The sequence below is a fragment of the Erythrolamprus reginae genome, chromosome 2 (genome assembly GCF_031021105.1).
Source record: "Erythrolamprus reginae isolate rEryReg1 chromosome 2, rEryReg1.hap1, whole genome shotgun sequence".
NCBI lineage: Eukaryota > Metazoa > Chordata > Lepidosauria > Squamata > Dipsadidae > Erythrolamprus > Erythrolamprus reginae.
Genome location: NC_091951.1, coordinates 295,421,143 through 295,565,321, shown reverse-complemented (window position 1 = coordinate 295,565,321; position 144,179 = coordinate 295,421,143). Strand labels below are relative to the sequence as shown.

The following is a 144,179-nucleotide window of genomic DNA, read 5'->3' as shown; positions in this document are numbered from 1 at the left end:
TAAATGTACAAATATTATTTATTTTAGGCAAATATCATAGTCAGTAACAGTCCTAGTCATTAACAAATACAGCAATCAATATTCTCAATACATATACAATGCAAACCTTACTCACTGCATATACATACAAACAGAACACATAGTTCTTACTACACAAAATAGTCACATAGACAAATTAGCATAGAATCAGAGAGAGATCAGAGAGAGTCTCACTAGGAAGAGACTCTCAAAGCTTTAGGTCCCAGTGACACTGCTGACTTCTTATAGCTGTTCTGGTTTCAGGCTAGTGTACTAACAATTGAAATAAAGGATTGCTCAAAGCATATATTTGTAAAAACACAACAGCATCTTTATTCCTCTTTCTTCTTCTTCCACTCAATTATCATCTTTGCATGCAGTGCCTTCTTTTCTCATCTCTAGCTTTAGTATGAAAGTAAAGTATCTTGAAAGTCATAACAACACATTCCACAAGTCATTCTAAAATTTATGAGCTAATCAGTGTTAGCCAGGAGTCATAAAAGCAAGTAAATAAATCACTCAATGCATAGCTTACACTTGGAGCTGATCTTGGGCACGCCCATCTTGAGACGGCAAGATTGAAGAACTCAGCTTCTCTTCCGTTCACAACCCGGATGTGAGGTAACTGATTAACCAGTTCCTCACCTTCTAATATTTCTTCCCTAACACTTGCTCCCTTCTTCTCTGAAAGCGTCTGAAGTAAGAGTTAATCCACCTCGGATCCTCTTCACTAGAACTGGAATGCATCTCCACGTCATCAGCCTCCCCCATTTCTGTCTGTAAATCAGGCCCTTCTACCAATTCTTAATTGTTCTCTGCTTCAGAATCTGAATAATCTTCAGGCTGAACGGGAGTATACACAACAATAGCCAGAGGTGGGCTGCTGCCTGGATGCAGGGGGGAGAATGCAGTGGGGTAGCAAAAATGGAGCTCCACTCCAGAGCACCCAATTTGCACTGAAAGATGAAAGAAAATGCAGGGCATAAGCCACGTCCAAAGTGTGGTAGTAAAAAGTTTGGTAGCCCTTCACTGCTTATAGCTGACTCCAACACCAGCTCTTAAAGCAGTAATGTGCTAATTCCTTTAATCATACATTGCTGGTTTAAATTATATATTGTAAAACCCAACTAGTTATACATACAGTACTAATATATGCCCAGATGCGGCCAGGCTGCAAGGGAGGAAGCAAATTGGCAGCGAGGTAAGTTAGAACCCACCCCTATTGTTGACTATATTATTAGGGTTCCAGTATTTGGGAGAGTCCGTTTCATTATTTGGCCTCTCTTGAAGAGTTGACATCAATCTTGAAAGCCTCTCAACATTTTTCCTGCCCTCATACCAAAGAAAGTCAAAGGGAGTCCAGTTAGATTTTTTTCCTATTTTTTCTCTTTTCAAGTTAATTCAAGTTTTGTTAATGGTGTCTGCATATTTTTTTCCCCCAAGATAACGTCTATGGTTCAGGGATGGGATTCTACTGATATGCTAAGGTGCGCCATTCCGGCAGCGGCCCCCAAATTGTGCAATTTGCGTATGACTGCTCTGGTGCCATCTTTGCCAGTCCATCAGGTGGCGACATATATCTTTTTTAATTTTGGCCCTTTTTTGCTTTCTGAGCATGTGCAGAAGCAAAATCTCGCAAGAAGACACTTGCACACGTGAGATTTTGGCAATTTTTTGTTTCCGCGCATGCAAGGAAGCAAAATTGTGCCTGCAGGATGCACACGCAGCACACTAGTATATTAGTAAATGCAACCCACCCCTGCTATGGTTCCTTGCATCTTTTCCAGCCCTGTTCTTTCCAGATGGATTAAAATACAATTCCAGTGTTCCACAGCAATAGTTGATCAAAATTAATGGGAATTTTAGTGGAGGGCATATGGAAAGCATCAAGCGAAGGGAAAATATGTTAAGCATTTGGCAAGTAATATGTTCCCTCATAACAGCTTTATTGATATAGTATCCACAGTTTCAAAGTTTCTTAACAATGTAAAGAAACAATGTAAAATTCATCTCCACATATTTCTGAATATGCAAAAAAAATATCTGCCTTAATAACCCATTTGATATTTCCCAGGCAAGTGAAACATCATCAAGATTATTAAAAGTTATTATTAAAAGTTAAGCAATTAAAGATCAGGATCAAGATTTTTAAAATTATAAGTTCAATTTCTGTTGTCTATGGCAGCTTTGTTAATATCAAGATCACTAGTGGTAAGTTTGTAGTTTCATCTTTAATTGTAAATTAAAGATCGGAAACTTCAGATCATGCAGAACGCAGCCGCGAGAGCCATCGTGGGGCTTCCAAGATTCGCCCATGTTTCCTCAACACTCCGTTGCTTGCATTAGCTGCCAATCAGTTTCCGGTCACAATTCAAAGTGTTGGTCATGACCTTCAAAGCCCTACATGGCTTTGGACCAGACTACCTCCGGAACCGCCTGCTACCGCACGAATCCCAGTGACCGATAAGGTCCCACAGAGTTGGCCTTCTCCGGGTCCCGTCGACTAAACAATGTTGTTTGACGGGCCCCAGGGGAAGAGCCTTCTCTGTGGCAGCCCCGGCACTCTGGAACCAACTCCCCCCGGAGATTAGAATTGCCACCACCCTCCCTGTCTTTCATAAACTACTCAAGACTCATTTATACCACCAGGCATGGGGGAGTTGAGATATTCCTTCCCCCTAGGCCATTATAAGTTATGCATGGTATGTCTGTGTGTATGTTTGGTTTTATAATAAGAGTTTTTAGTTGTTTTATTATTGGATTGTCACATGCTATTTTTATCATTGTTGTAAGCCGCCCCGAGTCTGCGGAGAGGGTCAGCATACAAATCCAATAAATTATTATTATTATTATTATTATTATTATTATTATTATTATTAAATAAGAACAGATAATATTTTGTTTCCTCTGGTGTATTTGTGTTCATACCCACATACACATGTACATACGCAGATAAGTCAGAGACAAACACAGAACTAAGAAATTTAAATTAAATTTCTTAACACTGGCCATTTTTTATCTGCTTTTATTTTATTTTTCCACTATTTGGAGAGAGTAGCTTGCACAAAGAGATATTTTGTGATTTATGAGTTGACCACATAAATATATTGTCCAACTATGAGATCTGGAGTTCTTCTGATGGTTAATGTAGCTATTTTCGGATTTAATGTGATTGAACGTTCTGACTTTAGCCACTTAATAATGATATTCTGTCCTGAGGGAAGAGAATTTTATATCAGTTGAAGCTAAATTGTATATTAAAGGATACACCAGTTATCCTATAAACCTAACCAATTTTATTTATATTGAGTTTTATTTACTACACTTTCTAAATTCCACTCAGGTTTTATAAGCATAAAAGTGTCTCATTTTGCTCTACTTTTGATTCTTTCTACAGTGGAATCTACACATTTATACAAGAATTGAAACAATTGGGTTTTATATTATAATGAATTAGGAGAATTTTAATAACTGGAATCTGAGATTGGATTTGAAATTACTATTCTAATATGATCAGTGGCATCTTTCCTCCAAGTATCTCAGTTCATAGTTTAACAATGTAAGATTATTTGCTTTGTTATTGCTCTTAAAACCAGGACAAAGATTTGTACTCCGAATTCTAAACTTTTTTTTTTAATTTATCCCTTAAAGAAATGATTACAACTCAGAAATCCTTGAATCTTCAGTTGTAATTCAAATATTATAATCTATTTAATGTAAATTGTATTATAGTGACTATTTGACAAACTCATTTTGGGAAAAGAAATTGTGTATATAATGACAAATTACTAAGAATCATGATAGCAAATAGAATAGAATAGAATGGAATGGAATAGTTTATTGGCCAAGTGTGATTAGACGCACAAAGAATTTGTCTTTGGTACATATGCTCTCACTGTACATAAAAGAAAAGATGTATTTGTCAAGAATCATGAGCTACAATACTTAATGATTGTCATAGGGTTCACATAAGCAATCAGGAAACAATCAATATTCAATATTTCTCAGAGCTTTTGGTTTAATTGCATAAGCATTCATTTATATGAGCAACCTACCTCTACTTTATTACAAAATTGTCAATGGAGGATCCTCTGATGAGAAAACATGGGAAAATATGAGGCTTTGGTTGCAGGACTAAAACAAATGAGAAAATTGGTGTCTAAATTGTAGCTTCAGTTAAGCCTATATAAAGCTTTAAATGTCAACAAGTTCTTCTCCACAGAAGGAGGGAATTTTGTGTTTGTTGCCATGAAATTATTTAAGGCTGATTTATTGTCTCAGTTCTTATACAATCCCCTGTTAAGTGGTGCCTCAATTACAAATAGTCCTTGACTTACAATAGTTCATCTAGTGACTGTTCAAAGTTACAATTGCACTGAAAAAAATGACTTATGGCCATTTTTCGCACCTATGACTTTTTCAGCATACCCCATGATCAAAATTCAGATGCTTGGCAACTGGTAGATATTTATGACCGTTGCTGTGTTCCAAGATCATGTGATCCCCTTTTGCAACTTTCTGACAAGCAAAGTCAATAAGAAGCCAGATTCATTTAACAACTGGGTTACTAATTTATCATCTGCAGCAATTCATTGAACAACTGAGGCAAGAAATGTAGTAAAATGGGGCAAAATTCACTTAACAACATAAATTTTGGGTTCAATTGCGGTTGTAAGTTGAAGACTACCTGTATTTTAGTTCAATTTAATTGATGTAATTTATTAGATTTGTATGCTGCCCCTCCAGAAACTATGTAGTCAAATGCTAGACTGATCCCCATGTGTACGCTTACCATTGCCTTACTGCCACTCTCTGGATTACCCAAGATGTGGGGACTTGGTGAGCTTTAAATTCTGGCTAACTTTTAATTTCCTTCCAACAGGCCCAGGTCAGGGGTGAAATTCAACCACCTTGGCCCAGCTCGAGAGAGTGGTAGGGATTATTTGAATCGTTTTGTAGAGCCTGTAAAAGTCACCCCTGGTTGGCCCTGCCCACGCCTGCCAGGTCACCCGGTCGCCACTCATCTCTTCTGGCTGAATCAACTTTAAATCAGACTGAATCTAACTTCAATGCCGAGATGGCTAAAAACAGATAAGGACTGCAGAGCACATGATTCCCAGTCAGCAACTCCAGCTGGGATGCTCTCAAGCAGCCACGTTAATTTCCATATGTATATCATATGTATATGTATATATATACATACACATATTACCATATTTTTGGAGTATAAGACACCCCTTCCCCCCCCCCAAAAAAAGGGGCTGAAAATTTGGATGCGTCTTACACTCTGAATGTAACTTTTTTGAAACTTTTTTCCCCAGCCCCAATGAGGTTCTAACAATCTTCCTGGCTCTTCCTGGCTTGTAGGCTTTTTTTCCTTTCTACTCCCTCGGAAAAGGTTTTTTGCAGCCCTAAGTCTTTGCAGGCTTTTTTTTCCATTGCTGCTCCCTCCAAAGAAGGTTTTTTAAGCCCTAACCAAAGGATAAAATAATGTCCTGAAGCTGACCCGATTAAGGATGCTAGCCAGATGAATACCTAGTAGTCAGATTTCTTCCTCCTATTTTCCTCCCCGAAAAGTAAGGTGCTTCTTATACTCTGAAAAATACGGTAATCTTATCAAACAGGAAAACAATCTCTATCCAGCTATCAGCTCTTCTCTAATTTATTAGATGAAATTCAAAAAGAAGATATACCAATTATTATACACAAAACAATAAAAGAGGTACACAAATACTTCCATAAGAGCGATAAAAGTCTTATTCTCTAATATAAGTATTTGTGTACATCTTTATTGTTTTGTGTATAATAATTGTTATATTTTCTTTTTGTAGGTCATTAGTAGTGTTGGGCGAACTGAACTTGCAAAGTTCAGGCTCGTGCCAAACTTTGCAGTGTTTGGCATGCCAAACCCAAACCCGAACTTTTTAAAAAGTTTGGGTAAAGTTCGGGTTTGGTTTCGGCATTCGCTCAAACACTGCAAAACGCCACCACTCAGGAGGAGAGTGGGGAATCCCATCGTGGGATTTCCCACTTCCTTTTGCTTGCAGCTCCGCAAGCAAAAGGAGGTGGGGAATCCCACGAAGGGATTCCGGGGGTGGGGCTTTGACATCACGGAGACTCCTTCCTCCCCATTTTGGCCGGCCAGGAAGTAGTCTCCATGACATCAAAGCCCCGCCCCCAGAATCCCATCGTGGGATTCCCCACCTACTTTTGCTTGTAGCACCGCTGCGGCATCCTTTTCTGTAAAAATAAAAGGAAGCAAAAGGAGGTGGGGAAATCCCCACCTCCTTGTTTATTTTTACAGAAATGGATGCCGCAGCGGCTTGCTACTGCTTGGGTTCGGGTTCGGGTTCGGGTTCGGCGAACTCACCCAAACTTCACGGCAAAGTTCTGGTGAGTTCACCGAACTCGAATTTCGTTGGGTTCGCCCAACACTAGTCATTAGGGCAATGAAATGATGTCGACTTGGCTACACCCACACATGTCACATGGCCATCAAGCCATGCCTACAGAGCCAGTAGGGAAAAAAATTGAATTTCACCCCTGGCCCAGGTCTTATAATAATTTTTGATCAGTTTAATTCAGTCTCTAGCAAATGAACTGCTGTCTTAAAGGATGCTTCTTAAACAGCAAGCCCTGGAGTTTGACTGACAAAGTAAATTAAAAATAGTCCTTGCAATGTTAGCTCCTGGAAACTGAATCGGAGTCTGAAGTCTTATCATATTAGAAATAACTATCGTGAGACTTCTCAGGCACAGTTTAATGATGTTCTATTATTTGATCTACTAGAAGGCAAATTTACTAGCACTTTCTCTCTCTGGTGACTCAGGAATGGTAAAAACCTTGAAATGCATGTTTCATTATATAGCAAATGTTACAGGAATATATACAATAAAGTTCTTGTGCCTTTTTCACTAAAGATTCCAGATCATCCCACTAAATTTATTCTCATTCGTTTAGCAGAAGGCAGGCAAGCAACCCATTTATTGTTATCTATACAGCAGTAGTAACATTTTTCACAGCAGCATATAACCAATGATAACAGATAACAAAGAGACACCAATTCATATGGTCATCCATTTCTCTCTAGCTGTAGACTTAACCGTTTTTTGCATTTAAATTGTATGTTGCTTTACGTGTTGCAATAATGTCTGGATATTTTGTTCTTACAGTCAATTTGCCCAGTCTAATCCTTCCTTCACTAATTGAATTAAAAATTTTGATGGCGGGAAAAAAATAGTTCTTATGTTTGTCATTTTTCATGACTTTAGTCCCTACAAAATTAAGAATTCAAGAAGTTTGGGTATCTAAATTACAGTGTAAGTGTATATATTGTAAATAGGTCTGATTTCTACACCAAGAACAGGGATGGGAGCAAACATTCCAGGTGAACTTTCAGACATTAGGTAGAATTCACACCTTGTTCCTGTTGTTAGTGTCTTTTTCTTTGTATCTTCAGGGCTGCCACACTTAGTGCTGTGGGAAACAGGGAGGGGGAATTGCAGGGAGTTGCAAGGCTAGCTAGCCATAACAACATTCCTTTCTCTGAAAGCCAGGACATTCGGCCTGCACCTGGAATGGCATGACTGGGAGGCACCTCCAGTTAGTACTGTGCCTTGATTGGACGATGTGATGGACACATGGGTATATGGAAAGAGTCTTGGACTTTACTTTAGGTGGGGAAAACCTTGTTTTTCCAAATGTGCCAATATCTAAGTGCCAAAGCCCACTGCAACAACATCGCCAAGAAGGCCTCAAGAGTTGTTAATCTAATCCTATGTAGCTTCTGTTCTGGAAATCTCACACTACTTACCAGAGTTTACAAAACTTTCACCAGACCCATCCTAGAATATAGCTTATCTGTTTGGAACCCATACCGCATTTCTGACATTAACACCCTCGAAAATGTCCAAAGATACTTCACCAGAAGAGCCCTTCACTCCTCTATCCGAAACAGAATTCCCTACGAAACTAGACTTACAATCCTGGGTCTTGAAAGCTTAGAACTACGATGCCTTAAACATGATCTAAGTATTGCCCACAAGATCATATGCTGCAATGTCCTGCCTATCAAAGACTTCTTCAGCTTCAACCACAACAACACAAGAGCACACAACAGATTCTAGCTTAATATTAACCGCTCCAAATTTGACTGTAAAAAATACGACTTTAGTAATCGAGTTGTTGAAGCATGGAACTCATTACCAGACTCTGTAGTGTCATCCCTTAATCCCCAACACTTTACCCTTAGACTCTCCACAGTTGACCTCTCCAGATTCCTAAGAGGTCAGTAAGGGGCGTACATAAGTGCACTAGAGTCCCTTCTGTCTTCTGTCCTATAGTCTCTCCTATATCTCCTATATCTTCTCTATATCTCTATAAGCTTCATTGTTATTATTGTGTATTGGACAAAATAAATAAATAAAATTTTAAAAATAAATAAATAAAATAAATATGACATCTCTAATAAAATGGAACTGTTAGGTATGGAGGGAGTAGGGATTATTTCTATAGCCACCGCTAATCTAGTGGCAGGAGAAATAAACTCCTGTCACTGGCTATCAGGCTTCAAGAAGCCCTTAAAAGTGGCTTCCTGAAGCCTGCTGGCAGTCCATATTAAGTTTAACTATGACTTGTTTAACAATTCAGGTTGCACATAATACTAAGATGGTGAAAGAAAAGTGGTTCTTGAATGGAATTCAAATTGAATGGTACCTTAAAAATTGTTAAAGCTCCATATTCTTTACAATAATTATGTAAATACCACCAGAGTCTGAAATCACTTTATTCGTCACCATAAATCACAGAACAGGGAAGATAGTATAGTGAAAAATGGTAATTACAGTTATCAAGTTTTCTATAAAGAATAGCCTCTATTTTATCAGGCAAAGCCTTTTCAGTAAACTGAAATCATATGGTGTTTAACATATAAAAACATCAGAATTAGATCTAAGATAACTGCTATAGATTTCAACGTTCAGAATTGATCTAGCTATTTGGCATTGAGAATCTACACCATAAATCAATCCTCACTCATTTGAAGCTCTCCAGATGGTTTGGAGACCAGTTCTAAGAGCTGCCTATTAGTATGCCATAATCCAATACATATGGGATATACTAGGTTGGAAAAAACCAGACTACTCTTGCAGCATTTGATTCATGGTTTAATAAATTTGAAGTTTAGCAAGCATTATTTCATATTAAAAAGTTGGCTGCAGATTCCTCTTTAACTTGAATTGCATTTCAACACTATTAGGTAGATAATCCCATGACAAACATTTGTGCCATATGATCAGGTATCTAAGGGATATTTTATTATAATACTCATTTTACCAGAGTAACTGCACTACTGTAATCAAGAAGTAGTTAAATTCATGGTATTTTGGATGACAAGTGATAATGTCTTATAAGCCAAAAAAAAAAAAGATGTCATCATTCATTCATTCTTTCCAAGGTCAACTCTGATATAATTTAGGTTTTGAACAAAATATCATTTGTCATATTATAAATTTTTTTAGCACCATATTCAACCAGAGCTAGCTGAAATATTTTCTCTTTGCTCACTTTTGCCAAAATTTTAGAAGAATTCTTTAAACAGAATTCCTCCATCTTTCCCTTCTTCTTTTCTCATGGTATTTCTCTACTACCTATTTCAGTAAACAAGAACAAGCCATTTAAAATGCCTGCTGAAACATTATAAGTAAACGTTCAAATGCTACAAGAGCAATTGCCATGTTTCTTTTCATAGTAAACTCTAGCAGTTTTACTTATTCAAATAGCCAAAATGGTGCTTTCTGTTCCTTTGTGTTGAGAACATTTGAACTGCTGATAAAGTGACCATCCATTTTATAGAGCACTTCAAGCTCTGTTGCAAACTGAACTAATTCTGCTGCTCTAGAGCATAGATATGTTTATTAACCTCAGCCTGGAAAAACTATTTTCTGTACAGGAAACTGTTCCAGGAAGTATTAGAAATATGCACAGAGCAACAAAAGCATTTGGAAAGACAATGCCCATGATCACATTATTATTTATTTTGCTTTATTTTTTTGTTTCTTGGCTCCAAAGTGACTCTGAGCACATATACTGTACATCTTTGGAGTTTATTTTACTGAAATGCATCATAGAAGGACCTCCATTCATTACCCAAAACACTCTGAGTGTTTTGGGTAATGAATGGAGGTCCTTCTACTCAAATACACAAATACAGTATTAATATGCAACAACACTGCCCCTACTTTCCTGCATTGTTAGGTTAGTTATTCTTCAAAGGATGGAGGAGAGCTTCTATATAATATGTCACATATACTGCTGAGTTTCTAAAGTTGCATGAAATGCACATTACTTGACTAAATTGCACAATATAGACCAAGTGAAATAATTCAACATTGAATTATGGTTTTGGAGTTTTTTATGGGATTATTGGGGCCTTGTAATGACAATAACATTTTTTGTTACATGTTCTTGGATGGATGAGAAAATAGCTTTTGTGTGAAGTTCCTCTGCCAAACTTTGCGCAATTTTCAGAATGCTTAAAAACCTGTCATTTGTAAGCATATATGTACAATCTTGTTTTCTCTAGTTTCTTTATTGTTCCAGATGTATCAGGATCAACACTTTGAAATTTCTGGCATGCAATATTTATTGCAAAGGGTAGGTACAGTAATAAACACCAAGCAACACACATATTTGAAGTTACGTATATTTGTGTGGTTCTATTTCACTCTGCCACTGTTCACCTAAGGAAGTATCCTATCAAAGAATTGTCTTGCATAGTGTCAGTTAGGGCTTCAACTGTTTTTGTAGCATTGTTTTTATAGAGTTTTGTTCTCTACATGGCTGTTTTGATTTATAGCACTTGGTTGTTTTATAAGATGTCCTAGATGTTGCCTTAAGACTTGTCATTCATGAGCTAATGCACAGCAAAACACACACACACATATGTATGTATATGTGCATGCACACACACATCTTCGGGTCCCTTGTGTGTGTTTAAAAATTGCCATGCTACTAAAATCAGATGTTGGTATCACAGACCACCAAGTTACACAAATAAAAACTATATAGAGAAAAATACCTTGAGGGGTTCAGCTATCAAATCCATGACTGTACTCTTGTTTATTCTTTTCATGTTGTCACCATTATTGAAGTAGTTCTGAACTCTCAAGTCAGCTATTGCAATTCCCTTCTCTGCCAGTATTTTAAAAAACACATTTGTGTCGCATTAAATACTGTGTTATCATTTATGCCAATAAATTCTAGAAATGTTCTTTCGTGGTATCACTGTAGGGATATTATCACTAGGTTCTAACGATGTTACAAAACTCACTGCTAAAATAATTTCTTCCAAATGGCTATTATAAGATATGCCATCTGCAATAACAAACTGTAATTTGCTTACTTTAAGATTTTTGCATTCTTCGATTTGAATTGCACTGCCAGTAGCTAAACAGTCTCATTTTGAATCAAGAAATGGGGAAGAAATGACAAACTGAATATGGTTCTTTAGTGGAGCTGATAACTGCAGTGGAATGAAGAACCAGCAAGTAGACCAGGTCTTTGCAATTCCTCTCTGGACAGGGAGACGACTTGAGATTGCCAACAAATGCTCCAGAGTGTTGTTCCTTGCAATCAGATCAACTTCAATATGCCTGGAATATTATATCATATCCAGCAATACATTTATAATTTAAAGGAAGTTTGATACCTGCAACTGATCTAAAGTGCTAGCTGTAAGTAGCAGCCATTGTTTTTAATAGCAAGAGGTTTTTGCCATCACATGATTCTAATGCAATCTTTTCTCAATACAGTTCACTTGCAGTTACCAGTAACTGTAGTCTCATCTTAAACTCTTTCCATCTATATAATGCTCTCTGATTTTTGCTGCTTCTCGAGGCATACAAGATTGATAGCCAAATTTTTCAAGTCCTTTGTTCTTGTAAAAACTGGTTTTTACTCTGGAAAAGTTTGTAATAAAAAAGTATTCCGCATCTGGGGACTTTTTAAAATATATAGACTGTGGCCACTTCATTTGTCACCATTGGGAATTTCTTGGCAGAAATTTGTTGTATAGAAAGTTTTTACTTGTTCATGCAATACAGGGAAATATGTTTCTTGTGTCTTTGCCAAACTCTTCTGCAATCTACTTTGGCTTTTATTTTAGGAATTTATTTCAGAGATACTATGGATATAAAAATGCTACATCCTAACCCTAACCCCTTAGAATGCCAGGTTTTTGAGATGGTTTTTTTTTTTTTAAAGCAAACCACCTCAGAATTTTTCTACTGTTGGAAGAAAATATCTATCTGGTTCAGTTCCAAGCTGGGAAAAATACACTGGAAACATGGAGACTGATTGGAAAGATGGTTTATTGATGAAGCAGAACCTCCTCCATGTGATTCTGGACAATTGACAAAATGGAGTTAAGAATGGGTGGGTCTTATACCTTCTTTGGGCTTCATATTTGACCTTCCTGTTCCTGTGCAAGAACATGTCCTTTACTATTCTATTGGCTTTTGTCAAATTCCTATTGGGTCATGTAAGGCTTATTAGGGGTCATAACTGGCTCTATAAGCAAAATAAAAAAACGCAAATCCTAAATGTTTGTCTCAGTTAATTTGATCAATCTCTGGCTTATTGTTTATCTGAGGTCCCAGGTTTCTGTGACTTTGAAGTCTGGACTGCTCTAGGGAGGTGCAATGAAGGGACTTGTGTTGGGCAATTCCTATTATGGCTAATGGATTTTGTCCCATGTTGGATCTTGGGCGAGGGGCTGCTTTTAATCCTAACATTCTGCCAAGGAATTTCAAAATATCCTGTCTTGAGTGGATTTCTGCCTGCAGTATTTGCTTTGCTTATGAATAGAGCTATTTAGACACTTGTCTTACTCTTTCAAGAAGCTCTTTATCTCTTAAATGCTGGCGTCGGCTGTGGATTATTTTAAAAGACTTGCGGGCTGCTTTCTGTTTTTAAGAGCATGTAGCTCTGTTTCTCCTTTAGGGAAATATATTATTCTGCCTTTTTAACATTTCCCAAAGTATTTCATTCTTCTAGGAAGGGGGGGGAGAGACTTTCCACACTACCTTTTTCTACCTTTAATATAACATATGTTGTGGTTAGCTCTGGCCCAGCTCCTGCCCCAAGGAATGTGCAGGTGGATGTGGGGGAAACATCCACATGCTGAAGGCCTGTTTTGCTCCCGATGGAATCTGCCGACGAAGCCTCCTCTGACCAAGGAAGTATGAGTGACAGGGAAGAGGGGAGTTTGGCAGACAGCCCAGGAGGAGATCAATCATCTGTATCATCCTTGGATTCTGAACAAGAATTAATGACACATCCACGCATGCATAGAGTGATGCATAGGAGACAACAACTAAAGGATTATTACAAGAGAAAATGAGGCCACCTGTGGTTGGGTGAGGCTGCTGTAATTAGTGCTACAGATAAAAGTGCAAACTGGTGTTTTAGCCTCATGGCAGTTTATCTGATTCATTGTTTTGTCAAGTTCGTGGCTTTTGTGCTGTTCAAGATTGTGTGTGGAATCTCTGGACTTTAGAATTGGACTCAATTTCCCAGTTATTGGGTGAGCAATTGGATTGCATTTCACCTGAGCCTTGTGTGTACCAGAAAATCCCTTTGACATTTAAAAAGGGAGCTGTTTCTGTTTTTATGTTTATAAAAACTTTTGGGTTTTCCTTTTATCATGTGGTGTGTGTCTTCCTGGACTAATTACCCTGTAATTACGGGCGGTTGAAACACACTGGCAGAAGAACATATAAGATGGACGATTCAATTGAAAAACCAGCTGAGATATTTTAGAAGGATTGGCCCTTTATTGGGATCAGAAAACACAGTGAATATTTCTATTTACATAACTGTCAGCTTTTCATACTGAATTAATGGCAGCAAACCCACACCTATACTCATTTGTCCTCTTGGGCTGAGAGAAAGTGATTGGTCCAAAGTCACCCAGCTGTTTTTCAGGCTTAAAATGGGACTAGAACTCACAGTCTCTTGGTTTCTATGCCAACATCTTAGCCACTGCACCAAACATGACCTTTGAGGCAAGCAAGATCAAGAAGCAATCATTACAGTAAAGCTCTTTATTGCTGCAAGACAGAATAACAGAACATCAGTCAATTTCTCTTCACCCTGTCTTATAGTAAACAAAATCAAGAAAGGGTTGTGGTGTGTGGGAGTTTTCCTCATGTTTAAGAATAAAACCGATACTCCATGTTAATGTTATGTTATATCCAAAACAAAGAGAATAATCCTAAATACCAGAAATGCTGCTGCTGTTTTTTTCTATTCATATTAAATATGAAGTGAGATAGCCACTGATGCTCATAGAAACATAGAAGTCTGACGGCAGAAAAAGATCTCATGATCCATCTAGTCTGTCCTTATACTATTTTCTGTATTTTATCTTAGGATGGATATATGTTTATCCGAGGCATGTTTAAATTCAGTTACTGTGGATTTATCTACCACGTCTGCTGGAAGTTTGTTCCAAGGATCTACTACTCTTTCAGTAAAATAATATTTTCTCATGTTGCTTTTGATCTTTCCCCCAACTAACTTCAGATTGTGTCCCCTTGTTCTTGTGTTCACTTGCTACTGATATGGTAAAGGTATTGCTACCGATACAATTTTTTGTCCTTGGACAGGGGTGGCATATAAATAAATAAATAAATAAATGAATGAATGAATGAATGAATGAATGAATAAACGAATAAACGAATGAATAAACGAATGAATAAATAAATAAATAAAAAATTTGCTTTTGCGCAAAAAAATGCCGACATCTCACATGCCCATGTGTCCCCTGGCAAGATTCTGCTTCTTGCACATACGTAGAAGCAAAAACACGCAGGGGCACAGTGCACCAGGAGCAACAGTAATGGAAATCCACCCCAGACCACCTATATTAGCCACCTTTTCAGTTCCAGATGTTTAAAGATGAGTTTGTTCTACTAATATTTAGGGCACTTTCCTGTGAAGTCTCAGTGAGAATGTCCACATGCCACCTAAATCAAAAGAAATTTAATGAATTCAGGACAATGGGGATGGATATGTTCCCAAACAATCATTTTTTCACAGCACACATATCACAATGGATTGACATTACACCATCCAACCTCCATCATCCCCAGGAACATATCCAGCTGGGGAATTCAGGCTGCCAACCAGGTAGGTCAGGCCAACAGTGACATTAACAATCCCCAACAATTGAGGTCTGTATCCTCTTATACTGTTCGCATAGGCTGATCCTCTGTTGTGGCAATGCTAAACAGGAAGACTCACAATCTTCTCAGTTAACAGTTTATCACACTTCTACTTCCCCCCTAACCTTTATCACTACAGGTTTTTCTGCATGACCTAGTTTCATTATGGTAACTGATGGATGGAATTTCTTTTGAGAAGGTAATCTACCTGCCTATCAGTGTTTGATTACCCGTTGGACATCAATATTCTTCTTAGGCTTTTGGCGCACTGGCTAATGTTGCTGCAGATCTAGCTGTAGAAAGCATTTGTACCATATTTTCATCTGCATTTCCTGCAGTTTTGCTCTGTTTTATTGAGGCATCCCCTATGAATTATGCATCCTCTTCTAAGAGGTGACAGTTTCATTTAGAAATGGATGGCCAAGCTGTGAGGTATTGCAGAGTAGAGATTCCATTTCATAAGCAATAAAACACGACTGCAGCTTTGATTTCTTTTTTCCAAAAATGCTCAAATTTGTAGGATATATGTATATAATAGATAGATAGATAGATAGATATAGATAGATAGATATAGATATAGATAGAGAGAGAGAGAGAGAGAGAGAGAGAGAGAGTGATAGAGAGATAGAGAGATAGAGAGATAGAGAGATAGAGATGGAGATGGAGATGGAGATGGAGATGGAGATGGAGATGGAGATGGAGATGGAGATGGAGATAGACAGTGATGGGCTACCAAAATTTTTACTACGACACTGTGGGCGTGGCTTATGCATTTTGTTTCAACATCGTCCAATGCAAATTGGGTGCTTTGGGGTGGAGCTCCAAATTTTGCTACCGGTATTGCGTTCCTGACCCATCACTGGATATAGATACAGATACAGATACATTAAGGGGCGTGCATAAGTGCATCTTTGTGCCTACCGTTCCTGTCCTAATGTCTTTTTTATCTTTTCTATCTATACTTTATACTTATATTATGTTAAACATACTACAATACAATACTATATTTCTATGACAAATAAATAAACAAACAAACAAATAAATAAATAAATAAATAAGTAAATAAATAAGATACAGATACAGATACAGATACAGATACAGATACAGATACAGATACAGATACAGATACAGATACAGATACAGATACAGATATAAATAAATATACCGGTTCATACAAAGCTGGAACGGGACTCCTCTCACTTTTATGTGCTATTGGAATGGAAGAGAAGGGTCCCAGAGTGCTTTGAGATTGAGAGACTTCAATTGACAGAGGACACTAATGTCTTCAATGGAGAAATTAGGCTTTCAAGTGGAGACATGCATCTCTATCTGCCATGGGGAGCCTGAACACCCTTCCAAAACCTGATTGGCAACTACTGAGTGTGAGCTGGGTACAAGAAGCTAGGTATCTTTTCAGGGATACAACCAGTTAGGGGGAGGAAACCTGTTTACCGCATGATGAATTTGGACCGACTGAAACAATTTCTAGCCTACTGTTTCGGTTTCAACAAATGTACCAGAAGAGAGGTGAAAGGCTATTTGAGTACATAAGGAGTTTGAACAAGTAACTATGTCAGATTGTAGAAAGGATGGACCTGGCTGAAGTAGAACGAGCGAGGATTGAGCAACTTTCACGAGGTGCTTTATCCTCCAACCCAGTATGGAATCAAATAAAGGCCGAATATCTGGGGGTTAGGGAGAGTTAGGGCAACTGAAGTGGTGGAAGAAGCCAAAAAGTTCTCAGCCAATTTTCCAGCAAAATTGTCCCCAGATGCAGGAGTGGGGAAAACGGAAGGTGATGATTCCCAATTCAATGCTATGTAAGCTCAAATATCCCATTTAAGCAAGATGGTGGCCCTGTGGATAGCAATGAGTGGTTTGCCTTTGAATGGAGATCTGGATAGGCTGGTTAATAGGGAAGTGGGTTCTTCCATATCAGCTGAGAACTTGACAAAGCCAGTGATCTGTTATAACTGTGGAGGTGCAGGGCATTACACACGTACTTGTACTAAGTCATAGAAACCACAGAATTTGGCCCAGTCAGGAAACTACAGAGGGCCCCAGTGAGGTAGCCACCTGGGTGGCTAGAGACACTAGCTAACTCTAATCAAAGTGGTGACAGAGCAGCCAGGGATGTCACCTTTCTTGAGTAATGCTCTCACAAAGCCCTCCTCAATGACAGCAGTGATGGGAGCAGCTCCCTTAGTGAGGAGCTCCCATATACAAGGGCCTACCAAAGTCAAAGTGACAAGACTCTGGCAACAGCCTTCAGAGACTCACAGGATCACTCAGGCATGGACTTTCAGAGCAGATGTTGAGTTGCTCACCACCAAGATTCCTAAATGCATCTATACAAGAGGTCTCTTGGACTCAGGTGAACAATTGACATCACTGAACCGAGATTTCTATGGACATATATCTGAGGCACATACCCATAAAGTTAGGCGATTTGAAGATTTGGAGCATTGTAATAAAGATGTTTGTTTGTTTGTTTGTTTGTTTGTTTGTTTGTTTGTTTGTTTGCTTGCTTGCTTGCTTGCTTGTTTGTTTGTTTGTTTATTTGACTTTTATGCCACCCCTCTCCAAGGACTCACACCATATAATAAAGCAATATATAACATTTGGGGTCCAATTAATTAAATATAAAATATAAAAATTAAAAACCATAAAAAACCAATCATTTCCATTCAATCAGGTTTCTCTCAACCCATTCATCGGCCAGGGGGCAAGAATCTAATGGCCCCAAGCCTGGTGGCATAAATGAGTTTTAAGACTCTTGCAGAAGGCAAGGAAGGTGGAGGCAGTACGAAACTCCAGGGGGAGTTGATTCCAGAGGGCTGGGCCCCCCACAGAGAAGGCTCTTCCCCTAGGCACCATCAATTGACATTGTCTAGTTGATGGGACATGGAGAAGGCCAATTCTATGGGACCTAACTGGTCATTGGGGTTCATGCGGCAGAAGGCGGTCCCGTAGGTATTCTGGCCTGAAACCATGTAGGGCTTTATAGGTCATAACCAACACTTTGAATTATGTCTGGAAACCAATTGGCAGCCAATGCCATCCACAGAGTGTTGGACAGCTATGTACACGTCTGGGCAAGTCCATGACTGCTCGCATGGCTGCATTCTGCACAATTTGCAGTTTCTGAATGCTCTTCAGACCCATGTAGAGAGCATTGCAGTAGTCGAACCTCAAGGTGATAAGAGCATGAGTGACCTATGGGTAACAACCTGTCCCGCCAACCTTCGGGCCCCCAGTCATTGGATATGCTGAAACCTTCGGCAAACTGGCCATTGTCTGTACCTGGCCCCCAGGAGCTAGTCAGGGCTCACTGATTGTGGGGACAAACACCAACTTACTTAGACATCTGCAGGAAATGACTTGGTGAAGAGAGATGTTCATCTTGCACTGCAGGCCGAATCCCGACACCTGGTGCAAGAATAACAGGTGCCTGTAGAGGGTGTGGGATGCTTAAATGGGCAGTGGTAGATAAGTTAAAAGATTACCTGTACAGAGTTTGAGATTAAGGCCACAGTTCAAAAGAGAGTAAAGAGAGAGGAAGAGGAAGAAGCTCCAACCTGCCAACTAAATACCACCTCATCACATGACATGCCTACTGAGAGGGGGCTGACCACCACCCCATCGTGTGACTCTGGCAAGTAGAGATACATCAGAGAGGGACCAGGGTGGACTGGCAGCCAGACAAAGAAGGCCAAGAGAACGCAGACTCCAGCAGCCCTTACAAAGGTAAGCGCTACATAAATAATTATGCTTCCTATTTCAAATGCTGGAACAGTTTTTCTGTTCTTGTAACACAATATATCTGAAAGGTCCAATTGTTGCCTCGTACATTTAATCCTTTTCTTGCCAACACATTTTTTCCATGCTAAGGTAGCACTTTGCTGGGAAGTTGATGATCTTTAAATATAATACATGGTGATCAGCTAAATTAGCATTGGTAGGTAGCTAAAAGTATTCTGTTACTAAATACTTCTTCGATTGATGGTCTAAGACTGGGAATGTTCCACATTTTTCTTTCTGTCATTAGCCATAAATAAATTCATGAGGCAGTCAATTAGCATGTCATAGTGACCCAAGATTGACAAGCTGGTTGAAAACAAGGGAAGTAAAGGAAGATGACTTTCCCAAGTCTCATATATCAGCTATTATGTGTCACCAGTATGGGGTGGGAAGTCTTACTCTCCTTGGAAGACTGAGCAATGTAGTCAATGCAGCCTTGCTTTTTAGGAAATCTTTGTTCATGTTGTGGGATCATTTTTAGCCGACTTTAATGCTCCCTTGTTTTAATTCAGATGTCTTCAAACTTGGAAACTTTAAGATGTAGGGACTTCAACTCTTAGAATTCTGGGAGTTGAAATCTACAAGCCTTACAGATGTCAAGTTTTGGGACCCCTGTTTTAGTTAATAGGACAGTTCTGTCTGTTGTCAATGCATATTCTAACAGCTAATGAATTATCAGTATAAATGTGGGATGAAATCAAGATGGCATCACTTTCAACCCTGATTGAAACACTCAAATTCTGCATATGCATATATATGTACAGTATGTACATATAAAAGGCAAGTGAAAATGCAGTCTGTTGAGTTAACAACCCAAGTAGAGGGGAATTGGCAAACTCTCTGTTCTGACCTAGGCTTTTGATAATAACATGGCACAAACAGCATCTCACAAACCTCTTTTTATTTTGTAACAGCTGCTAATTGTTTTCGTTAGCAGTTGTCCTAAGGTCAAATAAAGTAAAGCAAGGTTTTTCTTTGTCAAGGCTGCTAATTATTGTCATTAGCAATCGGCAGAAGTCCAAGTAAAATCAAACAAGTCCAACTAAAAAACTTTCAAGGAAAGGCAGATACATGAACCTTGCTTTTCTTTGGCAAGCTGACAAAGAACAGTTTGCAGGAAACTTTACCAAAGTTTGCCAAACAGGAACAAAATTGAGGATTGAGTTGCAAAGACAAGATCTGGAAATGAACGGAGTTGCTTCCTGCACCCACCTTCCTAATATTCTCCAATTATCCCCAAGCCTTACTCCCAAATAGTCATTCTCCTCTGGAACTGTTCTTGCCTTTAGGCAGCTCTGTGCACATGCGCATTGAGAACAGGATCCTCCTGTTCTTCTTCCTCTATCATGTCAGCCTCGGGAGCTTCTGGGAGTGGGACAGACCTTCCTAATGGCCCTGGTTGAATCCCTGCCTCTGGCACCAAGCTTACTCCAGACTCCAGACCTGGCCCAGGTTCTTCTCCAGACTTCTCGCTGTCCAACTCTGCTGCTAGCTGCACATGCCACTGGTGGACCACAACACTCTGTTCTTAGGCTATGCCTTGTGAGCAAGGCTGCCTGGAATTCAGGGTCAACATTTTCTTGGTTTGATTATGGAAATCCCTATCCTAAGAGACGCACTACCAGATCTTATCACACAGTCAGAAACAATGTGAAACAGGAAGTCCCTCATGAAGCCAGTCTCTCTGCCGTGAAGGACTTTATAGATTAATAACTAGTACTCTAGATTGCACCTAGAAACTAACCAGTGTCTTGTGTAGCATGCACTGCAAAGGTGTTGCATTGCTGCACTGAAGGATGTCCATGAATACCAGTGATATGTATTCTGTACCAATTGCAGCTTGCAAGTTGTCTTCAACACCAGCCTCGTATATGGCAATAGCCAAGACAAGGCGACAAAGGCATAAGTGAATGTGAGAAGCAGGGTGCAAGGAAAGGGTCCAATTGGCATACCAGCTGGGTCAAGATTCTTCTAGCCATTTGTGACTTGAGCAAGAGCTGCAAGTCCAAGAAGACCCCCAAATCAGCTTTGCCTGATGGAGTGCAAGCTCCTCAGAATTAAGGAGATAAAATGTATGGTATCAGAACAACCAGGAACACCACAAGTACTTGGTTTTGCCAGAATTGCATTTAAATAATCAATTATTTGAGTTAAAATACTAAAAAAAAGCCCAGTTTGATAATAATAAGGATACACCATCGTTTTCACTCTCAAAATTTTGAAAGGAATTTTAGGAAGAACTAGGAGAAGCCATTACAAACAGCAGTAAGCAGAAGTATCACTTGTGTGGCTCCTTTTTGAACCTCATTCTAAACACTTCTATTTTTAAAAAAAATCTAACAATTATAGTTTACTAATTACTACAGATCACTTCTTTTATATATTTGGTATGATTTTTAGTGCAGGATATTAGATTAGGTTTTAGATTAAGTTTTTACATTGTTTTTAGAATTTATATTGGGTGTCTTAGGTATTGCACTGTATTCATTTTATTATGTTGTTCTGTCGGGCTCTCTGGTAGAATCCTCCCAAAAATTCACAGGTACAAATTTCAGACACACACACGTTTGAAAATTCAAAACAATGTTCTTTATAATGAAAATTCACTTAAACCAAGCCCTCTTTTGGTATAGCAAAGAACACTCGTCTCCAACCAAACTGGTAATTTGTACAAGTCCCTTATCAGTTCTGTGATACTTAGCTTGCAGCTGTGAGGCAATTCACAGTCCTTCTTCTTTCACAAAGGGAAACACACTTTGCCCTGGTTTAGTTTCAAAGCGGGGAAAAATCAGCACACAAAAGGTCAAAGTCAGTAAAGCAGTCACGAAACACAACGATCAGATAATCCTCCACAATGGCCAAACCCACAGGCTGCTATTTATAGCAGCCTCACTAATTACCACAGTCCCACCCAACCACAGGTGGCTTCATTTTCTTTGATAATAATCTCTCAGTTGTTGTTGCCTATGCATCGCTCTCCGCATGCGTGGCTGTATCATTAACTCTTGTTCTGAATCCAAGGAAGAGCTAGATAATTGATCTCCTTCTGAGCTGTCTGCCCCACTCTCCTCCTCCCTGTCACTCATGTCTTCTTGGTCAGAGGAGCCTTCATCATCAGATTCCACCGGGGGGGGGGGCAAAACAGGCCTGCAGCATGTGGATGTCTCCCCCACATCCACAGTCCTTGGGGCAGGAGCTGGGCCAGAGCTAACCACAACATATGTAAGCCACCCTGAGTCCACAGGGGAAGGACAGCCTAGAAATCCAATAAAATAAAATAAATAAAATATATTTATTCTGAATCTGGTATCCTGACAGCCATTAATCACAAGCCATTTTGGAAAACATAAATGCCAAATCTTTTTTATAATTCTATCAAAGTCAAAAGGAAGTTTCTCACTCTATCTCGGAAAAGTAGGCACGCTCCTGCATCACCGCAAATTAGTAGAAATCCAGTGCGCCATCAAGATAAATGTTAATTATATTACGTAAGATTCAATCTCTCAAAGAGGAAGTGGAGATGTCTCTGAAAATATCATTGATTTAATTAGGTTAAGTATCCTTGTAAAAGATTTTATTCCACAAGAGTTCCTTTTGATATAAAGAAGCCATTGTAGGCAATAATCACCATCTTGAAGCAAAGAAATATGGCTATTGATAAAGAGGGTTGCACACACACACACACTTTTTCTTTTCCACAAAGCAAGAAAAGATGCAAGGCATCACTTGTTCTTGACTGACAAACTGGAAAAAACAAAAATAGGCAGCTCCAGGAGAAAACTGAAAGTCTCTGAGTTGATTTCAATCACAACTTCATTAAGCCCAATTACTAGTGAAGTAATTTACTGCTGCCATCCTCCATAGCTTTTTTTTCATTTTATATACTCGTTGTTGGGTCCAAGGAACAAAAAACTAAACATGGAGTTACTTCTGAGGCATGGAGTGACACCTTTATTCACCTATTTGAGAGAATCTTGCCAGACTTTGGCAACTATCTGGATAATTAAAATGCTATCTTACTCTTTTTTCTGCCAACAGAGATTCCAAACTCTGCTCCCTCTTTGCTCATTGGGAAGAAAGTTTAGGATTTTCTGGATGGACTAATCACTTGCCTGCTTAGCCTTTGGATTACTTTTTATTTTTTGAATCCACCTTGCCCTTGATTCTGCTCCTGTGCTAGAATAGAATAGAATAGAATAGAATAGAATGTTATTGGCTAAGTGTGATTGGACACACAAGGAATTTGTCTTCGTGCATATGCTCTCAGTGTCCTTAAACGAAAAGATACATTTATCAAGAATCATAAGGTACAACACTTAATGATAGTTCGGGTACAAATAAACAATCCAATCATATCAGGAACCAATCAATATAAATTGTAAGGATAAAGCAACAACGTTACAGTCGTACCTTCATTAGTGGGAAGAGATAAGTGATGGGAATGATGAGACAATTAATGGTAGCACAGACTTAGTAAATAATTTGACAGTATTGAGGGAATTTGCTTAGAAGAGTGATGGCGTTTGAGTGGAAATTGTTCTTGTTCCAGTTGTTCCAGTGTGCAGTGCTCTATAGCGTCGTTTTGAGGGTAGGAGTTGAATCACTTTGTGTCCTGGATGTGAGGTGTCTGTAAATATTTTCAGAGCCCTCTTTTTGACTTGTACTGGCTAATGCCAGCACCATGAATAGATGGATGGGAACTGCTTTGGAAGTAAATGACAGAAAATTTAAATCTCTCCTATCTTATGAAAAGTTCTAATTTTTATTCTTTTCTGAGCCCTTATCTTATTGCATTATGTGTACAGTATTTCTTTCTTTGGCTATAAGTGTAGCATATTTTATGCCTTCATATACACTGTGTACATAATCCTTCACCAAATTGATGGTGTCCATGGTAGCTGGGGATGATGTGTTCTTCGACACATGAGCAAAATACAAGGTTGAAGGAGAATGATACACTATTTCTGGTACACTATTTCTCCATTCTGAAAAAGCATCAGAAGCAAAATGGTATTGAATTGTTGTATTATACCAAGAACTAGTCATTGACCATGGTCATCTGAAAATATATGGGCTAGCTGGACTATTTTTCCTGACATGCCAGATTCTTGGCGTCTCATATTGCAGTGACTATTTCCTACACGTCAATACCAAGGGATGAAAATAAAGGAGGAAAAAGCTGTTATAACGACAATATGATGGAAATCTCTTGCAGAGATCTAATTCATGAAATATCTTTTATTTTTCTTTTATATCCAGTTCAATTGACAATCCATTTAACATTTGGGATCTAAAAGGATTCTAAGCATCCTTGAAAAAGTTCTAAAAGGAAAGGTCCAAACAGTAAATGACAGGAATAAAAGAAACTCGCCAGGGTTCTTGTTGAGTCTTTTTATTTTTATTATATCCTTTCTATTTCACATTCTTGGAGATTTATCTTATATCTTCATGGGAGACCAGGTGAAATAAGAGAAACTTGAGTTTTGATAGCTTTGTTATTGTTTGGTTCGTGTCAACCCTTCTGTACTGCATGTCAAGTTCCTGGTTTCCTGCATTGCTCTCAGCTATTTCTGAAACCAACTTCAGAAATTCCAGTCAAATTTAATGGTAGTCACTTCAGACCATGATGATCACAAGACTTGCTTCTGGATCTTACCATCTCCATTGCCAGGGTCTTAACATGAAGGAGAAGTCAAAAGATGTGACTACATTCCTCAAAACGCAATAATCTTTTGCAAAGTCACTACACATCCTGCAAGGGAAAGCCTACCAAAGTCTATCATTCTATGAGAGCCTAGAGTTTTTGTCTTTGGGGGAGATTGCCCCCTCCTCACTAGTCTCTGTATCTTTCCTTTGCTTTTTCCAATGTTTGCAGTCATGAATGTCTTTGCACCCACATCCCACATGTTAAGCTCCCCACCCCCCACCCTGGTTTTCCCTTATGTTTCTACCCTTGTTCTGATGCTACAATAATCAAGGCTGAAGGAAAGGTTATTTCACACCTACGTTCCTCGGTAAATCCATGGAAACATTGTGGCAAGGAAGAACTAATATTTAATCTTCAGAGTTCCTATGTTGCAATTTAAAGATGTTTTAGAAATAAGAGGTGAAGAAAAAATTTCAGTACTGTGGACAGGGACAGAAGATTGAGTAGCAAAGGGAGAGGTTTTCGCCCAGCTGGGTTTCAGGTCTGAATGGAACAAGGTATAGTTCATTGGCTTGACTGGTTATTGTTTAAAGTTTGTTGCAAAAAACAGAAGCATACACAGATAACTGATTCAGCTGAATTCATTAACTTCTTTATAAACATAGTAACAGATGAATTTACAATACCTTTGGAGGCTGGAAATGGCCCATTTCCTAACTTTCGGTGGGCCCAGTAGGCTCATTTTTCACCCTCTCCAGGCTCCAAAGACTTCCCTGGAGCCTGTAGAGACTGAAAATGCCTTCCAAAAGCTGAAAACGCCCTCCCAGAGCCTCAGTGTGAGCTGAAAATCAGCTGGCTGGCATGCACATATGCGCTGCTTGCATGCCAGCAGATATGGCGCTGCATGCCACCTGTGGCATGCCTGCCATAAGTTGGCCATCACTGTCCTATATGTTCAATCAATAAAACGAGTCATTAGATATATTGTTAACTGCCAAGGAAATGTCTTTTGGCTATTAGGGAAAGCAATCTTGTTTATACCTTTGAGCATGGGAACTATAGGAAGCTTTGTGATTTCCCTTGTGCTGGGTCCCTTACCCTCAACTCATTGATATACTTTCACAGTTTTTCTTTTTTAAAAAGTGGTGAGGTAAAACAAGGCGAGGTTTGCAAAGTCCTCCTCCCATTCTCTTCACTTACTTGTTGAAGCAGTGAGGTGGCATGAAAGCGACTTGCTACCACCAAATTGAGAACCAATTACTACCCGATGTCCGTACTGCTCCCACCCTACTGGCCTTTCATAATGCCACGAAGACCTGGCTCTGACAGCAGGCCTTGGGGCCATAAATGTATGTCTTGATGGCCAACTGTATGAATGGTGTGCATGTATCTGACTATGACTGTTTTTATTTCAACTTTTTTCTGGGGTTTTAGTCTTAGATAATGTTTTAATCTGAGATAATGTTCGACTTCTTTTTTATTGCTTTGTATCTATTTATATTTGTATTTATACTATTATTGTAAGCCGCCTTGAGTCCTTCGGGATTAGGCAGCATAGAAGTCAAATAAATAAATAAATAGATGATAGATAGATAGATAGATAGATAGATAGATAGATAGATAGATAGATAGATAGATGATAGATAGATAGATAGATAGATAGATAGATAGATAGATAGATAGATAGATAAGTGAGTGAGTGAGTGAGTGAGTAAGCAAATAAGTAAATAAATAAATAAAGTGTGTCCCATCAATGGAGAGTTTCTTGTTCCCTTTTCAAAATAAAGTAGTAGTAGTAGTAGTAGTAGTAGTAGTAGTAGTAGTAATAGTAGTAGTAATAGTAGTAGTAGTAGTAGTAATTGTTGATATTGACTCAGTGAAGGGCTACCAAAATTTTTACTACCACACTGTGGGCATGGCTTATGCAGGACACCCTGAATTTTCTTTCAACATCTTTCAGTGCAAATTGGGTACTCTGGGGTGGAGCTCCACTGCATTCCATCCCCCCCCCAGTCTGGGCAGTAGCCCACTCCTGTATTGACTCCTCCTGAGAAACAGCCAAACCTGAAGTTAACAATTGGCTGAGGTCCCTGAAGGAGAGACCAGAATGGAATCACAAGAAATAATATCAAAATGCAATGTGAAAGTACCCTTTATCTCTTATCCCTGCGTGTCTTGCACTCCCCCCCCCCCCAGTATTGATCCTGCCTAAGGAAATGGCATTTTAAAGAATAATATATTTTCTATTTGAAAAATCTATCCAAGATTCTGGATTCTCTTCTTTTTCTCTTCCCTTCCCTCTCCTCCTCTCTCTCTCTTTCCCTCTCCCTCTCTATCTCTCTCTCTCTGTAACTTCCCCTCCACCCAGCTGAAAAAGGCCAGATTGTTTGCTTAATTCAAGGCAAATTGTGCTAATGACTAGTTTCCTTATTTATCTGCCAAGGACATGTGGCAATCACTCAGTGCTGCAGAATGCAAATTAATGGGAGATTTGTTAACCACAGAGGACCTTCGTTTAAAAAATTCCGAGCCCTCAGGAAATGAACAGACGATCGGGAATAAGTATTACATTCTGCACAAAGGGAGCTCTAATGGAAGCAATGGCTCCTACATATGTTAACCTAGGGCTTAAGCCATTTTCCATTTTTTTTTAATCTCTTGCTCTGGGACTCCCTACTAAGGGCCTGATTGTCTTTATGTGAAAAATTACTTGGAGCTCAAATCCCTTTGAGTCCCCGTGTACAAATTTGTACTCTGAAACAACACTGAGTTCTTCTGATAGCCTTTGTCTCTTTCTTGTGTTGTACCCTCTGTTCCTCAGAGGCAGGGACACCTTTTCTAGCTTGTTGATGATAAAGGAGGGGTGGAAGGGGATTTTTGGAAATCACGAGACTTCATTGTTACATTTTCTTCCTGCCCTCCATGGAACAATGGTATAAAAGAAAAGCTGTCGTGCTTGCATGGTGGTGAGCTGCAAGAGGTTTTAAAGCTGACACAATGATTAGGGAAAGCCTTGGAAATCATTGACTTGAGCCAGAAAAGAACATAATTTTGCTCAGTTGGAACATGACTGATATTCAGAATGTAGTAGGTTAGCTTGCGTGATTTTAAAGGTCCAAAATGTCAAATAGATTATTCTGCTTTGTGCGATATCGAATAGCTCCACCATTACTGAACCTCCATTTCATTTCAATTTATTACATTCATTTCAAATTCAAGGCATTGTAGTTATGGTAGAAACTGAGAAATCCTTTAAAGCAGCGGTCCCCAAACTACGGCCCGTGGGCCAGATGCGGCCCGCTGAGGTCTTTTAACCGGCCCGCGGCAGCACACGAGATTTTACTGATCAATATAATAAGAGGGAGAAATAGAGAGGGAGACAGAAATGAAGAGGAGAGATAGAAAGGGAGAAATAGAGAGGGGGGGAGAGAGAAAGTGTGAGAGATACAAAGAGGGAGAGTTAGAAAGAGAGTGAGTGAGAGAAAGAGAGAAGAGAGAGAGAAAGAGAAAGAGGGAGATATAGAGAGGGAGAGAGAAAGGAAGAGGGAGAGATGGAAAGAGAGAGAGAGAGAGAGAAAGAGAACAATGAGAAAATGATGGAGGGAAGGAACGAGGGAGAGGAAAATGAAACAAACGAGAGAAAAGGAAGAGGGAAGAGAGAAGTGGAGAGGAAGGAGGGAAGGAAGGAAGGAAGGAGAAATGGAGTTTGTTGATTTAAGTTTAAATTTACTTGTTAATAAAGAAGTATAAATTACTTAATTACTTAATTATTAATTACTTAATTACTTATTACTTCTTCTTTATTTGTATTTGTTCCCATTTTGTTTTTTACTTTAAATAAGGTATGTGTAGTGTGCATAGGGATTTGTTCATAGGTTTTTTTTATAGTTCGGCCCTCCAACAGTCTGAGGGACAGTGAACTGGCCCCCTGTGTAAAAAGTTTGGGGACCCCTGCTTTAAAGGGATTCAAACACCTAGTGTTAGATGAATTCCAGATAAAAGTTCAAAATGAAATTTAATTAAACAGATTAAAAATATTTTAAGAATATTATTTAGAGTTATTTTTTAAATAGAATAACTATGGATTGTTAGCAAATGTATTTTTTGTTTAAAAACTGTTGATACTGTAAGCCCGGTTTGTGCTTGTTTGTTTGTGTGTGTGTTAATTTAAACAAAGCTATCTTACTCTTTTTTCTGCCAACAGAGATTCCAAATTCTGCTCCCTCTTTGCTCAGTGGGAAGAAAGTTTAGGATTTTCTGGATGGACTAATCACTTGCCTGCTTAGCCTTTGGATTACTTTTTATTTTTTGAATCCATCTTGCCCTTGATTCTGCTCCTGTGCTAGAATAGAATAGAATAGAATAGAATAGAATAGAATTTTATTGGCCAAGTGTGATTGGACACACAAGGAATTTGTCTTGGTGCATATGCTCTCAGCATACGTAAAAGAAAAAGATACTTTTGTCAAGAATCATAAGGTACAACACAATGATAGTTCGGATACAAATAAACAATCCAATCATATCAGGAACCAATCAATATAAATTGTAAGGATAAAGCAACAAAGTTACAGTCGTAACAAAGCAATTTTATACTATTCTAAAAAAATACAATTAATGCTTTGTTTCTTTGTGAATCATTGAATGCATATCCTCTGTCCCCAGATACTTGTTATCTGTCATCAGTTTTGCCTTTGTCACATTGCTTCAAATAGATACTTTAATGAAGTCACATAATGCCCTTCTTCTGAGGTACTTACAAATTGGGTCATATAGCCCATAAATTCCTTAAGTATTGTCTGTTCATTAAAGTAGCTATTTTGATATGAAGTTCTCCCTTAAGACAATGTAATCTAAAGTCAGTAGTTATCCAACTACTAACTTCTAAAGATTAAAAGTGGGCATGTGTGGAAACAAAAATATTGGCGAAAATTGCCAAAATCTCACTCGCACATACACCCTCACACAGGATTTCGCTTGCATGCCCATTGGGTGCGCATGCACTTGTGACAGCCTCGGAGGGCGCACTGGTAGGAGGCAAGATGAGTAGCCTTACATTGATATACCCAGTGAAGGGCTACAAAATATTTTACTACTACACTGTGGGCGTGGCTTATTTTGTGGGTGTGGCTTTCATTTATTATTCATTTATTAGATTTGTATGCCACCCCTCTCCGTAGACTCGGCCATGTGACTAGGTTGGAGTGGCTTGATGATCATGTGACCAGGGGTGGCTTAAAGTTTATGTGACTGGCTTAAAGGTAGCCAACTTGACATCACTCACGTCAAGGGTTTGAGTTTGGGTTAGAATTAGGGTGCCCGGCCTCTCCTCGCCTCAAAGAGATACAATTTCTCTATTTATTTACTATTACTGAACATCGAAAACTTACTACTTAATTCTATGTATATATGCCATATGTGTACATACATATTACACGCAGGCACACAAAAAAATACATTATCTACTATATAAACTGTATGTGTATGTACACACACACATGCACCCACAGCTCTTCTAAAATTATACACATTCAACCTCATTTATTGAGATAGGAAAAACAAACATTATGTATGGTTTGTTTGGGTTGTATGAGTGTTTTTAAATCAAGGGTTTTTAACTGTTTTGCTTTTTTAATCATTGGATTTGTGTTTTGTATTCCTGTTGTGAGCCGCTCAGGTGGCTGGACTACAGAAGGAGTAGCCATGCTAGCACACGGAGGGTCGACCTCCTCGTTGCAAGTGTAATAACTCTCAAAAATAGGTTGAATCAAAAGCAAGGTTTATTGCTTTGCCAGGAACAAGGAAACTTAACTCAGACAATTAGCAGTTGTGTATTGAGAGCGCAATACAATGACAGTTCTCAGTATTTATACAAACTACCCCCAGCAACAGGCAGCTTTTACATGGATACATTTTTAGTGCTAAAAGAGGCCAACCAATCAACATACAATAAACAAATCTGAACTTTTGACTTTTACCCTGTAACTGGGTAGGTAACTGGGCAGCATATCTAACAGATGGCATACAAATGTAATAAATAAATAAATTAAATAAATAAATAAATACCCAGAACCCAGAAGGGGAAAAGGGGGGGGGATCAATTTTTTCCTACCGGTTCTGTGTACCTGACCAAAATTTTTCTACCGGTTCTGTGTACCTGACCGTACCCGTAGGAGCCCATCACTGGATATACCCCATATACAGATAGATAGAGATTTTAAAAATATGTATGGAATAAGACTCCACATTGGGTAGCATGACTAGTAGAAGAAATTCCTCATCATTGCTTCCAAATCCCTATTTTCAGATAATAGAAAGTCATTTTCCAGAGTTTTAAGTTCCTTTTCCTGAAGATCTAAAGTCCAGAACTAGGCAGAAGCAAAAGAATCTTTGTATGTCCTTTTGAAAAAATATAAATAATTTATTTCATAGAATGATTTACATTCAATGAGGTATGCTTCTCTGTTCAATGCCTTCTGTATCCCGTCTACTAAGAAACCTATGTTCGCTGGAGGCACAGGGATATAAAGGAAGGAGAGGGTAAAAAATCCACTAATGTAGGTTTTCCCCAACTGACGTCCTCTACATTTATTGGACTTCAATTCCCGTAATTGAAGCAATCTCACACTACTCACCAGAGCCTACAAAACTTTTGCCAGACCCATCCTTGAATACAGTTCATCTGTCTGGAACCCATACCACATCTCGGACATCAACACCCTAGAAAACGTCCAAAGATACTTCACCAGAAGAGCCCTTCACTCCTCCACTCAAAACAGAATGCCCTACGAAAGCAGACTATCAATCCTAGGTCTAGAAAGCTTAGAACTACGATGCCTAAAACACGATCTAAGTATTGCCCACAAAATCATATGCTGCAACGTCCTGCCTGTCAATGACTACTTCAGCTCAACCGCAACAACCCAAGAGCACGCAACAAATTCAAACTTAATATTAATCGCTCCAAGCTTGACTGTAAAAAATATGACTTTAGCAATCGAGTTGTCGAAGCGTGGAACTCATTACCGGACTCAGTAGTGTCAACCCCTAACCCCCAACATTTCTCCCTTAGACTGTCCACGATTGACCTCTCCAGGTTCCTAAGAGATCAGTAAGGGGCGTACATAAGTGCACTAGCCTGCCTTTCATCCCCTGTCCAATTGTCTCTCCTTATCTCATATATCATATATCTTTGCTATACTAATTAAAATCACCTAGTGTTGATTGATGTTATTTTCACGTCTAAAATATAATAGAGATCAAGAATATATGTTTACAGCCTTGTCCTCATGCATCTCCAGTGCTTTGGATGATTGTTTTTTTGCTCCCATTCATTTATACTATGTTTTAAAGTCTGTGCCAATTTTCCCAATAGTTTCTCAAGACCATCTCATTAAAATCAGCAATTATTAAACACCTGTTTCTGGAGAATTTAGCAAGACTTGCTGAGATCATAAAACTTAATTACTGTAACCATATATGCGTTTCCATTTTCTTGAACCAATTTGATAGAATCTTATTTCCCATAACAGACATGAATCTTAATGGAGTTCCAAAACACATGGAATTTTGGCTACCCGTGTAGTAATTTGTTTCACTAATTGAGATGTCATTTTTAAATTAAGGGATGTCTGCTTAGTGCAGGGAAATTCTTAGAAACAAAACAAAATGTTAATAGTTTGTTTTATGTTCATATCCATTGAAGCTTCTATGTCTTCTTGCAGAGTCACAATGCTAGTAGTTTTAATGCTATTTATTTTTGTTGAATTGATCAGCCATATACGTAGATGTTAATCCACCAGAAAACAATTTGTATTAGTTTGTGCCTGAATCTTTGAATGATTGAACCCAAGGTTGAAAAGGATATTTCTGCTACTTCCTCCCTCTAGCTCTTTGACCAGAAGGCTGAAGACTTGCTTTGAGAGAAGAGGGCAAGGCGATCTGCTTGGCTCCATCCACCATCCATTTCAAGCTCTCACCAATTTAAGTAAATTCCTGAGGTGTGTAGGAACATGAACAAAGATTTATCTGTACAAATAATAAATTATTTTTATTATTATTTATTGGATTTGTGTGCCGCCCCTCTCTGCAGACTCGGGGCGGCTAACAACAGTGGTAAAACAACATGAACAATCCAATTAATAAAAACAACTAAAAAACCCTTATTATAAAAAACCAAACATACACACAAACATACCATGCATAACTTGTAATAGCCTAGGGGGAAAGGATAACTTAACTCCCCCATGCCTGGCGACAAAGGTGGGTCTTAAGTAATTTGCGAAAGACAAGGAGGGTGGGGGCCATTCTAATCTCTGGGGGGAGTTGGTTCCAGAGGGCCGGGGCCGCCACAGAGAAGTCAAATGATGCACGAAAACTACATAGGCAGGGGGAGATGTCTCAGTTTCCCCACGCTTGATGACAGAGGTGGGTTTTGAGGAGTTTACAAAAGGCAAGGAGGGTAGGGGCAGTTCTAATCTCTGGAGGGAGCTGATTCCAGAGGGTCGGAGCCGCCACAGAGAAGGCTCTTCCCCTGGGGCCCGCCAAACGACATTGTTTGGTCGACGGGACCCGGAGAAGGCCAACTCTGTGGAGCCTTATCGGTATATGGTATATTGACTGCTGTGCAGGGGTCTTCTACTATTTAATTTAATGACTTAATGGCTTTTGTGGATGTGTGGATGTTCTAGAACAGTGATGGCAAACCTATGGCATGGGTGCCACAGGTGGCACAGAGAGTCATACCTGCTGATAAGTGAGCCATTGCTCTCAAACACACACTGGGAGGGCGCTTTTGGCTTCCAGAGAGCCTCCTGGGTTGGGGGGTGTTTTTTACACTTCCCTGGCTATAGGGAAGCCTTTGGAACCTGGGGAGGGTGAAATATGAGCCTACTGGGCCCAACAGAAGTTGTGAAACAGGCCGTTTTTGACTTCCAGAGGGCAGGGGAAGCTGTTTTAGCTCTCCCCAGGCATTGCATTATGGGTGTTGGCACTCGTGCATGCTTAATAGCATACACACATGCTATTTTAGCACCTGAGGGGAAAAAAGGTTCACAATCACTATTCTAGAATATTTCTTTGAAGATGTGTTCACTAATTGTTTGCAATCAAAAACCAGTTCCCCATTAGTAATACATCAATTTACTGAAGTTTCAAAGTCCACAAGTAACTAACCAGAATAATATAATAATCTACAAAGATAATATTTAGAGACTTAAAAATAATTTTTGTGAGCAAATCACATCTCTGTGGGTCACTATTAAACAATGATAAAACAATGAACAAATGTAACAAAGCAACATGAGTACATGAATTTAGAAGTATTTAATGACCGGAAAGAGCATATTTCAATGTTCTGTTGAGTTTAATGAAGTATAATCCCTTGCAACTGCTAAAATATTGCAAAGTTCAAATCCTATACCTTTACCTATTTAGCTCATTGGGCTGATCTGTGAATACAGTACATACATGTAGAGTTGTACTACACAGTACACTTTTTGATGTTTCATATGTCTTCCCGATGATAGTATGCACCTGGTATTCATGCAGGATAACACCTTGGTATTCTGATGTCACATCTGGTGCCTTGAAATTATGTTCAAAGTTCAAGATATCCCAGTGGCACAATATCCCTGAACTGAGAGTGTCATTTCAAGTCAGCAAACAATGCTTCAGAAATTGTGTTGTATTGCTGCCATGAGCTGCAAGGGACAATCTGGGCTCTCATGGGGGGAAAAAATATATGAGCTGAAAAAAGATTGATGTGACAGGTAACTTCCTGAAATGAAAAGGGAGAGTCAAGTAATCAGTCTGAGCAAAGTAGAGCACACCTTTTTTATTAATGTTATCAAATCAGGCATATACTCTGGCTGAAAAAGACAGCAAGGTAGCATGTATGTTTTTTTATTAATATTACCTCCATGACTCAACAGTGAAAATTTGAAGAATTGAAATAGTGTGTGTGCACATTCACCCATATTTTGGTATATGAAAGGTAATACATATGTTGGGATATTGATTTAACACCAAAGAGCCATGTGTTTTTTAATTGCCTCTCTCTCCTTTCTTATTTCTCATTCTAATAAATAAAGAGGATTGTTTTGCATTGTTGTTTCCTAGATGTTTTGATCAATGTATTGTTCTTAAGTAGAACAGTAAGTTGTTCACTTAAGACAGAAACAGCTAATATATTTTTCCACATAACTTCTTCCTGTAATTTCATCTGAAGTCATCACTGGTGAGGTAAGCCATCAGTTTCAATCTGATTTTTAAGCAACAATAACAAACAGAAGTCAGAAAAATGAAAAGCAACCATAGGAAAAGAAAGCATGTTAATCTATTAGATGAAATTAGCACATTCACTATGTATAAGCTTCAGCATTCTGCTTCTTAAAAACATTGAAATTATTTCTTCACATCTGTATTCATAAATATGCATACTCAATTCTCCTGACTACATACACACTCAAATGAAGTTCTAAATAAGTAGAGAAGTATAAGGATGAGGTATAACTATAGACCTCTGAAAAACATAAGCTAACAATGAATATATTGAAGCATTAAATATTCCTTTTTGTATTACAGCCTTTTGAAATGCTGCTAAATGGTAAATATGCAAAACATGAGGAACGTGGTCCTAACACTCCCTTCATTTAAACGGGTAAAAAGGTCCTCCAGATGTTTCAGAATTACAGCAGAGCAATGGTTAGGGATGCAAAAATTGCAGTTTGCAACAGCTGGAAGGCTAACCTAAAACTGACATAAAACACCACAAATGATTCATAACAAACCAAAATGGAAGATGATGCCAATCCATAGAATCCAACTCAAAGAATTTAGAGAAGATGGTTATTTGGAGATTATACCTTCAATTGTCATTTGCAACCTGAGAATTCCATAATATCAGGAAGTAAGTTTATTTTTATGAATGGTTATTCCATGGCTTACTTGAGCCTCATACCAGATTGATCATATGAATTGCATTACCAAAGTCTCACTATAGCAATCTGATCGCTATAGTCCTACCACAAATAGTGTTTTAATTTGGGCATGAAGGAAATAACTTTCTTCACCTCCCAGGCCAAAATAAAAATTAACTATAATCCTTTTGAGGAATTTCATTTGTAAATGTTACCTTCCTAATTCAACTTTCTTATTTAACATCATACACCCCAAAAATGTCATATAATGATGCCATCTTCCTAGAAGTCAGCTGTTAGTACCAACAAACTTATTATTGAAGTTCATGTGGTAAATCTTGGGAAAATATTAATAGATTTAACTAGTCACTGAAAATATACATCATTGTGATAGAATATGCAGCTGGAAAAGGAGGGTATAACCTTGGATTGGATGGCAGATGGAGGAAAAAGTTCAAGGTAGCCACCTCCTAGTATCTCCCACGGCAGGGGTCACCAACCTTTTGGACCTCAGGAACCACTAAATTCATAATTTAAAATCCTGCAGACCCCTAATAACTGCCTAATGATGGGCTGAGTGGGTACGGCTAAATGGTCATGTGACTGGGTAGGCGTGGCCAACTCAATTTCACTCACGTTGAGGGGCACCTCACTGGCTTCTACTCATCCCTCCTAGGCAATCCTCACCAGCCTGCCCGGGTTCTTTAAGGTCGCAGCAGGAAACAGTTGTTGGAGCTGAGCAGCCACCATGAGAAAGAGTTGGCAAAACAGCTGGCTCAGTTCAAATTGAATCTGGCCGAGAAAGAGGCTCAGCAGAAGCACCTCACTGAGGACTATGAGCATAGGCTTTCAAAGCAAAGGGGAGTGCAAGGCCAGTACCTGTGCCTGGAGGCTCAGCAGGCTGATATGGTCAGTCAGTTCCAGGCCATGATGTAATCCCACTGGAACCAGGCCCTCTGTCTCTTCGCCACCAGCAGCACTTTCCTCTAGCCTTCACCCAAAGTTCCTCACCAGAAGGCTGAAGCAGACCCTCCCAGTCAGAATTTCTGCCCCCTCTGCCCCCAAAAAGACCCCAAAGGAGAGACTCTGCAGCAACACAAATGTTCATTGCATGTATCCTGCCCTGTAGTTTGAAAACCGCTGATTTAGTGCAATATAAAAAATGCAAATAATTTTTCTGCAGACCTCCAAAAAAATTTCATGTATCATCAGCAGACCACGGTGACCCCTGTCCCATGGTATATCTATTAGGTTAGAAGTTTATAGCTTTAGTTTAGTGAGATTCTCTTTATTAAGCGTAAGCAAAGAAAGAACTGGACTCAATTGGATTTCACCATATCATTTTTGGATTTAGGGTAACAGAAGAAAATAGATGGAGATAAATTGGATGTTTTTATTACAGAAACTCAATTTTTTTTCAAAGATTTAAAATCAGCTCAATGTAATTAGTGAATAACCACTACTAACCAGTAAAATTAATATGGAAGATTGATTCTCCTGAAACCCAGTAGCCTATTACATGACGGTTGGGAAATTCTGGGAATGGAAGTCTACAGATCTTAAAGTTTTGGTTGTTCAGATAGTTTGGCTAAAGTTTATAATGCCATGACCCTTGTTGTTGGTTTTGCTATAATACAAATGAACTCAAATAATTTCCTGAAAACCCTATTGGATTTAGTTTAGTTATTTAGATTTAGATTTTTAGATTTCTGCCATTTACAGACAGAAATTTGTCTGCGGACAAATATACACGTTATTAGTAATAGCTTTCCAAATCTCCCATGGGAAATTTTCCATCAACGTTCTTACTATTGTTATAGATAGATGGCAGAGATTTCCTCTATGTCTAGCTTGTGTCCTGCCCCTGCCCCTTCTTTCAAATATTAAATTAAACCTTTGAAAAGTGTTCGGAAACTTCAGATCGTGCAGAACGCAGCTGCGAGAGCAGTCATGGGCTTACCTAGGTATGCCCATGTTTCACCATCACTCCGCAGTCTGCATTGGCAGCCGATCAATTTCCGGTCACAATTCAAAGTGTTGGTTATGACCTTTAAAGCCCTTCATGGCATTGGGCCAGTATATCTCCGAGACCGCCTCCTGCCACACGAATCCCAGCGACCGATTAGGTCCCACAGAGTGGGCCTTCTCCGGGTCCCGTCAACTAAACAATGTCGGTTGGCGGGCCCCAGGGGAAGAGCCTTCTCTGTGGCGGCACCAGCTCTCTGGAACCAACTCCCCCCCCGGAGATTAGAACTGCCCCTACTCTTCCTGCCTTCCGTAAACTCCTTAAAACCCACCTTTGCCGTCAGGCATGGGGGAATTGAATCATCTCCCCCTGGGCATGTTTAATTTATACATGTATGCTTGTGTGTGTGTCTGTTAGTATATGGGGTTTTTTAAAGCTTTAAATATTTTAACTGATTGGATTATTTATGATTTGTACTACTTGCTATGAGCCGCCCCGAGTCTTCGGAGAGGGGCGGCATACAAATCCAAATAATAAATAAATAAATAAATAAATAAATGGTTAATAAGCAAAACAATCATGAAGTTTTCTGTAATAAATAAGAAGATACTCCACATAAGCATGATAAAATCTGCAATTTTATTTGAAGAGTCAAATAAAATAAAGGAATTCTGTAGCACATTCAGATGATTTATACAAATCATTTAACCACCATTACCAACTACTCTAATGAGTTCCTCTATCTGCCCCGTTTTCACTTCTAAAATTGTTATGCAGATGGCTTATCTTTGTTCACAAAATTCCAAAAAGGGTTTCTTGATATGAAAGAGTTATAAAGAGTCACTTCCCACTTTTTCTTTGACGCCTACAATTTATGAAGTAATTTGCATGCTATCCCATTCTTGACATCCGCAAAAAAGGGTTTTAAAATGTCATTATGATGAACACCCTAACAGTAGGTGGTCTGACAACAGGCGTTAGGAAAGTGTATGCTGTTTTGCAGTGCGCAAATGGCTGCCAAGAGACATGAATTATTATTCTCATAAGGCTTCAACATGGCAGTTAATGGGCACTAGTAGGGAAAGGTATAGTACTGAACTTATAATTTCTTCTATTTTATTATGCATGAACTTCTTCTTTTTTTACATTATAGAAAGAAAGGGAGTGTACTTGTGCAGAGGCTGAATGCTTAGCTATTATCTATATTTTATTTGCCAAGATTTTGTGAAAAATTTATAAACCACAAAATTCCATTACATTGAAGACTTCTCACAAATAAAAGAGGTATTTAGGACATTCTGTTCAGTATCACCCATTTCTTCTTAGTAATTTTTATTTTGACATCAAAGTAGGCAGTATTGTTATTCAGTTTATTTGTCTCTCTCGCAGAGACATATATTTACCTTTTTAGGAAGGTAAGTATACCGTATTTTTCAGAATATGAGATGCACTGGAGTATAAGATTCACCTTAGTTTTGGGGGAGCAAAATGGGGAAAAGAATCTGCTTCCCAGGTATTCATTTGGCTAGCATCCTTAGCCAGCACATAATTTTATCCCCTGGTTAGGGCTTTTAAAAAACTTCATTCAGAGAGAGTAACAATGAAAGAGCTTGCAAGCCAATAAGAGCTGGGAACATCATTAGCACCTGGAAAAAAACAATAGGAGCAAGTAGAGCAATGGAAAAAAAACCCCTGCAAAGTCTTGGAAAACATTCTTCACAGAGAATAACAATGAAAGAGCTTGCAAACCAGTAAGAGCTGGGAACATTGTTAGTACCTGGTTAGAGCTGGAAAGGAACATTCAGAGCAAATAGATAATGGGGGGGGGGAAACCTATAAAGACAGGGTTTGGAAAACATTCTTCACAGAGAGTAATAATGAAAGAACTTGCAAGCCGGTAAGAGCTGGGAACATCGTTAGTATTTTGTTCAAGAACGGAATGGAAACGTTGTAGCTTTAACTTGTTTATTTTGTTAAGCTGAAACATTCTTCAAACAAGTGACTCTGAAGTAATAAAATAACAACAATGGCAAAAGAAAAATTCCGGTCCTTTTAAACCATTTTTTTCTCGGAAGGCATGGCTTGACAACCGCTTAAATTTTGCTGGTCGCATCTTAGCCAATCCGCGACTGGCATGCAAACAGGGGAGAGTGCTCGCATATACAACAGTTAGCACCTGGTTAGGGCTGAAAAGAAACTTATTCGGAGCAAGTTAGAGCAATTTAAAAAACTGTACAAAGACTTAAGGCTCGGAAAACATTCTTTGCAGAGAGTAACAATGAAAGAGCCTGCAAGGTAAGACCTGGGAAGATCGTTAGCAGCTAGTTAGGGCTGGGGTGGGGTGGAGAAGCTACATTCAGAGTATAAGACGCACCCTAATTATCAGATTAGGGAGGAAAGAGATATGTTTTATACTCCAAAAAATATGGTATGTCTCTGTACTGAGGAGATTTCATCATCTTTGAAAAAAAGAAGTAGATGTGCAGATTTGTCAAGTGTGTATATATTGTCCATCTGAAGACTGCTGAGAATATGGTAATGAGTTACCAAGAGGCAAGGACAAAATTATATGTGCCTTGAATGCATCTTGCAGAGGGGCACTGAGGAGAATTAAAGATAAAACGTTATGTAAAAGTGTAATGCTGGCCTAGAGGTTTAACACACCTATTTTATTCTTTCTTTATTATAAAGTAACCAAACAGTTTAAAAGCTGTGAATTGCACTCAAATTTCAATGGGAAATATTAATAACTACAAGTACGGGGATGGAATATATCTGAACTTGGGTAAATGAAATCAATCATTTAAGATGAACTGAACCCCCAGCGATTTCAGTGGATCTATTTCAAGCATGACTGCATTGGATCCAAACCAGACTTATTTCTGGTGCTCATTTAATTCCTCCTGAAAAAAAAGAAGAAACATCTATTGTCATGCATTGAACAGAAGTGAAAGATGAGAAAAAGGAGTTATAGGAAATGGTAAATATTAGGAAGTTCAGGAATGCTAAAATAAGACCAAATTTGATTGATTGATTGATTGATTGATTGATTGATTGATTGATTGATTTTGTCCAATACGCAATGAAGGTTTTAGTGGGTATATACATAGTAAAATACATAATGAAGGTTATAGAGGATATACTCATAGTAAAATATATCTAAGAAAGAATAGAAGAGAAGATATAGGAATAAAACATATCAATGAAATAATAGAAGAAGAGATATAGGAATAGAAGAAAGGTATAGGATATATAGGAGAGCAATAGGACAGGGGATGGAAGGCACTCTAGTGCACTTGTACTTTGATTCATTTCCTTCCACCCCCCACCCCAAAATGTAGGAAAGAAATTTTGGACCAGCTGTAGATAACCACAGTTTAATGTTTATTCATGTGCTTATTTATAAACACATTTTAAATTGAAAGGTTCCCACTGTGTCTTTAAAAGATCCAAAACATTCTGTGCCTTGGATTTACAAGTTAAAGAGATGTAGCAAAAAAGAGAAGGGAGGAGAAGGAAGAGGGATCCTGGCTTGCCTAGTCATAATATCCAGGGGGGAAAAAACCTTTAAAAATAAGTTTATCTATATGCTACTCAAACTCTTGTCATGACTATTAAGTTGGTGACACAGTGCATCATACAGGAAGAATTTTTGAAGGAATCTCAAATGCGCTAATGTACAAACTGCATCCAAAATCCAGGACCCATGATTCCTAAGGGGGGGAAATTGAGAAAGTTGTGGCCGCTTCAAGTTGCTGCTATGGTGGGACAGTTGCTGCAGTCACATGATGCTCAGGGAAGGGAGAGAGGAAGGGAGGAAGTGTAGGAAGTTAGCACCTACCTGCCCCCTAGAGGAGTAAAATATTTTAGGAAATATTAAAAAGGAAGAATATTATAGAATATCCGTAGCTGAGAAATGAAGAAACATGTTTTAGGCAGGAAAAAGACTCACTCCTAGTAGTCCCCACCTTTGTCAATGTGCCATCAAAGAATGGGCCCAGCTCACTCATTACCCACCCCATCTTTGTTAATAGCCTGGACCAGTTTATACTACATAACAAAGATAGGATTAGCGCAGTGGTGGGTTCCTATTGGTCCAGAACTTTGCACCTGTAGGATCCCCGTGATGATACAATTTTCAGCTATTTTTTTCCGGCATCTCCTGAGAAGGAGGTTCTCAGCTGTGCTTCAGATGAAAAATAAAGGTCAGCATTAAGATGAGGGCAGGGGAAAGGGCTTCTTCCGATATGGAGACGCTGGAAAAAATGTCTCCGAAAATTGCATCATCAATGAGTTCCTACCAGTGTGGCACTCTGGACCGCACTGGTAGGAACACACCATTGGATTAGCCCTCTGCCCATCTCAACCCATGGCACCTGAGAAGATTGCATCAACTAGCACTCAAACTAGCTTGGAGCTCAGGACAGCCTACAGAGTTGCCCCTGCATGGCCCCATGGAAGTCTGACAGCCAATCAGAATGCATTTCTTGCACAGGAGCAGGAGGCCCCAAGATGGGGCCCAAGAGAGGACATAAAACCAAGGGACTCTCAGCATCTTCCCCCTTCTCTTCTTCTTCAACATCCTCGAGGCATGTGATCCCCCTTTTCCCCAGAACCTCAGACCATGTGGTCCTGCTGTCCACCATTAAACCATCTTTCCAAGCAGTCACCATGCTTCCAGTGCCTTTTTCGCCATTTGGAACCAAAGCCAGAAGGATATTCCTTACAAAGCAAGGAAGGAAGGAAGGAAGGAAGAAGGAAGGAAGGAAGGAAGGATGGGAGAGAGGGAGGAAGGGAGGAAGGAAGGATGGATGGGAGGGAGGGAGGGAGGAAGGAAGGAAGGAAGGAAGGAAGGATGGGAGAGAGGGAGGAAGGGAGGAAGGATGGATGGGAGGGAGGGAGGGAGGGAGGGAGGGAGGAAGGAAGGAAGAAAGGAAGGATGGGAGAGAGGGAGGAAGGGAGGAAGGATGGATGGGAGGGAGGGAGGAAGGAAGGAAGGAAGGATAAGATGAACAATTTCTGATCCTCCCTGCCAGTTTCTCATAAGGAAATCAATGGGAAAGTTGGCAAGCAATCAAAAGTTGCTTCTGCTTCCACTGCTTTTTTGCCCACCCTGGTCATTCTGTTTCTGTTGACTAAGTAAGGAAATTCCTTTGAAATGATGACCCAGTGTTTCAAAACAGCATTAATCATTTTCAGATCCAACTTAACTGATTTTCTGACTTCCTTCTTTGTTATTCATCACTTACTGTCATCCTTTCAAAGAAGGTGAGGGTAAGAAACAGGCACAGCAGGGATTTCAAAAGACTGCCTATTTTTAATAGGCAGAATAACAGAATCTAGAAAACCTGTCAAGACTTTCTCTCAACACCATCTTATACCAAGGAAATAAAGATGAGGTTATTTTGAGTTTCTTTCTCATGCTTTCCCCTTTTTCAGGACTACCAAAATCTTTCTGAAAATTCCTTCTTTGGCATTGACTTATTTCTCCCTCATTTCCATGGCATTCTATATTCTTAAAGACTTACACTACAAAAACTATGTCCTAGGTTCTAGGCTAAATGCTTCGCCATTGATCTTGGCTCTAATGTTGATTTCTTTATAAGCCAACTGGCTTAAATGTGTATATCAATAACATGACCTCTACAGGAAGCAATTTAGAAATTGCTTTTGAACTATTTTGTGATTAATGCTCCAAAATGCTTTCAATTAGCCTTTAGAAGTCCCCAGAGGTATAGATTACTCTGTGATGCCACTTTAAAAAGATAAGTGGCCCTCAGTTAATTAAACAGACCCCTGTGTGCAACTCACACTGGTTGTTTGTAGGGGGAGATTTGCTTCACTAAATCAAAATGGAATAGCTTCATGTGACTCCATTCAGAGTGTGACTAACTTCCTTGGAAGGGCATGCAATGCTAGCAATATTTGGATCAGAAATGCTTGATCCCTGGGCATGTTTGCTAATAAAATTGAAACATAGCAAAAAAGCAATGGGTGGGAACCTTGGAAGGTTTGAAAATTGGTCCTCTTTGCTTTGTTTTGAATAGGATTCCATATATGCTGGCAGTGCAGTTTGCTGAATGTCAGGGTGCCTTTTGCTTAAAAAAAAGAAGAACTGAATGGATATGAATAGTGGTGATCTAAAAAAGGAAACAGTATCCAGGGACATCTAGCAGAGTTGGAATTATTTATTTATTTACTAAACCAAATTCAAGCCCAATTCCAAATGAGGAAGTTTACTAGGTAATTGTAGCTCAATCACTGAGAAGTTAAAATAAAATTTAAAGAATTTTCGCCACTTGGAACCAAAGCATTGCATTTCATGTAATGTTTATTGCTACGTATGTATTTCATCAACAGAAGCAAATGAAGCATATGTTTTTGTAAACCTAAATAATCAAAAATTATTAACTTTCTTGTCTTGTGTCACAAGCAGTGTTCCCTCTAATTTTTTGGGGGGTGGGCGGAAAAGTATAGTGTCTGAGCGGCAGTCCCTTTTGGACTGGGCGGCACAGAAATAATAAATAAATAAATAAACAAACAAAAAACAAACAAACAAACAAACAAAAAACCCACCCTGTTTTGCCTCAGAGAATTTCAAAATAAAATTCTGTACTGTGTCTCTATAACAGTGAGCTCATAATAGGGCAACTCTATCAATATCAAAATGCCACTTAAATAGTTGAGCTAGTTTCAAACTAGATTTTGATTTTCTTTCTCTCTTCCTTACTCCCATTCTTTTTCTTTCTCTTTTCCATCCTCTCTTTTTTCTATCTGTTTCTCTCTCTTCTTCTCTTCCTCTCTCTCTCCTTCCCTCTCACTCTTTCCCTCTCGGCTTCTGGGCAGGTTTGGAAAACTCTGAGTTGATGATGATTTTTAAGTGAGCGATTGCTCACTGCTCAGCTTAGAGGGAACTATGGTCACAAGACATTTGAATTGCCAATGAATATAAAAATGGTTGGAGAAAATGAGATGCTGAAGAAATTATCCAATGGCAATTGTAAATGAAGGCTACTTTCTCTTTTCTTATAAAGTTAGAGATGTTGTGGCAATTTAAGTTGCCACCTGCCAGAATCTTTTTAAGGAGCATTCATCCTTAAATGCATAAAGGCCTTGGTTGGTTGTCTTTCTGGTTGATGAGTTGGTTTGTTCATATTTTTGGGATTAGCCTACCTACTAGTCCTAAAAATCAGACCAGTTCTTGAAATCAGCACATGTTTAACAACTAACTCAGTACTGCTTACAGAAGGAAACATTTATTATTGCTTTTGCATTTTCTTGCTATGTAGCTGGTCTTTTTTGCAGCTTTTTCTCTACCACCAGCCTTGCTCATTTTGGCCTTATTATTACGTCTATAGACAATGATTAATCAAGGCATAATCGATATCATATTACCATCTTTTACTTCAAACTCCCTGGTAGGATTCTTGTGCTGGGAAATTGCTCTTTGAGCAAAGACAATATAGAAATCTAATGAATAAACATGAGGGTTGTTTTTTATGATGCCTGTTGATTGCATTATTCCCACAAATATTTCCATGTAAAGTACCTTAGCCCATATCAGTTTTGTTTTTGTTTTGTTTTGTTGTCTAAAATAGACAAATTAGAAGTGAAACCCTGAAGTATTCTTGGGGAGAACTGGCATGGCATGGCATGGAGAGGATAGGAGAGGAAGAAAGAAAAAGAAAGAAGAAAGAGAAAGAAGAAAGAGAAAGAAGAAAGAAGAAAAAGAAGAGAAGGGAAGGGAAAGAAAGGAGAGAAAGGAAAGGATGGAAGGAAGGAAGGAAAGAAAGAAAGGAAGAAAGAAAGAAAGAAAGAAAGAAAGAAAGAAAGAAAGAAAGAAAGTAAGTTATGACCACAATTGAGCCCAAAATTTTGGTTGGTAAGCAGGAGTGTTATTAAGTGAGTTTGGCCACATTTTACAAGTTGGCAATGCCCACTCAGTCACCTGACCACCAATCATGCCTACCTGAAGCAATTCCCACCTGACACCAAGCCACACCCACAAAATAAGCCATGCCCAAAGAACCAGTAAGGAAAGTTTTTAGACTTCACCATTGCCACAAATCTATAAATTAGAAGCTAGCATAATTCAAAAAAAATATGTCAACCCCTGATGTCATTGTTTCAAAAATGTTCTGTAGGTTCTAACTAAGCACCAATTACATACTTAGAATTTTTTTAAAAAAAATGATGGCCAGATGATTCCTAATATTTTGGTGTGTGTCTATCTACTTAGAAAAGAGTTACGGTAGTCAGAAAAACATTAAGATGGTGGAGAATATCACAAGAGTTTAATGAAGCAGCAGAAAACAATTTGGCCAATTTCCTTTCTGGCAGCAATTTGTAACTAGACAAACCCTTCTCAAGAGCCATTTTGGGAGAAAGACCATAACATGCTTTAAAAGCTCCTAAAGTGTCCACCATAGATGTCCATTCTAACCACATTAATGCCCCCAAATAAACATATATACTGATCTGACAAAATAAAAGTGTCCACATTTACCATATTTACAGTATTTACTTGATCACGACATTGCACGTCGGGGCAGAGTTTACATTATTAGTGACCAGGGGAATGCTGTCGATGTGGTTTACTTGGACTTCAGTAAATCTTTTGACAAAGTAGATCATACTTACTAAAAAAAAGTAGAAAAATGTGGGATGGACAGCAACACCACCAGATGGATTAAAAACTGGAAGTTTTTAAGCAGATGTTGGATGAACATCTGTCTAAAGTAGTGTAGGGTTTCCTGCCTAAGCAGGGGGTTGGACTAGAAGACCTTGAAAGTCCTTTCCAACCCTGTTGTTGTTGTTGTTGTTGTTGTTGTTGTTGTTGTTGTTGTTGTTGTTGCATGAAGTCATGACAAACATTTTGTAATTTACCCTCTTTTTCTCTGGATGCCTTAGTACCACCAGCCCAGTTTGGATATCTGCTAATAGTTTAAATACCGTAGATCTTGTTTTGTTAGCTTTGGTTGTTATGTATAGGAGTAAATAGGAAAAGACATTATTTGAGCCCTGCAAGCAGACAGAGCTTTCCTACAGTAGTACAGTATTTGGTTTACCACTCATGGAGATCTTTCTCTGGATACATACCAAATGCAGATTATTTTGCAATTCTTCCTTGGCATATAGACACGGACAGATGCTGGTGTATGTCACATGTCCACCAGACCTTTATTTGTTATTTCTATCTTTCTTTTGCTAACTGTGTCATTATTAGAAACAGCCAAGTTGGGCTTATGCCCCTTGCTATTTCCCTGGCCTTGCTGGTCTTTTCAACTGTCATTCTGCAGTTAATAAGTTATATTTTTACCTGTTTCAGTCACATTTTTATCTCTTTCCTTTGCACAAGCACCAACCAGGAAAAAACCAAGGGAAAACCAGGTTTTCACCAGATGAAAGTGACACTGATGTTTAGGAAATTCTTCCAATACACTAACTAAACAATTTCCAATTCCTGAAATGTGTGTCTTCTTACCATTTTGTCAACAGCTCCCCCCACTGGGAACATGACAGAATGTGCAAGTGACCGAATAAGAAAGCCTAAAAGATAGAATGTCTGAGAGAGGGAGGGAATGAGAATGTTCAAGAGGAAATTGACTAAGAGAGAGTAGTCAAGAAAAAAAATTAAATCAGTGATAGTGTAAGAGATGGAGTAAAAAAGAAGAAAGTGTTCATGAGCAATGGAAAAAGAGGAGAAAGTAGCATGCAAGAGACAATGATCGAAGGATATGCATAGAGCAGTGAGGGCTAACCTTTTTCTCATTGTGTGCCGAAAGCGTACAAGTTCACATACATGTACAACAGCGCACGTGTGTGCCACCACCCATAATGCAGTGTCCCATGCTCATGTGCACATGGTCCCCTGTGTTCTCCTTGTCCCCCGCATATGCGCTTGTGACCTCCGCCCCCCTTTTGGGCCTAACAGGCCTCCATGCAGTCTCCTGGGATCCAAAATGGGCCACCGAGGACACCACACACCCTCATGCTCTCCTCCCATGCATTTATGCACAACCCCTGCTCCACGCATGCACATGCAACCTCCATGAATGTGCCTACATCTCACACATGGAATCCGCACATCCCAAAAATCAGCTGGTTGGTGGGAAGGGTGTACGCATGTGTGGTAGAGCTGAGCTGGGTGCCGGGTCATGTGCCCACAGAAAGAGCTCTTCGTGCTAGCTGTGGCACATGTGCCATATAATAATAATAATAATAATAATAATAATAATAATAATAATAATAATAATAATAATAATAATAATAACAACAATTATTATTATTATTATTATTATTATTATTACCGCTATTATTATTATTAATGAGATTTGTATGCCGCCCCTCTACGCAGACTCGGGGCAGCTCACAACAATAATAATACCGATGTGACAATGTAACAGATCTAATATTTTAAAAACATCTAAAAACCCATCATTTAAAACCATACAGCACAAGAATACCATACATAAAACTATATAAGCCTGGGGGATATATCTCAATTCCCCCATGCCTGGCCATATAGGTGGGTTTTCAGCAATTTACGAAAGACAAGGAGGTTCGCCATTACAGATATAGAGAGATGTATAGCTGTGTAGAATGAGAAAGACTGAACAAGAGAGAGAGAGGTAAATAATAGCTTATATGGAGTGGGAGTGCAGTATGTATATGTATGGGAGGGAAATTCCCAGTCAAACAGAAGTAGAAAATCCCCAACCACCCCAGAAATCAGAATATGGGTGGATTCTTTTCCAACTACCGTAGTAGAGGATAGAGGAAACAAAGCCAGGGGATCTACCAATCATATCCTTAACTTCAAATTGTCGGGGCAGCACCGTTTGGAAATTTAATTACCAAAGCAAAATAGAAATACACTGACATAAGTTTATACCATTTCATAGACTAAAATGGAAACATATTAAACCAACTGTACGGATGTGCCCTATAACTGATTTTATTGCCAGCCAATGTGCTCTAGGGTTGAGGGTTATAGTCCTCCAACCTGACATCATTTCTTCAAAAATCTTTGTCCTATCTTTATATTTGTCACTTAGCCATATTTTCTTTTGCAGGATGGCTTGTTCTGTTGCTTTCTTCTCTTCATCAGAAATTATTCATAGAAATTCCACTGTTTCATTTCTGCTCATTATGAATTTATACTTTCCTCCTACACCTACGTTCTGCTCTCTGCCAAGCAAGACTTCCTTTTACAAATTTCAATCTTCTTTTTCTCTAAAAATCCATTTTCAGCTCTCTTCTGAGATCTTTGGGCATAGCAAAAATGGTTTGCTAGTTTATACTGTACAGTAGTCCATCGCTATACCGCGCTTCACCTACTGCGGCTTCACTTCATCACGGGTTTTCAAGAAATATTAATGAGAAAAATCATTCGCGGATCTTCGCGGGTTCGCGGGTTTCTGAGGAAGTCGATCGGCAGATTTAAACAGCCCGTGGAACTCGATCGGCAGGTTTTTCAAAAAATATATATCTAAAATTGTAAATACTGTATTTAAATACTGTATCTAAAATAAATACTGTGTGGGAAGGGTTTATAAACACTTAAAACAATGAAAACTTACCAAACAATTACAATATAAATACTTAAATAAGTACTATCAGTCGATAAATTCCCCATCGCGGATTTCACCTATCACGGCCGGGTCTGGAACGTAACACCAGCGATAGGTGAGGTCTTACTGTATTTCTTTCCCTTTTCCTGTCAATTATTATTTCCTTAGTTTTCAGAATCATATTTATGCAGATAACATTTAGTTATACCAGTCCTATGGAAAATCCGATCGTGGTGGGAGAAAACCATATTAAACTGCGTAATTTATATCTTGTCAAAGAAGAGTATAAAGCATGATGTCAAACTCAATCATGTCACAGGCCAGATTGTGATGTATTGCAATGTGTTTTTTTGTCTTTGAGGAGCTTGAGTTGGTGTGACTTCCATGTATTATTATTATTATTATTATTATTATTATTATTATTATTTATTAGATTTGTATGCCGCCCCTCTCCGTAGACTGTAATATATCTGGCAGGTGGGCCACCAATTTCACAGGTCTGCTATAAAGTGTATTTAGGTTATTTTCCCCACTAATGACTTACAGGATTTGGTGTTTCACAGGTAGTCCTCAAGTTACAGCAGTTCATTTAGTGACCATTCAAAGTTACATCATCACTGGAAAAAAATGAGTTATGATCATTTTCACACTTATGACCATTGTGGCCTCTCCATGGACACATGATCAAAATTCAGATCCTTGGCAAATGACTCATATTTATGATGGTTGCAATGTGAGATCATGTGGTCGCCTTTTGTGACCTTCTGACAAGCAAGTCAATGGGGAAACCAGATTCACTTAACAACGATGTTACTAACTTAACAACTGCAATGATTCACTTAACAGCTGTGGCAAGAAACGTCATAAAATGGTACAAAATTCACTTAACAAATGTTAGCAATAAAAATTTGGGGGTCAGTTATGATTGTAAGTGAGATCATCCAAGGGCATGGGGTGAGGTATCATCAGTATGCAGATGATACCCAGCTTTACATCTCCACCCCTTGTCCAGTCGGCGAAGCAGTGGAAGTGATGTGCCGGTGCTTGGAGGCTGTTGGGGTCTGGATGGGTGTCAACAGACTCAAACTCAACCCGGATAAGACGGAGTGGCTGTGGGTTTTGCCTCCCAAGGACAATTCCATCTGTCCATCCATCACCCTGGGGGGGGAGTCACTAACCCCCTCAGAGAGGGTCCGCAACTTGGGCGTCCTCCTCGATCCACAGCTCACATTACAGAAACATCTTTCAGCTGTGGCGAGGGGGGCGTCTGGTGCACCAGTTGCGGCCCTATTTGGACCGGGAGTCACTGCTCACAGTCACTCATGCCCTCATCACCTCGAGGCTCGACTACTGTAACGCTCTCTACATGGGGCTACCTTTGAAAAGTGTTCGGAAACTTCAGATCGTGCAGAATGCAGCTGCAATAGCTATCATGGGCTTTCCTAAATTTGCCCATGTCACACCAACACTCCGCAGTCTGCATTGGTTGCCGATCAGTTTCCGGTCACAATTCAAAGTGTTGGTTATGACCTATAAAGCCCTTCATGGCACCGGACCAGAATATCTCCGGGACCGCCTTCTGCCGCACGAATCCCAGCGACCAGTTAGGTCCCACAGAATTGGCCTTCTCCGGGTCCCGTCAACTAAACAATGTCGTTTGGCGGGACCCAGGGGAAGAGCCTTCTCTGTGGCGGCCCCGACCCTTTGGAATCAACTCCCCCCAGATATCAGAGTTGCCCCCACCCTCCTAGCCTTTCGTAAGCTCCTTAAAACCCACCTCTGTCGTCAGGCATGGGGGAATTGACATGTTCCTTCCCCCTAGGCTTATAAAATTTGTGTATGGTATGCTAGTGTGTATGATTGGTTTTTAACTTGTGGTGTTCTTAAAATTAATTTAATATTGGATTTGTCTTGTATTGCTGATGCTGTGAGCCGCCCCGAGTCTGCGGAGAGGGGCGGCATACAAATCTGATTAAACTAAACTAAACTAAACTAATTGGTTTTGAATTTCTTTTTCTTTATGTTGAAAGGAATGGTATAAATTTATTATATGTTGTGAGCCACCCCGAGTTTGCGGAGATGGGCGGCATACAAATCTAATAAATAAATAAATAAATAAATAAATAGATAGATAGATAGATAGATAGATAGATAGATAGATAAATAAATAAATAAATAAATATTATTAATAATAATTAGTTTTAGATTTAGATGATTTAGATTTAGATTTAGATTTAGATTTAGATTTAGATTTAGATTTAGATTTAGATTTAGATTTAGATTTAGATTTAGATTTAGATTTAGATTTAGATTTAGATTTAGATTTAGATTTAGATTTAGATTTAGATTTAGATTTAGATTTAGATTTAGATTTAGATTTAGATTTAGATTTAGATTTAGATTTAGATTTAGATTTAGATTTAGATTTAGATTTGTATGTCGCCCTTCCCTGAAAACTCGGGGCGGCTCACAGAATAAATATAGAAACAAAGAGTACAAAACAAACCTAATACATTAAAATTATGGAATACATTATTATTATGGAACAATTTTCTTTATTTTCTTTCTGTAATATGTAACATCAAGAATGGGTTCTAACTTATCTCAATGCCAGTTCTCTTCCTCCCGTGCCACATGGCCATAAGTGCACATGCGCAGTGCCAAAAATTAACATAAAATTCCCCCCAAAAGCCAGAAACAATCTGGTGGAGCAGGCACAGTGCCGGAAACCTGACTTTTGTGCATGAACAGAAGGAAAAAAATCAGCAAAAAATCCTCCCCCCCATTTAAAAAAAATCCCCCCAAAGGATAGTAGTGTCCACAGACTGGCACTGACAAAACCAGCTCCATGATGTCACCAGTGGTTTGCTACTGGTTCTATATACCAGTGCCAACTGGGATGAACTCACCTCTGTATAACATAATGAAATATTATTCCTTAGATAACATGATAGTAACAAATTTACTATGTGTATAGATTGGGATTAGTGAGCAATTTTTAAATGGTAGAAAACCAATTGATTAAGAGTATAAATAGGTATAAAAAGATATAAAATGCTTGGAAGTTTTGAGTTAGCCTTTCACACCCACTGAAAATTCTTTTTCTGCCAAATAAACACTTCCCTGTAAAACTTTTGCATATCTCTGGGATTTGCAGTAATAATGAGTCCAGTTAACAATTTTCTCCAAAATTGATCACTTAACGTTCTTTATGTGTTGCTTTTGTAAGGTTTCCTAATTTCTGAAAATACACAGAAATGCTGTGAACTCTATTTCTTAATGGATATTGCCTCTATGATTAAGATTAGGTTTAAAAGGTTAATGGATTGTATTTTTTCATATCTTGGCAATGAATGCAAAATGTACTTATCAACTTTGAAGATAAAAGCATCTATGTGAAAAGAATACATAACATGTTCATAGTAAATATTGGTATTATGAACATATTAACATGTTTTAAAGATAAAACCTACTGCATACATGATACATCTACTAGATTTTTTAGAGGGTTTTAAAATATTTTAATGATTACTTTGTTGAGTGAAACAACTTACCCAGCCTAGAAACACACACATGCACACCCACACACATGGTCTGTGTCTGTGTACACAAACACATGAACTCAGTAATGGGCAGCCAAAAATTTTACTGCCACGCTATGGGTGTGGCTTATTTTGTGGGTGTGGCTTGATTGTCATGTGACTGGGTAGGGGTGGCTTGAATGATCATCATTGTTCAAGTGAACTGTTAAGTCCTCAACTTACAACCTCACCAGTGTCGCTCGCTGGGGTAACAATTTGCTTTGCGTTTCCTGCACTCTACTTCCTGGGTCGCCCCCTGCCTCAGACTGGATAGCTAGGCAAACAGGAGCCAATCAGCTGTTGAGAAAAAATAGGGGAGGAAAAGGACCTCCTGCAACTCCTGCCTGTGCTGGTCTCCCTGCCACTTTCCGAGGAGGAAGAGGAGGATGGGAAAGGAGGGATTTAAAAATGTTGGAAGACCGAGGGAGAGTCAGAAGGTTATTATTGCCCCATGATGCCTTTTCATCTCAGCTGCGGGCAATGTGAGGGCTTCACAAGGGGAAAAACACCCCAATCCAGACTGCTTTGGCGCGGCGCAGCTCGACTCTCCTTTTTTCCCCTGCTGATGTGCGCTCCTCGCTTTTTTCCTCTTTCCTCCTTCCTGGCCTCAGGAGGTGGCCGCATGAGGCTGTAGGGGAGCCGGGCAGGAGAGAGGGAAGCTCATCTGAGGCCAGGATGGAGGAAAGAGGAAAAAACCGAGGTGCACACAGCAGCAGCAGCAGCAGCAGCAGGGGGGAAAAAGAGAGCCAAGACAAGTCTGGTAATCCAGAAGGTGACTGCCACCAGTCAGCTGGAGCTGTGCACGCAGCTTCATTTCCGCCAGTGGAACTGCATTCCACTCCGTCCTGCCTGCTGCCCACCCCTGCATGAACTCAGACATACATATACACACACACAAACTGAAGTTCAGACTGTAGGAATAGTATCACACAGAGAGTAAGTAAGCAATTAAACAAAAGCAAAGAAAAATAGTCAAAAGAAAATATTTTGATCCTAAGGAAAAATATATATGATATTAATATTAATGAACTCTAAAATAAAAAAAAGGAATTAAATCTATTTAAAGTTAAAAATACTAATATTTATTTTACTCAAACCTGGAGGGGCAGAATTATCTTTTTACCTGACAAGGTTCCAGCTAGGTCATCTTGATGAAGTTATTTTATTAATAAAGAAACATCATTGAATGGGCTTGTATTTTTCACACCAGGTGACATGGGGTCCCCAGGAAAGAGAAAGAAAAAATCCTCAGTGATAATGTCTATGGAGAGATAACTGGTTATGGGAAGAAGCAATTTAACAAATGCTTTAAAATGTTTTCTTAATATATGAGAGTCAGCAACTTTACTATTGTGATGTTATCAAAATCTCATGGACATGAAACTATTAGAATTTCCAAAATTCTCATGAGGATATCAGAGTAGCCTCTCGTGTGAGGATACTGAAAGTTATCTGATGCTCTGGTTGTATTTTATATTTTTTTAAAAGTGAAGCCCCACAGAAGCTATTAGGAGTTTTATGTACCCTAATGCTAATGAATATGGTAAAACTCTGAGATATGATCCTCATTAACCTGTCAATTTTGTGTTATTTCAAAGACTATGGGAGTTTTTTTCTGAATTTTGCTTTGCCATAAATTTTTCTTACAATCCTCTTAAAGGACAGGGGTAACATAAAGGTGACCCTCACACACATACATCTCCTATTACTTTTCCAAATTAAGAAACACAAATGCCTTCCAGCAATGACTAAATGAGAGGTGGAAAAATTAAATGCATGTTTCGCTCTATTTCTTCAGCATGAGTCACCTTACTTGTTAAAATATATACAAATAAGAATGATAACTTCCTTGTTCGTGATAATTCAATTAAAGAGAGTAGTTTATTTTCTAAATCAATTGTGTACTTCAAAATGATGGATACTTTCCCTTTACTTCATCAATTTTAGTTACAATGTACAGAATATGCTAAAGAATTTCTATAATTCTATAATTTCTATAATATAGCAACATTACAGACATATATAACCTACCTAGCTAAATAAATACCTACATATGATCTGGATTTTGAACATATATTTTGGACTGGAAATTGCAAATACTGAATAAATAAGGTTTTGAAAGTATATCCAGTTGAAGATGCCACCTATGTTCATTCATGAGATATCTGATTGGTACTGTATTTCATTGAATATTTGATCAGGATCCAATCTTGGTCAGTCACCAGAACCAGAGTTTAGTCTTTCAAGCTTTCAGAGTCAGGTCAAGGAATTTCTCTCTATCAGAATGTGTGCCTTGAATTATTCATTGCATTTATGTGGTGCCTGGTTGGTTGTGGCTTCTTATTGTTTGATTGGTGTGTCGATGGCCAACTATTAAGCTGTTGGCTGCTGTTTCATTGTACTGCCAAGTCCTTGGCTCCTACGTACCTGATAAATTAGTGGTAAATCAGCAATCCTGTTGACTGACAAGGAGGGTATATCATTTGTACATGCTTAGCCAACACTCTTAGTAGATGCAAAATTGTACATTGTAATGAGAGGTTACCAATGAGTTTAGGTCATCTCATCTGATCATTCACTTACGTTCTTGCAATCTGGTGGTTAGCTACCTCCCCTTCTGTCCTACACAATATTGATCATGTTCTAGCTGCTTCTTATGACTTACAAGCTGAATCAGGATTCTACCATTTCTACCCATGAAAATTAAAGCAATGTAAATAGCCTTAAATGTTTGAGAATCAGTGTGGTATAGTAGTTAAGGTACTAGTTAGGAGTAGAAAGTGTCAGATTCTAGCGCATCCTTGACCGAGTCTGCGGAGAGGGGCGGCATACAAATCCAAATAATAATAATAATAATAATAATAATAATAATAATAATAATAATAATGGCAGTTGTCTTGGTAATTTTGGGCCAGTTATTTTCTCTCAGCCCCAGATCAGTGATGGTGAACCTATGGTACGGATGCCACAGGTGACACACGGAATCATATCATCTGGCACATGAGCCATTGCTCTAGCTCAGCTTCAATGTGCAAGTGTGTGCCGGCCAGCTGATTTTTGGCTTGCACAGAGGCTCTGAGAGGGTGTTTTTGGCTCCTAGAGAGCCTCCAGGGACGTGGGGCAGGCCTTTAGATTTAATTTAATTTAATTTAATTTAATTTAATTTAATTTAATTTAATTTAATTTAATTTAATTTAATTTAATTTAATTTAATTTAATTTAATTTAATTTAATTTAATTTAATTTAATTTAATTTAATTTAATTTAATTTAATTTAATTTAATTTAATTTAATTTAATTTAATTTAATTTAATTTAATTTAATTTAATTTAATTTAATTTAATTTAATTTAATTTAATTTAATTTAATTTAATTTAATTTAATTTAATTTAATTTAATTTAATTTAATTTAATTTAATTTAATTTAATTTAATTTAATTTAATTTAATTTAATTTAATTTAATTTAATTTAATTTAATTTAATTTAATTTAATTTAATTTAATTTAATTTAATTTAATTTAATTTAATTTAATTTAATTTAATTTAATTTAATTTAATTTAATTTAATTTAATTTAATTTAATTTAATTATTTAATTTAATTTAATTTAATTTAATTTAATTTAATTTAATTTAATTTAATTTAATTTAATGCTATGCCGCCCAACTCCTGAAAGACTCTGGGTGGCTTACAACAGGATATAGAAAAAACATTTTAAAACGTCATAAAAGATTTAAAAGAGATCATCCATCAGTTTGACCAAAGCATTTTCTTGTTATAGCCAGGTCTGAGCCAGATTGACAAGGGTCCAGATAATCCATAGGAGTTGAAGTGCCACCACTTTCTCTACAACCTTTCACATAAAGGGAAGGTTGGAGACTGGTGGAAGTTCTTTAATTCTGCTGGATCTAGGGAAGGCTTCTTGAGGAAGGGTCTCACCACCCCCTCCTTTAAAGGTTACGGGACACACGAAAAGAACTAGTTTTGAAATTTTGAAAGTGTCCAATACTCTGTGGTATTCCAAGTGGATTATAAATCACCTCGATAAAGATTTTTGCAATAGGTTTAGCCAAATGTTATTTAACTACTGTTTATTGAATACATCACAACTGACCACATGGAATATGCAACCGTATACAAAGCATATTTGTGGAAATAGCTCAGTATTCCAGCTCTAAAAATCTGCTTAACTCCTAAGCTTGTTTGATACCAACAATTTATAATACCATCTGTTCCATCCAAGTGCCATTGTGGCAATATCATTAACAAAGATATTCATTACTGCCATAATGATGGTTCGGTAATGCAACAAAAAATCTACAATGCTCCCTATCTCAACCTGGTGACCCTTCATAGCCAACAATTCATAAACATATAATGTAGGGGGGAAAGAAAGAAAGAAACACAAGACAATACAATACAATGCAAACAAGGCACGAAGCAAAGCTCACCATAAAGCAGTGATGGGGAACAATGGCCCTTTTATGACTTATGGACTTCAACTCCCAAAATTCTTGAACCAGACATCCTGGCTCAGGAATTCTGGGAGTTGAAGTCCACAAGTCATAAAGGGGTATCATTTCCTATCTCTGCCATAAAGGATATCTAGGAGCTCAAGTATCTGGCCCCCAAACCATCTTTTGAAGGCGTTTCTTCCAGCTGCCATTAGTTCTGTCTTCACATAATTTTTAATGACAAAGAGGAGAAATCTTAGACAAGATGCCAGAGTGATGACTACAAAACAAATGTAAAACAGCTATTAGTTAAAAATGCTACTTTATATAAGCCTACTGAAACCCACACACATATTAAGTTTAATAAGAACAAATGGAGGTAAGGTTGTAGCCTTTTGGGATGATGTATATGTTGAGCCTCCCACAAAATATGTAGGATGAAGTGATTTGCAATCATTTCAGCCTTCCATCATGTTCTTGAATTTGTTCAATTTTTCTAACAAAAGGTCTACATTCATCTAAAAAATAAATAAACTCAAGATCATTATGTAATATAGCGTCATCCTTCCCATAAAAACATATTCAATATAGATAATCAGCAATAACTACAAAGGGAACCGTGTCAAATAATAGCTAAAATAATTAGTTAAAAGCCTTCTGTTGTATGCATGTTTTGGCTGCATTCTGGCAAAATAAATGTTTGTGCTTATTGTTTTAATAATAACTGAGTAAGGTCTGGCAAATTTCCTAACATACAGCATTTTTCATAGTGATGGGCATCATCTAAAAGTATTTATTGCTGGCAACTATCCAACCCTCTCTACCTCTTTCAACAAAGATAACTGGAACAAGGCTTCGGATGTTGATTAAATAAGTCAGGAAATAACATGTAATGTCATATCAATCTCAGCTGAAGTCATGTTAGTGTGTTTTTGAAAGGCAAGAAGGCTAGATTAAACTAGCAATTTAACAATCTTGCAACACAGGAAGCATACTTTTGTCCTCCACTGTACTAAAGAGCACCTGGCTAGTTTGAAGTTACAAGATGGCATACACAATTCTTTCTAATTCATGTGTTGAAAATACACTCCTTTGCTAGTTAATATTTCAGAATTTGTGAAATCAATATTTTATTAGTCTTTCCCATCAGTGCCTACATGAAATTGATTACTGTAGAACAACATATAGCTAGCATGAATACAGTACTTGTAATTATATTTTTTTCCTGCATCCAGATACTTTAAACATTATCTCTCAATATCCATTTTAACATTTTATTTCTGTCATCCCATACCTTCATAATCTTGCATGCTAAAGAAGTGAGAGGATCCCTTTAGCATTCAAGTGATCACTTTTATCTTTCTAAACAGGTTATCTTCTAGGCATCAAGTTAGTTATTGAAGATGGTTACCCTATGTACAATTCATGATTGTATCTATCAATCATCTGTCTGTCTATCTGTCTGTCTATCCATTTGTCTATCATCCATCTCTCTATCGCTCTACTATCGATTATTATTATTATTATGTCAATACAACACAGCAAATGCGATCACTTATTATTATTATTATTATTATTATTATTATTATTATTATTATTATTTAGATTTGTATGCCGCCCTTCTCTGAAGACTCAGGGTGGCTCTGTCTGTCTGTCTGTCTGTCTGTCTCTCTCTCTCTCTCTCTCTATCTATCTATCTATCTATCTATCTATCTATCTATCTATCTATCTATCTATCTATCTGTGAAATCTAGCAGGTTCTGACAGGTTCTGGAGAACCCATAGTGGAAATCTTCAGTAGTTTGGAGAACCAGTAAATATCACATCTGGCTGGCCCCGGAGTGAGTGGGAATGGAGATTTTGCAATATCCTTCCCCTGGCATGCCCACCAAACCACGCCCACAAAGCAATGTGTACCAAGCCATACCATGCCCACCAAGCCATGCCCACAGAACGGGTAGTAAAAAAACCCAAACATTTGAAGGTGACCTCAGCCAATAGTCTTCAATGCTGACAATGCTGATAGGAGGACAAGGACACACAAAGACAAAGAATTGGCTGTTTTTATATATTAACTAGTCTAATAAGTACATACATATAAATTTAAAGCTATCATACTTTATATGACCTTCATATATCCTTGCATGTTTCACCAAGGGAAAGTTTGCTTGTTCTTTATTAGCTTTAATAGTCTGCTCAATTCCATTATATTCTAAAAGCCCAATAATTTTATAAACTAGGATAGGGACAAATAGGGGCTACAGGAACATCAAGCAGCTCTTTCTTCTTATAACAAAAATAACTGCTACTTTTGAATTTTATTTTTGTTCCTCCTGTTTCTTTAAATGTTCCCATTAAAAATTATCATACATAAATTTATTCATAAATAAATTTGTGCCCCAACATCATCATAGCTGCACGAATTGCCTTTTTCATTTTGATGTCAATTGTTTCTATTTGTTCCTCCATCTAAAAAAGCAGACTTGGAGTTCTTACAGAGTTAATGGACCAGGCTGTGTTGATTTCAACATGGCACGAAGGAAGCTAATCGTGATCAGCAGCAATCTCCACCTACTTTGGAAAGAGCTGTCCTGAGATGGCTTTGTATTTCAGAGCTCCTTTTCAAGGGCATTCTGAGGGCATGAATTGCATATATGCATCAAGAATTGCTGTTGCCCACACCACCATGACTAATATCGCATTTACATAAATAACAACTTGGCAGCAATTGAGATGTCACATGTCAGAGATACAGTGGTACCTCTACCTACAAAGGCCTCTACTTAAGAACTTTTCTATATAATAACTGGATGTTCAAGATCCTTTTGCTTCTTTTCAAGAACCATTTTCCACTTACCAACCCCTAGCCTCTGAAACTGTAACCGGAAAAGGCAAGGAGGAGCCTCCATGGGGCCTCTCTAAGAATCTCCTGGGAGAAAACAGGGCTGGAAAAGGTGGGGAGAAGCCTCCGTGGGGCCTCTCTAGGAATCTCCTAGGAGGAAATATGATTGCATAGTATTGGATCATTCAAGGCTCCCTGGGTCAGTGATCCGATGATAAACGAGTGCCGGGTTAGCCGCGTTGGTGACAGTCAAGCTTGGAGCGATTAATATTAAGTTTGAATTTGTTGTGTGCTCTTGTGTTGTTGCGGTTGAAGCTGAAGTAGTCATTGACAGGCAGGACGTTGCAGCATATGATTTTGTGGGCAATACTTAGATCGTGTTTTAGGCGTCGTACTTTGCAATGGATGCTTAGCCAGACTCCCCTATTTTACACATGCCCAGTTTTCCATGTATCCATTTTAAGATTTACACTCTTTATTTAATAAAAAAAAATCTGGGTTTCTAAATATATACATTCATATGCCTATGGGAGCAATTGTCTCATCCTTTGATGGATGTTTTCTGTATTTCAATTTCCCTTAAAATGTACTTTGAAATGTGCATATATTTAAATGGATCGGCAGATGAAGATAACACTGTGCTTTGGGTCTGTTTTTTCAAGATTGCAGATAACTCTTTCTATATGAGAAAATAACTTGCACAGTTAATATTAGGAGCTGCAGGACCATTCAGTAAATTAGTCACACTCTTGGTATTAATAGGCTTTTCATCTTTCTATTTCTTATCTCTAAACTGTTTAGCTTGGCTTCTTTCCAAAGATTATGATAAAAGACTTGGTACATACACAGTTTTAAGAAACCATTAATTGAGACAGAAATAATATTTAATAAATGATTACAAGTGCCTCCTGGTTTATCTTTGCTGACTGTAGAGAATAAGGAGGATGACCTTGATTGAGAAATACAGGCTCAGTTGCCTAGGCAAAAGCAGCCAGATCATTTTTTACATCCAGAACAGTCAGATAATATTCAGAAGCAGCTCAAACAGATGCCTCTCTAAATCACTGAGCTATAAAGAGGAGGCAGAGCAAAATTATATTATTATAGCCAATCTCAATAAAGTAATTTTAGCCTTTATGTGGAGTTGATTTCCTGATCTGGTCCATCCAGAGGAGCTGACACTGCTGGTTAGTTTGTAGGGATCTTCAGTTTATATTCTTTTCTGCAACAAAGTCTTGTGAGGGCTTAGGATTTTTAAAAATTTATTAGGATGTGTATTATCCAACAATCCATGCTGAAGTTATTCTATGCACAGAACAAGTAGTTTTGGTGCTCCATGCCTGAATTGAAACAAATATATTTCAAATACAGTGGTACCTCTACTTACAAATTTAATTCGTTCCATGACCAGGTTCTTAAGTAGAAAAGTTTGTAAGAAGAAGCAATTTTTCCAATAGGAATCAATATAACATGAGGTGACCAGATGTCCCGCCTTCAGCGGGACAGTCCCACTTTTGAGCTTTGGGGCCCGGCAGTGGGTGTCCCAGCTGCCTAACCTCCATCCCGGCCCAGCCAGCAGGCCAGGAGCAGCCCCACGCCCAAGCCCAGCATAGCGCCAGCATGTATGGTGTCCAGCCACTGCCATCGGTGCCTCCACCCCGGAGCTCCCGCTTGCAGCCGACCACCCTGCTGCCACCCCGCAGCTACTGCCCGGTGCCGCTGCTGCCGGCATCCTCCTGCTCCTACTTCAACCCCTGCTTGACGGCGGCAGCTTTGCTGCCCACCCCGCTGCTCCACACCCACCAGAGCTGCTCAGCTCCGCTGCCCCTGCAGGCCCACCTGGGACCTGAACCCTTCCTGCCACCCAGGAACTGCAATGGGGGAGGTGGAAGGGTTGTGCACGAGAGAGCAAGAGAGAGAGCAAGAGAGAGAGAGCAAGAGAGAGGGAGAGAGCAGGGGAGAGAGAAAGGGAGGAAGGGAGGAAGGAAAAGAGAGAGAGAAAAGGAGAGGAAGGAAGAGAGTGAGAAAGAGAGCGAGAGGGACGGAAGGAGGGAGAGAGAAAGAAAGAGACAAGGAGGAAGGAAGAGAAAGAGAGAAAAAAGAGAGAGGGAGGGATGAAGAGAGTAAGAAAGAGGGAGGGGGAGAGAAAGAAAAAAGATTTTTTTTGCAAAAAAATAGTTGCTAAATTTTTTTTAGCCCCCCCTCCCCCCCTCCAATGGCATCCCTCTTTCCCAATCTTAAAATCTGGTCACATTAATGTAAAATCAAATAATGTGTGCGATTGGGGAAACCACAGGGAGGGTGGAGGCCCTGTTTCCTCCCAGGAGATTCCTAGAGAGGCCCCATAGAAGCTTCTCCACATCTTTTCCAGCCCTGTTTCCTCCTAGGAGATTCCTAGAGAGGCCCCACGGAGGCTTCTCCCTGCCTTTTCTGGTTACAGTTTTGCAGTCTTGGGTTTGTAAGTGGAAAATGGTTCTTGAGAAGAGGCAAAAAAAAATTGAACACCCGGTTCTTATCTAGAAAAGTTCAGAAGTAGAGGCGTTCTTAGGTAGAGGTGCCACTGTCTTTTGGTCTGTATTCAGAATGAATCAAGGCTGTTTTTTTCCAAATACAATGCTCTGAATAGACCTGATTGTAGAAGTGACAGGAAGAAGCCATGGATGAAGGTTTTCCTTGGCGATAATCAGTGTGGACATTAATAGCAATACCTATAGCTAAGTGGGTACAGAGGTAAGAGGGAAGGGAGGAAGCTGGAAAAATGGGGATGGAAGGGTTACTTGCATAGCCATGTGGAGGATGAGGGGAGAGATGGGATAATGTTCACAATCCATGTTCTGTTCAAAGCATGCCAGGCCGAGTTTGGATGTGTTAAACCATAGTTGATCCAAAATCATTTATTTAAGCCTCTGGAATTGGATGGTCTGCTTGGTTTGAACAAAACTGCTTTTCTATTTTCCATGTATATTTGTTTTAGCTTGTATTTATGAGTTCCAGTCTTTCAAACCAGTACTTCAAAACTTTGGTGATAGATATAACTGTATTCATGGAAAACTAACCTATTCAGAAATTTTAGTTCCAGGGAAAATATTTATCTGCAGGAAGGGAGGAGAAAGTGGAAATTTAGGGACAAAATGAACTCCTTGTGTGTTTTAAGCACCATTTACCATACTAGATTCATTCATTGAAGAACATCAATAGTCTGTGTCTGAATTCTCTGCTCTTGAAATTATCATCTGTTAAATTTAACAAGTTTGGCTAAATAATACATTTAGAAGTATGGTTGGGTCACAAAACAAATTGGGAAATATTTCATTATAGGTTAGCTGACGTGTGAAAATATATGTATGTAGCTAAACTGGAATTTTATATAATGAATTACATTGATAGACAACACTTTCTTTCACAGTATTTAAGGCATTAGGAGTAGCCACTGAAACACCAGATAAAGTGAAAAAATACAATACTGTAATCTTGCTTTGGTTTTAGAGAGAAATTTGTATTTTGAAAGTGATGTCAGATGAAGCACCCTTTTGAAACTTTGTGCTGTTTACTTAGGTAACAATAAAAAGATCTGATTCTGGTCTCAGAGCTACAAATGCTTTACCTTAATTAAGGAAGGCTACAAATTGATTTTATCACATATTGTTAATCAATAAGTCTTCAAAACAGAATGCCAAAGTTTGCAAATTAAATCACACAATTTATACTGTTTATTTAACACTTATATGGTCAGGGTTTATGGTGATAAACAAAGTTAAAACAGAAAACACAATAAAAATTAACATTAGAGCCAATTTAGTCTAGTGACCAGATTTGGTTTAGCAGTAAAGGTAAAAGCCTAGAGAGCAGGAAATCGTGAGTTCATGTTCTGGCTAATGCATGAAAGCTGACTACCGTGTTTCCCCGAAAGTAAGACAGTGTCTTACTTTCTTTTTATCCCCAAAAGCCCCACTATGTCTTACTTTTGGGGTATGTCTTATATTGGAAAAAATAAGACCCACCCGGCCAACCCACCTACCCGAACCCGTAACACCCGTGTCCGGTAAAAAGTAGTATTTTAAAAAATCTTCTTGAAAAATCTGGGTCTTCATTTTTACCCACCGGGGGGGACAAAAAGCCCGAAGCACCCACACACACACACACAAACACACGGAGACACATCCGCATCCCCGCCTGCCCGCCCCGTCCGGGCCCCGCCATGACGTGGCAGCCCCGTCCAGTGCACACGTCGGCCTTGACACGTGTCCGCCCACCCGGCATCTCCGAAGCTTACCGGTCTCTGGCGGGCGCCTTTCGTCAGGAGAAGCCTTCGCCGGGCTGCTTTGCTGCTTGTTCCCCAACGACGGACAACGTCCGGCTGGCTTAGCCGGGACGGTCAACACGGCATCCGCTTGAGATGCCAGCGGGAGCAGCGGGAGCAGCAGGAACAGCAACATTTGGATCAGATGGAGGCGGCGGTGACGTATGGAGGGGGGATGGCATGGAAGTGGGCAGGAGGCGGCAATACCCCCGTGTTTCCCCGAAAGTAAGACATATGTCTTACTTTCGGGGTACGGCTTATATTAGCCGACCCCCCTGAAACCCCCGATATGTCTTACAATCGGGGGTGTCTTACTATCGGGGAAACACGGTATATGACTTTGAGTTAGTCACTCTCTCACACCCCAACCCGTATCAAAGCGTTGTAGGGAAAATAGGAAGAGGAAGTATTATGTATGTTTGCCTCCTTGGGTTATTACTAAAGGTAAGAAATAAAAATCAATAAATGACATTAAAACATCCCACTTGAAATGTACAATTGGATATTTATTTGTTTGTTTGTTTGTTTGTTTGTTTGTTAGTCCAATACACAATGAGGGTTTTAGTGGGTATATATCTATATACAAATAGTAAAATACATGATGAAGGTTATAGAGGAGATACTCATGGTAAAATATATCTAAGAAATAATAGAAAAGAAGATATAGTAATAGAACATATCAATGAATGAATAGAAGAAGAGATATAGGAACAGAAGAAAGGTATAGGAGATATACGAGAGTAATAGGACAGTGGACGGAAGGCACTCTAGTGCACTTGTACTCACCCCTTACTGACCTCTTAGGAATCTGGATAGGTCAACCGTGGATAATCTAAGGGTAAAGTGTTGGGGGTTTGGGGATGAGACTATGGAGTCCGGTAATGAGTTCCACGCTTCGACAACTCGGTTACTGAAGACATATTTTTTACAGTCAAGTTTGGAGTAGTTAATATTAAGTTTAAATCTGTTGTGTGCTCTTGTGTTGTTGTGGTTGAAGCTGAAGTAGTCGCCGACAGGCAGGACGTTGCAGCATATGATCTTGTGGGCAATACTTAGATCTTGTTTAAGGTGTCTTAGTTCTAAACTTTCTAGGCCCAGAATTGAAAGTCTAGTCCAATAGGGTATTCTATTTCGAGTGGAGGAGTGAAGGGCTCTTCTGCTGAAGTATCTTTGGACATTTTCAAGGGTGTTAATGTCTGAGATGCGATATGGGTTCCAAACAGATGAGCTGTATTCGAGGATGGGTCTGGCAAAAGTTTTGTAAGCTCTGGTAAGTAGTGTGGGATTGCCAGAGCAGAAGCTACGTAGGATTAGGTTTACAACTCTTGAAGCCTTGTTGGCTATATTGTTGCAGTGGGCTTTGGCACTTAAATCTTTTGTTATTAGTATACCGAGGTCTTTAACAGAGTGGGGATTATCTGTGATAATTTGATTATTCAGTTCGTATTTGGAGTTTAGATTCTTCTTCCCAATGTGTAGGACAGAATTTGAATTAATAGTTTGTCAGAGTACATTGAGATGACTGGGGAGCAATATTTATTTATAGTGACATAACTGATTGTTCTTGGAGTTTATCGGATAGGCCAGTAATGGCGAACCTATGGCGTGGTTGCCACAGGTGGCACATGGAGCCATATCTGAGGGCACACAAAGCTTTGCCCTATGTCAACTCCAGCTTATTTTTGGCCTTCTGGAGAGTGGGGGAGGGCATTTTTACTTTTTGGGCTGTTTTTGCTCTCACCAGGTCTCAGGAAAACCTCCAGAGCCTATGGATGGTGTAAAATGGCCCAACAGACCAACCAGAAGTTTGGAAACACTGAGGTAGTACAGGGGGGTTCTGTGCGCATGCACAAGTGGAGGCCATTGCATTATGAGTATGGGCATGCACCATTGTACCAGGGGAGGGCTACTGCCCAGATGGGGGGGAAATGCAGTGAGGTAGCGAAAATGGAGCTCCACCCCAGAGCTCCCAATTTGCACTGAAAGATATTGAAAGAAAATGCAGCGCATCCTGCATAAGCCACGCCCACAGTGTGGTAGTAAACATTTTGGTAGCCCTCCACTGCATTGCACCATTGCATCATCGCATGTGAGCACACCCTTTTGGCACCCAAGCAAACAAAGGTTCGTCATCACTGTGATAGGCATTCCAAATGCAGGGCAGAAAGTATGCTTAAACTATGCAAAATAATTAAATAGGAGCATAACCTTAAAAACCCCCAATAAATCCTTGGCTTTGGTAAAGATTGCATGTTTGATCTCTCAGTTGCATACAGGTGTGAATTACCCAATAGTTTTTATGATATTTGAAGACTTCAGCCCCAAAAGTACAGTTTCATATAATCTTTTGAAAATAGTTTGCTACGGGCAGTTGATGCTCCTCATACAATTTTTAACAGATTTTATAAGATGCATCTGTCTTCTTCTTGGCTACCTAACATTAGATGTGGAGGTTTTATCTGAGTTCTCCCACAGGATTTAATGTTCTTGCTTTATTTCCAATTATGCAATGCAATTAATTTTAAAAAAGGAAAAAGCAGCAAGTCTATTGGGCAGAAGAAAAGGCTGGGAATGAAAATATTTCCTTTTGTCCAATGTTGTTCAGTCAATAGTCACCATCTACTGGCCAAACTGAATATCAGCAACAACAAGTCATCCTTCACAATGTGCTACATGGATAATAGGGAAGGTGAAAATCAAAGTATAAAAAGACAGCAGATGGCTTTGGTTCCAAGGGCATTTGCTAAATATAATAATAATGATGTATTGCAGCCCTTTGGAATCAACTCCCCCCAGAGATCAGAACTGCCCCCACCCTCCTTGCCTTTTGTAAGCTATTGAAGACCCGCCTATGTCGTCAGGCATGGGGAAATTAAAATACCCCTGGGCTTATATTATTTATGTATGGTATGATTGTGTTGCATGGTTTAAATAATGGGTTTTTAGATGTCTTTTAATATATTGGATTTGTCATATTGTTGTTTTTGTTGTGAGCCGCTTCGAGTCTCCGGAGAGGGGCGGCATACAAATCTAATAAATAAATAATAATAACAATAATAATAATAATAACAATAATAATAATAATAATAATAATAATAATAATAATAATAATAAAGATTTGTATATGTTCTTTTACATAAATAACTAAATAGCAGGCATGGTCCAGGGGTGAAATTTAGCAGGTTCTGGAGAACTGGTTGTGAAAATTTTGAGTAGTTCGGAGAACCGGCAAATACCATCTCTGGCTGGTCCCAGAGTGGTGTGGGAATGAAGCTTTTGCAGTATCCTTCCCCTGGAGTGGAGTGGGAGTGGAGATTTTGCAGTATCCTTCCCCTGACATGCCAACCAAGCCATGCCCACAAAATTGGTAGGGAAATTTTTTGATTTTCACCCCTGGCATGGTGTATTTGAAATACACCATTTTGGATGATTAACTATAGGCTAATCTTGAAACAACATTACTCTGATTCTTCCTGGTAAGTCACAAGTTAAACCGGGGTATCTCCCAGCTCAAATATCACACCATCTGTTTTAACAAAGTAGAGTTTTCCATGCTTTCGTCCAGTGCAGGTCCCACTGCAGTTGATTCATACTGTATTTAGTCAAAAAAGCATGCTTTGCAGTTCAGGCATCTTCGCCAATGATGTAAAACTCTTCAGTACCCCCAAAAACACTGCTAACGTTCCAAAAGACCCTGACTTTGTGTCAGAATTGTCAAACATCATGGCAACTCCAAATTTCAATCAACAAATGCTCTGCCCTTCACATTGGCAAAAAGAATCAGAACACCAAATGCAAGCTGAATAGACAAGACCATGTAGACCACCGTCACTCTGTAAAAGACCTTGGAATACTCATATTAAATGACCCTAAGTGCCGAACCCCACTGCAACAACATCGCCAAAAAGGCTTCAAGAGTTGTTAACCTAATCTACGTAGCTTCTTCTCTGGTAATATCACACTACTAATTAGAGTATACAAAACTTTCACCAGACCAATCCTTGAATACTCAAAATCTTGTGAAGGAACAATCGTGCATGAGAGGTTTCAGTGACAATTTGCAGAAGCAAATTTGAGTGAGCGGATACATGCACGGGCACGCACAAGTGCCTGAATCAGCAGGGTGCGCACCCAGTGCACCGGCATTACGGATCAGTGGAACATGCCACTGATACAGATCCAGAGGAGTAAAATGGTGTAGATCCTGGACCAGTCATGGAGCTCAGTGTGTGACAGTGAGCCTCTCTCTCAATCCAGCCTGCCTGATATGATGCATCTTATGGGAATAAAGAGAGGATCCCTCCCTCCCTCCCAGCCTATATTGTGCCTTAAGTTCCTACAGAAAAGCTAGACAGTAAATGTGTGAATATTTTAAAATACTCTGCAAATTTTTATTATTTTATTATTTATTCGATTTGTATGCCGCCCCTCTCCGGAGACTCGGAGCGGCTCACAACAACAAAACAGTACAAATCCAATGGTTAAAACAATTTAAAACCCTTAATATAAAAAACAATCATACATCTCATACAAACCATACGTAAAGCGGAAATTGCCAAGGGGAATCAATTTCCCCATGCCTGATGGCAGAGGTGGGTTTTAAGGAATTTGCAAAAGGCAAGGAGGGTGGGGGCAATCCTAATCTCCGGGGGAAGTTGATTCCCGAGGGTCAGGGCCGCCAAGGAGAAGACTCTTCCCATGGGTCCTGCCAGACAACATTGTTTTGTCGATGGGACCCAGAGAAGGCCAACTCTGTGGGACCTATCCGGTCGCTGGGATTTGTGCGGCAAAAGGTGGTCCCAGAGATATTCTGGTCCGATGCCATGAAGGGCTTTATAGGTCATAACCAACACTTTGAATTGTGACCGGAAAATGGCACGTACAGCTTATGAATAAATGACTCATTGCTGAAAAAGCAAAATAAGGTTTAATAAGAAAATAGTTCTATATTTGACTCTCCAATTCCCGCCCCAGACAGGTTCTAATAGTGTCATCTATTCTAGCCCTTTCTTTCCTTCTATTTTGGATTGAGCCCATTAAATGGCTGGTATGAGGATGTGTTGTGCCATGGGGGGGGGGGGTGTTTTTATTATTTTTATTTCTTTTATATTGTTTTTATTTCCTGTAAGCCATCTTGAGTTGCCATGAATGAGTGGGCGGTAATATAAATTTTCCAAATAAATAAAATAAATAATAAATATTCTGAAGAGCAGATCTGAAGGACTGCAGGAAGCTCTAATATTGAAACGTGGCATTCCTTTAAAAGACTAATAGCCGTAGAATAATATTCAGAATTTTTTGAAGCTTGTCTACTTTGCCTGTGGGTTGGTCCTAAAGAATTGCACAACTGTATGTAAAAAGCTTTGAATGACATCTGGATTATAGCTGTTTCAGTTTCAACCAGTTTTATAAAAGTAGAATTAGTAATGTGCACTATGTTGTCTTCTGCGAAACTCATCAGTATGAAATTAGAAAAAAATCAGCCTGGAATAACTATGTTGTACTGGTCATGTTTACATAGGGATGTTTTGTATTACACTATCATACTCCATTACAATAATTGGGCAGAGTCAATTGCTGCTTGACTAGTCCATTGTTGCAGAGTACAGAGAAAATTCAAATTACACCGGTCAGGCCTAAGCATTCACATTTATAGCTACCTTCTTAAATGGTTACAACTTGGGACAGCCATTTGAATTTCCTCCACTGATATCTCCTATTAAAATAAAATCTTAGTAAAGCTAGAAATGAAACATCTCTGTACAGTGGTACAGAACTCTACTTAAGAACTTTTCCAGATAAGAACTGGGTGTTCAAGATTTTTTTGTCTCTTCTAAACAACCATTTTCTACTTAAGAACCCGAGCCCAGAAAAATTCCCCAGGAAATTTGAGAGTGGCACGAAGGCCCGGCCAGTTTCCTGCCATTCCCCCTTTAATCCCGGCCATCTCAGGCTTTACTGGACTGCCAGAGGAGCCTTTCAGAGGCTTTGGCAGTCCAGAGTGAACAAAGTATTTTCCTTTTTCTGGGTGCTTGGAGAGGGAATAAACCTCTGCCAGCGCCCAGGGAAAAGAATTCCTTCTTATCCAAGGAACTGCCCACATTCCCCACCCAACAAGTATTTTCTCCATGCTTTTAATAGAAGATAAGCATTGCTTTACTTTCTATTTATCCTGTTTACTTGCTATTGTCAAAGTTTGTAAGAACATTCCAAATTTAAAACACTTTGCCTAACAATTTTGTGAACATCTTCCTTTCTGTTTTGAATGCCATAAGTGCTAGGTGTTATCTATACAGCATATTGATTCCTGCCACTTGTCATTATTATTTCAGTTATTAATCCTATGGTGATTGATATATTTTTGATGAATGTTGACCCAAATATTAGTATATACTGTATAATATACTTTTAAAGTGTTATCTCTGAGAAAAGCAGATAATCCCAAACTTCTTTAGAAAAATTTTACTAATTATTGCAAGTCCTTGATTTTTTTCACTGTTGGTATTAATTGAAAAGATGGGACAAAATTATGGATGGTAAATCTGCAGCATGCAATATGAATATTTAATCGTCTATGCAAGAATGTGTAAAACCATAAAGCTGTAATGAATAAAGATTTAGTTTTACCATATACCAGTACAAAACAAAATGTAACTTAAGCAAAACTTTAATTTTATACAATGAGTGTAGTTTTTAATTGAATTCCTGCCTCACAACCCATTAATTTTCTAAAACCAGTAACATAGCAACCAGGTGAAAATATAAAAAGAAACAGACATTTTATTTGTTATTTTTATTAGAAAAAAAACACTGAGAAAATTTTCAGAAATGTTACATTTCCACTTCACAATATCTTCAAAAAAAGGCCTTATGGGCTGCATTAAAGCTTCAAAAATTGTTTTGTAAAAAAACAATCTCCATGATGTACCTATGCCTAGAGTTCACCAATTAGAATTGTAACCAACTTACTTGTTAGTTATAGCAGCTATATTGTGAGTAATCCACATAAGGTTTAGCTTAGTCTGTATGTAAAGTGCAGAAAATAAAATTGTTTATTTTTCCTTTTTTTTTTTTTCATCCACATGGCTAGATGTTTCCCTGGTCCCTTAAATAAAAGAACACTTTTTACATTCAGGAAGCCCTGAACATTCTACTATTTCCCGGCAAAAAAATATTTTTAATTCAAACAGTAGATTGCGTAAAAGCAGGAAAAAAAGTTCAAATCCATTGTGTAGATTAAATTGATGGCATTAAATCAACTGACATTAGGCAGAATATCAATTCACTGTAAATAAATAATTATCACATTATAAATAAAAAAACCTTAAATTAATCTTTTAGGTTATTATTATTTGATTCAGAATAACTAGTGCTTACCAGATCTTAGGTAACTACTGCATAGTTGACTTTCCTTAAACAATATTTAACACATAAAGTGGACTACACACAACTACTTATGTAAAACAAATTAAAAATCCTATGACCTGAAGTGCAGAGTTTTACAAACATGAAGCAATATTATTTTACACTTTTAAGATGATTATATGGAGCTTTAGACAATTTTGTATGGATTGATTTAGCTAATAAGTTTACACTGATGATGAAGGTGAAAGTGTTTCAAACCTAATTATCAACGCTTTTTTGCTAAATACACTGACAGCCTTAATTTTATGAAGAATTCAATCTGTCGAAATTTAAAGAAAAATATAAATCTAAATTGTATCTGCATTTTATCCCCTACCCCCTCCACACAAATCACATAAGCAAAGGTTTTAACACCAAGGTTTGATGAAAAATTGCACTTATTTAAACATATAATACAGCATATAGGAAATAACCTAAAATACTGAAAACACACATAAGAACCTGCTTTTAATCACTGTTGCAATTGCACCAGGTTTAAAAATCAATATGAATCACAATAAATCTGTGTGACACACAGTAACAGTGATTCGTTATCCATCTCTTAAACGCTACCAATTCACTCATAGTTTGGATTCCCAAAGCACTTTGCTCTGATGCAAAGAGTGTTTCTGAGACACACTTGACCAATCAGGATAGTCAAAATTAGCTCCTTCTGAAGTGAACAAATCTATAATTATAAAAAAGAAGAGCCTACTTCCATTTGTTTAAAAATGGAATGTAAATGGAGGCAATATCAGAAATAAGGATTTAAACTTAAAGACTGGCAGGTTTCCAGTTTATAAAAGGCAACGAGGATGCTAATCTGAGTATCCAAGGTCATTATAAGACAAAAAACAAAAAACAAACCAAAGCAATACAGTTCAAAGAGATCTTCAGGTAGAGTTTTCTGGACACTAGACATTTAGTAGAGATGTTTTGCTTTTTTCTGCAATTAAAAAAGAGACTCGAAAGCAGGGGGTGCAGCAGATGTACTTGGAGTTATGATGTAATTAAGACAGAAAGCTAAAGGTGGGTCCTTGGGTATTAAATGTCTTCATCCTGATACTGCAGGTATTTTGCTGCAATCGTTTCTTCTAGATGTATTCCTGCGCTTCCCATTAATGCAAAAGCTGGATACATTTTACCAGAGCATTCCACTGGGCGTTCATAAAGACATTTCATACGATCTGCATCATAGAATCCAATGTTGCCTTTGTCACAGTCAAGGAAGATTCCAATGTTTGATGGCATGGGAAGAACTCTGTTCACAGAATCTTTGGGAGCAGCTGAAGCAGATGATGCCTTAGGAATAAACATTTTTTTCATGCCTATTGTTATTAATGTGAAAGGCTGCAAGGACTCAGCAAAGATGTCTTCACTCCCACTGTCATGACCACTATCTTGTTCGTATCTGAAAAAGAAATACTAGTCATGCCACAATGCTGAGGTTTTTAGACTTCAGCACAATTTTCACACAATATGGTTTTGTCTTTAAAGATATTGTATGGTACAATATCACAAGGTGCTTGTAGAAGAGAATGATAAACAAAAGTTAAGATGTGTGTGCTTTATTAAATATTTTTGCAACACTCTAGAAAGGATTCTAATTTATTAGAACATTTAACTGATCAAAATGCTCTTTCCATATGAACTGCAATAAAGTCATGTTGGGGATGCAATCTGGCTGCAACACTATTTCAACCACTTAAGACTGTTGCAATATCTTCATGGTCAGGTGATCAAAATTCAGCTGCTTGGCAACTGACTCATATTTAGGACACTTACAATGTCCCAGGGTCATGTGATCATCGTTTGTGACCTTCTGACAAGCAGTCAATTGAGGAAGCCAAATTAATTTCACAATAAAGTGTTAGCAACTTAACTGCATGATCCACTTAACAACTGCAGCAAGAAAGGTTGTAAAATGAGGCAAAACTCATAAATAACTATCATTTAGCAACAGAAATTTTGGGTTCAGTTGTGCTCATAAGCCAAAGACTATTCGTGTAGAATCATGTGATATTTGTTATAGCTAATCCATATCACAATCCATACATAACAAAGTCCCGTATAATCTAAACCATAGGATTCCACGATGTTGCTGAATAAGACACTTATAAAATGGGATCACAAACTTTTTTTACCTTATCATATTTTACTGTTCTTGAGATCTACCTTTCATTTCATCATTTCACATTATAGCCTCAACTGACTTCTTTAGAGTACTTTCTGGCTTCATGGACCAGTAGCAGCAGCGGGTGATGGTGGGGGGATGGTTTTGCGCAGACAACCTAGGTCAGTGATGGTGAACCTTTTTTGGTTTGTGTGCCAAAAGGGTGTGTGTGTGCATGTGCTAACATGAACGCACATGCCCACACCCATTCCCTCACCCCCAACACATGTGCACCCATGCTGCCCCTGCGCATGCACACAACTCCCCCATCTCTACGCATGAACACAGGCCTCACTGAAGCCCTGGATAGTGAAAAAGCAGGCAAACGGGCAAACCAGAAGTTTGGAAAAACAGACTTGCCTATTGTGCTGGGTTTTTTGCACTCTGGAGGCTTCAGGGAAGCTTTCTGAAGCCCCGGAGAACAAAAAACAACACAACAGGGAAACCGGCAGTCTGTTTTCCAAACTTCCGGTTTGCCTGTTGTGCTGTTTTTCGCACTCTGGGCTTCAGGAAGCCTCTAAGGTGCAAAAAGCAGCACAATGGGAAAACCCAGCTGCTTTTGGAACTTTCCAGTCAATGAAAGCATGTTGAAATCCATTTGACATACATAAAATAAAATTCCCTTGGGCATGAAAAAAATGGTTCTGCATTTCTTTAGATGCAGGTCTTTATCTAAAATACTATCTTCCATATTAACATCCAATTAATATATTTGACCTAATAAATGCTAAACTATTAAATTACAACAACAGAACTTAAAACAAAATGTATGAAAACAATAGAAAGTGATTACTTACCTGGGGCTACTTAATTCACGAGAACTGTGAAACCATTCTTGGATCTTAGCATCAGATGCCACTCCGACTTTCACAAGATATGAATAGGGTTCCACATGGAAAGCCCAGAAATGCTTTCCTTTCACAACACCAGTGTCACCAACAATGTAGTCCAGGGCAGTGTAACAGCCTTGTTGGATACGTTCAGCTTCCAAAAGCAGAGGAAACCCAGCTCTGCTTTCCACAACATTTCTTCTTGCATTTAGCAGAAGACGTTCACTATTGTAGCCACATTTGTCATCCAAAAGAAAACTGAAAACTAAAAATGAATAACCAGTCAGTAGAATTATAGCTTCAGAAAATATCCTAAAGAAGAGGATAATAAACCTCTCTTTCTCTCTCTCCCAAAATTTCTAGGCTACCCAATACTCTGGGAGGGTATAAACAATAAAATAATATAAAATATCCAGAGAAATGTTAGAAGGAACACAACAAGTTCCAAAGAATATAGATAGTCTTGAGTTGCAGCCATTCATTCAGTGACCTTAGGAAGTTATGATAATACTGAAGGGTCTTACAATTGGTCTTTAAAGTTCTGGCTGTTGCAGTGTCCCCAAGGTCATATGAACAAAATTCCAGTACTTGGCAACCAGTTCACACTTACAACTAGATCCATCATTCCAGAGTCTCATGATTATCATATGTGTCCTTCCCTGCTGGTTTCCCCCCAAGCAAAGTCAGCAGAAAGTCACAAGTTGCTGGGGAAAGTCTCTCTCCTCCACCTTTCTTCATTTGCATGTACCGCACCCTCCATCTTCTGCTCTTTTTCGCTGGCCTCTCTATATCTATATGCATCCCAATTCCTCTTTCTACAGCTTCCCTGGAATCACACACATTCTACACCCTCTTTCCATGGCCTCCCTGTTTTGCACGCACAATGCACATACATGTTGATCTCCCTGCAATCACACACATACCTCATTCTCTTTTTCTGGCCTACCTGCACTCATACACATTTACATATTCTCCACATTCACGTTCCCTGATCTCCCTGCACTTCCTATACATGCACTTCATACCCTCATTCTCCAGCTCACTGAACTTGCATCCCAGCAGCGCAAGAACACGGAAGTCTGGAGATGGGGTTTCCCAGCGGCGCAAGGCAAAAGGTGTGAGTTTTGGGATTGCACAAATTATCCGCTTTTACATTGATTCCTATGGGAAACATTGTTTCATCTTACGAACTTTTCTACTTACGAACCTCGTCACAGAACAAATTAAGTTCGTAAGACGAGGTACTACTGTATGTTATAATTTTTGTCCATGTTTCTTCTCGTGCATTATGAAAAAATGGACAATAAACTAGGTAAACTATTTTAATTTCTGCTTTTATTCAAATTGCTATAGAATTCTTTTTTCTCTAAAAACAAGTATCACTTTATTACTTTATATTCACAGAATGTTTTCCTCATTCTGATTTAAATATTCAATAAACTTAGTACAAAGTCATACATCATGGCATCTTATGCCTCATTATAGCAACTTAAAGACTGACCAGAATCTGTGGATATCATCTAGATTCTGTTATGTAGACTTATTAAATACGATTGTTTAAATTTATACCTAACACTCTTTGGTTTCACCAACTGCAACAAGAGAACAGGGACAAAAGTATCATGTGTATATTTTTTATTGTACCTGGAGCTGGTGGTGTATGTAAAATAAGTTCTCTGCTCCATGGGCTACAGATAGATCCTTTGTATCCTCTGACCCTAAAGGCATAGGTACTGTTTGTGTCAAGGTCAGAAATGATTTCACTCTTACTGCAGACTTCAATTTCTTGCCATGCTGTATTAGCCTCTTCTTTATTAAGCTTGCGATATTCAAGTATGTAAGTATCAGCTGAACCTGTTTTCTGTGGATGATCCCAACAGATCAAAGCTTTGTTATACATTTTGCTCCGTTCCTCACTGATTTCTGGTATATCATTCCCTGCATTAAATATACTAGGTGTTAATATATAAAAATACTGAAAGAGGAAAAATACATTTTATATAAAAATATTCATAACATTAAGGCAATCATCTCAGTCAAGTGTTGTCATCTTCATCCTGCCTATCCAGCCAAATTTAGTGGGCAACATTTTTGAAAATCAGAATTGAACTAAGGGACCACATATTATCCTCACCAAACCTTAGTGCTGCTAATAACATACCAACTTCTCCCTTGCAACGAACATTACACCAGGACTAAACAAAAATTTGCCCTGCCTGCATAGATGGTCAGAGAACACTTGCTATGGGTCCCCATCATCCAAGTGTCATAAAAAATTCAGGCAATAATTTTCTGTAGGGTTCCCTTCCAGTAGAACATTCTTTTCATTGACCTGCCTCTTCTTTCAGAAGACTGGAAAATCCAGACTTTTCTACCTTTCTCATCAACAGTTGTTAAGTCTGTGGTGCAGGTTCTTGTCTGTCTGAATTCTAAAATCCTAGAGCACTTTATTTCAATGCAGCATTGTTGCTACTTTGCCATGCTACTATTTGTAGTCAGACTGTACAATTTTCTTGCAGCAGCTAACTAGTTAGCCCTCCATTTCTTCAGCTTCTTTGGGAAGGCAGCAATTGCTGTTTATTGCTGCCTCACAATTCTGGCTTTGTATGCATTTTTCTTAAGGTTTGATGTTATACAGCCAGAATTAATCCGTGTTTCTTTCTTCAATTTTTCTGCTCTTATCCATTGCCACATTCTACTGTAGACCCACTCAAATACAGTCATACCTCGTCTTACGAACCTAATTGGTTCCAGGGGGAGGTTCGTAAGACGAAAGGTTCGTAAGACGAAACATTGTTTCCCATAGGAAACAATGTAATGTCAATTAATCTGTGCAACCAAAAAAAAAACCCCCGCAAAAAAAACGCTGCCGCCCGGCTGTCACCTTTTAAAACAGCCTGGGGGCTTCTCAGCGACCTCCCGAACGCCGAACGCCAAACCCGAACTTCCGGGTTCGGCGTTCGGGAGGCCGCCGAGAAGCCGCGCGGCTGTTTTAAAAGGTGACAGCCGGGCGACAGGGCTTCCCAGCAGTCTCCGAACGCCGAACGTGGAAGTTCGGGTTTGGCGTTCGGCTTCGGGAGACGGCTGGGAAGCCGTCCGGCTGTTTTAAAAGGTCACAGCCGGGCTGGGGGGCTCCCCAGCAACCTCCTGAACCACGAACTTTTGCCAAACTTCCGGGTTCGGGGTTCGGGAGGTTGCTGGGAAGCCTCCCAGCCCGGCTGTGACCTTTTAAAACAGCCGCGCGGCTTTCCAGCAGCCTCCGAACGCCGAACGCGGAAGTTCAGGTTTGGCGTTCGGCTTCGGGAGACGGCTGGGAAGCCGTCCGGCTGTTTTAAAAGGTCACAGCCGGGCTGGGAGGCTTCCCAGAAACCTCCCGAACCCCGAACCCGGAAGTTCGGCAAAGGTTCGGGGTTCAGGAGGTTGCTGGGGAGTCCCCCATCCCGGCTGTGACCTTTTAAAACAGCCGGACGGCTTCCCAGCCGTCTCCCGAAGCCGAACGCCAAACCCGAACTTCCGCGTTCGGCGTTCGGAGGCTGCTGGGAAGCCCCCCAGCCCGGCTGTCACATTTTAAAACAGCCGCGCGGCTTCCCAGCAGCCTCCGAACGGTTTAGAAAAAATTTGCCTCTTCTTACAAACTTTTTTCGTGTTATGAACGCCAAACCCAAACTTCCGGGTTCGGCGTTCGGAGGCTGCTGGGAAGCCCCGCCGCCCGGCTGTCACCTTTTTAAACAGCCGGGGGCTTCCCAGCAGCCTCCCGAACGCCGAACCCGGAAGTTCGGGTTTGGCGTTCGTAACATGAAAAAAGTTCGTAAGAAGAGGCAAATTTTTTCTGAACCCCAGGTTCGTATCTCGAGTTGTTCGTAAGACGAGGGGTTCGTATCTTGAGGTACCACTGTAGTATATATGAACTCAGAGATGTTAATAATATCTTGTTGCGAATGGCCAATTTCTCTCCCTATTTTTAGTATGCTAAGAAATTTCTATTTGAAGATGATCAAGGATATCAACCAACTTCTGAAAAATATTGAAAACTGTATCAAGAGCAAACTGATTATAAATATAGTTTCTCTTGTTCCTTCTCTGAGCTGGGAAGAAGTTAAATGGTTTTTTTCTTTAAACTTACCATTTGAATGAAAACACAGATTTTCCAGAGCTTCCTGTTGCTTTTCTATGTCAAGAACAAAGTCTTCAAAAGAAGCTTGAGCTGCAGGCCTGAAGCTCTTCAAAGATTCAGTAGCTTTCTGAATTCTATAGACAAAAAAAACCTAATATTATGCACACAGTAACAAATTGCCTTTAAAACTATAATATGAGAAAAAAATAGAGTTCATACCATTCATGAACCAATACATGATTCTTTACTTTTTACTTCTAACTGCAAATTAATAAAAAATAATTATTTCACTAGAGAAAATCCCCATATTATAATGAAATTCCCAGCAAATAGATAGGAACGTAATGGATATCATCTTGCATTAATATCTTTGGGTCCAAACAGAACATACATCAGCAGAACATACTTCCATAGGTATATATTATATACTATATAAGGCAAGTTTCTAATTTTTGTGCCGGTTACCTTTGCACTGCATGCATCCAAAACCTGGTACCAATAGTACCGATACAACATAAATCTTTTGCAAATGCTTTGCAAAAATACAACTAAAAGGACATTGAGAAATTGAGAAAGAGTCATGCCCAGGATTATGCACACTTCAAGCCACTCTGAAAAGAAATAAATTACATACCTGTCATGAAGCTGCTTTGCTGTTTGAACAAAACAGGATGGGTCTGTTTCTTTGAGAACTTCTTGCGCATATCCCACTAGGCCGTTATTTTCTAGAAGTCCCTGATACTCTTCTATTTGAGAATGCAATTTGTCCAATCTTAAATTTTTGGATGTTTCAATAGCTCTAACTGCAGTGTTTTTCCTTTCCTCCAAAACATGAAACAGCTTTTCAAAGTTATTAGAAGCTTCCTCCTTCGCTCTTTCACCATTGCACTGTTTAAATTAAAGCAGGATAATATATTTACTTTAAATATGTTTTTATTAGTTTCAAGAACAATTTCAAGGAAGGTAGTGATATTAATGTGATGTACACAACCAGAATTCTTTCTATAGGAATGTAAGTTAAAATATTTGATACACAGAAATTGTTCATCTTTATGATTCGGAAATATAGTTTTTTAAAACAAAACATTTAAAAACATAATCTTAAGTGACAACAGCATTTAGCTTCTTTACTTTTTGTTACAGAGACATGTTTACAATCCACCTCTTTACACATGTGCAACTAACTATGGCAAACTACAATAGTGAACAAAGAATTATTCTTAAAAATTCAGCAGAACATTTGTGACAATCAGAACAAATAGAATGAAGAAACACTTCATCTAAATTACTCCTCATTAAATTTTAGGGTTCAAGGTCACAGTAGTACAAAACTGCTAGAGAAAACAGAAAGATACTACTTTATAAAAGAAGCCTTTCAAAACTCTTTAAAAATTGAAATATTTTCACTATGCATTTCAGAATAATAAATGATGGATATTTGCATCTCACAATCTCAAATTCAATTTAAAACAAACTATCTTTTCACGTTATTTTGGGAGGAAAGGGGGAGAGATGCCTGTTCAGTATAAATGCATTTTATTTTTGTATTAGATTTCTATGCCATCCTTCTCCTGAGACTCAGGGCGACTTAGAAAATGTTTTTCTAATCAGGCTCATCCATGGGGGCAAAGATCAAAGAGTAACAAATAACAAGGAGTCTGTAACTCTTCCTTTTCTGGCCAAGACAAAAAGTGAATAGTGGACGGGTACTTGAACTACTCAGCTTGCCCCAGAGAGAATGCTTTCTTTTCAAACAGGGTGAGAGGACACTCTCCACTTTTTCCATTCCTTTACAGTAGTCCTTTTTTTCTAATATGAACAGAATTCTAAATGGGCTAGCACTGGCTGTGGCTGCTTCTTGACTGTGGCATAATTTTCTGAATATTTATATAGATTACTAAGCTGTAGAACATGATTAATCTAATTTTCAATAAGGGACTTTCTAAAATTAAATGTTAGCTGCTCAGCAGCCAAATATTTTTTATTTGATAGTCATAGCTAGCAATACACTTATAGCCAACTGTCACAAGTAGAGTAACTGAATAATCACATGTAGCACAATTTTCTAATACAACATAAATCTATAAAGAAGAAGCTATGTAGCTCTTTGGGTTTTTTCAATGCAATATGCAAGATCTAGAAATAAATTACAGTGTTTTTCCGAGTATAAAACACACCTTCTTGCCCCTCCAAAAAAATAGGGTGGAAATTTTGGTGCGTCTTATATACTGAATACGGCCATTTTTGGCCTCCTGAAGCCCTGCCTCTGCATCCCATTTTTATGAAAAATGAGCTGTTTTTCACAAAAATGTGATGTGCACAGGGTTTGGGAGGCTTGCAGTGCTCCTAGGGGCTGGGAGAAGGCAAAAACACCATTTTGTTTTCAAAAATAGGCCCACTTTTGAAAAAAAAACAACCCAGAGCACACAGAGGATTTGGGAAGCTTGCAGAGTGCTCCTGGGGGCCAAGGAGGACAAAAACCTTTTTTTCTTACCTCTTTGAAATCTTGCTGCATCTTATATACCGGTGCATCTTATAGTCCGAAAAATATGGTAGTCAAATTATAATGGATAGAAATGTTTTCGTTTCAATAAAATTGTTTATGTAGAAATTCATATGTAGAACATTTACTATTAAAGAGCCAAAAAGTAGTCTTTTTTGCCCGTGGCAAAAATAAGTAGTTCTTACCTCAGCTTCTTTCACTAAAAGACCAAGTTCTGTAATTTGGTTTTTCACATGGCTCTCTTTACTAATGAGGTAGTGTATATCCTGTGAAAGTTTCTCCTATGAAAAATCATACTGCATGGTTAAAAATGATTGTAAACTACTATTTTTGCATTAGAAATTAGTGAATATAAGAAATATTAATATTTTTGTTTTGTGATTGACAGTTTGGTTCCATAAACTACTATTTATTCTATATTAGCTATCAAACTATAGTTCAGTAATTGTTTTAGAGTTAACTAAAAGTGCACACATTCAATCATGATATAAAAATAAAGAAACATGATGGGCCTTGGCATAACTAGGTAGGCACCAATGTCAAATATACGAAAGCTGCATTTAAAAAGGTTATCATGTTCTGTCATTAATATGGAAACATTTGTTGTTTCATTATTCTAATTGCTTCTTTGTTTGCTTGTGAATTTTAAAAGTTATTAAAACATGATATATAATAAGTTCATTAAAACTTGCAGTGAACCAAAGCAACTTAAGCCAATACTACATATTATCAAATTCCATGCTTTGTCTCTGTTCCAAGAACTAATCTAAAATGTTAGTTGACCCATCAAATATTTATCTATTTGAACAGATGGCATGTGTTAATAGAAGGTATTCAATGATGCAGATTAAATTTAAATGTTCTCCTTCAAAGATACTAAAATGTTTGCAAGCTATGGCCATGACCTTGTATTATAGATGGAAATACTCAAATGTGCCTAAATGTTAAAACATGATTAGGACCACAGACATTTAAGCAAAGTTGAAGTCAATTTTATTTCTAAGAAATTTCTAATATTCTACACATATAACCCGCTTTGGAACCTGCTGGTCACAAAATTGTGGCTTAAGTCAGAATCAAAACAGATTGGATGCTCTTTAATTACTCCCAGTTTAGTAAAATTTTATGACCCCAAATACAGGGTCAGTTCAACAAAGCACCTACTTTACACTCTATAACATTAAGCAACAAAAAACCAGCAAAGAAATAAAGAAAGGAGACACCTTCAGTGTTTTGTAAGCACTGCTCATGGTAGTCACTCGATGGTTTGCATGTGTACCACCCAATTTGCAAAGGTGACAAACAGGTCTTCTGCATATTTCACAGTACATATTTACTTTTTCCATTTCATGTTCCGGACACATCAAAATCTGAGAATAAAATAATGGAATATAAAATATTGTGTAATAAAGTAAAATCAGAAATATTTTCATTTTTGTTTTTCATATACATTTTAATATTTATGAAGATATTAAAATTATTTTGTTCCTTTTTTAATAAGATACTACTTATACATAAATGAATGGATTTATACTCAGGCTACATTGTATCAAATTTTTAAAAATGAATGTCAGAGGTTCATTACAACTTTCCAAAAAAGGGTAAATTTTCTCACAAAACTTTCTCTTGCTCAATATTAAACAATTTTATGCTGGAATCTGCATCTGCAGCCAATAGATTCTCTTAATCTTTTGTGGAGATTTTAGGGACACACTACAGGGGGGAAAGTTGCATGAGGAGCTGTCTCTGTAACACTGAATGAAGACTTTTTAAAACAGTATTAATGTACTGTAACTGTATACAACTTCGACATAGTATGGCCTTATTATAAGAAATATTGTGTTTTGTTATTTTTGAAAATTTCAATTTCATTTGCTTCTAGTATTTTTTGAATAAATTTTGTTTTAAGATTAGATCATTAGACCTTTTCTTTCAGACCTGTAAGTCTAGTTACCTGCATTTTTTCACCTTTTAAAGTAAACAAATTTGTTGTGTATAAAAGCTTTCATTTCTTTTAGCTTAGCTACATCAATTATACTGTACTATGTTTTTCTAAAGTTCAGAACTAATGAAATATAAGATCGTTTTGGCCAAAGTTTAATATTTTGATATTCACTTAAACTGGATTATAAAATTACATCTTACTGAAGCTATTTAATTATAAGTGGAATCAGCTGAAGAATATCACCATCTTCTCTAAAATATTACATTTGCATTTATTCTTTAATATCTTTCCAAGCCAGTGGAAGGCACCTCCACTTACAGAGATACAGCAATATTCATAAGGCTGAAGCTGTAGTCCTCTGCTGCAGGACATGCCATAATAGAAGTTTTTCTAATGTTAACAGAAGCATTTTGCAAGAGGTAGGAAATCATTCCATTTATAAAATCCAGACACTGCTGAACTACAGTGATCAATTGTGGGAAAGTCTCTCATTGCTCCTGTTGGGGGTCTGTTAAATGACAAATTATTTCATTTGGGCAATTTAAGTCATTTGTAGAACTACATCATTATGCAAAACAAGAAATTATGTCACTCCTGGGGATTTTCATCATTTGAATAATAAAGATGTAAATTGATGCAAATTACATAATTTGTGCAGAATTTGTTAGAGATATTATAAATAGCAACAAAGATTATTTATATTAATGCCAATTTAACTTTTCATGTATACTATTTTGGTCCATTATAGATTGCTAAAAGGGGTTCTATTAAACTGAGATTTCACTATGTAACTGTCACTATCTCTAGTGGTGTTTATGCCAATTGTTTTTGCAATTCTACAAATTCTCCAATATTTAATTATTTAATTCAAGCTACTATTTAAATTAATGGGAAAGATTTAATACTTCAAGAGCTAGTTGAAATTGATACAACTATGAGCAAATTATAATTAGAAACTGGGGGAAGGGAGATAACAATTTAGACAATAAAGATTTGGAATAAACCCTGAATAAAACTGAAAGCTAAATCTCCTAATTTAATTTTCTAAACTGTACAATTTAATACATTATTTACAATAAATGTCAATATCAGGCTCCAATAGACAAATCTTAAGAATATAACCATCATCAGTCCAATTCGTATTTTTTGCTTGAAGAATTTAAAGATGAATTTTTTTAAAAAGAAGCAGGAAGTAATCACTCAAGACTCAGGATTCTCTTCATTTACTTACTTATGAAACATGGAGATCATTTAAAACTGACAAATAGATAAGTATTTTTATAAGTAAAACAGTGGTCTTTGGGTAGCATTCAAAACAAAGATGTTGAGCAGAAAAGGAAATGTTCTGTTACATGCTACATGCAAACTTGAAACTTGCAGCCAATTAACATCTGAATCCACAGCTCTTCCGCCAAACGTTATAATCTGATTCATACTGAAGAACAATCTATTCACAACATACAATGAGGGCAGAACTGACCTAAAACCCTACTATCAATCAAGCAAGATTTCCTCACTGTGAACAAGCTGCTGAACAGCAGAAAACCTCAACCATGATGTCAGAATTGCTACTGTGTGATGTGCAGCATAAACTGAACTACAGCTAGAGATCACAAGACAATTTCAATGAGTTGATTTTTTGCAAAATATCAACTTTTCCCCAGTTCTGATCTTTGTCCCATTTAGCAGTGTGTAAGAGTATGTGTTCTCAAAACTATAAGCATGGCTATTACCACATTACTAAAAAATAAACCTAATTTCTTCTTTCTAGCTAATATAATACATTTATGAAAGACTCTCAGAACAAAGTCTATTACAATTTCTCTGAAAGACAGTTTAAATCAAATAGTAAATCAGGGATGGCAACATTTTCAGCATTATTCTATACAAGCACTACACTTCCAGAAGTTTTACATGATTATTTTAAATATGTAGAAATAAGATATGGATCTAATAAGGCTGGACGAATGGCATCTATGATATTCTTGTGTGAACAAATATTATCCAACTTCTTGCTCTACCTTTTTTTTAAAAAACTGGAATTTGGTCAGGCACATGATTTAATTAAACTGATTTATTGCTAAAGTCTATGCACAAGAATATTTTCAAGTAATGATCAATACCTGGTGATAAATAATTAAGTAATAAAGTAAAGCTAAAGTAAATACTATAGCAATTTGAAACACACTCTTACCTGTGAGGAGGCTGTGAGGCCGGTCAGATGCAGCAAGCCCACAGGTGCAGGGCTTGAGCAGTACACAGGTGCATCCAGCCCATCCCTGTCACTGCCCCTTCAGTTCTGTCTCCCGTTGTTGCCTCCTCACTCGGAGCTATAAGTCCCATGTAGGATGCACATCTTGTGGCCTACTCCACCCCCAAATTGTGCCCCACTGCAAGACATGCGTCCTTTATGACACTTGTAGCTCTTTTACGCTCCTCGACATTGTGTCCAGAGAGAGAAGCCCATTGTAAAAGAAAACTTTTTGCAAGTTCAATCAAACTTCTGGAGAAATTTTCTTTTAGAATGGGCTTCTCTGGACACAACGCCTAAAAACGCGACGGAGCTGCAAGTCTCAGGTAGGACATGTGTCTTGCAGCCCACCCCATTCCCCGCCTGCCCTCAAATTGCGCTCTGCCGTGAGATGCGTATCCTACCTCGAGAAGTTGGTTGAATTCACCAAGGAATGTGATGGAGCAACAAGTGTCAGGTAGGACATACTCGCAGCCCATCACATCCCACCTGCCAGAAATGAGTCTCTGTGAGGCACCATTGCTGCCTTGTGCAGCAGGACTCTACAAGGCTTGTGCCACTGCATGCATGAACAACAGCTGGACCACAGCTGTGCTGATATGATGAAGCTCGCGGCAGTCCTGGCATTCATGCAAGCATTAGCACAAGAAGCCTTGCAGAGCCCTGCTCCATGAGGCAGTGGTGACGGGCCAGCCGCTCCGCCATAACCTAGAATGGGGAGGGAAGGCAGCGGTGATGGGACATCCAGTCGCTCGCCACCTACTGCACCCCCAAAATAATACCCCCCCCCAATAATAAGGCCAAGGCCGTATTTTGGGGTTCAAAAAAATATAAGTCCCTGTCTTATTTTTGGTAAACACAGTAAAACTAGGCTTCTTATCCTAAGTCTGCCTTGGTAATAACTCTAAACTGTACATTTCCTAAAAGTGCAGCTTTTGCATACACTATGTACATTTCATTCATCAACATCTTAGTAGTGATGGCGAATCATTTTTTGTTTGTGTGCCCACAACACAAACATGCCCACGCCCATTCCCACTCCATACACATGTGCACCCTCCGCACAAGTGTGCAATCCCCTACCCTTCCCGTGCATGCACACAGGCCTCCTGAGATGGTGAAAAAACTGGCAAACCGGAAGTTCGGAAAAATGGATTTCCAGTTTGCCTGTTTTGTTATTTTTCACACTCTGGAGGCTTCATGGAAGTTTCCCGAAGTCCCAGAGTGCAAAAAACAGCACAATGAGCAAACTGGAAGCCCATTTCCCCGAACTTCCAGTTTGCTCACTGGACTGTTATTTTGCGCTCTGGGGCTTCAGCAAGCTTCCCTGAAGCCTCCAGAGACAAAACGGCCTTCCTCAAGACTGAAAATCAGCTGACCAGTGCACACATGAGTGCTAGATCTGACATAGAGCAATGGTCTCCGTACCGAACAGTTCTGTAAATGGTAATGTTACCATTTTATTAAAGCAATTGTTTCATAGCAAAATTTAATGAATAGTTGGTTTTAAAGAGATGCATATACATTCAATTCTATGTCATTGAAAGCACACTGAAGGAAAATTCCACTTACCTTAGGTCTGAAATTGGTGGTTGGTCCCACATATTCATGTTGGGCTTTTAAAGTTCCCCAGGGATGGTGTATTTTGAAGCATTCGTTGCAGTAACTTGCACTACAGTCCATGCAGCTTTTTGTGGATTCTTGTGCTGGAGGTTTACATAGATCACACATAATAGCTGTGGCTGCCCTCGCTGCCTGCCTGTACCGTTCTACAATAGTTTCCAAGGTGACATTTCGAAATAGGCCACTGATGCCACGTTCACCAAGATCTACATCATGCCGGCATCCTGGGCAAGGGAAGGTGGTTGTCCTAGGAGTCAATGAATTGCGTCTCCAACCTGCATAGAGGGTAGGATCTTACTTAATTACAATGCAATTAAACATGGTTTACCTTTTCAAGAGACGAAGAAATGCTAAAATACTGGATTGCATTTTTTAAAAATTAAGGTATATCATAGGCAGATACTAAATTAGTGTCACGGAATACTATTATTAAACAACTTTTCAAGTTGTTATTAAACATCTAAAATGAAGTATGTAATCTTAGCAACATAGAAAATTACACTAAACGCTTTATAAATGGACAGTCCATGTGTAAAATTTTGGAATGAATACATACACATAGAATATAGTAACAACCATAATTGAAAACAGTATAATTTAAATGAGAAAGGTTGCATATTTGGAAGGATTTGTTGAGATCCTTCCTTACGTGGAAACTCACGATAGCCTTTTGCAGTTTAGGGTCTCCCAACCCAATCTGTTGCACATGTTTTTAATAAGGTATTTAACTGATCCCAATATTGTTGTGGAGCAGGAATAGGGAAAGAAAGAAATCAGCCTGTAAAGCAAAGGAATAATACTATACTTCATTCTCAAACTGCAAGAATTTGCTAACCAGTCATTAAAATTGTCTCATACAACAGGGCTCCCCCCACCCATAAACATGCAAATAGATGCATGTCACATGCTCCAATATTAGTAATTTTCTTTTGGAGCGGCGAGATCAACAACCCTCATAAAATCCTATACAAATTTCTATAGAAAGAAAAGCTGATTTTTCTCACCTTTTATGTAAAAATAAATTAAATCCCTCCTCTGAGTTTAAGTAAATCTAGACAACTTTCAAATATTACATATAGTCTTTCAGATTCACTTTACCAAAATATCTGTATTGTTTTGGAAAACCATAATGCAAAGGCAAAATAAATTATAGGGCTTCCTTTTACAAAAAGAAACTTTTGAACATAATTCTAAAATATATGGAGAAGTGTTCATTCTTAATTACATTACAATGACGTTTATTAAAATATTATTTTCTAAATAATTTATTATGCACTATTCAGACTTAGAACATCTGAATCAAAAATAAAGTGATTTTCTAAGAAAGCTTTAGAAAAATGATTAGCACTATGTGCATATGAAAATTTGCAATAATCGAGACCAGTCTATCAATAAACTACAGTGATCCCTCGATTAGCACGGTCTCGATTAGCGCGAAACGCTGCAACGCGGTTTTTCAAAAAATATTAATTAAAAAATAATTAATAATAAAATAATCAAAATAATAATCAGTCTTCTATGTTTCTATGTTTCTATAAGTCCACGCTAGTTCTCTCTCTCTTTCTCTCCCTGTTGCCGGCGTGGTATATGAGAGAGAAAGAGAGAGGCAGAGGTCGGGCGCATTACCGGGAGGTGGAGGCGGCGTGGGGACGCTGGGTGCCGGGGACACCGAGGAGGGGGTGGACGTGGCCTCTCAGCTGCAGAGCCGAACAAGGGCGGAGGCAACGGCGGAGTCCGGCACTGGGGCCATGCGGGGCCGCTCATCCAGGGGGGCGTGGACTGGCAAGTCGCCCTCCTTTCTCTTTCTTTCTCTCTCTTATACCACACCGGTAACAGGGAGAGAAAGAGAGAGAGCGGAGGGCACCTTGCCGGTCCACGCCCCCCTAGATGAGCGGCTCCGCATGGCCCCAGCGCCGCCCAGGCAAAGGGGAAACCCCAAGATCGCTTGCCGCTTGCCGTATTGCAGCGAAGGAGGCGAAGCAAGGCTCCAAGCTGCAATACGGCAAGCGGCAAGCGGCAAGCGATCTTGGGGTTTCCCCTTTGCCTGGGTGTCGGGAAGACCAAGGGAAGGTTCCTTCAGCCGCCCAACACCTGATCCGCTCCGCAGCGCGGCAGCAGCGAGGAGCCGAAGATGGGGTTTCCCCTTTGCCTTTACCCCATCTTCGGCTCCTCGCTGCTTCCGCGCTGCGGAGCAGATCAGCTGTTGGGCGGCTGAAGGAACCTTCCCTTGGTCTTCCCCGCCGCCCACACGCAAACTCCACCATCTGCGCATGTGCGGCCATGAAAAAAAATGGCACGCATGCATAGATGGTGTTTTTTACTTCCGCACCACTATAACGCGGAAATCGATTAGCGCGGGAGGTCTTGGAACGTAACCCCCGCGCTAATCGAGAGATCACTGTAATTTCAAATGATCATTTTTTTAAAAATTGTTGGGAGAGGTTTAATCTAAAAAAATCACACATGCTAAAAGCATAACACACATGCATTTTTAAAATTAAAATTCAATATGTTCTAAACAAAATATAACTCACAATACAAACCACTACTGATATACTGAGAAGTGCCATTAGGTTAATGGGAGTCATTTAAAAATAATATCTTACTCTTTAAAATATAAACAGCAGGAGAGAATACTGTACAGCATACAACATGACAGCATGCAACATGCAGTTAAGTAATGCCACAAAAGCAAACTTAGGCTGGAAAATTAAGCAGGGAAGTAACTTAAGTCATTATTATTCAAGTTGACATTGAACATATATGAAAAATAAAATGTACCATATGAATTAAAGTGCAGTGGTCAAGTATAGATAGTATCATTTGAAATATTTAGATAGTAACATGCTTTTGAAATGCCCATAGAAGCAAATATTTTCACTGAAGCCAAATTCTTAGAACTGTATCATGTTTAATTATAAATAAAAATAACAATAATGAAAACATGTGATGTGATGATGATGATAATTGTTACAAATAGATCTAAGATGTTCTATCCCGTTTCAAATTCCTTATTTATATTTGCTTAAACTAAGGTAGTATATAGCATTTACCTAATTTGCACAAATATCATACTATTCAGGCATTATTAGTAGTAGTAGCAAATCTTTATTTGTATGGGCAAGATTTATTCACATTTGAATTTAAAAACAATTTAAATGTATCAACACAGTTAATACAGACCTCAGGTATATCATTTGTCTTTGTCTATTACACTATATAGCCAGAGGGTCATAAAATTTCAGCTGGGCTGAACTCAGCATGTCCCTCTCATATTCCAATTAAGGTACTGAGTTCAATTTTAAACCACTAAATAGCTTGGTATCTGGACTCTTAAGACACCTATGAATATGCATTGAATTTAAGATTATTCTAGATATCCTTCAATGAACATCACCTTTGCATAGCACTAGAAGTAGCTCCACATTTAAAATTACACATACTCTTTATATTTTCTTCTACCTATACAAATACACAATTTAACAAAACAGTTGTCTAAGAAAAATTTCCAACTGCCTTTTTCTGCTTCTACATGATATTGCTAATATATTAGCTGTGTCTGCAAGGCAAAAAGTCATTTTTATCAATGCACTGAATGTATGTAATAGAGTTTCTACTACTCAGGGAGAGATAAATTATTTTATTCAATATACTGTATATACAGATTCCCAAATAATTCACACTACCACATGACAAAGTAGAAAAGGGATAATACATCCTTAATTTATTGTACAGTTCCAATCAAGAGTATCACCAGCATATCACATGAAAAAAGAAGAATCAGTTCATGGGGTGTATTTAAAAAACACTCAGCAAAATTAAGTCAACTGGATTCATATTTTGACATTAACAATGTTCTTCCTATAGCAACAATGGCTTTCCTATCTTTTGATATGTTTTAAGATTATTAGAGAAATGCAAAGATTTAACTGGGACCTAAAACTGGGACCTAAATCACATTTTAGGAATAAGAATTTTTAACAGAGGTAATTAGATCTAATTAGAATAATGGTATCTAAAATATATTACCATCATATTGGAAGATTTTTTTGGTTTCATTTATACTTTTCAGGCATTTAATTCTGCTAACAAAAATTAATTTTAACAAATAAGGCATAATCTCATATTATTCTTTCCATAAAATAATGAAAATATGAACCTGGTAGCAAAAATCAGTTTATGGAATACAGTATTTATTCTTTTACCATTATTTTCTTCATTTACAACATAATGTGATAAAAAAACTTTTTACTAGTGAATTTAAATTTTGCAACTGACATCTATACTTTTTCAAAACTTATTTGTGTCAAAGAACTCAAACAATAAAAACTAACAAAATTTTTCACTTAAAACATCTTGGTAGCATCAGAATTACTATACCAAAATTCAAAGTATGATTTATTACCTCAAAAGTTAATGCTTAGTGCATGTTTAAGTCATCTAATGAAAGTGCAATATTGCCCATTTGAATCCAGTGAGCTCTATATGAATTAGCTAAATGAAAGTAATTTTCATTTGCAATATTTCCAACTGATAATTTTGGACTTGACCACTGATACTTAAAATAATTATACTAAACCTAGTATAATTAGATCTATATTCTACCAAGTATTATCTACAGCCATATAAAAATAAACATTTCTACCTCTCAACCCATGAGGCCTCCGTGAGGCTGTAAACAGTGAACAGAGAAGCATTTTTAGAAGCTGAAAAGGAATGATTCTTGTTTACAGTGGTTTACATACCACTGGTTTACAGTGTTATGCTGGAGATATCATAGCATTTCACAACAGCAACTTGGTTAAATTTAAGCCGTGCACATTTATTTGAAAATTCCACTGATGAATAATGGGATTGACATTTGAATAAGAAAGTATCACAGGCAAGAAGAAAATGTATATTACCATTTATATCTGAAAGGTAGAATTATAATTAGAACATACTTTATACTTTTCTTAAAATGTGACATTAAAAAAAATCTAATCAAACATACATCAACTTAATCTGAGTAATCCAAATTCTTAACCTCACTTCTGTGCTTCTTTAATACCAATATCACAATCTCTCTAAATTTTTAGACCAAAAAAAAATTACAGGTTAGTTTGCAAACATCAATTACAGGTAGTCCTCGGCAGCCTCCCCATTATGTAAGTCATGATGGTCATAACGCAGGTCACCATGTGACTAGACTCACTTTTATGACTTTTCTTAGGCAGCTGTTGAAACACTGTTGTGGTTCCTAAGTAACTGTCTTTGTTAATCCATTGTTTGCTATGGAACATTTTTGCTAAAAACCACAAGTAAATGCCATTTTTTTCAGCAAAAATGTTGCAGTCAGGTGACACTGCAAATGGCCATAAATCATTGGATCATTGGACTCTCTCTACTCAATTAAGGCAATATGAACCTTATTGAATCTGTATTAACTAATTTTTCAATGTCTAAAATGAGGGAATTTGGTACTAGAACTTATGAACTCTATGTTGAAGACAACCAGTTAATATCTATATTTTACATGTTCAGTAGAAGGCTATGCATCTCATTAATTTTAATTTTCAATTCTAATTACAATTGCTAAAATTATTGAGAATCAAAAAATGTTGATAATCTATTGAAAATGATTTAAAGACGCATTAGTTGATAACAATCTATCATGTTTGACCAAAAAAAAGACTGCAGTAACATGAAAATGACCATAACTCGATCACCAATGCATATGTTTTATATTTAAAATATCATAGATTCATACTCTACAAATCCACATTTAAAGGAAAAAGGAAATATGTGATGCACATGACCTCTGCCCTAAGACACTAGTCAGCAACTTCTAGTCAAAATTAACAGTTGTGAACTAAATAGTTGCCAGGCTGATGAAAAAAATTCCCACGTTTGGCTGTATTTGTGAAGAATCCCATCATCATAAATGCAAATGAAATCTAATACAATAGAGAAAGAAGTAGAGAAATTATCTCAGCCACGCTTCCTTGGACTGCATTAATTTAGTAACTTTATGCAGAATGCAAGCATCTGTAAATTGAATCAGTACAAAAATATGGCATATTCTTAGAAAAGTGAAGATGCATATACTATGAAGAATCAAGCATTATATTCAGGTAAACAATTACTTAAGAACTTAATTCATTCCGTGACCAGGTTCTTAAGTAGAAAAGTTTGTAAGTAGAAGCAATTTTTCCCATAGGAATCAATGTAAAAGCAAATAATGCATGCAAACCCATTAGGAAATAAACAAAAGCTCGGAATTTGGGTGGGAGGAGGAGGAGGAAGAGGAGGAGGACAGTCACTGCAGAAAGAAGAAGTTGAGGGGAATAAAAAAAATTCAAAACTTTAAGGCTTAAAAAAAAAAAGAGGGACTCTGAGGCAGCAAGGAGGAACACACATCTCCTATACACCCGGCATGAGGCTGCCTCCCATACACTGCACCAGAGAGAAAAACCCAGGCGGGCAAGAGGGGGGAACCTCCCACTCTGGAAGGCAGCTGCTGCTGCTGCTGCTACCTGCTTCCTCTTCCTTCCCATGCTGAAGGGCTCCCCTCTCCTCTCGCTCACTCGCTTTGTAGCCAGCGCCCTTCCTTCACTGTGGTTACTCCTCCGTTTGGCTAAAGCTGAGTTGATCTGGCCGGGGGGGGGGGGGGGGGGAAGGACCTCTTTTGCCTTTCCGCCACAGACACTCTGGGAGGCAACCTCGCGCTGGATGTATGGGAGGCAGCATGAGGGAGTCATCACAGCGAAATGGTTTATTCGCTCTCCAAGCGCCCAGATAAAGGAAAATGCTTCGTTCACTCTGGACTGCCAATGCCTCCTTAAGCGCCACTGAAAGGCTTCTATGACAGCCCAGAAAAGCCCGAAATGGCCGGGATTAAAGGGGGAATGGCAGGAAACAGGCCGGGCCTTTGTGCCACTCTCAAATTTCCTAGGAAATCTTTTCAGGCTCAGGTTCTTAAATAGAAAATAATTCTTAAGAAGAGGCAAAAAAATCTTGAACATGCAGTTCTTCTCTAGAAAAGTTCTTAAGTAGATGTGTTTTTAGGTAGAGGTACCACCTTATATGCATCTTCACTTTTCTAAGAATATGCCATATTTTTGTACTGATTCCTGCTTGATGCTCTACTCTAAAGGCTGAAGACCACTAATTTGATCATGTTACATGTATGTGCATAGACACATGAATTTATGATACCTATTTATTGGAACATTAATATGCTAACTCCATCTTGGCAACATAGCAAGAAAGCATTCTGCATTTTTTTGATTCATTGGTTATTTAATAATGCATGGTGCCGTATTTTTCAGAGTATAAGATGCATCCTCCCCCCAAAAGATGAAAATTTGGATGCTTTTTATACACCAAATATAGCCCCACTCACCCTCCCCCAGCCTTTGGCCTCTGCTTCCCAGCAATTTGCCTCCTTGCAGCAAACAGCCTGTTTCAGCTTTACTACAGCCCGATTAGCACAAGCAGCTGATTGTCAATGGGATCGGCCTCCCAACCATCACCTGTTTCAGGCTGCAGGAATTGCCATTGCCTATTGCTGCTTCCGTGCACCGCATTTTTAGCCTCCGTGTCCCATTTTTGGCCTCCGCGCACACTATTTTCTGCCCATTCCGATCCCTGCTGCCTGGAACAGGTGGAAAATGGGGTGGGCTGAGGCCAAAAACAGGACATGTAGATGCTGAAAACTGGATGCAGAGGCTGAAAGTGGGGTATGAGGAGGAGGCAATAGATTATGGAAATCCCTGCGGCCTGAAGCAGATGATCATTGGGAGGCTAATCCAACCAACAATCAGCTGCTTCTGCTAATCACATTGTACTGAAATTGAAACAGGCTGTTTGCTGCAAGGAGGCAGATTGCTGGGAGGCAGAGGCAGATTTTTTTTCTTGGTTTACTCCACAAAAGCTAGGCGTGTCTTATACTTTGAAGCGTCTTGTACTCCCAAAAATACGGTATATCATTTGTAATGTTAGATCGAAAACTTATCTATTGCTCAAGCATTTTGACTCTTTGACCTAGCTGGATGTAGCTATCATGACATGTTTTTTTTATTGTATTTTGATATGGTTTTATCAAGGTTATTGTTTTGTAAATTACCATATTACTTTAAGAATAATTTTTAAAACCTTTGTTTACATACCTGATCTATTAACCCTGTCAATTCTATCCAAGCTTGGGGAATTCATTCTACTGCGTGGGCTACTATGATTGGAAGTTTCTGAGGCAGCATCATTGAACGAATCTTCAAATGTTAAGTATAGAATTTCTTTTACACATTTGTGGCAGATACTATGTTGACAAGGGAGAATAAGTGGATGGGTAAATAACTCCTTGCATGCTGGGCAGATGAGTTCTCGTTCAATATTCTTAATGGTAACCTATAAACAAAAAGAAATGAAAAATTGATAAGTAGTACCCTGATGGCTACAGAAAGTTTAAAAAACATAACATTAACATAACATAATATTATTTCAGTTAGGTAATTTAAAATAAATTAAAATATAAATATTGCATGTTGTAGCGATTTTCACATTCAGTAATCCAGATAACGTATAATTTCCATTATAAACAATTGTTCATACAATAACTAAACACAGCAAGATTAATAACTAAATATAACCATTCTGAGAGGTTAAAAGCCATCAAAATTGAAATAGAAAAGAATTTATAAAATATGACCAAATAAAGTAGAGGATATGGCTCCAACCAATATGGAGGTTTATTAACAGCCTTGGAAGGAAGGCTGATTTCTTGAGTTTAGTGAAAATTTACTTTGAACAAAGAAAATGCTCTGAAAAAAACATGATGTATATATTTAAATATATAACTACAGCATGGCTAAATTGAAAGAAAAAAAGGAAAAGTAATTAAATTATATAACAAAAAGCAATAGAGCTATTTTGTAATTCATTTGTAATGTTAATATTGCAATCATACTCACCTCTGTGTAAAGTATGTGTATAATATATTTAGTATTATATACTAAGCATATATAAATTTGTTTTATTTTTTCTAGGTTTAATTTACTATATTTTAATTACTCTGATTTAATGATCCAAGATTATGGTTCACTGCACAATTATCCAGAAGTTCACCTTGAATTTGGCATTTTTGTCTACCCACTGATTCCATTCCAAGGACTTGGGATGGATTGACATTTGATGGTGTTACAGATATTGTCAAAGGATATAAGATATTCAAAGTCAAACCACTTTTTGCAATTGATTGAGAGTGAATTGTCAATGCTGATGGTTCACACAGTGCTTCATTTGGGGATTGCATCCAATTATTACTATTTGCTTTTTTTTGCCAGAGTCTATCTGTAGGTCTTTGCGTTTTGTTATTTCTATTCTATTCTACTACCTCTAGATATTGCCATATTCACTATCCAGATTTTTTTGTCTTTCTTATTGACAACTGTTAAGTCTGAGATATTATGTAGTGATTGCCTGTCTGCTTGAAATCTACAGTCCCAAAGCAATTTAGCTTCTTCATTTTCTATTACTTTATTTTATTGTCCTACAAGTTCTTGCTTGCAGACAAATGATATTTCTTGCAGATCTTCCAATGCACAATTGTGGCTACTTTGATAGGGAGTGAATGGTCCAGTTCCCAGCTTCTCCTTTGTAGCATACTGAACGGCTCAGTATTCCTTCCATTACTTTTTAACATATAAATGAGGTACCATCAGTACACTGATGATAGTCAATTTTATATCTCCATCCTTGGTGATTCAAATGAAGCTACTGCCGCCCTCTCACAGTGCCTGGAAGCTGTGAGGATTTGGATGGGGGACAACAGATTTTGGATGAACCCTGGTAAGACCAAGTGGCTTTGGGTATGTGGAACATAAAGATCCAGGATTTTTAACATCTTTAGTTGTGGATGGGAGTACAGTGCCCTAATGTGCAACTTGGGGATCCTCCTGGACTCACAATTCCTGCTTAAAGAACTGGTGTCAGTCATGGCTAGAAAAGCCTTTGGACAGTTTCATCTTAGGCATCATATGTGCTCTTTCCTGAATCAGGAGCCCCTACACTCAGTCACTCAAGCCTTGTTCATCTCATACTTGCACTACCGAAAACCACTCTATCCTCTTAAGGAGTATCTGGAACTCACAATTCAAGTAAAATGCATCCAAACATACAGTCCTTGGTGCTCCTGGAGTGGCCCATGTTATACCACTATGAACTGCATTGGTTGCCAGTTTGCTACTGGACCTAATTCAAGGTATTCTCATCTTTTAAAATCTTTCATGGCATGGGTCCAGGTCAGACCTGGGCAAGGGGCGGCCCCTAGGCCGCATCCAGCCCACCTGCTGTCTGTGACCGGCCCGCCTGCTATCTGTGGCCGCACAGGCAAAGCACGGGGTTTTCCACCCCGGCACAGTGGAGCCGGCAGTTTCTCCCACCCGACAGCTGATCTGCCTCAGGGCGAACTTCTGCGCCCCGCCATATGCGGGGAGGGGGAGGAAGCTAAGCACTCCGCCGTGAGCTTTAAAGAAAAAGGTGGAGGGAGGGCGAGGCAAGAGTTCCGGTTTGGGCAGCACCCCAAGAGTGTGTGCGTGTGTGTGTGTATTCTTTTGGGGAAAGGGGGCGATTGCTCCTGTTGCCCGGTGATGGCGCTTCCCAAACCGGAGCTCTTGCCTCGGCCTCCCTCATCCTTTCTCTTTAAAGCTCGCACTCAGCCTCCCCCCCACCCAGGCAAGAAAACGGCTCTTTGCCTGTCACCGCAGCCGCACCCCCCACCGGAAATTAAGGTGAGAGAAATGAGAGCAAAAAGGGAGGAGAAACAAATGAGAAGGGGGGGGGGAGAAATACACAGAAATGAGAGAGACCTGGAGGGAAAGAATGAGAGGGGAAAGAGGGAAAAGAGAGAGAGAGAAAGAAAAGGGAAAGAGATGGAGGGAAACAGAAGTGGACAGGAGGGAGGGAAGGAAGGAAGGAAAGAAGGAAGGAAGAATGAAATGAATGGAGGTACAGAGGAAGGAAGGACTTTTTTGGGGGGGGTAATTTTTTTTTATTTTTCTCTCAACATACTTTCAAACAATACAATGTGTCATCTAATTTTCCATGAATAAAATGCGGTATTTTGTTAGTAACTAATATCAATCATCAAAAGAGTTGCAAAAGTTTTTTTTTTCTAATTTTGTCATCTAGTTATTTTCTTTTAATTAAGTTCCCTCCTTAATGTTCCTTCAAAAAGTACACCAGTTATATTTCTAACTTATTAACCATTATGCCAAAGTGCATATATATTTTTCTATAAACCAATAAAACCTTGTATAGCCAATCAGATGTTAACAAAATTAAAAACAAAACATAAACATATATGAATTTCAGACTTCTTCCCTAAATAGCACATTCACCTAATCCCAAATTTAAAAATTATTTCAACCCATCTAACATTTAGCCAATTAATACTTATCTACATTTCTTACTTAATTATTAATCTTAAATTTCCGTCAATTTGAGAAAAGAAAAAAAGGAAAAATTCTAAATATTCTCTATTTTCAATCAATTAAAAGTCATTAACATCATTAATCTCCCCAACAATTCTAAGTTCAATTCCATTTATGCATTAATCCAAATCAGTATCACCTACTACATAACTTATTATAATCAATACTTATAACTTTATTAAAACAGATCAGCAATTCCTAAAACAATATATCTAAATATAAAAAATAATTAAAGTCCAGCCCCCTAAAACCATCCCAATTTCTCATGCGGCCCCATGGCAAAATTAATTGCCCACCCCTGGTCCAGGTTATCTGAGGAATCATCTAGTTCCAATAGGATTGGCCTTCCCCACCCACACTGGCAGAAGGGGCATTAGGACCCTGCCAATTAATCAATTCCAGCTGGTGGGGTTCAGGAGAAAAGTCTTTTCTGCTGTGACTCCTGTCTGGAAGATGAGATCTGCATGCACTCAAATAGACCTGAAGACCCGGATCTGTGTCAATTTGAATTTGATTTTGGTGTTCTGTTTATTGTTCTAATGTTTAATCTTGTTGTATTTATTGACTGTAAATCACCAACAGCTGTCCCTAGGCCATCTGGGCGGCATAAAAGTTTAATAAATAAAGGAGTTGAAAACAAACCAGTGATAATCTATAAATGATAAATTATTTTTACATTATATTTTTTTACCTGCTGTAGAAAAAATAAATAAATATAACACTATTGAGAAAATAAATGCCAAAAACAATATGTTTGATTCTGAGAGTTGCACTTCCACATTGATACCATGGTATGGCAGTAAAAACCTTAAGAGTTTTTCAAACCACTTTAGACATCATTTAATGTTAGAAATCTATTTTAGCTTAAATATTTAACAAAAAATTGCAAGTCCTATCCAATTTATTTATTTTCTAGTTCTAAAAATAGTACATAGACTGAAGCACCTGTGCTATAAATACACATATGTAAATATATGACAATTTTCTTTGCCTCCTTTCCAAAAGGATTCTGAACAAGAAAGTACATGGATAGAAAAGATACTTGTTCCAGTTACAGTTCAGTCAGAATAAGTTATAAGCTGGTTGAATGAATCAGGAGATGTATTCTGCAACATTTAGTACTTCGCCTTTTGGGAATATCAATTTGCAAACTCAGCAACCAAAAATTTCAAATAGTCATTTTTCAGTCTCCAAGAGAGAGAAAAATCACTTTCCACTTATCCATTTTTGTTGTAATCATTTTCTCAAAGGAATTTTGAAGTACCACAAAACATACACTGCTCACAAAAGTAAAGGGAACACTTAAACAACAGAATATAACTCCAAGTATTCAATGAGAATATTTCATTCATTCAAATCTAGGATGTGTTATTTGAGTGCTCCCTTTATTTTTTTTGAGCAGTGTATTTGCTCTGACATAAACAATATATATAAACAAACCACCATCTCTTCATTTATTTACTGAATTCACTCAATAAAATTGAGTGTTATTTTCACTGTTTAAACATCATCTCCCACTAATTTAAATCAACATTTCTTAAAGACATATGGCCATGATGGTAGCATGTGTGCCAGAAGTGGCATACAGAGCCACCTCTCTGGGCATGCCAGCTGTTGTCCATTGCTCTTCTGGGTTCCAGTGGCCCTGCCGGCTGGACTTCACACATGCAGGAACACCAGAAAGCAGAAGAGCATCCACCTGGGGTGGATGCATCTGCTGGGCAGCTGCTCTTCCAGTTTCTGGTGTGCATATGCACGCCAGACACCTGGTCTTCTGGTTCTGGTGCACAAGACCAGCTGCCCAGTGCACATATGCATGCTAGAAACCAGAAGATCATCTACCTGGCGCACGCATGTACCCCAGGCAGCTGCTTTTCTGGTTTTCTATACACGCACACACGCTCCCATTTGGGGACCCGGTGGCAAAAAGATTCGCTAACAGTGACTGTTGGTATTGACTCTCCCTTTTACTTTCTCTAGCTTGACAATATTGTTTGCAAAAGTTGTTTGCAAATTAAGAGTTAACATTTATATCCTAAATGATAAAAGCAAACAAAATGAGTTAAACATTGGACTTTATAAAGTTTTCCTTGACCAATGAGTTATCTTTCACTTTGGAAGATGCAATAATCTGTCTTTTTAAAATCTATTTTGTACGCTATAGAGCTGAACCACCAACATTCAATGTCAAATGTATCATCTAATGGAGATGACCAAGTGGTGATTTTTCCATCTTCGGTTTTAGGTTTGAATATGAAGCTATTTCATCTTTCTTTCAACTGAATTTTTGAAATCATATCCCAGAATGAGAAAGGATATTGCAGACAGGGAGAATTTTTTATTCACTCTGAATCATTCTAGACCACTGGGAGCAATATCCAATCTGGATCACTCCTCCAGAATGCTATTTGAGACACATGATATTACAATGGAAAACTGTTCTCAGAAAAATTGTACTGACTTTTGATACATTTTGTTGTGGCCTTTATGGTGGTTCAAGACATGCTTATTTATGCTTTTCAAAATTTATAAAAATTTGCTCTGATAAATTACTTGAAGACTTGATCTAAGATACCATCAACAATCCAATATCTTTTCTATCTACTAATTCTGGAAAATTATTCATTAGAAGTTTCAAGGAACCCCTACATATGATGAAAATAAATTAAATGAAGCATAATCATTACAGACTGAAAAACTATTGTACAGACTGTTTTTACAAAAGCAATTTTGGAACAAAGAGTCCTGAAGGAGTTGCAGTGAACAACTAGGTATTATCTTTGAGTTCACTAATCCAGGTGACTGTTTTTTCCCCAAATTCAGTTTGTTTACCAATAACAACTTTGACTTCAGTTTCCTACATCCTGGTTTCATGCAGATTAGAGTGTGTAGTCCAATATTCTGATTTGCATTGGTTATCTTTGAGAGAACTGGATACAGCTGCAGTAATGTAAATAAAATTTGAATAACAATGTGGAACCTAGCCTTCTTTTGCCTTAATTTCCCTCTCATTTCCCAAGCGCCTTTGCATATATTCATTTACTTTGCTGCATGCATGCTTTAGAACAGTGGTTCTCAACCTGGGGGTCGGGACCCCTTTGGGGGTCAAACGACTGTTTCACAGGGATTGCCTAAGACCATGGGAAAAGACAAATTTCCCATGGTGTTAGGAACTAAAGCTTCTATTCTGGCACCTTGGAACATACTTTTACAATTCAATCAATCAGGCATTTACAGTGAGGGTATCCCTCTGACCTTCCTGCCAATCAGCTTAAAGCTCTGTTGGGAGAATTGGCGTAGAATTTTGGTTGGGGGTCACCACAACATGAGGAACTGTATTAAGGGGCATTAGAAAGGTTGAGAATAAGAAAACAAGGCTTAAATCATTTTGTTTGCCTGTGCAAGGCAATTGCACAAACTCAATATAAACTGCTCCAAACTCGACTGCAGAAAAGATGACTTTAGCAATAGAGTGATCAATGCCTGGAATGCTTTACCTGCCTCTGTGGTTTCTTCCCCAAACCCCAAAAGTTTTAACCTTAGACTGTCTACAGTCAAACTCACCCCACATCTAAGAGGTCTGTAAAGGGATGTGCATAAGCGCACCATTCGCCTACCATCCATGTCTTACTGTCCTATTGTCCTACTTTACCTGTACCCACATTGCTTTTATGTTTATATTAATACCTGCTATTTTGTTATATATATGTATATATATATTCGTAAATTTTCATGGGTATATATATATATGTAGATTGTTATGAGTTCAGGTTTTTCCCCCATGTAATATTTTGAGTGTCTTTGCGACGTTTCGGCAAAATTACATTCACCATCTTCAGGCTGAAGTTATTGGCTTCGTGCTGCTCTGAGTATGGCCAAAATACTCAAATATTCAAAATACTGAATATGGTCAAGCCATAACTTAGAGCAGCACGAAGCCAATAACTTCAGCCTTAAAATGCCAAATGTGATTTTGCCCAAACATTGCAAAGATACTCAGACACTCAAAATATTAGAAAAAACCCGAACTCACAGCAATCTACATATACATACGTATGTATGTATGTATGTATGTACAGTATGTATGTATGTATGTATGTATACATACACATATATACATACACACACACACACACACATGGCCAAATGACTAACCCTCTCTAGTTAATACTAACACAGGGTGAAAAGCTGAAAGATGGACTGCATCTACCCAGCCTAGATCAAGAGAATATGAAGGATGGATATACTCACTTGATCTCTTAGGCAAGCGCCAATAAAGTGTTCCTACCACAACTGCAACAATGCAGACATTTCCTCAACGATCTGAAAGAAGTCACCACTAAAGACTGAAACAGCTGAAGTGCCTCCTTGGGATAGAGTCCCAACTATGAGTTTGCACAAAGCTTTAGCGAGGAAACACCCCTTACTTAAAGCAAACAAGGTTGGAAGAAGAGTCAGCCTTCAAGCGAAGGACGGTGAGAAGGCTATTTGGCAAACCGGCTGCTGAAAAAGGCAACCACCCACAATCATTTCGGAGAAGGGAGCGGAAAAGGCTGCCCGAGAGTTCTGCTTTTGCAGCCGAGCCACGGGGGGAGAAACAGAAGGGAGCCAAGCCTGCCGTGATCGGGCTCTCTTCCTCCCCACGGTCGGGAGGAAGCCAACAGTGAAGCCCCAGAGGTGTGTGTGGGACCCCCTCAGACCCTCACGTTTCCCTCTCAAAACCCCCAACCTCGCGGGGACCCTGCCCGTCTCCTCAGCCTGCAAATTTTCCCTCTCAGGGACACTCACGACGGGTTCCAGCCGGTCTCCTTCCATCCTGGAATCCGTCGCTACCACTGACGCCGCTTTCGGTCCCGGACGGTTGAGGCGAAGGTGCCCGGGAGGAGAGGGGGGGGAGCGCGCGAGTCCGGTTCTCTCGCCCTCTCTCGGAACCGGTCGAGTCCGCCCTTCCCCCTTCCGACAGCGCGGCGCGAGGGAAGGGATCAAGAGAGCACGCGCGAAGCGGCTACGAGGCGCCCAGCAGCTGCCACTGCTGCCCTTAGGAAACTCCGGCACCGGGCGGGTGGGCGGGCGGGCGGGGGGGGGAAAGAGGTGGGGCAAAGGCAGAAGGGGCGGGGCCTGCCTGGCAACAGCCTCCACGCCACAATGTGGGGGGCGGGGCGTTAGCGCCACCTGGCACCTTTGTTGTGCCGCTGTGAGGGTGTTTTCTCTCCGTCTCTCTTTCCAAGAAAGGGAGTGGGCGAGGGCGGAACCCATAAGAAACAGCTCCCTCCCTGACCCATCCGCGTGTGGGAAGCAGGAGGCGACCATAGTAACTCCTCTCAAGAAGAGTGTCGGGATGGCCATGCCTTTCAAGTCGAGCTCGAACCCAAATCGCTGCCACCCCATTTCCAGCCTAACGGAATCTCCGGGGAAAACAGTGAGGGCAGTTGCAACAAAGGCCGCGCGCAATTGGATTTGTCTCAACGGACAAAAAAGACTAGAAAGAAGCAGCAAAGAGGGAAAGAGCGCAGTTTTCACCATATTTTCAAGGCAAAGTTTTTAGTTTGGAGTTTTATTATAGAAACGACCATTGCAGGAAGTCGTCTTCGAAAAGGGGCGGCATAATAACAACAATAACAACAACAATAATAACAATGATGATGATGATGATGATGATGATGATGATAATAATAATAATAATAATAATAATAATAATAATAATAATAATAAATCACATTAAATTAATTTTACAATTTTCTGATGCAAAGCACCGGTGTAATTTTGCTTTGGACAGAATCAGGAAAAAGCACTAATCCTAACTTGCTGATGCTTTCTTTATTTATTCAAAAAAAATTCAATTTACAGTATTAGACTTTTCTAAAGCAAATTATGAGAATTGGCACAGATTACAGTAGTTAACCTTTGCAGGCCTAGGGGTTTTTTTTTCTTGTTTCTTTAGTCTTAGTGTCACTCCTTTATGAGGAGTTTCTCTAGCCTAGCCTAATATAAGAATTTAAGAATTACATTAAACTGGGGGAATTAACTCTGAAAATAAAATATCTGCTTTACTCGTGATTTGATAACTAACTGGAACACATTTGCTGCATGTAGTTTTACTCTTAATACGGTAGTTGCACAAGTTTGTGCAATGTGCATTTGGCCTTTAAATATATTTAAACTCCATCCAAAACCTATTTTTCTCCATAAAACAATTTATAAGGAAGGTTGGGTTGAGAATGACTGCCAGGCACCCAGTGGCTGTGGGTTTATGTTGGCCTAAAGCTATGATTTACAAATACACTAAATCTATGTCAAACCACATTATAGCTTGGTGCAATGTGTGAACTTGGTGAAAGAGACAAAATATACTTCCCCACTGAAATACCACTTATTGGAGAAGATTTATTACAAAATGTTTAGGACTTCCCACACTTTAAGAGGGATTTTAAAGAGGGGCAAAGACATCTTCACTGCCTGAAGGCAATGGTGCATACTACATATACTGGTGTTTCTCAGCCTTAGCAATTTTAACGTGTGGACTTCAGTTCCCATATTCCTGAGGCATTAGAACTAACTGATGAATTTGGGGAGTTGGGAAACACTGGTTTGTATTGCTAGGAACTGATATACAGTGATCCCTCGATTTTCGCGATCTCGTTCTTCGCGAAACGCTATATCGCGATTTTTCCCACCCGATGACGTCACTCTCTTCCTTCCTTTCTCATCTTTCTTTCTCTCTCTCTTTCTGTATCTTGCTTCTTCCTCTCTCACACTCTCTTCCTCCCTCTCTCATTTCTTTCTTTCCTTCTCTCTCTTTCTCTATCTCTCCCCCTCTTGCTGGCGGGCGGCGGGCGGGCAAGCGGGGGCATCAGCGGGGAAGACCCAGGGAAGGTTCCTTCGGCCGCCCAGCAGCTGATCTGCTCAGCAGAGTGGCAGCAGCGAGGAGCCGAATCGAGGTTTCCCCTTTGCGTGGGCGGCGGGGAAACCCCGATCTTCGTCTGCTCGCTGCTGCTGCGCTGCCGAGCAGATCAGCTGCTGGGCGGCCGAAGGAACCTTCCCTGGGTCTTCCCCGCCACCCACGCAAACTCCACCATCTGCGCATGCGCGGCCATGAAAAAGGGCGCGCATGTGCAGATGGTGTTTTTACTTCCGCAACCCTACATCGCGAAAAATCGATTATCGCGAGGGGTCTTGGAACGGAACCCTCGCGATAATCGAGGGATCGCTGTAGTGGGAAGTTGCAGGTAGAAACCAGTCTTCCATCTGACTAGACAAAACTTGGGGAAGTAAATATCTTCAGATTAATTCTCTTTATATCAAATGTATTTGATTCACTTTCTTTAAAAAAAAGTGGTTAAAACAAAGAATCTGACCTAAAGCTTTGTTTAAAATCATTTTTCTTTTCCTGTGTCAGGCTTCCTCCCCACTACTCAAAATCTAGGGCCATACATCACTATCAGGTTGATTTCCATCTGAGTCAGCAAAAACTATGGCAATGTAAAAGATATCCTGTCCATTGTTAATCCATACCCTGCTATCTGTCTAATCAAAGGAAAGCTATCTGACCTTGAACCAGACACAGAATGAAGTCAAATGATGTGTATACTGTAAATAAAAGCAAAAATCATGTTTGGCTACATTTTTGCAGCAGTCAGATATCTTTAAGGCAGAGATCTTCAAACTTGGCAACTTTAAGACATGTGGACTTCAACTCCCAGAATTCTTCAGGCAGCATATGACTGGTAAATTCTGGGTGTTGAAGTCCATAAGCCTTAAAGTTCCCATCACAAGCATAACCAAAAGTGATTTCACCATTGTTTAAAGAAAATAAAATTAGTGAATTAAAAATAATTTAGAAACTAACAGGTGATAACATTTTTATTTTTATTAGCAGACTAGAAATGCCAACTGGATGATTTAGGGCCAGTCATACACACTCCGCCCACAATGCCAGGCTCAGATGACAAGCCAGATGGTGAATTCCTCACACAACCAAAGAAACAAAACTCAGTTAAACAACAACAAAAAGCAGACTCCCATAATTGCAGGGAAGCACTAGGACAAATACAGTATATGCCTCCACTCTTAAATATAAAATGAGCTCATCACGGAGATTGTCAATCATCAAGATCCTGGTTGCCCCAAAGTGCTTTTCCCAAAGTTGAAAATGTTTAGCTTCTCATCGAAGAAGCTTATTCAGTTCTGAACAACCTTCTTGGATAAGAAGCTAGACATTGTCAAAGAAAAACAACAAAGCCCAGTTCCATTTGGGAAAAGCACCTTTGAGGCTCATCATAAAATGTCAACATTCCTTGCAAATACACACCAATAATGAATTGCTGAGACAATGCTTGAGGCAGCAGATGATGTGGGAGAAAGATCAAGCACTTCAAGTTATGGCAAGACAAGACCCTGCATGGCATATACAATGGACAGAAACCTGAGATGGCAGACACTGGGAAATCCTACCAGTGGCAGGAAAAAGATGGATTATAAAACAGCACTGATCATAACAACAGCACAAGAACAGGTACTAAGCACCAAATTCATAGGAAGAGGGATCTACCACATTAGACGGGACCCAAGATGCTGGCTATGCAGAGAGGCCTCAGAGGCAGTCAAACACTTCGAGGCAGAGGTATAACATCCATGCAGGAACAACATACACTGAACTGCACAACCAAGCAGCTGGCATTGTATACAGATAGGTTGGTAGTATGGAGCTACTCGGTGACGTGGTCTGCGTTCTAGACTAGGTGCCATTCTTCACCCATTTTAACTCAAAAGTTGGAAGGGCATTAGCATAGTGCAGTACACATTGCTGTTATTTGAAACCATGCCATCATTTTAATTAACAGATTACAGTAATCTTCTAAAACAATAATTGGTTCAATAACATGCGTATTTTCTTTGAGAAGCATGTTCTTTGAATCTCATTTTGGAGGATGCATTGTCTGAGTGGGACCACAGCTTGATATATAGGATTACATCATCATATTCCACCCTTTTTTTCTTTTTCTGATTATTTCCTACTTTTTTTCTTTCCTATTCTCTGTCAAATTACAGTCGACTGCCAGAAAAGGAGAGGTCATTTTGGTACAGATCCAATTTGCTACAAACTGAATTAAATTAGAAACTTAATGCTGTATATCAAAATGGCTCAGAGAGTATATTTATTGGGAAATAGATATATTCCATTCTTTGAACTAAATATACCAAAAATATACAATAATATTGCAGTATCTTTAACAAGTAGCCATAGTATTGATCAGCAAAATACAGCAAGGGTATTAACACCATGCATCTAACTATAAAAGCAACATTTTATTCATTCTTCACCTAATCTATATTGGAACAAAGTGGCTCTGACTCAGCAGAGCTCTTGAAGATGTACACTAATTGATTTTGTTGAAATGAATGCATTACAGTAAGAGTATTTCTTAGCAAAAAAAAGAGACTAAGTGCTCTTTTGGCTTATCAAATTCAGGGAACCACAGACTGTAACCATTTTCAGGGTAGATATATGACTTCAGAGTTTGCCATTAAGCTGCATTGTATTGAATGGGATTCATTCTCCAAGAATTGAATTAAATCTGGGAAGGATTAGGCCCTATTCAATACTTTGGAATAAACTCTTGAGTATTTGTCAGAACATACTTCTGCTATAAAAATTGATCAGGAGAGCAATATTTCTCAATTTTGACAATTTTAAGATGTGTGAACTTCAAACTCCCAAGAATTCTCCAGCCAGCATAATGCACAATTGCACTAAGAAGTCAGTTAATAACCAATGCAGCTGGTGTGGCAGAGATGACACATTGGAAACACCGACAGGTTCCCTTTACTGCTCATACCACTGCATTTTGAAACAGGTCTAGTTTCTGGGTGGTCTTCAAAGGCAGGTCCACCCAGGAGCATTGCAATAATCTACTCACCAAATAATTAGGGTATGAATACCTCTGACTGAGGAAAGGGCACAACCTGTGCACAAGATGAACCCGTGGAAAGGTCCTCTGGGCCTTTAAACAGTAACTACGACTCCAGAAAGACCCCAGGCAGATTATGAGTCTTAAATGGAGAAGTTCAGTTTGAGATATGAGGACAAACTGATTAACATCAAGCTCTTTCAAGATTAGATTTTTTTTAAATGTTCTGGGTTATAAAAAAATCATATTTCATTTTGTTGCAAAATGACATGAAGATAGCAGGAATGGTAGACTACTGAAAAGAAAAATCCTAACAAGTATCAAAGGGGCATGAAGGCTTTGAACAGTATTGGTGAATCTTTTCAGCACTGAGTGCCAGAACTGGAGCACACACGCGCGCACGTGGGGAAGCACCAGAAACTGGAAGAGCAGCTCCTTGACGCGCATGCATGGGACCGCTGAAAACTGGAAGAGCAGTTCTCTGGAGTGCCTTTGGTTTCTGGTGTGTGCATGCGCACCAGTCACCTGGTCTTCTGGTTTCTAGTATGCATGTGCGTATGAAGACCGGCTGGAAACTGGAAGCTCGGCTTCCCGGCACATGCATGCATGCCAGGAATCTGCTCTTTCATTTTCGAATGCTCTCGCCTTCACTAAGATCAGCTGCACACCGGAACTCAGAAAAGCAATGGCCAAATGCTGGCATCCCCAGAAAGATGGCACGTGTGTGCCATAGGTTCACAATCATTGACTTAGTGGTTCAAGATGCTGAGCTTGTTATCTGGAAAGCTGAGACCCCAGTTCAAGATCCCATTGTCATGTGATGGAGTGAGCTGCCCCAGTTCCTGAAAACCTAGCAATTCAAAAGCATGCCAATGCAAATAGATAAATAAGCAGCACTTGGTGGGAAGATAAGTGTTCCATGTGCCTCAGCATACAGTCATGATAGCTACATAACTGCAGGAATGTCTTTAAACAATGCTGGCTACCTCGGCTAAGAAACTGAGATGAGCACATACTGTACACCCCTAGAATGTAACATTGACTAGATAGGGTAAACATTTACTTTTAACAAGCATCAACTATTTGCCTTCAAAGATTTTACAGACTGATTTAAGATTTGTCTAACTAAAGCAATCTTTCAAAGATGATTTCAAATTTGATGTTTTTAAGATGTATGGGCTTCAACTCCAAGAATTTCTAAAATTGCCAACATCTTAAAGTTGTCAAGTTTGAAAATACTAAGGTACTTCAAAAATCCAATTGTGCATTGCCTTGATAAAGGTTGTTATTGAGTAGTTCAAGAATAGACTCAATCAGCAAGACGGGCATAGCAATACAGTATTCCCAAAGAAGGTATCTGGGAATAATAGGAAGCCTAAATAGAAATGCTAATAAAGCTGTCTCTAACTTATTAGGGACTTTGACAGGCTGTCCCCTCACTCCCCACCTCACCCATATAATATGCTGCTTGGAGATTGTGAAACTTCAGTACCACAATGAGAAATAAAGTTTATTGCCACAATAAAGTTATTCTAAAAGGAATGCAAGTTTTCAGGCTTTCAAGAAGAACATAATTAGACAAAAACATTACAATAAGTCCTGAATCATTTCCTGAAAGAAGACAGTTTTTCCTATTATAACCCTTATTATTATCATTGTAAAAGAAAGCATTTTAGCGCTCAGTAACATGAAACTACTGCTTATGCATATATTAGTCCTCCAAATGGCCATAATTAATTTCTAGTTCAATATTTTTCATCTCCTATGATGATTGGAGAATTCTGAGAGTTGAAGTCCACACATCTTAAAATTGCCAAGATGGAAAAACATTGTTAAGTATCAGACTCTTTGTTGTCTGGGACCATAATGTAAACAGGACAAAATGTTAACTAACTAGAAAAAGTTTCCATCGATTTCATATCACTTGAGCATTCTACTGAACCCTTTCTTCTCTTCAATCTTAAGCAAAGATATTGAATCCTCCACATTTATTATTTTTTGAAACTTGTATTCCTCTTTTTCCCAGTGACTAGTGTTCCCTGGAATGACAAATGTATTGATTTACATTACTGCCACATTTATGAGAGATTATAATAAAAATCAAATTAATTGTCCAACACATAGTTAAAATATAATTCTTAAAGCTGACAAGTCCTTTAAAATTTACTATAATCAAGTTAAATTATAATGGGCATGCATGCTAATTAAAAGTCTTTCTAAACAGGTCAGCTTTCAAAGGATATGGAGGTTATCCAGACTATTGTAAAAGGATGATTCCTAGAAATGGTGCCGCTATTAAAAAACAAGATGTTTTTGCATTTCCTTAAATTTCACATGGGGAAAAATTTGGAATGTCCCAACCTGAAACATCTGCACTGAGCAGATAATATCCATTGGAAAATCGTTACTTATGTGCCATTGAATTGTTTTCAACTCCTAGCAACCATATGGATTTTCCCATGACGATCTATTTGAATGGTCAAACAATTAGCAATTCCAAATCTCAACCAACAAATGCTCTCTTTTACACATTGGCAAAAAAAATCAAAATACAAAGTTTAATCTGGGTGGATAGACCTCATAGACAACCCTCACTTGGTCTAGGACCTTGGAGTACTCATCTCGAATTATCTAAGTGCCAGAGCTCACTGTAACAGCATTGCCAAAAAGGCATTAAAAGTTATTAACCTAATCTTGCGTAGCTTCTCCTCTGGTAATATTGAACTACAGTGTTCCCTCAATTTTTGCGGGTTCGAACTTCGCGGAAAGTCTATACCACGGTTTTTCAAAAATATTAATTAAAAAATACTTTGCGGGTTTTTTCCCTATACCATGGATTTTCCCACCCGATGACGTCATATGTCATTGCCAAACTTTCGTCTGCCTTTATTAATAAATATTTTTTTAAATAAACTTTAATAAATAAACATGATGAGTAATAATCTGAATTGTTGCTAAGGGAATGTAAAATTGCAATTTAGGGGTTTAAAGTGTTAAGGGAAGGCTTGTGATACTGTTCATAGCCAAAAATAGTGTATTTACTTCCGCATCTCTACTTCGCGGAAATTCAACTTTCGCGGGTGGTCTCGGAACGCATCCCCCACGAAAATTGAGGGAACACTGTACTAACCAGAGCATACAAAACGTGTGCTCGACTAATTCTTGAATACAGCTCATCTGTCTGGAACCCAGACTGCATATTAGACATTAATAATATTGAACGAGTCCAGAGATATTGCACAAAAAGAGTCATCCACTCCTCTTCTCAGAATAAAATGCCTTATGCCACTAGGCTTGAAATTTGGGGCCTAAACAACTTAGAACTTCACCGTCTTCGATAGTACATAAAATTATCTGATATAATGTCCCACCTGTCAATGAATACTTCAGCTTCTTTTCTTTTTTTTAATATTTTATTTATTGATTTTTAACAATTTAAAATCACACAACATAAAACAGTGCATAGTGAAATGTGAATTGTGCCCATCACCCCGACATACACACATTCCCCACCACCAAATTGGGGGTATTTCTTTTTTAATCCACTTAACCCAAGAGCAATATATCTGTCTACATATTATAGAGTGATTCTAGTTTATTTCTTGTAGCTTGGTCTCGGATTCTGCTCGTCATATATCGTCTTACCTTGTCCCACCGTCCCATCAGCTGTCCCAAATCAGTTTCATTATCCAAATTTATCCTTTTTTCCATAATTTCAAATTGAATATGATCCACCATGTACCTATACCAATTTTGCATTGTCCATTTTGTCGCATCCTTCCAACCCAAAACTATTACTGCCTGAGCACTTTCTATTGCTGCTTTTTTTATTTCTCTAAATTCTCCCATCGCATTGCTTTTTACTAGTACTGCCATTTCCTTAGTGATTGTCCATTGTATATTTAACATTCCATTGATATCCTCTTTCACTTTTTGCCAAAATTCCTGCACTATCGGGCATTCCCAAAACATATGCATAAACACTCCTTTATCTTGACAACCATGCCAACAATTCCCCCTAACATTCTGCTGAAAATGTGCAAATTGAACGGGAGTAAAATACCACTTATGTAATATTTTCCTTCTCATTTCCCTAATTCTTGTATTTTTAATTTTCCTTATATCTTCTACTATATTTTCCATTTCTTGTACCTCTACTAATATCTCATTTTGCCACCATTTAGTCAATCCATCAATCGTGTCCCCATCTGACTGCACTAGCAGTTTGTATATATTAGTTGCTTGCGCCTTTATCCCCTCACTTTTTTCTCTTATTATTTTCTCTAACCCTGTCTCCTCCCGCCATAATACTTCTTTATTCTCCCTTTCATTTAGATATTTACATATGTAAATATGAATACTTCAGCTTCAATCACAACAATACATGAGCACACAATAAATACAAACTGCAGGTAAACCACTCCAAACTCGATTGCAGAAAATATGACTTCAGCAACAGAATGGCCAATGCCTGGAATGCACCACCTGACTCTCTGGTTTCTTTCCCAAGCCCCTACAACTTTAACATTAGACTGTTTACTGTTGACCTCACCCCATTCCTAAGAGGTCTTTAAGTGGCGTACATAAGCGCACCAACGTGCCTACCATCCCTGTCCTAATGTTCTCTTTTATCCATTTCATGTATTCATAATTATGTTTTTATATCTGTTATCTAATACATGCCTGAGAAAACAAATAAATAAACCTTATTGTTGATCCCTTCCCGTTACAGCCGCCTGTTCATGAGGCTGGTATAGGTAGGAATTCCCTCCCCTTCTGTCACTTTGGAGGAATTCTCTTTCTTGAGTTTGAATATCCAGTCCTTCTGTTACTCAGTCCTTCTGTAAGTCACTGCTCAGTATATTTCCATGCCACATTGGCTCATAAATTAGAGAATCTTATTATTATTATTATTATTATTATTATTATTATTATTGCAGTTTCTCTTTCATTTTATCAATTGTCATTCTCACATTTTTCTTCTATCTTAATCAAATTGTTTTATTTGTAATTGCCTTCTGCAGAAACATGTTACACCAACTCATAAGAACATAAGAAGAGCCATGCTGAATCAGGCCAAAGCCCATCAAGTCCAGTATTCTGTATCACACAGTGGCCCACCAATTGTAGAATGGGATCTTGAGCAGAAAGAGAAGGCAAAATCCTCCCTTTCCCTTGACCACCAACAAATGGTACTCAAAGAAATCCTGCCTGCCTCAACCAACATAGAGGTGGCACATGGACATCCGTTTCAATAACCACTGATACACTTGGCATCCATGAATCTGTCTAATCCTGCCTTGAAGCTATCAAGGCTGACACCTGTCACGACCTCTTCTGGAAGTCCATATATTGCCCTCTATTCTGATACTCTAATCCAGTGGTCCTCAATCTTTTGGATACCAGGGATCGATTCCGTGGAGAAGTTTTTCCACGGACCGCAGGGGCCATGATTTCATGTGCTGCCTGCATCCCATGGATGGGACTTTACATTTTTACATGGCTGGTTTCTCATATGCTGCCGACTAATGCCGGTCCATGGACCTGGGGTTGGGAATCCCTGCTCTAATCAACAGTGCTACCTTTCACTTGTTTGTGTTTGACATATTTCCCAGGGTTCACTCTTTGAGCTCTTTTGAAAGAGTCCCAGCCTTAAAAATTCTCTCTTGTATTATACATTGGGCTTATATTATAGGACCCAGGAGACATACTATATTTGCCTAGGCCCCATGTCCAGTCAATGAAGCAGTGGAAGTGATGTGCCGGTGCCTGGAGGATGTTGGGGCCTGGATGGGTGTCAACAAACTCAAACTCAACCCAGACAAGACGGAGTGGCTGTGGGTCTTGCCTCCCAAGGACAATTCCATCTGTCCATCCATTACCCTGGAGGGTAAACTACTGACCCCCTCAGAGACGGTTCGCAACTTGGGCGTCCTCCTCGATCCATAGCTGACATTGGAACATCATCTTTCAGCTGTGGCGAGGAGGGCATTTGCCCAGGTTTGCCTGATGCACCAGTTGCGGCCCTATTTGGACAGGGAGTCACTGCTCACAGTTACTCATGCCCTCATCACCTCGAGGTTCGATGACTGCAATGCTCTCTACATGGGGCTACTTTTGAAAAGTGTTCGGAAACTTCAGATCATGCAGAACGCAGCTGCGAAAGCCATCATGGGGTTTCCATGATTCGCCCATGTTTCTTCAACACTCCGTGGCTTGCATTGGCTGCCGATCAGTTTCCGGTCACAATTCAAAGTTTTGGTTATGACCTTTAAAGCCCTACATGGCATTGGACCAGAATACTTCCGGAACCGCCTGCTACCACAGAGTTGGCCTTCTCCGGGTCCCGTCAACTAAACAATGTCGTTTGGCGGGCCCCAAGGGAAGAGTCTTCTCTGTGGCAGCCATGGCCCTCTGGAACCAACTCCCCCCGAAGATTAGAATTGGCCCCACCCTCCCTGTCTTTCATAAACTACTCAAGACTCATTTATACCGCCAGGCATGGGGGAGTTGAGATATTCCTTCCCCCTAGGCCATTACAAGTTATGCATGGTATGTCTGTGTGTATGTTTGGTTTTATAATAAGGGTTTTTAGTTGTTTTATTATTGGATTGTCACATGCTGTTTTTATCATTGTTGTTAGCTGCCTCGAGTCTACAGAGAGGGGCGGCATACAAATCCAATAAATAATAATAATTATTATTATTATTATTATTATTATTATTATTATTATTATTATTATATCAAAATCAGCATACATAACCAGGGCTGAAAAATGAATCTAAATCAGGGTTGTCAAACTCACATCGCAAGTTTGACACCCCTGATCTAGATGGTTGATGTCATCCATTCATCTCCTAGAATTCAGAACTTTGCCCAGGAGTAGAATATCTGAAACTGGTTGGAAATTATCCAACCTGGACCAGAATTGAAAAAGAAATGAGTAGCACCTAATTAGGGTATTTAGTACCACCTTTTATCAACTTAGTGAAAAATTATCTCAACTTTTATTAGCTAAAAAAATAATAACAGAGAAAGACTCTCTGAAAAATAATCTATTATGACTGGATAAGCCATACTTACAGCTATTGGATTGCTATCATATGTAATTGGCACAATTCCAAACCACTAAAAAGTTCCATAAAAACTGATTAGAGCAAGCTGCTGAATACTCCAAATACTTTATATACAAATAAGAATGCTGTGAGGTTTTCCCTATGCTACAATGGTCCACTGGAGATTTCTGTACAGGCACAACCTTGACATAGATTAGTATTTCCTGCCCATCATCACCTCCCTGTAACTGATCTCCAAATAGGTTCCAATCTATACTGTTTTATCTTTCTGCTAATATCAATCTACATTTCTATCATATTTCATTGCTGCTGACTATGAAAAAGCAAAAAGTCCTTTGGCTTTCCTGAACAGGAGAAAACCCTCAGGGGCAATTCATGGAATCATCCAACTCATTTCCTTTTCCAGAAGTGAGCTAGGGGGGCTTTAACAGAACTGATCAAGGTAATGGGAAAATGTACAAGCCGGTCAGGAAATTTGGATAAATCATGGGATAATCAGCTGTGATAGTCAAACAAGGAACTCATATTTTACAGCTGCAATTGAAGCTATACAGCTGCTTACCAAATTTCTTAGGTCAAGTATAAGCTTTAGCCACATTTCCAATCCCTTGTCATGCCAAATTGTAGTCTTCTTCAACATTTACATTACAATGTAAATTAAACTCAGAAGACAGCAAACATACTACATATGTTCAACCTAAAGTATTAATGACCTAAGCATTGTATCAGTTCATTTTAATTAGTTCAGCTTCTTCCCATTTCTCTAGATAGACAGGATGACTCTGGATAACTAAATGAAGATCAGGTGTACAAGATTAGATGGAGAGCCAAAATGTTTTTATAACTATTGCTTGCCCAATGACCCTAAAAGTGACATTGAGCTGTGCTGAATACTAGATAAAAAGAAAGAAGATTCTGCTTTACTAAAAGTATTAAAACTATCCAGGACATAAGTGCATTATTTAGCATTGCACCCATTACTTTTAAAAAGCTAAATTGTTTCTGCTTATAAACAAAACATGCATCAACTAGGGATAAGTAGTTAAATGACTTAAAATTCAGTCCTAAGAGCAGGATTTCTCAGTTTGGATATTCCCTATAGGTGAAGAAGCCAGTTTGGCGCCTAAGTCAGTGATGGCGAACCTTTTTTATCTTGGGTTCCGAAAGACCGTGCGTGCATGCTATCGTGCATGTGTGAGTGTCCACACCCATAATTCATTGCCTGAGAAGGGCAAAACTAAACAATGTCGTTTGGCGGGACCCAGGAAAAGAGCCTTCTCTGTGGTGGCCCCGACCCTCTGGAACCAGCTCCCCCCGGAGATCAGAACTGCCCCCACCCTCCTTGCCTTTCGTAAAGTTCTTAAGACCCATCTCTGCCGTCAGGCATGGGGGAACTGAGACATCTCCCCTGGGCCTGTACAGTTTATACATGGTATGTTTGTGTGTATGCTTGCTTTTAATAATGGGGGTTTTAGTGTTTTTTAAATTATTAGATTTGTCTTACATTGTCTTTGTTATGGTTGTGAGCCACCCCGAGTCTATGGAGAGGGGCAGCATACAAATCTAATAAATAATAATAATAATAAGAAGAAAAACAGCTTTCCTCCCTCCCGGAGGCTGGAAACGGCCTGTATCCCAACTTCTGGTGGGCTCAGTAGGCTCTTGTTTCTCCCTCCCAAGGCTCAAAAGGCTTCCCTGGAGCTGGAGGAGGGCAAAAATGCCCTCCCTCATCCCCCCAGGCTCTCTGGAATCCAAAAACACCCTCCCAGAGCCTCTGTGTGATCCAAAAATCAGCTGGCTGGCACACACATGCATGTTGGAGCTGAGCTAGGGCAACGGTTCACGTGCCAGCAGATATGTCTCCACGTACCACCTGTGACACCCGTGCCATAGGTTCGCCATCACTGGCCTAAGTAAAGGTCTGGTTCTGAGCTGTTTTTAATCTGCATCTTTAAAGTCACTGTGAGGCGTAGTGCATGGGAGCTGAAACAACCACTAATTATAGACACAAATAAACATGTTGATATGGTTAAAGTTTGGAATGTGCCCAATTCCTAACATTTCAGACTACTGTGGTTATATTCCCTGCTCTCTGACTGCTGGCCATTTTGCATTAGGCTGCAGGATAGATTTGGCAGCTGGTTTCTTCAAAGGCATCTACTCACTTTCCAAACCATTTTTACATGGTTTTACTAACCCCATTTTTAAAATATGACTTTAGTGTTCTTTTGAAGGAACACTAGACTTCTGGTTTTTTTTAAAAAGACCAATGCTTACCTCAACATGTTGCACAAATGATGATTTAAATATGGCAACAGAACCAGGTTCTATCACCCAAAAGATGCACTACAATATTTGCGCTAATTCTGTTGGCAATGATTTTGTACTTAATTTTTAATTGGGACCAGGCAGAACCATTTTACTTTATTCCCCAGCCTGTTTCTCGATGCTCTACATGGGGCTACCTTTGAAAAGTGTCCGGAAACTTCAGATCGTGCAGAATGCAGCTGCGAGAGCAATCATGGGCTTTCCCAAAAATGCCCATGTAACACCAACACTCTGCAGTCTGCATTGGTTGCCGATCAATTTCCGGTCACAATTCAAAGTGTTGGTCATTACCTATAAAGCCCTTCATGGCACCGGACCAGGGTATCTATGAGACCACCTTCTGCCACACGAATCCCAGCGGCCGGTTAGAGTGGGCCTTCTCCGGGTCCCATCAACAAAACAATGTCGTTTGGCAGGACCCAGGGGAAGAGCCTTCTCTGTGGCGAACCCGGCCCTCTGGAACCAACTCCCCCCCAGAGATTAGAATTGCCCCCACCCTCCTCGCCTTTTGTAAGCTCCTTAAAACCCACCTCTGTCGTCAGACATGGGGGAACTGAGATATTCTTTCCCCCTAGGCCCTTACAATTTATGCTGGTATGTTTGTTTGTTTGTATGTATGTTTGGTTTTACAAATAAGGTTTTTTTAGCTGTTTTAGTATTGGATTTACATGCTATTTTGTATTACTGTTGTTAGCCGCCCCGAGTCTACGGAGAGGGGCGGCATACAAATCCAATTAATAATAATAATAATAATAATAATAATAATAATAATAATAATAATAATAAATAGCCACTTACAGCAGAATGCTATTTATTTGCAGAACTGATGGACTTACTTCTTCACCTTTGTCTGCTACTTAACATTTTATCTTTGGACATGAGTTTGGCAATGTTTGAGAAGAACATCATACTCATTCAGAAATAGCCCGATTGATAGTTTTGGCATGTAACATGAGTTGTAGGTTGAGCAACTTAACAAATGTATCATTGCATCTGACATTAAGGAGAGTAATTTTCCTACTCGCAGGTTACAATAAAAAGGAACAAAGGCAGGGGGAATCTATTTTCCTTAACTTATCCCATTTTAAAACAGCAAGGGCAACACTACTCACTGGTCTCATCATTGAGTCATAACAGGATCAGCAATGATCACAAAACAATTTGTACTTTCCTACTACTAACAGGAAAGAAAAGATTTTGACATGGCTGTTAAAATGCCCACATTCAAGATCCCTCTTATTGATTTATATTATGTTCTAGCACACCCCCAGCCATTTCAGAAGCAATCACGGGTGATACTTGTCACTAAAGAGATCCTACCATAGTTTTCCATGAGAAATACCAGAAGGTGTTAACATAAGTTATGCAGGCAAGATTCAGTCCAAGGGATCTATCATTTCCTTTTTCAAATTTATTGTGTTGGGTTACAATGACAGATTATACTTAACAGGTAGAATGTGAATTGCTGCACAACACATTTGGAAGACAATTCCAGTGTAGATCTTGCCTCTCTGTGCATGATACATTTATCCCAAAGATCTTCTTACTTCTTAAATCAGACAGCGTAAGACACATGGTCACTCAGAAATAAGTTTTACTACTATTCAATGTGTTGTACCCCTAAATCTAATTTACACAATTTTAAAATCTTTGCTTTCAACAATTTCTCCAAGTGGCATAGGGGGAAAAAAAGATTAAAAACAAAGATTAAAGAAACCTGGTTGCAATCAATAGAGATGCTTCAGGTGTAGAAAACAGCTCAGCTGTAAAAGCCTGGGATGGAAATGATGCAGCTACTGTAATTATCCACTTTACACTTTCAGCTGTAGCTTTGCAGTAAGTTTCAACAGCCATCCTGTGGAATTGCTATAATTCAGAACATCCCCATGGAGAACAAACTATACACTTATTTTCATTCTACTTTTTATTATAATTCCCAGACCATGAAATTATCAATTACAGTGTATATTAATGAGAAACTAATTAATATCCTTCATTAATTATACAACCTCAACATCTTTTGTCTCTAGTACTTGTTGAGTTGGGACAGGAATTGCTATCCTACTGAGTTCACCACCTCCTTACCAAACTCTGCACTGCATAAAATGATTTCACTTGATTTTTAGTTTATTGTAACTTGTAAACCCAGCCAATTGTGATTCATTTAACAGCTTGGTTTAACAACTTGCATAATTGCCAATGGGAAGGAAGCGAATATAAGCAAAGAGACATGTTTTTCAAATACCTAGTAGCTCTCTTCGCATATTATACTTACCAGTTATCTGAACCATGGTTTAACCCAGATTTCAGGCTTTATACGCCGCATTCAGTGAACCATGAACTGCAAGTAGTCCTTGACTTACAACAGTTCATTTAGTGACTGTTCCATGTTACCGAGCACTGAAAAAAATGACTTATGACCATTTTATCAATCATTGTGTTGTATCTCATGATTCTTGACAAATGTATCTTTTCTTTTATGTATACTGAGAGCATACGCACTAATGACAAATCCCTTGTGTGTCCAATCACACTTGGCCAATAAAGAATTATATTCTGCTGATTCTATTTTCAGACTTATGACCATTGCAGCATCCTCATGGTCACATCATCAAAAATGATCGGTAAGTGACTCATATTTATGACGGTTGCTGCGTCCCAGCTCCTGCGCTCACCTCTTATGACTTCATGACAAGCAAAGTCAATTGGAAAACCAAATTCAGTTAACAGCAGTGTTACCCGTGTAACAGCCAGTAATTCCCTTAACAACAGTGGCAAGAAAAGCCACAAAATGGGACCAAACTCACTCAACAAACGTTTCACCCAGCAACATAAAATTAGGGGCTCTGTTGCGGTCGTAAGTGGAGGACTCCATGTACACGGCCTGAGTTCACAAAACCCTCAGGCTAAAGCGCGACTGGCTACTTGCTGGTGGCTTAACCACAGTCGTGGACAGCCAGGGAGCTACTCCTAAACGTAGAATCGCTGGAGGCTTTGAAATCCAGCTCGGCCGTTGGGTCTGTTAAATTAAAAAAAGAAAAGAAAAAAGAACCCGGCGTGCTTTAAGTTAGCCTAGACTCCCGGAGTAGCGGGCTTACACTTTATCCCAGAGGGCTGACAAAGCCGCCCGTCCAGTTTGGTTTAAGCAGTTCCCCTCACGGCAGCTTGCCTGCTTCCCCCTCCGCCTTAAGGCTAGCCAACTTCTTTCTCGCTGCTGGCTGGTCGGTTCTTCCCACAAGTCGGAGCCGAAGTTACTTTGCACCTGCGGAGCGCGGCACGCGGAGGGCGTACTTCGTATTGGACGCCGAATTACCGGCGGAGAAACGCGAGGGAGTTTTGTTTTGTTTAGGCGGGGAGGCGACAGGGAATTCGCTTTACCTTGCCTGTGGCTAACAGCTCCACTATGTAGCCGAACGCGCGCTCTTCCTTCGACTCGGACATCGTTCAACGAAAGCCCCTGCGGAGGCAAACGCTTCCCACCGCCACCCCCCAACCACCCCACCCCCGTTCGCCCCACGCCCCCGGGAGCGTCGCTCAAGCCTCGGCGTCGGAGCGGCAGAACTCCGAGGACAGAGATGAGAACCTCGACTTCTTCTTCCTCCTCCTCCTCGACTGCTCCGCTCGGAAGGGGCTGTGTCAAGGAAACCGCGAACGCAGCGGCCGCTGAGGAGGACCGTCGCGACGGGCGAAGAGGGGAGGGGAGGGAGGATGGGCTGCCTTGATGAATTCTGATTGACAGCAGGTGGAGGAAAAGGTGAGCGAAGGAGAAAGGGAAAAGACGCTGCCCAGATTTGAAACGAGGGGCAGTTGATCTCAGCCGCCCTAAGTCCCTCGGGAGTGGGCGGCATACAAAACTGAATGAATGAATGAATGAATGAATGAATGAATGAATGAATGAATGAATGAATTCTGTCTGTCTGTCCACCCGTCTGTCCATCTATCCATCCATCTCCGGACAATCACATTCTCTCTAGAGCAGAAGTCTCCAATCTTGGCAGCTTTAAGACTAGTATGCTTGTTTGTATGATTGGTCTCTTAAATTGGGGTTTTTTAGATTGCTTTTTAATATTAGATTTGTTACATTGTTTTCTTTATTGTTGTTAGCCGCCCGAGTCTTTGGAGAGGGGCGGCATACAAATCTATTAAATAAATAAATAAACTCAAAGGAATCTGGAAGTGGCTTATTGTTGTTGTTATTGTTATTATTTTATTCACAAAAAACAGTAATACACAGCAAACAAGATTGATATGCTGGATTTCGTATCACAATATTTCAAGTCGAAACACTTTCCAAGTGGTTAGGACTGTGATGTATTTTCGTATGATGTGCGCAGATCCAAGTACGGTGGCCTTTTGCAACTGACAGATCATGATTTTGTCAATGTTTATTGTTTTCAATTTTATTTATTTATTTATTTATTTATTTACTGACTGACTGATTGATTGATTGCTTGATTGCTTGATTGGATTTGTATGCCGCCCCTCTCTGGGGACTCGGGGTGGCTCACAACATATCAAAACAATAAACAATATACATATCTAAAAAATCTAATTAATATAACTAAAAAACTTTAAAAACTCCAATAACATTTAAAATCATTCATTCCCATTCACACAGCAAGACAAAGTACACTCCTCGGCCAGGGAAGTAGGATCTAATGGCCTCAAGCCTGGTGGCACAGATAGGTCTTTAAACTTTTACAGAAGGTGATTGGGGGGGCAGTGCAAATGCTGGCTGAGGTCTTTTGGTACAGCACCCAGTGTGCTGATTACCACCTGGACCACCTATACTGGTTTATGTCAGAGTCGTTGTATTATTGTTTTTGTTGTTATTGTTATTATTATTTCAGACCAATGGCCATTCCAATTCTGAGGAATTTTGGGAGTTGAAGTCCACTCTCTGGGGAATAGCTCTGATCCATGGGGGTCAAATGAACCCAAAGCCAAGATCATTTCAGCAGAGGGGCTCTGTTTACTCTTAGGACAGTTACAAGCCAAAGGTTTACTTTATAATTTTGTCCCACTTGAGAAAGTCACGATCTGTCAGTTGCAAAAGGCCACTGTACTTGGATCTGCGCACATCATACGAAAATACATCACAGTCCTAACCACTTGGAAAGTGTTTCAGCTTGTAATGTTGTGATACGAAATCCAGCATATCAATCTTGTTTGCTGTGTATTACTGTTTTTTGTGAATAAAATAATAATAACAACAACAATAAGCCACTCCCAGATTCCACTTGAGAAACTGCAGGTAATCCTCCACCTACAAACAGTTCATTTAGTGATGTTCAAAGCTACAATGGCATGGGGAAAAGTGGTTCATGACCATTTTTTCACACTCAGGACCATTGTACCATCTCCATGGTCCTATAATTTCCATTCAGATAAATTGCCTCACATTTATGGCAGTTGCAATGTCATGGAGTCGTGTGATCCCCTTTTGCCAACCACCTGACAAGCAAAGTCAATTAGGAAACTAGATTCAATAGTTACTAATTTAAGAACTGCAGTGATTCACTTAACAAATGTGAGAAAAGTCATAAAATGGAACAAAACTTACTTTCCCCCAAACAAATTTCTCACTTAACAACATAAATTTTGGGCTCAATTATCCACAGCTAACATTGGAACACCATCTCTCGGCTGTGGCGAGGAGGGCGTTTGCCCAGGTTCGCCTGGTGCACCAGTTGCGGCCCTATTTAGACAGGGGGTCATTACTCACAGTCGCTCATGCCCTTATCACCTCGAGGTTCGATTACTGCAACGCTCTCTACATGTGGCTACCTTTGAAAAGTGTTCGGAAACTTCAGATCGTGCAGAATGCGGCCGCAAGAGCTATCATGGGGCTTCCTCGATTCGCCCACATTTCTACAACACTCCGTGGCCTGCACTGGCTGCCGATCAGGTTCTGGTCACAATTCAAAGTGTTGATAATGTCCTTTAAAGCCCTACATGGCATTGGACCAGAATACCTCCTGAAACGCCTTCTACCGCACGAATCCCAGCGGCCGATAAGGTCCCACAGAGTTGGCCTTCTCTGGGTCCCGTCAACCAAACAATGTCGTTTGGCGGGCCCCAGGGGAAGAGCCTTCTCTGTGGCGGCCCCGGCCCTCTGGAATCAACTTCCCCCGGAGATTAGAATGGCCCCCACCCTCCTTGTCTTTCACAAGTTACCTAAGACCCACCTATATCGCCAGGCATCGGGGAACTAAGGCATCTCCCTCAGGCTTATTATATTTCATGTTTGATGTGTATGTGCTGTATGGTTTTTAATTGTTGAGGTTTTTATATATTTTATTATTAGATTTGTTCCATTGTTATACCGTTTTTATTACTGTTGTGAGCCGCCCCGAGTCTTCGGAGAGGGGCGGCATACAAATCTAATAAATTGAATTGAATTGAATATAGCCTGGGAAGTGGAAATTTTTATTTTAAATCCTGATGTCAGACTTGTGGTATTAATTGTTCTTGTCCTGTTTTACCTATATCAGTTATGGCGAACCTTTTTCGCTTGGGTGCCAAAAAGGTGTGCACATGCACAATAGCATGCTTGTGCATGCCCACATCCATAATGCAATGCACACAAACACCACACGCATATGCACAACCCCTTGGGCTGCCCTCCCCCATGCATATGCACAGGCCTCACTGAAGCCTCCAGACTTCTAGGGCTGTTTTTCACTCTCCCCATGGTTCAGGAAAGCCTCCCGAAGCCTGGAGATGCCAAAAAATGGCCCAATGGGCCATCTGGAAGTTGGGAAATGAAATGGAAATGCCCTACTACTTACCTTCAGATCAGTAATGGGCAGCCAAAATTTTTACTGCCACACTGTGGGTGTGGCTTATTTTGTGGGTGTGGCTTAATAGTCATGTGACTGGGTAGGAGTGGCTTGCTGGTCATGTGACCCGGTGGGAGTGGCTTGAACAATCATCATCATTCGTGAACTGTTAAGTCCTCGACTTACACCTTGTCAGTTGTAAGTGTCGCTCGCTGGGGTGACAGTTTGCTTCGCGCTTCCTGCGCTCTCCTTCCTGGGTTGCCCCCCCACCTCAGGCGGGGTAGCTAGGTCAGTGCTTCCCAACCTTGGCCACTTGAAGATATTTGGACTTCAACTCCCAGAATTCCCCAGCCAGCAAATGCTGGCTGGGGGATTCTGGGAGTTGAAGTCCAGATGTCTTCAAGTGGCCAAGGTTGGGAAACACTGAGCTAGGTGAACGGGTGCTGCCAGAAGCATAAATGCTGCCAGCGCTGCTTCCACCCACATCTTCTGCTTGCACCTCAGGCGAGAGGTGGTTGCGTGAGATTGGAGGAGAGCCAAGCAGGAGACAGGAAGCTGGTCCAAGGCCAGGAAGGAGGAAAGAGGAAAAAAGCAAGGACCTAGACACAGCATCAGCAGCAGCAGGGGGGAAAAGGAGAGCCGTGCTGAGACCAGTAATCCAGGAAGTGACAGCCACCAATCAGCTGGAGCTGCGCACACATCTTCATTTCCGCCGGTGGAATTGCGTTCCACCCCATCCTGCCTACTGCCCACCTCTGCTTCAGATACTTGCAACAGGGCCTCGTACACCTCAGCCCCTTGCAGACAGCAAGGCTTTCCTGAAAGTCGATCCAGAGCTCTGTTATCAGCTGCAGAGGGGCCTCTTTCCTGAAGGCCTCTCTAGCCAATAACAGAGCTCTGGATCCATCTGGTTCCTTGCTATCAGCTGCAGAGGCCTTCAGGAAAACCTCGCCCGCTGCAGAAGACAGAAGAACTGGGCCAAGGTGTGGGAGGCCTGGCTGCAACTGTCCAAAGCTGAAGAGGTTCATGAAGACCTCTGATAGCGAAAAGGAGGCTGGGGATGAGCACGCAAATGAATTTCTGGTTGGCCTGTTGGGCCATTTTTCACCGTCTCCAAGCTTCAGCCAGTTTTCCGAAACCCTGGGGAAAATGAAAATGGCCAAAAAGGAGGCTAAAATTCATCTGGGAGTGTGCACATGCACACTGAAGTTGGCATAGGGCAATGCTTCATGTGCCCTCAGATATAGCTCTACATGCCACCTGTGGTACACATGTCATAGATTCACCATCATTGTCCTATATAGAATCCAGAGGGTGATGATGCTAGATCAGGGGTATCAAACTCAAGGCTTAGATCTGGCCTATGGGCCTGCCCTAGAGACACTGAAGGAGTGGCCCATAGTTCCTCTGCCAGCAAAAATAGAGCTCGGGACGGCCACGTACACCTCTCCAGATCTTAGTTTTTCCTGGCAGTGGATTTCAGGAGGTCATTGCAGCTGAAAATGGAGAAAATATTTTCATAGGCAGAGCTCTTGGGCCACCACAGCTACCATGACACAAGTGATGTCAAGCTGGCACAGCCACACTGGTCATGCCCACCCATAAGGTCAGATACAACGCTGATGCGGCCCTCAATGAAATCAATTTTGACACCCCTGTGAAATCTGTCCTACTGGAGAAAGAGCATGTAAAAGTGTTGCTGTTCTTGTGTGTGTTTGTTGGGGCTGTGATGGCTGGCATAAATAATTATTATTATTATTATTATTATTATTATTATTATTATTATTATTATTTATTAGATTTGTATGCCGCCCCTCTCCGTAGACTCGGGGCGGCTTACAGCATGTGAGGGCAAAGGAGATATCTGGTCTCCATACCAACAGCACCATCACAAATCCTATTGATGTTGGTGCCCATTCCAAAATAAGTGCTCATAGAATTGTATGTTTAGTAGGACATTTCATGCTTTGAAAATAATTGAAAAGTATTTCAGACTTCACTTAATTGTTTAACACAAAAAGTCTCTACTATTCATTAAAACAATACCTATTTCCCTCTCGGCAATCCCTGTAAACCTCGCAAAAAGATTCTTCTTGGTTAAGAATCATTTTAATCAGCAGTAGATTTTTTTTTAATGCAGGGGGTTTTTTCCTGGTTTGAAAACTGAAAAAAAATTTAATGAACAGTAAAGAAGTGCTGATCTCCTGAAAGATTATTCTTACTAATTTATTATTTATTTATTATTTAGATTTATATCCCGCCCCTGTCTCGGGGCAGCTTATTTATTTATTATTTATTTATTTATTGCATTTATATGCCACTCACTCTGAAATGGACTCTGAGCGGCGGCGGCTAATAATAATAATAATAATAATAATAATAATAATAATAATAATTTATTAGATTTCTATGCTGCCCCTCTCCGAAGATTAATAACAGTTACAACATATAAAAAGACAATAGGTACATCAAAATCCAATTAATTAAAATTAGAAATTACTGTACATCTGAAAACTAAAGAACCAATGAAAATACACACATATCCACTTAATCAACAAACCCACTAACATTCATCGGCCAGGGGGCAGAATCTAATGACCCCCAAGCTTGGGGGGTTGGAGCAGTACAAATCTGAGGGTGGGGGGAGCTGATTGAATTAATGTCCACAATTCTTAAAATTGCCAAGTTTGGGACCTCCTATCTTAGGGCTTTTGTTTGACAGTACTGCCACAAGAAGTAAAATACAACCCCAAGTTTAACACAATTAGGTAAGGCTACCTTATGTGTCAGGTTGTGATGGATCTATGTCAGGGAGACAGGCCTCTTTCAAAAATTCCTGGTGCATCATAGTTAAGTAGAAGTAGGGAAGGGCCCATTATGACACATTCACAGTGGTGTATTCTTACAAACTGAAAGCCAAATTCTTTTAAAAATATGATCTGTTAATTATGTAATCTCATTAAATCTATCCATAGAGTTTCTTGAGAGCTACTTTAGGATACTTGAATTGCTCTTTTCAGAATGTTCAATGGTTATGGTTACTGCAGTGATATTATAGCTTTCTACAGTTTAACCTGGATACAAAATACTCTTCCCTTTAGAAAACTGAACACAAAGCTAGGTATCAAGCTCAATTGTTACTGGATACTCTGCTTTTCATTCAATCATTCATTAGCTAAACAGCTTGCTATTTATTATGTCCGGTTTCAGCAAAGGCACAGGCCTTCTCCAATGACTTACCTTTTCTCTCCTTGTTCAGTACTGTCTTATAAAGTTTTGCAACAAAGCACCCAAATAAACTAAATAACTCATACAAAAAATAATAAAAAGGAACAGTCATCAACCAATACAAAAAAAAAGAGCTCAAAGGAAAGGAGAAAGGTAGAAACGTTATATTGTTGGTCTTGTTTGGGCCTTGATAACAAAACAAGTAATGTGTATCACCTTCAGTAATTGGTGTGGCCTTTCCTCTGGCTAACTCCTCTCAGTTCTTAGGTCAAGAAGCTGGACTATAGCCACCTTCTTTTCGAAGTAGTTCCTGCAGGGCCTGTATTGTAGCTGAAACAGGGCCTAGGAAAATTGGCTTGTTAGGCAACAACCCTGAGAAGGCAAATTGCATAATCCTAAATTCCAGCTAGTTGCAGGGCTGAACCAGCTTCTGATCTACCCTTGCTTGACCTTCAATTATCCCATTTGTTTCTTACATTTTACATTTATTTAGCTCCCAAGAATCAGCTTTTGTTGGATAAAAATTCTACTACATTGAAGAGAAACACACCACCAACTCATTCAAACTTCGTGGTGAAACAGGTAACATTGGAATCAACAGTCAGAACTGGAATTTTGCTCCCAATTTTAAAAAGCAAAGAGGGCAGGAAAAAGTTGATTTATAACACCTGGTAGCCAAAAAATCATAGAAATGATTTGATCTTTGGTCTTGAATAAAGATCAAAGGCATAAGCTTCTCTGACCTCCCCCACATTTCATCAGCTGTAGTGAGTAGCTAGACTGGTGTAGAATATGAATTGTGGTGAGGCAAAATGAGGGAGAGGACAGATTTGGTATGCAAATAAGAGTTACATATGAAACAGATTATCAGTATCTTTTGCTATTAAAACCCATTGTGTTTGTTGAAAGCTTCTGAGATTACCTAAATCTTTTGTTGTTTGTGTGTTCATCAGTTCTTACTCAATAGTGGAGTTAACAACCTTTGAGTTCAGCTATGGAGTATTCTGGGAAGTTGATTTGTTCTAATACATTCAGACTGGGCTGAATGTAATCAGTGTTGATCAACCACACCTACTGCTTTGCAATGTTATAATTTAGTGGAGAAATACCCTTTGACTCCTGAATATCTAAGGGTAAGATGCAAAACAACAAAGAAAGCAAACTAGAAGCTTTTTTTTGGGGGGGGGGGAGTACATCACAGCAGTGAAAGAAAAGTTTTGGAGTGTCTTAAAAGCTAACAACTGTACTTCCATCAGCTTGCATGGACTGAAGGTGAGTTCATTTGAGGAACATGAAGCATTATCCTAAGTTGGCAGATAGATTGTATTGGGGGCAGTGTTCCCTCTAATTTTTTTGGGGGGTGGGCAGAAAAGCGTAGTGTCTGAGCGGCAGTCCCTTTGGGACTGGGCGGCACATAAATATTAAATAAATAAATAAATAAACAAACAAATAAATTAAAAAAACCACCCTGTTTTGCCTCAGAGAATTTCAAAATAAAATACTGTACTGTGTGTCTATAACAGTGAGCTCATAATAGGGCAACTCTATCAATATCAAAATGCCACTTAAATAGTTGAGCTAGTTTCAAACTAGATTTTGATTTTCTTTCTCTCTTCCTTACTCCCATTCTTTTTCTTTCTCTTTTCCTTCCTCTCTTTTTTCTATCTGTTTCTCTTTCTTCCTCTCTTCCTCTCTCTCTCCTTCCCTCTCACTCTTTCCCTCTCGGCTTCTGGGCAGGTTTGGAAAACTCTGAGTTGATGATGATTTTTAAGTGAGCGATTGCTCACTGCTCAGCTTAGAGGGAACTATGATTGGGGGCAAGAAACATTAAGTCAGAATGAAATGTAAGAAGCACAGCTTTTATAGTCACAGTGTGTGTTCTTTGTCTTTTCTTCAGATCTCATTGCTTTTAGCTTCATATAGATAGGGCCTTTAAAAGATGTTCTATGCTGTAAGAAAAGTTTAAAGATGAGATAAACATTATTGCATAATTTTGGATTCCATTGCATTGCTTAAAGATTCCTAAAGTATAGAGCAGAGGTTTTTAAACTTGGCAACTTTAATTGTTGTGGACTTTAAAGCCACATCAACTACTGAGGGGGATATACATTACTTGTTCTGTTATCAAGGACCCAAGAAGACCAACAATATAATATTTCTACCTTTCTGTTCTCCTTTGAGCTATTTTTTGTATTGCTTGATGACTGTTCCTATGCTACACTGGCTGGAGAATTCTGGGAGTTGAAGTCCACAAGTCTTTAAGGTTGTCAAGTTTGGGCACCCCAATATAGACTATTTTAACTCAACAATAAGGTATTGCTAGATTGAATACTGCCTGGGATGTCTGGAAGGGGGAAGGGGATTTTTTAAAAAGCCTTAGAGCAGTGGTTCTCAACCTTTCTAATGCCGTGACCCCTTAATACAGTTCCTCATGTTGTGGTGACCCCCAACCACAAGTCTAGCCCGAATTCTCCCAACAGAGCTTTAAGCTGATTGGCAGGAAGGTCGGAGGGATGCCCCCACTGTAAATGCCTGATTGGTCGGTTTTAAAAATATGTTCCAAGGCGCCAGAAGAGAAGCTTTAGTTCCTAACACCAAGGAAAATTTGTCTTTTGCCCATGGTCTTAGGTGACCCCAGTCGTTCAACCCCCAAAGGGGTCCAACCCCCCAGGTTGAGAACCACTGCCTAAGAGGTTCTAATTGTGTGATTAAAGCTTCATCTCTTTCTACATCTATGTGTAATCAATGAATTATAAAAGAATGGGACTTCAATTACACAATTACATCTACTGTCTTGACTCCCCTCTCACTGAATAAAGTTTTAATAATAAACAAGGCAGAATTACAGGGCAACTACATTTTCTTATGCCTCATCATGCTTGTTAAAATCATTAATTTAACAATGAGAACCATATCAAACTTGTATTTAACTTTTATTTTAAGGAGAAACCAAGCTTGCTTTTTTCTATGACCTCTGTATTAAGGGAAATATTTTATGCTGTGTCTAAATACACAATATGACATCCATATTTTGTTACATAGCTGAGGTTACTGTATTGTTCTGATCATAAACAGTATTTATTCACAGAAAAAGCTAGTGCATATAACACCATCAAGGCTGCATAGGCAGATCCTTGTAGAATGAAGTGCCCCTGCTTTCCAAAGCTGTCCTTTGTGTTTTGTTACTCCACCAAACACCTGCCGGGATAAATACAGCCTTGAATTGCTTGCTAAAGTTATCAAAGAGAAGCTGGATGGAATTTCAGCACTCTGAGCTCTTGAGTCTGCTCTGGTTTCCACAGGATGCTCAGCCGTAGTATGATTTGTTCTCGATTGAGATCCTCTTCTATGAACTCAGCCACTGCAATTTATAAACATACCGTGCTTTTGGTTTGGTATGTTGTGTGATATTTTTACATTAAAGCAGTGCTTCTCAAGTAGTGGGGTGTGCCTGGGGGGGGACGGACCCCGGGGAATGTGCTTTTTTTGGCCACAGGCAGTAGGACACATGTCCTACCTGACACTTGCACCGGTATCTCCATCACGTTCCTTGGCGTTGTATCCAGGTCATCCCATCTAAAAGAAAATATCTTGCAAATTCAATCAAACTTCTCGAACTCACGAGATGTTTTCAGGCTGCCCTGGACACAATACTGAGGAATGCAATAGAAGTACAGATACAAGTGTCAGGTAGGACACCCATCTCATTGTTGGGTGCAATTTGGGGGTGGCAGGTCATGCAGGGCGGACCGCGATACTATTTACAGTCATGGCGGAAAGTTGGGGGGGCACAAAATGTTTAATTCTTCCAAGGGAGGGCGTAACAGAAAGTAATTGAGAAGCACTGCATTAAAGTGACAGTGTAAAGTGTCTGTCCAGCCATCATTTGTCTTCCAGTTATGTATCGCACTTGATATGATTTATTTAGAAAGTGCTTATAAAAATGTTGCAAATATGAAGAGTTATGGTTTAGCAGTACCAATTCCTGTATTAGCAGGAGTGTCCATAAGTGATCAATAGAGATAACAGCCACAACCATGGAATTGAAACCCTGAACCTTTTTTTGTAGGTTGTGACATTAAAAATAACTACAGTTTCAACTGCATGGTTTTGATTGCCATCTTAAATTTTCTAATTCTTCCCTACAGACACTGCTATATGCTAAACAATATCACTCATGCTTTATTATAGGCTAGGAAAATCAAAGTCACACTTACAGAATAGGTGGTACCTGGCTCAACAGTAGTAAGAGTCTTCAAAGAAGGGCAGCATACAGATCTAATTAATAATAATAATAACAACAACAACTGCAAGAGGGATCTTCAAGTCCTAGTGAACAATCACTTAAATATGAACCAGCAGTGTGCCACAGCTGCCAAAAAAGCCAATAAAAATCCTAAGTTGCATTAATAGAGGGATACAATCAAGACCATGTGAAGTGTTAATATAACTTTATAATGCCTTGGTAAGACCATACTTGGATATAACACAAGACACTGAGACTCTAGAAAGAGTGCAGAGAAAAGGAACAAAAATGATTAGGGGACTGAACCAAGGATGATGATGATGATGATTATTATTATTATTATTAATTAGATTTGTATGCCGCCCCTCTCCGCAGACTCAGGGCGGCTCACAGCAATGATAAAAACAATATACAGTAACAAATCTAATATTAAAGTTTTAAATAACAATTTTACATTAAAAAGCCTAAAAACCCCAGTATATAAAAAGGTATACACATAAACATATCATACATACTGCTACATAGGCAAGGGGGGATGTCTCAGTTCCCCCATGCCTGACGGCAGAGGTGGGTTTTAAGAAGTTTATGAAAGGCAAGGAGTGTGGGGGCAGTCCTGATCCCTGGGGGGAGCTGGTTCTAGAGGATCGGCGCCACCACAGAGAAGGCTCTTCCCCTGGGTCCCGCCAGATGACATTGTTTAGTCGACGGGAGAAGGCCAACTCTGTGGGACCTAACTGGCCGCTGGGATTCGTGCGGCAGAAGGCGGTCTCACAGATATCCTGGTCCGGTGCCATGAAGGGCTTTATAGGTCCTAACCAACACTTTGAATTGTGACCGGAAACTGATTGGCAACCAATGCAGACTGCAGAGTGTTGGTGCGACATGGGCATACCTAGGGAAGCCCATGATTGCTCTCGCGGCTGCATTCTGCACGATCTGAAGTTTCCGGACACTTTTCAAAGGTAGCTCCATGTAGAGAGCATTGCAGTAGTCGAGCCTCGAGGTGATGAGGGCATGAGTAACTGTGAGCAGTGCCCAAGTAGGGCCGCAACTGGTGCACCAGGCGAACCTGGGCAAACGCCCCCTCGCCACAGCTGAAAGATGGTTTTCTAATGTCAGCTGTGGATCGAGGAGGACGCCCAAGTTGCGGACCCTCTCTGAGGGGGTCAATAATTTCCCCCCCCCAGGGTTATGGACGGACAGATAGAATTGTCCTTGGGAGGCAAAACCCACAGCCACTCCGTCTTATCAGGGTTGAGTTTGAGTCTGTTGACACCCATCCAGACCCCAACAGCCTCCAGACACCGGCACATCACTTCCACTGCTTTGTTGACTGGATGGGTGGGGTTCAAATGGTTTGCCTGAACCAGTAATGGCCCACTGGTTATGTAATTATGATGTCACCAAACCGGATTAGTCAGTGCTGGTCCGTGGGCGCCACCATCTTTTTTTATTACCGTATTATTTATTTTTCTGTTTCTGGCACATTGCATGTGGTTGTCATTTTGTTTTTGGCTTTTTAAAAAAAATGTTCAGGGGTTTTTTGTACTGCACATGTGCTCACCGACAAGGCGCATTCATGTGGCTTGGGAGAAAGCGAACCGGCAACGAGGTATGTTGGAACCCACACCTGGACTGAATGGTAAAATATATAAAGAACAGTTGCAGGAACTGGGTACGTCTAGTTTAATGAAAAGGACTAGGGGTGATATGATAGCAGGGTTCCAATATCTAAGGGGCTGCCACAAAGAAGAGGGGGTCAACTTATTCTCCAAAGCTCCCGAAGGCAAGGACAAGACACAATGGATGGAAACTAATCAAGAGAACCAACCTAGAACTAAGGAGAAATTTCCTGACAGAACAACCAGTGGACCAACTTGCCTCCAGAAGTTGTAGGTGCCCCAACACTGGAGGTTTTAAAGAAAAGTTTGGACAACCATTTGTCTGAAATAGTATAAGGTTTCCTGCTTGGACTAGAAGACCTTTAAGGTCCCTTCAAACTCTGTTATTCTATTATCTCAATGCAGCTACTATAAACAGGCATTTATATCAGGGTATTCAAATTATAAATATTTTAAATAAAGAATATTCATATTTTTCAGAGTATAACATGCATCTTTTCCCCTCCTAAAAGAGGATGGAAGTGTCGGTGCGTGTTATACACCGAATACAGCCATTTTTGCTACCCCGAAGCCCCACCTCCGCATCCTCTTTTTGTGAAAAAATGGGCCTATTTTTCACAAAAATGAGGTGGACAGATTGTCTGGGAAGCCTGCAGAGACCACTTGGGTGCTGGGGATTGGGGAAAAAGGGGGGGAGATAACCCATTTTCCCCAAAAATTGGGACTTTGCCATACCCCAGCACCCAGGAGGTCTCTGCAGGCTTCCCAGACCCTTTGCCCACCCCATTTTTGCAAAAAAACATTTTTTGCAAAAATAGGTGTTTTTTTGTCTTCTAATTACCCCATCTAGCATCACTGTGTGAAGTCCACTAGTCCAGTGACTTTCAACCTTTTTTGAGCCGCGGCACATTTTTTACATTTATGAAACCCTGGGGCACATTGAGCGGGGGGGGGGGCTAAAAAAGTTTGGACAAAAAAATTCTCTCTCTCTTCCTCCCTTTCACATTATTTCTCTCTCCCTCCCTCTTTCTTTCTCTCTCTCTCCATCCCTCTTTCTTTCTCTTCCTTCCTCTCCTTTTTGCTCTCTCTCTCCCTCCCTACCTCCCTCTATGTCTTTCTCTCTCTCTCCTTCCCTCCCTCTGTTTCTCTCTCTCTCTTGCTTTCTTTCTCTCTCTTTCTCTCTCTCTTGCTTTCTTTTTCTTGTTCTCTTTCTCTCTCCCTTGCTTTCTCTCTCTCTCTTGTTCTCTTTCTCTCTTGCTTTCTTTCTCTCTCTCTCTCTTGCTTTCTTTCTCTCTCTCTTGTTCTCTTTCTCTCTTGCTTTCTTTCTCTCTCTCTCTCTTCCTTTCTTTCTCTCTCTGAGCTTCGCGGCACACCTGACCATGTCTCGCGGCACACTAGTGTGCCCCGGCACACTGGTTGAAAAACACTGCACTAGTCTTAAAGCTGGCAAGTTTAAGACTTTTGGACTTCAACTCCCATTCCTGAGCTAGCATCACTGGAGGAGGAATTCTGGGAGTTGAAGTCCACTAGTCTTAAAGCTGTTAAGTTTGAAGTTTGTAAAAAGTGTATATAGTTGTAAAAAAGTATACATGTTTGTAAAAAGTATTCTGCTACACTGGTATTTTATTAAATAATATATACTGCTCAAAAAAATAAAGGGAACACTCAAAAAACACATCCTAGATCTGAATGAATGAAATATTCTCATTGAATACTTTGTTTTTGTACAAAGTTGAATGTGCACAACAGCATGTGAAATTGATTGTCAATCAGTGTTGCTTCCTAAGTGGACAGTTTGATTTCACAGAAGTTTGATTTACTTGGAATTATATTGTGTTGTTCAAGTGTTCCCTTTATTTATTTATTTTGGAGCAGTGTATTACTACTCCATTTGGTTCAGAATACTGTACTTTTTTTCTTGTTTTCCACCTCTAGAATCTAGGTGTGTCTTACATTCCGGTACATTTTATATTCCAAAAAATATGGTAGATACTGAAATGTCTGAAAGTGGATTTTATCTAGGGCCATACCAGTGCATACAACTGAAGTTGTATAAATAATGCAAGGCTTTCATGTTTCTGACATATTTCTCATGAAGTTTGTTTCTTGAACTGCATGGAAAAGCCTTTTTCACGTAGCACAAGAGTTTAACATTAGAGTATTCAACTCTGAAATATGGGTTATGTAGGCCCCTATCAATATTTCATGTATAATGTTCTATTTGCTATTATGTATTTATAAGCAACAATCCCAAGTCAATGGAATATCATATATCAATTGCCTTGATATTTTAAAAAAATGTTTCATTTGGAATACAGATCCACATATCTATTGCAGAATCCTTGTATTAATCCTTGATCCTTCAATTAATAGCTACATTTACCCTTGTTCTTGATTTAATCATTTATACCAATAAGTCTAGGGGTTTTTGGGGGTGAGTTGAAAGACATTTTTAACACAAGAGCATGTGTAAAAGAGCAGAGATAATTAACCAATAGGGCATGGATTTTTAAAAGCCAACATAGGAGCCAGTACGCTCAGGGTTAAAATATTAATTGGCTTTAAAGTGTCAAGTAAGTATTCTAATTATGCCAAAGATATTAAAGATTTATGGAAGTGAAAAGGAAAAGGGGTCATTGGGCAATTAATTGTAAAGGCAGAAAATCTCAGAAGATATTCCAATATAAATGTATCAGACAGCAAACAACTTATTTCCCCCACAAACAGTTATGTGGAACAAAGAATGAACTGATAAAGCTTTAAGATCTTCCTTTCATTTTCAATTTCTAATTCTTAACATACTCTTTCTGTACCTCATATAATTCCCTGGCCTTGTAACATTGAAGAAAGAGAATCATGAAAAAATGTAATTATATTGGTGTTCAAAAAAAAAAATCATTAAGAAATCAAAAATGATGGCATGTAGAGAGAATAATCTAAACTTCACCTGAATTAGAAGTTGCAATTGAAATCTGAAGAGACCCATATACATGATAACATGTTTTTTTCTTCTTCTGAGAACTCATCATTAGGAATGATTTGCCTCTGCAGTTTCAGAACTACATAGATATTTAAACAAATGTTTCCTGCATCTAAGCCAACTTTCTAAGCAATGATAATGATGGAATTTTCACTAGAAATGTTCCTCTCTAAGGGAATCTCTAGTAAAAGTCAAAAGTCTTATATGATCTGAAGGAAAACTAAGGCACGGCTGTTTTTTAAATAGGTGAACAAAGCATTGCTTCCACAATTGTGAGTGCACATTACAATGGTGATAAATGTTTTAAAGGTTTAAACCCATGCACATCTAAATAATTTAAGTGTGCTTGGACTGAAAGCCTATTGGGTGAGCATTGAGAGAGTGGAAAGTTTATGAATACTGTATAAAGCCGTCTACCTTACAAGCACTTGTAACTTGTCTGAAACGTACTGCACACAGCATACTGTAGTATTTTCCGTGAAATGTGTTGGAGCTAAGGGAATTTTCATTTGTTTCTAGCCACAAAAATATTCCATTGATTAATGGTTATAAGAAGCTGTTGCAGCTGCTAAAAAAAAGGAGGAAAAGGCAAAGGAGTGAATGAGAAAATGAACCTCATCCAGATTTGGTATCGGATCAACAGCTGCAACAAAAATTTCTTTCCTTTTTTGGAAGAGCAGTCGTGGGAATTCTTGATCTGCAACACATTCCATAGTCTGCACGTGCCTTTGAGATCAACATACAAGGGGCCCATGTTACATGTATTCAGATTCCACAGTGCCATTAAATATCAAAGTCCACAGAACCAAACTAAACTTACATGCATCTGTAAAGCTGCCTATTTTTAGGCTTTTAGTACAGGGAATGTTTTGCAGTCCATTAAGGCAAGCAGTGGATAGGAGGCAATTCTAGTCACCTGCATCCTATAAGATATGAAGAGTGTTTTATTTTCAGCAAGTAAGTTTAAGACTATTGAAAGTATCTGCACCTATAAGCAGTGGTAGGCTACGAGCCAGAACGCTACATTGCGCTCGCCGCAGCGGCTCTTAAGTGCTTGCAGGACCAGCACGATTTTGCTTCTGCACCTGTGGAGGTAGCAAAATCGCACACGGAGCTGCAGGTGCGCCCATGTTTCAGCAAGTTTTGTTTGCATCTGCGCAAGCCGAAACACGGGTGCACCTGTGGTTCCGTGCACGATATTGCTGCCTCTACAGGTGCCGAAGCAAAATCGTGCTGGCCCCGCAAGCACTTACGAGCAACAAAAACAATACATATTTTTTCAGATTCATAACCCAAGTGATGTATTAACTATAAAAAATCTATAGCCGCTCAATTGTCTAGAATTGCATATCAAGGTTCAATCTGTTCTTGATTTAATGTTGCAATAGCTAAAGATGTATGCATTGATGCCATTGGCTAAAGAGCAGGCAAGGTGGTGAGCAATTAGTTGATTGAGAATTGCTAAGGCAGGGACCCCAACTATGGATACAGAAAGAGAAATGTATTCAGCCTTGTTGAGAAAAAAGGCATCACTGTTACATGATTCTTCAAGAGCTGTAGAAGAGCATCTAGAACAATGAAAGACAATATCTTCTTTCATAAGTAAAACAGTGTTCTGCTGGCGTGTTTCAACCGCCCGTAATTAGTCCAGGAAGACACACACCACACGATAAAAGGAAAACCCAAAAGTTTTTATAAACAGAAAAACAGAAACAGCTTCTTTTTTAAATGTCAAAGGGATTTTCTGGTACACACAAGGCACAAGTTAAATGGAGTCCAATTGCTCACCCAATAACTGGGAAATTGAGTCCACTTCTAAAGTCCAGAGTCCACACACACAATCCTGAAGAGTAAAAACCACGATCTTGACAAAACAATGAATCAGATAAACTGCCATGAGGCTAAAACACCAGGCTGCACTTTTATCTGTAGCGCTAATTACAGCAGCCTCACCCAACCACAGGTAGCGTCATTTTCTCTTGTAATAATCCTTCAGTTGTTGTCTCCTATGCATCACTCTACGCATGCGTGGATGTGTCATTAATTATTGTTCAGAATCCAGGGATGATACAGATGACTGATCTCCTCCTGGGCTGTCTGCCAAACTCCCCAGAGGAGACTTCATTGGCAGATTCTACTGGGAGCAAAACAGGCCTGCGGCATGTGGATGTCTCCCCCACATCCATCTCCACATTCCTTGGGGCAGGAGCTGGGCCAGAGCTAACCACAACAAACAGTAAGATGACTTAAACAACATCGTATAGCTTTTCAAACCTGACTGAATAGTGACATTCCAGGTTACATGACTAGGCAGGAAGAGAGAGTATGAAGGAATTGTCAACACACTGGACTACTGAGTCACTGAAATCTAGAAATCTCCTGTAGGGGAACATTATTTTTTCTATCCTCTAGTTGGATATAGTCCATTTTCAATTCAACTTGCCCACCACTGCAAATTTGGTTCTTTTCCACTCTTGTTCAGACGATAGACATTGTCCCAAGACCTTTACACAAGGTTATTCCTACATTACTTTGAGTTACAAATGATTAAAAGCCGAGGCCAGGGGGTAAGAGAAGATGAGAGATACATTAATATTCAGAGCTAACAGTCTGCATTTAGCAAATCTTAAAATGGGATGCCAAAATAGGTTTTTGAGGTTTAAGTTAGATTTGCACAGGTGTTGAGATGCCTTCAGGCTGATGGGAAAGAAAAGATCCCTAGTTCTTAAAAAACTCCAAAGTCAACTGCTACATTTATTCCTAAGGCTATGCATATATAGCGTAAGTGGATATGGAAAACGTTAAATGCGTCAAAGAAAAACTGAACATATGATTGGTAAAGCATCAATTTTAAAAAAACGCATTCGAAAAGAAACTTAGAATGCTCCCCCTAATAAATTAAAATTAAAGCTCATCTTCTTATATATTCTGCTAAGTACATGTGTTCTAGAATATATATTTCAACATATCACTGTATTATAACTTGTACTTCAAGAAACACAGAACAGAATAACAGAGATGGGACCTTTGAGGTGTTCTAGTCCAAACCTAGTCAATTATGAAATTCTATGCCAATTCAGATAAATGGTTGTTCCATTTCTTCTTAAAAACTGCCAGTCGTTCCACTGATGAATTATTCCGTCAGGAAATGTCTCCTTAGTTCTAGATTGGTTCCCATCTTGATTAGTTGCTTCTTATCCTGTCTAATTTTGCTTTGAAGAATAGGCTGATTCCCTATTCTATATGGCAACCCCTTAGATACTGGATTGATTGATTGATTGATTGATTATTTATTTATTTATTTATTGGATTTGTATGCCGCCCCTCTCCATAGACTCGGGGTGGCTAACAACAATGATAAAAAACATGTAACAATCCAATTAATAAAACAACTAAAAACCCTTATTATAAAACCAAACATACACACAAATACACCATGCATAACTTGTAATGGCCTAGGGGGAAGGAATATCTTAACTCCCCCATGCCTAGCGGCATAAGTGAGTCTTCAGTAGTTTACGAAAGACAGGGAGGGTGGGGGCAGTTCTAATCTCCGGGGGGAGTTGGTTCCAGAGGGCCGGGGCCGCCACAGAGAAGGCTCTTCCCCTGGGGCCCGCCAAACGACATTGTTTAGTGGACGGGACCCAGAGAAGGCCAACTCTGTGGGACCTTATCAGTCACTGGGATTCGTGCGGTAGCAGGCGGTTCAGGAGGTAATCTGGTCCAATGCCATGTAGGGCTTTAAAGGTCATGACCAACACTTTAAATTGTGACGGGAAACTGATCGGCAGCCAATGCAAGCCACGGAGTGTTGAAGAAACGTGGGCGAATCTTGGAAGCCCCACGACGGCTCTCACGGCTGCATTCTGCACGATCTGAAGTTTCCGAACACTTTTCAAAGGTAGCCCCATGTAGACAGCGTTGCAGTAATCGAACCTCGAGGTGATAAGGGCATGAGTGACTGTGAGCAATGACTCCCTGTCCAAATAGCACCGCAACTGGTGCACCAGGTGAACCTGGGCAAATGCCCTCCTCACCACAGCCGAAAGATGATGTTCCAATGTCAGCTGTGGATCGAGGAGGACGCCCAAGTTGCGAACCCTCTCTGAGGGTCATGCCTAGCCCTTCTTTTTATTAAATTAGACATACCCAATTCCTGCCACCATTTTTTGGATGTTTTAGCCTCCAGTTCCCACTGAACTGCAAAAAATAAGAAAACAGAAACTTCGTTTTAAAATGACTTAATTAGTTTAACCTAGATAAATATTTATGTTGAAAAATCAGTGAATGACAATAAAATTGAAAGCACACTTCAGATAAAAGAAAATGGCTAAAAACCCCACAAGAATACATCATTTATCTGCCCTGGGAACAAACAAACAAACAAAATCATTTTTCCTTCTCTTCATGCTTGGAAGAAATTACATTTCTGATATTGAGTAGCTATTGATAGGAGTCAGAATTAGCAATTTTCCTTTTCCCTTCTGTATTGTGTAAAATATACATTTTCACACAGATGTAACCTAACAAAACTAGAACATTGATCACAACAAACAAACTTGTATCTACTATAAATGGTTGTGTGTTAAATTGGCATGTTCTGATTATAATAATTTGCCAGATTAGATCAAAACTGTAATTATAACGCTGTGATTTTTAAAATTTAGTTTAAGGATCTTAAAGTTCAGAACTGGCACAAAATAAATTGGTCTGGAAATATTCACAATCACAACCATTTACAATGGATTTGCAAATTTCCCTAAGCCATGATTTGTTTATAGTACATCATTAAATAGGCCATAGATCAGTAAACCCTAGACTGATTTATCAATCATCCAATTTAGTTTTTGTTACCATTGTAAAAATGGCATTTTCTAGAAGCAGCTTTTTGAGAAATACAGTCAGTTTGAGACAATAGAGTACAGTGATACCTTGTCTTACAAACTTAATTGGTTCTGGGATGAGGTTCTTAAGGTGAAAAGTTTGTAAGACGAAACAGTGTTTTCCATAGGAATCAATGGAAAAGCGATTAATACGTGCAATTCACCCCTTTTGCCAGCCGAAGCGCCTGTTTTTGCGCTGCTGGGATTCCCCTGAGGTTCCCCTCCATAGGAAACCGCACCTCTGGACATCTGTGTTTTTGCGATGCTGCAGGGAAATCCCAGCAGGGGAATCCCAGCAACGCAAAAATGAGTGCTTTGCTGGCAACGGAAGTCCGGGGGTGGGGTTTCCCAGCGAAGGGAGCATCAGTGAAATCACAGCATCGCAAAACATCAAAGTCCTCGAAATCCCATCTCCGGACCTCTGTGTTTTTGCGATGCTGCAATTCCACTGAGGCTCCCCTCGCTGGGAAACCCCACCTCCAGACTTCCATTGCCAGCGAAGCGCCCGTTTTTGCGCTGCTGGCATTCCCCTGCAGCATCACAAAAACACGGGAGTCCAGAGGTGGAGTTTCCCATGGAGGGGAGCCTCAGGGAAATCCCAGCAGTGCAAAAAAGGGTGCTTCGCTGGCAACGGAAGTCTGGAGGCGGGGCATCCCAGTGGCAGCGGTGGGTTTGTAAGGTGAAAATAGTTTGTAAGAAGAGGCAAAAAAATCTTAAACCCCAGGTTTGTATCTCGAAAAGTTTGTATGATGAGGTGTTTGTAAGACGAGGTATCACTGTACACTGTTTTATCAGTTTGGTCTAGTGATTAAGGGACCAGGATAGAAACCAGGAGATTCTAGTCTATTCTAGTCTATTCTATTAATTCTAGTCCCATTTTAGTCATGTAAAATGGCTGGGTGACCTTGGGTCAGTCACTCTCTCAGCTAACCCGTCTGGATTGTTATACAAAAAATATGAGAAGAAATATTAGGTGTTTGCTGCCTTGAGTTATTTATAAAATACAAATAAAAACTTAAGGTTTTCCAGCAGTCCAAGCAAATGGTGAATTGTATCTGTTGTTTAGATACTAATCAAGGTGCAAAAGGTAAAAGAGAATGACTTTTCACCCAGTTGCCTTTAGTTGTAAAGATAAGCTGTCTGCTACTTTATATACCTGATCATTTCCATCAGAGACAGAAAAATAATAATGTGGTCTGCTGTCTTCACTGTTGTATAGTTATGAACTATAAATTTACAAAAGCAGGAAGTGGAATGCACGGAGAAACTGCTAAATGTAACGTGGGTTGGGCCATCTGTGCAACTTTCTGTAACAAGTCACAATATTTGGTGTATTAGAAGGATCCTGAGAATAACATCATTTAAATTTTTTTTAAATATCAGATTAGCACAATATATCTTAACTTTTAAATCTCAACCTTAAAACTGTAGAATTCCTGTCACTGAAAAATCAACTTATGGAAGCAAATTTATAATGAGGCGAAATATCAACTCTCAATGGAGTTCAATGAGATAGTTTACTGTATAAGGGAGAATCTTTAATTAATTTACCTTTTAGGTCAAGGGATTGGTATGAATGGTGCGCTAAGTGAAAATGAACTGACAGGCCTGTAAAGGACCTGCAACTGTTACTAATGTGTTTGGCATGGTTACTTCCCTGTCTGAATATAGTCTAGAAACATGATGGCGAACCTATGGCACATGCGCCATAGGTGGCAAGCAGAGCCATATTGGAGGGCACGCGAAGTGATGCTATGTCCCTCCAGCGTGCATGCACGCGCTAGCCAGGTAATTTTCAGTCTTGGGGAAGGTCCTTTTGCCCTCTGGAGGCTTCAGGGAAGCTTCTCTGAAGCCCTGGAGTGCAAACAACCCCACCCAATGGGCAAACCGGAAATTTGGAAAAATTGACTTCCGGTTTGCCTGTTGTGCCATTTTTTGCACTCCGGAGGCTTCGGGGAAGCCAAAAAGAGCTCAACGGGCAAACCGGAAATGCAGAAAACAGACTTCCAGTTTGCCCAGTGTGCACTCTGGGGTGCTCCGGGGCTACAGGATTCCGGTGTGCGAAAAAGAGAACAACGGGCAAACCTGAAGTCTGTTTTTCCAAACCTCTGGTTTGCCTTGTTTTTTCACCATCCCAGGCTTCATTGAGGCTATGTGCATGTGCGGGGATAGAAGGAATTGCACACATGCACAGGGGTAGACAAGGGGGTGTGCATGCGTGGGGGGAGCGAATGGGTGTGGGCACAGGTGTGCATGCTACAAATGCACACATCCCCTTTTGGCACACAAACCAGAAGAGTTTTGCCATCACTGACCTATAAGATTGTAGCAAAAACATTAAAAAAAGAGGATTAGAATAGTGAGTAGACTAATTTTAGTTCGTAAGAGATGATGGTTTATGAAATCAAAGAAACAGCAGGAGGAGCTGCCAGAGAAAGCACTATTCAAACAGGAAGAGTCAAGCAAAGCAGCATTCCCAGCAGACAA

General features: G+C 39.2%; 1 protein-coding gene across 7 annotated transcripts; it reads right to left on the bottom strand.

Moving 5' to 3' along the window:
* Positions 1 to 71,103: 71,103 nt before the first annotated feature.
* TRIM36 (tripartite motif containing 36) lies at positions 71,104 to 128,314 on the bottom strand. Of its 7 annotated transcripts, none has more exons than XM_070742913.1 (10): positions 128,178 to 128,314; positions 95,319 to 95,556; positions 87,118 to 87,443; positions 82,573 to 82,719; positions 81,535 to 81,630; positions 79,481 to 79,734; positions 78,856 to 78,980; positions 76,377 to 76,670; positions 74,700 to 74,997; positions 71,104 to 73,140 (listed from the first exon to the last, which is right to left on the bottom strand). In XM_070742913.1, the coding sequence occupies exons 2-10, from the start codon at positions 95,362 to 95,364 to the stop codon at positions 72,774 to 72,776; spliced, it is 1,953 nt and encodes a 650-aa protein (XP_070599014.1). In that variant the 5' UTR covers positions 95,365 to 95,556; positions 128,178 to 128,314; the 3' UTR covers positions 71,104 to 72,773. The 7 variants fall into 7 exon arrangements, with proteins under 7 accessions (XP_070599014.1, XP_070599015.1, XP_070599011.1 ...); XM_070742914.1 differs by lacking the exon at positions 128,178 to 128,314 and adding an exon at positions 127,974 to 127,992; XM_070742910.1 differs by lacking the exon at positions 128,178 to 128,314 and adding an exon at positions 121,330 to 121,631.
* Between the last annotated feature and the right edge of the window lie 15,865 nt (positions 128,315 to 144,179).

What these genes read in the sequence shown, in the direction of transcription:
- TRIM36 (XM_070742910.1), bottom strand. Translation starts at nt 121,392, where the DNA reads ATGTCCGAGTCGAAGGAAGAGCGCGCGTTCGGCTACATAGTGGAGCTG. An exon ending in TGACAGGGTTAATAGATCAG is followed by an intron (nt 87,444 to 95,318) that starts GTATGTAAACAA and finishes CCCTCTATGCAG; the next exon opens with GTTGGAGACGCAATTCATTG. An exon ending in GCAAAGCAGCTTCATGACAG is followed by an intron (nt 78,981 to 79,480) that starts GTATGTAATTTA and finishes TTTTGTCTATAG; the next exon opens with AATTCAGAAAGCTACTGAAT.